The 144,179-nt window shown below is 44.3% G+C and overlaps 1 protein-coding gene across 2 annotated transcripts; it reads left to right on the top strand.

Annotated features, from left to right (window-relative positions):
- Positions 1 to 36,940: 36,940 nt before the first annotated feature.
- LOC138357121 (zinc finger protein 271-like) lies at positions 36,941 to 114,693 on the top strand. Of its 2 annotated transcripts, XM_069313755.1 has the most exons (4): positions 36,941 to 37,015; positions 48,907 to 49,016; positions 49,482 to 49,559; positions 110,398 to 114,693. In XM_069313755.1, exon 4 carries the CDS (start codon positions 112,549 to 112,551, stop codon positions 114,265 to 114,267), a length of 1,719 nt encoding a protein of 572 aa, XP_069169856.1. In that variant the 5' UTR covers positions 36,941 to 37,015; positions 48,907 to 49,016; positions 49,482 to 49,559; positions 110,398 to 112,548; the 3' UTR covers positions 114,268 to 114,693. The 2 variants fall into 2 exon arrangements, with proteins under 2 accessions (XP_069169856.1, XP_069169857.1); XM_069313756.1 differs by lacking the exon at positions 49,482 to 49,559.
- The last annotated feature ends 29,486 nt before the right edge of the window (positions 114,694 to 144,179 follow it).

The following is a 144,179-nucleotide window of genomic DNA, read 5'->3' as shown; positions in this document are numbered from 1 at the left end:
GGCTATTCCAAAGGAAACAGAGAGTTAGTATAAATGTGGTTAAGTCAGAGTGGGATAATGTTGTTAGTGGAGTACCTCAGGGCTCTGTCCTGGGAACTCTGTTGTTTATAATATATATAAGAACATAAGAACAAAGGTAACTGCAGAAGGCCTATTGGCCCATACGAGGCAGCTCCTATTTATAACCACCCAATCCCACTCATATACTTGTCTAACCCACGCTTGAAACAATCGAGGGACCCCACCTCTAGCACGTTACGCGGCAATTGGTTCCACAAATCAACAACCCTGTTACTGAACCAGTATTTACCCAAGTCTTGGTTTGAGTTTTACTATTTGTTTAAGAACATCCTCCCTGGTAACTGCTAAACTCGTCAACCTGTCCTCGTCCCCACCCACATAGACTTGTTCGGCTGAAGGCATATTGTTAAGTTCCTCTTTAGTAAATACAGATACAAAATATTTATTAAAAATACTACTCATCTCTTCATCACTATCTGTTATTTGACCTGTCTCAGTTTTTAATGGACCTATCCTTTCCCTAGTCTTAGTACGATATAACTGAAAAAACCCTTTAGGATTTGTCTTTGCTTGCCCTGCTATGCGAACTTCATAGTTTCTTTTTGCTTTCCTTATCTCTTTTTTAACATTTCTAACCAGTTGTACGAATTCCTGTTCTAAAGTGACCTCCCCATTTTTAATCCTTTTGTACCAAGCTCTCTTTTTACCTATAAGGTTCTTCAAATTCTTTGTTATCCACTTTGGGTCATTAGTATACGATCTATTCAATTTGTATGGTATACTACGTTCCTGTGCTTTGTTTAGAATATTCTTAAATAAGTAATATATTGAATCCACATCGAAATCCCTATTTAAGTCACCTATCGCTGGGTTCATGTCTCGCTCCAAGACCGGCCCACAAATCCCCAGGGCCGGATGAAGTGTTTGCTAGGGTGCTTAAAGAATGCAAAGAGGAGCTTTGTGACCCACTGTCAACCATATTTAATAAATCAATAGAGTCAGGCAGAGTGCCAGAGTTTTGGAAAGTTGCTAATGTGATACCAGTTTTTAAGAAAGGAGATAGATCTCTTGCGTCTAACTATCGACCAATTAGCCTAACGTCTATTGTGGGAAAGTTACTCGAATCTATAATAGCAAATAAAATTCGTCTTCATCTTGAAAAACATAAATTAATAATTGAGTCGCAACATGGTTTTATAAATGGCCGTTCATGTTTAACAAATTTGTTATCTTTTTATTCTAGCATTGTTGAGGCAGTTGATAGTGGTAAGGATTGCGATGTTGTATACCTTGACTTTAGCAAAGCTTTTGATACAGTGCCACATGAAAGACTGATTAAAAAAATAGAGTCTCATGGTATTGGGGGTGCTATATTAAGCTGGATTAGGGCATGGCTATACCAAAGGAAACAGAGAGTTAGTATAAATGGAATCAAGTCAGAGTGGGAAAGTGTTGTAAGTGGAGTGCCTCAAGGCTCTGTCCTGGGACCTCTGTTGTTTATAATATATATAAATGATTTAGATTCAGGTTTGAGTAGCAACATTTGCAAATTTGCCGATGATACGAAAATCGGTAGGGAAATTAATTCGGAGGAGGACTCACTATCACTTCAAGTTGATCTAGATAGGGTTTTGAAATGGTCAAAGGATTGGCAGATGCAGTTTAATGCTGATAAATGTAAAGTTCTGAGGTTAGGTAATGATGATAGAGTTACAAGATACGAGCTAGATGGTGTTGTGATTGCGAAGTCGGATTGCGAAAGGGATCTGGGAGTTATGATTAGTAAGAATTTAAAACAAAAGGATCAATGCATAAATGTTCGTAATAAGGCAAATCGGACACTTGGATTTATTAATCGCAGCGTTAGTAACAAGACACCTGGTGTGGTTCTCAAGCTATATCTTGCTCTAGTTAGGCCCCATTTAGATTATGCAGTTCAGTTTTGGTCGCCATATTATAGAATGGATATAAATTCACTTGAACGTGTCCAGCGTAGGATGACTAAGTTAATTCCCCAAATTAGAAATCTTTCATATGAAGAAAGATTAACAAAGCTTAAGTTGCATTCACTGGAAAGGCGAAGAGTTAGGGGTGACATGATAGAGGTTTACAAGTGGATGAATGGACATAACCGGGGGGATATTAATAGGGTATTAAAAGTATCAACACAGGACAGAACACGAAACAATGGATATAAATTGGATAAGTTTAGATTTAGGAAAGACTTGGGTAAATACTGGTTCAGTAACAGGGTTGTTGATTTGTGGAACCAATTGCCGCGTAACATTGTGGAGGTGTGGTCCCTCGATTGTTTCAAGCACGGGTTGGACAAGTATATGAGTGGGATTGGGTGGTTATAGAATAGGAGCTGCCTCGTATGGGCCAATAGGCCTTCTGCAGTTACCTTTGTTCTTATGTTCTTATGTTCTTATGTTCTTTCCTAAATCTAAACTTATCCAATTTATATCCATTGTTTCGTGTTCTGTCCTGTGTTGATACTTTTAATACCCTATTAATATCCCCCCGGTTATGTCCATTCATCCACTTGTAAACCTCTATCATGTCACCCCTAACTCTTCGCCTTTCCAGTGAATGCAACTTAAGCTTTGTTAATCTTTCTTCATATGAAAGATTTCTAATTTGGGGAATTAACTTAGTCATCCTACGCTGGACACGTTCAAGTGAATTTATATCCATTCTATAATATGGCGACCAAAACTGAACTGCATAATCTAAATGGGGCCTAACTAGAGCAAGATATAGCTTGAGAACCACACCAGGTGTCTTGTTACTAACGCTGCGATTAATAAATCCAAGTGTCCGATTTGCCTTATTACGAACATTTATGCATTGATCCTTTTGTTTTAAATTCTTACTAATCATAACTCCCAGATCCCTTTCGCAATCCGACTTCGCAATCACAACACCATCTAGCTCGTATCTTGTAACTCTATCATCATTACCTAACCTCAGAACTTTACATTTATCAGCATTAAACTGCATCTGCCAATCCTTTGACCATTTCAAAACCCTATCTAGATCAACTTGAAGTGATAGTGAGTCCTCCTCCGAATTAATTTCCCTACCGATTTTCGTATCATCGGCAAATTTGCAAATGTTGCTACTCAAACCTGAATCTAAATCATTTATATATATTATAAACAACAGAGGTCCCAGGACAGAGCCTTGAGGCACTCCACTTACAACATTTTCCCACTCTGACTTGATTCCATTTATACTAACTCTCTGTTTCCTTTGGTATAGCCATGCCCTAATCCAGCTTAATATAGCACCCCCAATACCATGAGACTCTATCTTTTTAATCAGTCTTTCATGTGGCACTGTATCAAAAGCTTTGCTAAAGTCAAGGTATACAACATCGCAATCCTTACCACTATCAACTGCCTCAACAATGCTAGAATAAAAAGATAACAAATTTGTTAAACATGAACGGCCATTTATAAAACCATGTTGCGACTCAATTATTAATTTATGTTTTTCAAGATGAAGACGAATTTTATTTGCTATTATAGATTCGAGTAACTTTCCCACAATAGACGTTAGGCTAATTGGTCGATAGTTAGACGCAAGTGATCTATCTCCTTTCTTAAAAACTGGTATCACATTAGCAACTTTCCAAAACTCTGGCACTCTGCCTGACTCTATTGATTTATTAAATATGGTTGACAGTGGGTCACAAAGCTCCTCTTTGCATTCTTTAAGCACCCTGGCAAACACTTCATCCGGCCCTGGGGATTTGTTTGGTTTGAGTTTTACTATTTGTTTAAGAACATCCTCCCTGGTAACTGCTAAACTCGTCAACCTGTCCTCGTCCCCACCCACATAGACTTGTTCGGCTGAATCTAAATCATATAAATGATTTAGATTCAGGTTTGAGTAGCAACATTTGCAAATTTGCCGATGATACGAAAATCGGTAGGGAAATTAATTCGGAGGAGGACTCACTATCACTTCAATTTGATATAGATAGGGTTTTGAAATGGTCAAAGGATTGGCAAATGCAGTTTAATGCTGATAAATGTAAAGTTCTGAGGCTAGGTAATGATGATAGAGTTACAAGATACGAGCTAGATGGTGTTGAGATTGCGAAGTCGGATTGCGAAAGGGATCTGGGAGTTATGATTAGTAAGAATTTAAAACAGTAGCAGTAAAGGGACCAGCAGTAAAGGGACCTCGTCTTGGAGAGTTGCGAAAGACAGGGGCCTTAAGAAGACTTTGATAAAGCCGCCTTCAAACGCCATAGCAACTTCAAATTCATTTGACGTTTTGGAGGACGAGTGCTGTGGAGAGACTGTGGATCGCGCAAAAGGGAAAGCAACGAAGAGAAAGGAAGCGCAGGCCCCTCAGAAAGTAAAGGAAGTACCTAAGCAAACATTAGTTGTGGGAGATTCCCAGATAAGGTATTTGGATAGAACGTTTTGTGCTAGAGATAGGGGGAACAGGTTAAGGGTTTGCTATCCCGGAGCTGGCATTGGTGATATTATAAACAACATGAATGATATTATGGCTGGTAATGGGAACAATCCCATTATTTGCATTAGCGTGGGAGGAAATGATGTTGGTCGAGTCAGGAGTGAGGAACTGATTCAGAGGTATAAAACAGTCATAGAGTTAGTTAGGAGCAAGGGAGGAATCCTGATCATATGTGGCATTCTTCCAAGAAAGGGAGTGGGAAATGAATGGATATCGAGGGCACTTGGTGTCAATTGCCGGCTGGAAAGATATTGCAAATCAAATGCAATATCTTTCATAGACAACTGGGAACACTTCTATGGAAGAAATGAAATGTATGCTCGTGATGGGGTGCATCTATCGAGAGCTGGGGTTGTTGCTGTTGCGAACTCGCTAGAAGAAGTGGTTAGAGGTGTTTGTTTGGGTTTAAACTGTTAGTAGATAGAGGTATGGGAATTGATTTGGAGGAAGGAGGTAATAAAAGTATGTGTTTGTGGGAGAAAGGAATTGGCAAAACGATCAGGGAAAGAGAAGGTCCGCAAAATAACAATTCACTTAGGGTATATTACACTAACAGTAGAAGTCTAAGAAATAAAATTAACGAATTAAATGCTCTTGTCTGCACAGAAAAAATAGATATTATTGCACTTACCGAAACGTGGATGAATGTAGAAAATAGAGAACTATTAGCTGAATATCAAATATATGGATTTAAACTATTTCACACAGATAGATATATTAGACGAGGAGGTGGAGTAGCCATATATGTTAGGGACAATTTGAAATATAGTCTCAAAGAGGGAATCAAAACTGAGCCACACACAGAAACTATTTGGATTGAATTAAACGAAAAAGCTAATAATATTATAATAGGAGTAATATATAGGCCACCAAATTTAGACAGAATGGAAGCAAAGCATCTATGGGATGAAATATCTAGAGCATCTAGATCTAACAGTATTTATGTCATGGGTGACTTTAATTTTAGCGGAATAAACTGGTTGAACAAAACAGGGAATAGTGAAGCAGAAGATTTTCTAGAATTAATTGACGATTGCTTTCTTACGCAACACATTAAGGAACCAACACGGGAAAATAACATTTTAGATTTAGTGTTAACTAACAGGGAAACGCAAATTAATGACATCGAAATAGGGAGTGAGCTAGGGAGCAGTGATCACAAAGAAATCAGATTTAGCATAGAATGGAATAGACCAGTAGGAGAAAATTCTGTTAAAGTGCCAGATTTTCGAAAAGCTGATTTTAATAGCCTAAGAAATTTTTTGGGTCAAATTGATTGGAAAGGCTTGGGTATGGGGTGTGGGCCGGTCTTGGAGCGAGACATGAACCCAGCGATAGGTGACTTAAATGGGGATTTCGATGTGGATTCAATATATAACTTATTTAAGAATATTCTAAACAAAGCACAGGAACGTAGTATACCATACAAATTGAATAGATCGTATACTAATGACCCAAAGTGGATAACAAAGAATTTGAAGAACCTTATAGGTAAAAAGAGAGCTTGGTACAAAAGGATTAAAAATGGGGAGGTCACTTTAGAACAGGAATTCGTACAACTGGTTAGAAATGTTAAAAAAGAGATAAGGAAAGCAAAAAGAAACTATGAAGTTCGCATAGCAGGGCAAGCAAAGACAAATCCTAAAGGGTTTTTTCAGTTATATCGTACTAAGACTAGGGAAAGGATAGGTCCATTAAAAACTGAGACAGGTCAAATAACAGATAGTGATGAAGAGATGAGTAGTATTTTTAATAAATATTTTGTATCTGTATTTACTAAAGAGGAACTTAACAATATGCCTTCAGCCGAACAAGTCTATGTGGGTGGGGACGAGGACAGGTTGACGAGTTTAGCAGTTACCAGGGAGGATGTTCTTAAACAAATAGTAAAACTCAAACCAAACAAATCCCCAGGGCCGGATGAAGTGTTTGCTAGGGTGCTTAAAGAATGCAAAGAGGAGCTTTGTGACCCACTGTCAACCATATTTAATAAATCAATAGAGTCAGGCAGAGTGCCAGAGTTTTGGAAAGTTGCTAATGTGATACCAGTTTTTAAGAAAGGAGATAGATCACTTGCGCCTAACTATCGACCAATTAGCCTAACGTCTATTGTGGGAAAGTTACTCGAATCTATAATAGCAAATAAAATTCGTCTTCATCTTGAAAAACATAAATTAATAATTGAGTCGCAACATGGTTTTATAAATGGCCGTTCATGTTTAACAAATTTGTTATCTTTTTATTCTAGCATTGTTGAGGCAGTTGATAGTGGTAAGGATTGCGATGTTGTATACCTTGACTTTAGCAAAGCTTTTGATACAGTGCCACATGAAAGACTGATTAAAAAAATAGAGTCTCATGGTATTGGGGGTGCTATATTAAGCTGGATTAGGGCATGGCTATACCAAAGGAAACAGAGAGTTAGTATAAATGGAATCAAGTCAGAGTGGGAAAATGTTGTAAGTGGAGTGCCTCAAGGCTCTGTCCTGGGACCTCTGTTGTTTATAATATATATAAATGATTTAGATTCAGGTTTGAGTAGCAACATTTGCAAATTTGCCGATGATACGAAAATCGGTAGGGAAATTAATTCGGAGGAGGACACACTATCACTTCAAGTTGATCTAGATAGGGTTTTGAAATGGTCAAAGGATTGGCAGATGCAGTTTAATGCTGATAAATGTAAAGTTCTGAGGTTAGGTAATGATGATAGAGTTACAAGATACGAGCTAGATGGTGTTGTGATTGCGAAGTCGGATTGCGAAAGGGATCTGGGAGTTATGATTAGTAAGAATTTAAAACAAAAGGATCAATGCATAAATGTTCGTAATAAGGCAAATCGGACACTTGGATTTATTAATCGCAGTGTTAGTAACAAGACACCTGGTGTGGTTCTCAAGCTATATCTTGCTCTAGTTAGGCCCCATTTAGATTATGCAGTTCAGTTTTGGTCGCCATATTATAGAATGGATATAAATTCACTTGAACGTGTCCAGCGTAGGATGACTAAGTTAATTCCCCAAATTAGAAATCTTTCATATGAAGAAAGATTAACAAAGCTTAAGTTGCATTCACTGGAAAGGCGAAGAGTTAGGGGTGACATGATAGAGGTTTACAAGTGGATGAATGGACATAACCGGGGGGATATTAATAGGGTATTAAAAGTATCAACACAGGACAGAACACGAAACAATGGATATAAATTGGATAAGTTTAGATTTAGGAAAGACTTGGGTAAATACTGGTTCAGTAACAGGGTTGTTGATTTGTGGAACCAATTGCCGCGTAACATTGTGGAGGTGGGGTCCCTCGATTGTTTCAAGCACGGGTTGGACAAGTATATGAGTGGGATTGGGTGGTTATAGAATAGGAGCTGCCTCGTATGGGCCAATAGGCTTTCAGCAGTTACCTTTGTTCTTATGTTCTTATGTTCTTAAAACAAAAGGATCAATGCATGAATGTTCGTATTAAGGCGAATAGGACACTGGGATTTATTAATCGCAGCGTTAGTAACAAGACACCTGGTGTGGTTCTTAAGCTATATCTTTCTCTGGTTAGGCCCCATTTAGATTATGCAGTTCAGTTTTGGTCGCCGTATTATAAGAACATAAGAACAAAGGTAACTGCAGAAGGCCTATTGGCCCATACGAGGCAGCTCCTATTCTATAACCACCCAATCCCACTCATATACTTGTCCAACCCGTGCTTGAAACAATCGAGGGACCACACCTCCACAATGTTACGCGGCAATTGGTTCCACAAATCAACAACCCTGTTACTGAACCAGTATTTACCCAAGTCTTTCCTAAATCTAAACTTATCCAATTTATATCCATTGTTTCGTGTTCTGTCCTGTGTTGATACTTTTAATACCCTATTAATATCCCCCCGGTTATGTCCATTCATCCACTTGTAAACCTCTATCATGTCACCCCTAACTCTTCGCCTTTCCAGTGAATGCAACTTAAGCTTTGTTAATCTTTCTTCATATGAAAGATTTCTAATTTGGGGAATTAACTTAGTCATCCTACGCTGGACACGTTCAAGTGAATTTATATCCATTCTATAATATGGCGACCAAAACTGAACTGCATAATCTAAATGGGGCCTAACTAGAGCAAGATATAGCTTGAGAACCACACCAGGTGTCTTGTTACTAACGCTGCGATTAATAAATCCAAGTGTCCGATTTGCCTTATTACGAACATTTATGCATTGATCCTTTTGTTTTAAATTCTTACTAATCATAACTCCCAGATCCCTTTCGCAATCCGACTTCGCAATCACAACACCATCTAGCTCGTATCTTGTAACTCTATCATCATTACCTAACCTCAGAACTTTACATTTATCAGCATTAAACTGCATCTGCCAATCCTTTGACCATTTCAAAACCCTATCTAGATCAAATTGAAGTGATAGTGAGTCCTCCTCCGAATTAATTTCCCTACCGATTTTCGTATCATCGGCAAATTTGCAAATGTTGCTACTCAAACCTGAATCTAAATCATTTATATATATTATAAACAACAGAGGTCCCAGGACAGAGCCTTGAGGCACTCCACTTACAACATTTTCCCACTCTGACTTGATTCCATTTATACTAACTCTCTGTTTCCTTTGGTATAGCCATGCCCTAATCCAGCTTAATATAGCACCCCCAATACCATGAGACTCTATTTTTTTAATCAGTCTTTCATGTGGCACTGTATCAAAAGCTTTGCTAAAGTCAAGGTATACAACATCGCAATCCTTACCACTATCAACTGCCTCCACAATGCTAGAATAAAAAGATAACAAATTTGTTAAACATGAACGGCCATTTATAAAACCATGTTGCGACTCAATTATTAATTTATGTTTTTCAAGATGAAGACGAATTTTATTTGCTATTATAGATTCGAGTAACTTTCCCACAATAGACGTTAGGCTAATTGGTCGATAGTTAGACGCAAGTGATCTATCTCCTTTCTTAAAAACTGGTATCACATTAGCAACTTTCCAAAACTCTGGCACTCTGCCTGACTCTATTGATTTATTAAATATGGTTGACAGTGGGTCACAAAGCTCCTCTTTGCATTCTTTAAGCACCCTAGCAAACACTTCATCCGGCCCTGGGGATTTGTTTGGTTTGAGTTTTACTATTACCGGGGGGATATTAATAGGGTATTAAAAGTATCAACACAGGACAGAACACGAAACAATGGATATAAATTGGATAAGTTTAGATTTAGGAAAGACTTGGGTAAATACTGGTTCAGTAACAGGGTTGTTGATTTGTGGAACCAATTGCCGCGTAACATTGTGGAGGTGGGGTCCCTCGATTGTTTCAAGCACGGGTTGGACAAGTATATGAGTGGGATTGGGTGGTTATAGAATAGGAGCTGCCTCGTATGGGCCAATAGGCCTTCTGCAGTTACCTTTGTTCTTATGTTCTTATGTTCTATCGACCAATTAGCCTAACGTCTATTGTGGGAAAGTTACTCGAATCTATAATAGCAAATAAAATTCGTCTTCATCTTGAAAAACATAAATTAATAATTGAGTCGCAACATGGTTTTATAAATGGCCGTTCATGTTTAACAAATTTGTTATCTTTTTATTCTAGCATTGTTGAGGCAGTTGATAGTGGTAAGGATTGCGATGTTGTATACCTTGACTTTAGCAAAGCTTTTGATACAGTGCCACATGAAAGACTGATTAAAAAGATAGAGTCTCATGGTATTGGGGGTGCTATATTAAGCTGGATTAGGGCATGGCTATACCAAAGGAAACAGCGAGTTAGTATAAATGGAATCAAGTCAGAGTGGGAAAATGTTGTAAGTGGAGTGCCTCAAGGCTCTGTCCTGGGACCTCTGTTGTTTATAATATATATAAATGATTTAGATTCAGGTTTGAGTAGCAACATTTGCAAATTTGCCGATGATACGAAAATCGGTAGGGAAATTAATTCGGAGGAGGACTCACTATCACTTCAAGTTGATCTAGATAGGGTTTTGAAATGGTCAAAGGATTGGCAGATGCAGTTTAATGCTGATAAATGTAAAGTTCTGAGGTTAGGTAATGATGATAGAGTTACAAGATACGAGCTAGATGGTGTTGTGATTGCGAAGTCGGATTGCGAAAGGGATCTGGGAGTTATGATTAGTAAGAATTTAAAACAAAAGGATCAATGCATAAATGTTCGTAATAAGGCAAATCGGACACTTGGATTTATAAATCGCAGCGTTAGTAACAAGACACCTGGTGTGGTTCTCAAGCTATATCTTGCTCTAGTTAGGCCCCATTTAGATTATGCAGTTCAGTTTTGGTCGCCATATTATAGAATGGATATAAATTCACTTGAACGTGTCCAGCGTAGGATGACTAAGTTAATTCCCCAAATTAGAAATCTTTCATATGAAGAAAGATTAACAAAGCTTAAGTTGCATTCACTGGAAAGGCGAAGAGTTAGGGGTGACATGATAGAGGTTTACAAGTGGATGAATGGACATAACCGGGGGGATATTAATAGGGTATTAAAAGTATCAACACAGGACAGAACACGAAACAATGGGTATAAATTGGATAAGTTTAGATTTAGGAAAGACTTGGGTAAATACTGGTTCAGTAACAGGGTTGTTGATTTGTGGAACCAATTGCCGCGTAACATTGTGGAGGTGGGGTCCCTCGATTGTTTCAAGCATGGGTTGGACAAGTATATGAGTGGGATTGGGTGGTTATAGAATAGGAGCTGCCTCGTATGGGCCAATAGGCCTTCTGTAGTTACCTTTGTTCTTATGTTCTTATTTGTTTAAGAACATCCTCCCTGGTAACTGCTAAACTCGTCAACCTGTCCTCGTCCCCACCCACATAGACTTGTTCGGCTGAAGGCATATTGTTAAGTTCCTCTTTAGTAAATACAGATACAAAATATTTATTAAAAATACTACTCATCTCTTCATCACTATCTGTTATTTGACCTGTCTCAGTTTTTAATGGACCTATCCTTTCCCTAGTCTTAGTACGATATAACTGAAAAAACCCTTTAGGATTTGTCTTTGCTTGCCCTGCTATGCGAACTTCATAGTTTCTTTTTGCTTTCCTTATCTCTTTTTTAACATTTCTAACCAGTTGTATGAATTCCTGTTCTAAAGTGACCTCCCCATTTTTAATCCTTTTGTACCAAGCTCTCTTTTTACCTATAAGGTTCTTCAAATTCTTTGTTATCCACTTTGGGTCATTAGTATACGATCTATTCAATTTGTATGGTATACTACGTTCCTGTGCTTTGTTTAGAATATTCTTAAATAAGTTATATATTGAATCCACATCGAAATCCCCATTTAAGTCACCTATCGCTGGGTTCATGTCTCGCTCCAAGACCGGCCCACACCCCATACCCAAGCCTTTCCAATCAATTTGACCCAAAAAATTTCTTAGGCTATTAAAATCAGCTTTTCGAAAATCTGGCACTTTAACAGAATTTTCTCCTACTGGTCTATTCCATTCTATGCTAAATCTGATTTCTTTGTGATCACTGCTCCCTAGCTCACTCCCTATTTCGATGTCATTAATTTGCGTTTCCCTGTTAGTTAACACTAAATCTAAAATATTATTTTCCCGTGTTGGTTCCTTAATGTGTTGTGTAAGAAAGCAATCGTCAATTAATTCTAGAAAATCTTCTGCTTCACTATTCCCTGTTTTGTTCAACCAGTTTATTCCGCTAAAATTAAAGTCACCCATGACATAAATACTGTTAGATCTAGATGCTCTAGATATTTCATCCCATAGATGCTTTGCTTCCATTCTGTCTAAATTTGGTGGCCTATATATTACTCCTATTATAATATTATTAGCTTTTTCGTTTAATTCAATCCAAATAGTTTCTGTGTGTGGCTCTGTTTTGATTCCCTCTTTGAGACTACATTTCAAATTGTCCCTAACATATATGGCAACTCCACCTCCTCGTCTAATATATCTATCTGTGTGAAATAGTTTAAATCCATATATTTGATATTCAGCTAATAGTTCTCTATTTTCTACATTCATCCACGTTTCGGTAAGTGCAATAATATCTATTTTTTCTGTGCAGACAAGAGCATTTAATTCGTTAATTTTATTTCTTAGACTTCTACTGTTAGTGTAATATACCCTAAGTGAATTGTTATTTTGCGGACCTTCTCTTTCCCTGATCGTTTTGCCAATTCCTTTCTCCCACAAACACATACTTTTATTACCTCCTTCCTCCAAATCAATTCCCATACCTCTATCTACTAACAGTTTAAACCCAAACAAACACCTCTAACCACTTCTTCTAGCGAGTTCGCAACAGCAACAACCCCAGCTCTCGATAGATGCACCCCATCACGAGCATACATTTCATTTCTTCCATAGAAGTGTTCCCAGTTGTCTATGAAAGATATTGCATTTGATTTGCAATATCTTTCCAGCCGGCAATTGACACCAAGTGCCCTCGATATCCATTCATTTCCCACTCCCTTTCTTGGAAGAATGCCACATATGATCGGGATTCCTCCCTTGCTCCTAACTAACTCTATGGCTGTTTTATACCTCTGAATCAGTTCCTCACTCCTGACTCGACCAACATCATTTCCTCCCACGCTAATGCAAATAATGGGATTGTTCCCATTACCAGCCATAATATCATTCATGTTGTTTATAATATCACCAATGCCAGCTCCGGGATAGCAAACCCTTAACCTGTTCCCCCTATCTCTAGCACAAAACGTTCTATCCAAATACCTTATCTGGGAATCTCCCACAACTAATGTTTGCTTAGGTACTTCCTTTACTTTCTGAGGGGCCTGCGCTTCCTTTCTCTTCGTTGCTTTCCCTTTTGCGCGATCCACAGTCTCTCCACAGCACTCGTCCTCCAAAACGTCAAATGAATTTGAAGTTGCTATGGCGTTTGAAGGCGGCTTTATCAAAGTCTTCTTAAGGCCCCTGTCTTTCGCAACTCTCCAAGACGAGGTCCCTTTACTGCTGGTCTCCTCCTTCGTTACTTCTCGTTGTTTTTTAAGCTGATGCACCTCCTCCCGCAGAGAGTCCAACTCTGTCCTCAGGGCTCCCACTAGAGTCACCAGGTCCTTCACTACAACTTCCATATTGCTATGATGACTTATAGAATGGATATAAATTCACTTGAACGTGTCCAACGTAGGATGACTAAGTTAATTCCCCAAATTAGAAATCTTTCATATGAAGAAAGATTAACAAAGCTTAAGTTGCATTCACTGGAAAGGCAAAGAGTTAGGGGTGACATGATAGTGGTTTACAAGTGGATGAATGGACATAACATGGGGGATATTAATAGGGTATTAAAAATATCAACACAAGACAGAACACGAAACAATGGGTATAAATTGGATAAGTTTAGATTTAGGACAGACTTGGGTAAATACTGGTTCAGTAACAGGGTTGTTGATTTGTGGAACCAATTGCCGCGTAACGTGGTGGATGTGGGGTCCCTCGATTGTTTCAAGCGCGGGTTGGACAAGTATATGAGTGGGATTGGGTGGTTATAGATAGGAGCTGCCTCGTATGGGCCAATAGGCCTTCTGCAGTTACCTTTGTTCTTAAGTTCACGTCTAACTCTAAAACCGGCCCACACCCCATACCCAAGACTTTCCAATAGAAAATAGAGAACTATTAGCTGAATATAAAATAAATGGATTTAAACTATTTCACACAGATAGGTAGATTAGACGAGGTGGGGGAGTAGCCATATACGTTAGGGACAATTTGAAATGTAGTCTCAAAGAGGGAATCAAGTCTGAGCCACACACAGAAACTATTTGGATAGAATTAAACGAAAAAGCAAATAATATTATAATAGGAGTTATATATAGGCCACCAAATTTAGACAGAATGGAAGCAAAGCATCTATGGGATGAAATATCTAGAACATCTAGATCTAACAGTATTTATGTCATGGGTGACTTTAATTTTAGTGGAATAAACTGGTTGAACAAAACAGGGAATAATGAAGCAGAAGATTTTCTAGAATTAATTGACGATTGCTTTCTTACGCAACACATTAAGGAACCAACGCGGGAAAATAATATTTAGAGTTAGTGTTATCTAACAGGGAAACACAAATTAATGACATCGAAATAGGGAAGAAGCTAGGGAACAGTGATCATAAAGAAATCAGATTTAGCAAAGAATGGAATAGATCTGTAGGAGAAAATTCTGTTAAAGTACCTGATTTTCGAAAAGTTAATTTCAATATTTAAGACATTCAAGAAATTAACTTTTCGAAAATCAGGTACTTTAACAGAATTTTCTCCTACAGATCTATTCCATTCTTTGCTAAATCTGATTTCTTTATGATCACTGTTCCCTAGCTTCTTCCCTATTTCGATGTCATTAATTTGTGTTTCCCTGTTAGATAACACTAACTCTAAATATTATTTTCCCGCGTTGGTTCCTTAATGTGTTGCGTAAGAAAGCAATCGTCAATTAATTCTAGAAAATCTTCTGCTTCATTATTCCCTGTTTTGTTCAACCAGTTTATTCCACTAAAATTAAAGTCACCCATGACATAAATACTGTTAGATCTAGATGTTCTAGATATTTCATCCCATAGATGCTTTGCTTCCATTCTGTCTAAATTTGGTGGCCTATATATAACTCCTATTATAATATTATTTGCTTTTTCGTTTAATTCTATCCAAATAGTTTCTGTGTGTGGCTCAGACTTGATTCCCTCTTTGAGACTACATTTCAAATTGTCCCTAACGTATATGGCTACTCCCCCACCTCGTCTAATCTACCTATCTGTGTGAAATAGTTTAAATCCATTTATTTTATATTCAGCTAATAGTTCTCTATTTTCTACATTCTTCCACGTTTCGGTAAGCGCGATAATATCTATTTTTTCTGTGCAGACAAGAGTATTTAAATCGTTTATTTTATTTCTTAGACTTCTACTGTTAGTGTAGTGTACCCTAAGTGAATTGTTATTTTGAGGCCCTTTTCTTTCCCTGATCATTTTGCCAATTTCTTTCTCACCCAAACACATACTTTTATTGATGACCAGACCACACACTAGAAATTGAAGAGACGACGACGTTTCGGTCCGTCCTGGACCATTCTCACAATCGACTTGAGAATGGTCCAGGACGGACCGAAACGTCGTCGTCTCTTCAATTTCTAGTGTGTGGTCTGGTCATCATACTTCAGCCACGTTATTGTGACTCATCGCCTGCACATACTTTTATTATCTCCTTCCTCCAAATCAATTCCCATACCACTATCTACTAACAGTTTAAACCCAAACAAACACCTCTAACCACTGGTTCCAACGAGTTCACAACAGCAACAACCCCAGCCCTCGATTGATGCACCCCATCCCGAGCATACATTTCATTTCCTCCATAGAAGTGTTCCCAGTTGTCTATGAAAGATATTGCATTAGATTTGCAATATCTTTCCTGCCGGCATTTGACACCAAGTGCCCTCGACATCCATTCATTTCCCACTCCCTTTCTTGGAAGAATGGCACATATGATCGGGATTCCTCCCCTGCTCCTAACTAATTCTTTTGCTGTCTTGAATCTCTGTATTAGTTCCTCACTTCTAACTCGCCCAACATCATTACCCCCTGCACTAATACAAATAATGTGTTTGTTCCCATTTCCCGTCATAATATATTTCATGTTTCCAACAATATCACCAATACCAGCTCCCGGATAGCAAACCCTTAACCTGTTTCCTTTATCTCTGGCACAAAACGTTCTGTCTAAATACCTCACCTGGGAATCTCCCACAATCAATATTCGCTTCGTTCCTCCCTTTTCCTTTAGGGCACTTTGTGGGGCCTGCGCTTCAATGTTCCTCGTTGCTTTGCCTTTGCCTCCTCGTTGAACTACAGGTTCACCACAGCACTCGTCCTCTAACACATCAAATGCGTTAGAAGTCCTTAGGCTATTAGGTGTCGGTTTTGCCAAGGTCTTCTTAAGACCCCTGTCCTTTACAACTTGCCAAGACGAGGTCTTTTTAATACTGGTCGCCTCCTTTGTTTCTTCCTGATGTTGTTTCAGCTGTCGTACCTCCTCCCGTAGCGAATCCAGCTCTGTCCTCAGATCTCCATTTTTAAGGGAAAATAAAGTGTTTCGTACAGTTTTCGAAATTGCTTCGTTCATTAGCTTTAGTGTAAGTATGGTTTTGCAATTGTAGATCTTCTTTGCAACAAGCTTGGGAATGCCAAATGTTTCCAGTTCATTCGTGCAGTTCGTATGTGTACATTTCATATACTGCAATTAAGGATTAGCAAGAGATACAGCAAGCATTAAGTGTATGCAGGAGACACGTTTAAGAAAAAAGCTTCAAATTGATTCAGACAGTTTCAGTGAAACAATTATGGAATATAGTATCCCATGCAAAAGAACAATTAAGCCAAGGAATACCGACAGTAACCATGATGAGTCAATTTCAAATAATAACAAGGTACAAAATACACCAATATCCTCAACACCGATTCCAGCTTCCATTGAAAGATTGTCTAAAGCTATCTTCAAAGATGTCACAGTAGTATTGACATGGTCCATCAACCAAAAGGACTAACAATCATTCAGTGGAATGCCCAAGGGGCGCATAAAAAATTGCAGCACTTTCAGGGCTAAGTAGCAACAAAAAAGGAACAGATATCCTGCTATTACAGGAGAACTTTCTGGGAGATGGACTAGAACGTAAAATCCCAGGTTATCATGGCTTCTTCCTTCCACATGTCTCTAAAGTTCCTAAACGTTTACTATTTACTGATTTACCTTATTTTTTTCAAGCTCCAATCTACACACACTAAATAATATTTTAAATAATGAGGTGAAAAAGTACACTCGTGAATGTCAACCAACTAGATTCCACTTAACTTAATGAAACATTGTATGGTAGCTCTATCCATCATAAGTCTTAAGGGGCTGGGAGTTCAACAAATATTCGAATTATACGAAAATTACTTGAAAATGTTAAATAAAACTCCAATTATTTAGCGTAAGAGTCATCAAAGTTTCATCACAATATGTTAAGAAATTGATTTTATATGAATATTTAAAAAATAAGGTTGATAGGGAGAAGAGCTCCTGTTCAAAGAAACTGAGGGACCATGCATGCGTCGGATAGATGCAAGCACCTATCCGACGCACAAAGAAGAAGAATAGTACTAAGGAAGGGTCCACAAAGTGAATATGAAGCTGATGTCTTTTGAGTATTTCAAGAATTGTAATTTAGAGAATGGATGAGTATTACATATTATCACAAATAATAAGGAATAGGTATGTTATTGTGCTGTATTTTGTTACATATCATTTACATACATTGTCCTATGCCAATATCTGCTACTTCCATAAATGACCACAAAACTGGTAAGACCACAAAAAAGTGGAAAATATAAAGCCATATTGGAGACATTTAACAAACTGATGTCCTCATCGCGGCCACTAGAATGTTAGAGGCTCTATATATAATTTTTTTTTTTTGAGATATATACAAGAGTTGTTACATTCTTGTACAGCCACTAGTACGCGTAGCGTTTCGGGCAAGTCCTTAATCCTACGGTCCCTGGAATACGATCCCCTGCCGCGAAGAATCGTTTTTTCATCCAAGTACACATTTTACTGTTGCGTTAAACAGAGGCTACAGTTAAGGAATTGCGCCCAGTAAATCCTCCCCGGCCAGGATACGAACCCATGACATAGCGCTCGCGGAACGCCAGGCGAGTGTCTTACCACTACACCACAATAACATGGATTATGTCACGTAACAGTTATATATCAAATTAATTTGATGAATAATTTAAAGACAACTATGTTATTGGAATTTTATGTATTTTTGGAGTAAGTTTATACATGTGAACTTGGCTTCAGCTCTCATATGTGACAATCAGAAGTTTGCGTACTTTGAAACGCACTGCCAGACGAGTTGGGCTTGCATATAGGGAAACACGTACGCCAGCAATGCTCAAGCTCTTTCAGAAAGCCCTAGCCAAGTCGAGGGAGCGCATGACAGAGCTCAGGCAAGATAACTGGGAAACTTTTGTTAACAGTCTCAACTCTCACACCCCCCTCAGCCAGGCATGGAAGGATATTAAAAGAATTAAAGGCGATAAGATCGGCCAAGTAGCACACCCTCACCCTCTACACAGAGCAAACGAGTTAGTCGATGCTTGGGCAACCACCTCTAGCTTCAATAATCTTCCCCCAGACATACAGTTCAGATTAAATGCTGGTTACGGAGATCGAGAAAGGCTCGTTGACTTCATGCTCCACAAGGAAGATGAATGCAACGTGCCATTTACTGAGTTTGAATTACTCGCGGCCCTAAACAAAGGCAAAGCCACATCCCCCGGTGAAGATGGTATCACTTATGACATATTGCGTCTGCTCCCTTTAGTACCAGGGAATCCCCTGCTTGAGCTGTATAATATGAGCTATGTTACTGGGGAGCTTCCTAACTCTTGGACCAACAGTATAATCATTCCAATTCCCAAGCCAAATCAAGAGAATGCTTTCCGCCCAATTTCCCTTACTAGCTGCATTTGCAAAACATTCGAGAGAATGGTCCTAAACCGTCTCCTCCATAGAATAAGAGCCATGCTATCCCCCCAGATATATGGCTTCATGCATGGAAGGAGTGTGCATCATTGCATCACCACCTTTCTTACCCTGAACACTGAAAAGTCATATACCACCTTCCTAGATCTTAAGTCTGTCTTTGATATTGCAAATAGACATGTTATCTTGAGTGAGCTTGCAAGAATGAATATTGGTGGTCGGCTTCTTTGTTGGATCAGGGGTTACTTATCCAACAGGAAGTCATCTGTATTTTTCCAGGGGCATAGAAGTGTAACAAGAGACTTTGAACTAGGCACCCCGCAGGGTGGTGTCCTCAGTCCTACCTTATTTAATATCTTAATAAACACGCTGTTAAACTCTATACCGAGCAAACCCAACGTCCACATCATTAGCTATGCTGATGATATAATGATACACACCACTGGGTATGCTGATGATATAATGATACACACCGCTGGGTATGCTAACACGCAGAACACTCTTAACTCTGTATTAGACTCATGTCAGGACCTAGGTTTAATTATCTCAGCAGAGAAAACAAAGATACTAAATCGGCGCCCACCCAGGCAGGGAGGAGCTGTTCGCAAGATGCAACTGTCTGATGGCTCCCAGCTTGACTATGTAAACAGATTCAAATACCTTGGCCTTGAGGTGCCACTGTATGGTCCTGTTGTATTCAGACTCTGTCGTCAGTATAAAGAGAGGCTCCGAGCTCTCAAGGCTGTTGCAGGTTATCACTCAGGCTATGGTGCCAATGTCAGAATTGTCAAAATGATGTACTTTGCATACATCAGATCTTTAGTGGATTATGCTGCACCTCTGCTTGTTTTGATGCCTGAAAGAAAGCTTGGAGGGCTTGAAAAAAATTGCAGAACGAAGCCTTGAGGATAATCCTTGGGTGCCCTCGTACCACAAAGATACTTAATATGAGAAAGGAACTTAATATTCCGAGCGTTGTTTATCATGTTACTGAAATTAACTGTCAAATTGGTATAAAAATGCTTAGGCTAACTCATCCTAATCCTTGCACAGAAGCCCTCCAGAATTTCTTTATTGAAGATCAGCATTGTTCCAAATGGATAACAAAAACTGGAACTCAACTCAGAATGTATGGGGTTCATGATTTGTACCAAGAGAAACAACAACGGCACTTTCCTGCACCGTGGGAGGTTACACCCTTTCCAGTTTTAATCCCTCCCTTTCCACCCAAGAAGCAAATTAGAGATCAGCCCAAGCTTCGTCTTGAGGCAAAGCTCAACGCCTTAAGCCATATTGATGCTCTGTCCACAGAGCATTCTCTCTCTCAAATTATATACACTGATGGTTCCCTACACCGCACCACGGGTGCAGCTGGAAGTGCAGTTGTCCTGACAATGGGCGATGGCCTATACTTTGAGTGGGGAGTCCGTATAAACAACTGGGCCTCTACCCTTCAGACTGAACTATTTGCCTTGATCCTTGCACTGAAATGTGTACAAGTCTCAAAACTTGATGCATTAATTGTAAGTGACTCCTTATCATCCTTAAATGCTCTCAACTCTTTAAGACATAACTGTAACATGCTCGTGTCCGAAGTTAGACACAAATACAACAAAATTATTAAGGATGGTAACAGAGTCCATTTCATGTGGTCTCCATCTCATGTTGGCCTCCGAATGCATGATAGAGCTGGAAGTTAGCCAAAGAATCTGCCTTTAAAGGAGCCGTTGAGTGTAACCTTGGATTGTCAATGAGCAATCTGAGAGCAGCAGTACACCGAGAACTTCAACAAGATCTTGTAGATCTGAGGCAAAGTGAAATTGACACCAGTAATTCCATCTATCATCATACTATCATGCAAGAGGAGCCACACATCTATGGATCATCCCATAAAATCAGCAGACTTCTAGATGTTACTACTGCTCGGCTTAGACTCGGTTACAAGTATCTCTGGGAATTCTCATTATCTGCTGATGTAGACCTGACCAAATGTAAACTGTGTCAACAAAATTATTCGCACACCCTCCGTCACTATGTGATGGAGTGCGAAAAGATACGTGAATTTAGAGACAATTCTATAACCAATGTTCCAGCGATGTGTCAATATTTCATTCAAAATGATCTGCTACCAGAAATTTTAGCCAAATATCCCCAGTTTGCTAACTGTAGGTAGTAATTAAGCGATTGTAACCTATCCACCGCTGCCCACTGGATGGGGGGCGGTGTGCAGGACAAACATATAAATTTTGACACTAGCTCTCCACATATGTCAGTTGCTTAATTTAGAACCTGTACTTGAGGTCGATCTCGAACCCATTGTTGATGTGATGACTTATATTGAATTTTGTAACTAGCTCATCAAGATTGTAACTTGCTTAGCTAAATGAATTGTGGGGTTCAGTCCCTGAGCCCATTATGTGCCTCTGTAACCCTTTCCACTACCGCCCACAAGATGGGTATGGGGTGCATAATAAATGAACTAAACTAACTAAGCTCTCATATGTGACAATCAGGAGTGAAAGTGTTGGAAAGTATGGTTACATTAGAGTGATGGTGACACTGAATTGATGGTGACACTGAAGTGATGGTGACATTGGGGTGATGGTGACACTGGAATGATGGTTATATTGGAGTGATGGTGACACTTTAGTGAAGTATGGCTCCCTGTCTAAACTTCAAACCTCTCAGAAGTAACCCATGGCTCCAGAAACTGCACAACCTTGTGCAAATGCAATCTGAAGCTATTTCGGCCCTCCAAGCCACAGTCACCCGACAACAACAAACCATAGACCGCCTCCTTGAATCGTCGACGAACAACAACCAAGAAATTCTCAACTTACAAACTGTTGCAAATGGTGCAATGGATCAAATACATAAGATTCAGGCCGAGGAAACCCTCTCAGCTCAAAGTGACCTCCTTCAAAAGCTGGAAAAACAGATCAATCTCCTTCAGATTCACCAGGCGGCTTCCGAAGATGACCAAGAGCAACAACAACTTAATGACTCCCTGATAATTAGCTCTACTGATCTACCTGATGAACAACAAGGTGAGAATTGTTGTAACATAGCCCACACCCTAATTAATTCAAAGATCAGAGTCAATGTTGAAATCAAATCAGCTATCAGGATAGATAAAAACAGTCCCCGTAGCAGTAGGAGAATGCTCATCAAACTTGCAAATCTCTCTGCGAAGTTTGACCTCATACAATCAGCTGCTAAGTATAAAACCAACCTCTATATAAATGAGTGTCTTACAAAGCAACGTGGATCCCTCCTCTACAGGCTGCGTCAAATTCGCAAACAAACCCCTGGTCTTATCAAGCAGTGCTACACTAGGAATGGAACGATTTTTGCGAAGAAGGAAAGTACAGGAAAAAGATATGAAATAAAATGTGACCAACAACTACTGGCCTTCTTTAGTGATTGTGGTATATCTGAAAACTTGAACCCGACCAATGCCAGTACTTAAAATAACTCTTTCAGTGCCTGAGCCTAACCTAACTTAATCTAACTTTGTCTAAGGTGCTGTCTCTGCCTTACCATTTACCTAATGTTCTCTCATTCATATAATTTCCTAAATAATCCATCAAGTCTCCATGCACTTATGCAAGCATCTACCTCAGTTTCATTGTAAAATTTTACTCTTAAATCTAATCTTACCCTATTCCATTTAAATTTTAAATTTAATTGTATTGATTTATGTCATTTATTGAAATCAATTATTGATCTCATTTTGTTCTTTTAATTAAGTTCATACTAATTATAGGTTAAAAACTAAGCTAAATAAAATTTATTATCTTTAAGATTATTTTACTTTACAATTATCATTTGTCAAATTTTTTATATATTCATCTTGACAGTCTCTACTAATTTTTTGTTCTCTCCACCAAACTTGTGTATCCTCCATGGCTATTTATTTATTTATTTATTTATTTATGCATATACAAGAATGTACATAAGGAATGTGAGGATACAAATATGGTAATTACAGTCTTGTAAAGCCACTAGCACGCGCAGCGTTTCGGGCAGGTCCTTAATCTAAGAAAATTTTAAGGAGGTAAATACTTGCAAAATTTATAGACAAAAAAATGATAACAGATTACATGAAATGAAACAAAAAAAAAGAAGATGAGAGAAAATTGTAGGTACAGTATATTAAAGCACATAAGTAGCTAAGATTGATTGCAATGACAGCTTAAAATAGTAGTTGACAACAAATTGGTAGGCACAATACAGCAGAAACAATATAAGATTGATTGCAATGACAGCTTGAATGGTAGTTGACAAAAATTGGTAGTCACAATACAGCATATGGCTAGCACATAAAAGAAGACAGCAATGAACACAATGATAAGGTTGTTGTAACACCCAGGACCTCCCCCCCCCCCTTAGAGTTCACACCCAGGGAAGCCTTCTCCAAGAGGTCAGCCCAGATGACCTCCAGTTTATCTTGTTTATTGATTAAAAATTCCTGGGTTAGTCTTAGTCAGCATAGTTTCAAGTATGTAATATTTCATGCAAGGGAATTAGACTCCAGATTCTTATGTGTAAACATCCTTGGATCTCCCCCTTTTTGGCCAGGTCAGAGGTCAGTCACATGTAATTAATAACTCCTCTCTTGAAGAGTGTATGGTGAATGTCAAACAAGCTTTTTGAAATATTTCTTGAGTGTTTGTACACTCTTGGTGGGTAGCAACAGCAGATCTCCCCCTCCCCCTGTGGGGGTTGTATATATAGGTCCTGTAGGGACTTAAAAGGCAGAGTGCGGTACACCGGGATCGAGAGCGGGGCTGTGAAGAACATCTCAGCCAGGGAGAGACAGATAGCTTAAGGTAATGTGTGTGATCTCTGAGTTTTTGTTCCATGTCCAAATTTCTTAACTTTTTGCCAGTGTTAGAATAGGATTTATAAGTGGTGATTGACATAATTTTGGTCTCAATAAACTCGTTAAATTTCCCGTCTGTGTCAATTGTTGAATCCTCTTAGCCTTTTGGATATAGTGGCTGACAACCGTTTTCATAATTAATAACAGTCATAGAAAGTACTCTCCTAGTCAAGCAATGTTTCTTGCCTCGTTGCTTGATATAGTTTCAATGGTCAAAGGCAGATGGTGGCAGCGTATTTAATCCTTGTGTTAGCATTTCCTTATTGGCAGTGTACCTTTGGTTCCGGTGTAACCATCATATGTCAGCTCATAACAGTGTTATCAAGTGCAACCGATGAGGAAGTGTTACTCAGGATAAGTAGTGTTCCATTATAGTGGTGTTCCAGTATAGTGGTACACTTTAGGGTGGTGTTAATAAGGAATACTATGAAACAATGACATATCCTGCCTGCACACTAGGCAGGCTAGCAAGTCTTCCTCAGAAGGTCTGAAGAACAAAACATACAAAAAAAATGATCAGCAACATTAAAAAAAATATATATATATGTAATATTCCTACTCTAACATTTAAATCTAACTAATTAAAAATAACAGGAAACATTATACCTAAGTGGGCATGCCCTAAACATCTGCTGGGTACCTCATGACCCACAGCCAAACGTATGAGTTATACAAGTTATAAAACATGGTAAAAATACAACAACAAGCCCCGCTCTCGATCCCGGTGTACTGCACTCTGCGTTTCCTAAGTCCCTACAGGACCGTTATATACAACCCCCCACAGGGAAAGGGGGAGATCTGCTGTTGCTACCCACCAAGAATGTACAAACACTCAAGAAATATTTCAAAAAGCTTGTTTAATGTTAGTTTGTTCGTTGACATCCATAAGTGGACTTTTTTTAATTCATTATTCACAACATTATTTAGTGTATGTGGGTTGAGGTTTGAGTAGATAAGGGTAGTATCGTCAGCAAACAATATAGGTTTGAGAATATTAGAGACATTAGGCAGATCGTTTATATATATAAGAAATAGAAGAGGTCCTAAGATGCTGCCCTGTGGCACTCCAACGGTAATTGGTAGAGTGGAAGAAGTTGTATCATTGATGGTTACATATTGGTGTCTGCCACTAAGATAGGATCGGATGTAGTCAAGGGCAAGGCCTCGGATTCCATAATACTGGAGTTTAAGTAAGAGGTAGTTGTGATTAACAGTATCAAAGGCTTTTCTTAGGTCAATGAAGAGTCCAATCGGAAACTCATTTTTGTCAAGGGCTGAGTAGATAATGTCAAGGAGACTAATGATTGCATCATTGGTGCTCTTTTGGGACCGGAAGCCAAACTGGCAGGGGCTGAGTATGTCGAATTTTACGAGGTAGGAATAGAGCTGTTTGTAAATAATTTTTTCAAATATTTTTGATAGAATGGGTAGATTTGATATTGGTCTATAATTGTTTATGTCCGCCGGATTGCCTCCTTTATGGACTGGCGTTACTCTTGCTTTTTTGAGGATATCAGGGAAGGTGTGATACTCTATAGATTTGTTGAACAGTTGCTATCTAGTGACCTTTATTCTACCTCTAATTGTTTCAATTCTTTTGTTTACTTGCATTTATTGTTGTGTTTTGCCATAATTATTCTCTAATTTTAGCAGACTTAATACTTTGTAAGCTCTTATTGTATTGTTATATTGTTGTGTTTTGCTATAATTACTTTCTATTTTACAGCAGATTTAGTATTTATCTGTTCCTGTAATTGCTTATCTTATTGTATCGTGACATTATCTTATCTATATGCTTACTGATATTGATCCTGATCGAAATCTTCTGTCCCATATCCACACAAATCAGCACATTGATCATCATTATTGCAGGTATTACACAGCAAATCTTGCAAAAAACAAACTCCTAAATAGCACCTGCTTATCAGTTTACAACCAAAATGTTAGGTCACTTGGTAAACATTTTGATGATATAAATGCACTACTTACAGCACTAGGTACTAAATTATCATTCATCATTTTAACAGAAACTTGGCTAAGTAATGACTATACCCAACTCTACAATTTAGCTGGTTATAAAGCCATTCATAACTGCAGGCCTAATAAAAAAGGTGGTGGTACAGCAATATATTACAAAGATACCTTCATTTGCAATAGTGTTATTAGTGATAGAGATGACTATTGTGAATATACCTTTGCCAAGTTCTCCAGTAAATCCCTTAAATCCTCCCTGACTATCGGTGCCATCTATAGATTTCCTAATACCAACATAACTTTATTCTCTGACAATGTAAGGAATCTTATCATAAATAACAATCTCAACAAATATCACATCATTCTGGGAGGTGATTTCAATATTGACCTGGGTCTTCAAAACAACCCTCAAGTTGACTATTTCCGTAACAGCATGCACTCCTGTATGCTAATCCCCACAATCACCAAGCCCACCCGAGTCACTCAAACATCTGCCACTACCCTGGATCACCTATGGACTAATATAACAGCTCCCCTTACATCTGGGGTAATTTATGACAGAACAACTGACCACTATCCTACTTTCCTCATAGCAAACATTGACACATCACCACCAGAAACCAAGAAACTTTCATTCAGGCTACATAGTGAATCAGCTTTAGGCAATCTCTCTAATGCACTTCACAATATTAACTGGGAATCTGAATTTAATAATTCACAGGATATAAACTCATCAACTAACCTCTTTCTCTCCAAAACTCTAAGCCTCTACAACACTCACTGTCCCCTCCATACCAAAACAAGTTACTGATAAAAGAAAAAATAACCCGTGGCTCACAAGTGGCATAATTAAATCAATCAACAAAAAACATGAATACGAAAAGAAATTTAGGAGTGGCCTAGTTTCAAAGGAAGTAGTTAAAAGGTACTCATCAGTGCTTACCAGTATCATAAGAAAAGCAAAACTTTCATATTATGAGACTAGATTCAAAGAAGCAAAAGGCAACATGAAAAGCACATGGAATACCATCTCTAATATCCTGGGAACTAAACAACACTCCCACAACCAGATAACACTCTCTAAGGATGGCCTTACACCGTCATCTGACTTAGAAATGGCGAATGAATTTAATAGCTTCTTTTCATCGATTGGTGCAAGTAAAATCCCACAGACTCAGACACATATCAACACATATCTCTCAGGCAGCTATCCAAACTATCTTCTCCTCTCACCAGTCAGCCCGACAGATGTTGTGTCCATCATACACTCACTAAAAACCAAAGCTGGGAACATCAGTGAAATCCCATCCATTGTATACAAGAGCGCCTCCCATGCCCTTGCGCCACCTATAGCTCTGCTGTTCAACAAATCCCTTGAGTGTCATACCTTCCCTGATATCCTTAAAAAAGCAAGAGTAACGCCAGTTCATAATGGAGGTAATCCGGCAGACATAAACAACTATAGACCAATATCGAACCTACCCATACTATCAAAAATATTTGAAAAAATTATCTACAAACAGCTCTACTCCTATCTCGTAAAATTTGACATTCTTAGCCCCTGTCAGTTTGGCTTTCGCTCTCAAAAGAGTACCAACGATGCAATTATTAGTCTCCTTGGTATAATTTACTCAGCCCTTGACAAAAATGAGTTTCCAATTGGACTCTTCATTGACCTGAGAAAGGCCTTTGATACTGTTAATCACGATTACCTCTTATGTAAACTCCATCATTATGGAATCCGAGGCCATGCACTGGACTATATCCAATCCTATCTTAGTGATAGACACCAATGTGTAGCCATCAATAATATAATCTCTCCCATTCTACCAATAACCGTTGGAGTGCCACAGGGCAGCATCTTGGGACCTCTTCTATTTCTTATATACATCAATGATCTGCCTAATGTCTCTAACATTCTGAAACCTATTTTGTTTGCTGATGATACTACCCTCACCTACTCCAACTCCAACCCACATACACTAAATGATGTTGTTAATAATGAACTAAAAAAAGTCCACTTATGGATGTCAACCAACAAACTAACACTTAACATAGAAAAGACCTACTACATCCTATTTGGAAGCAAATCTACAAATGCAATTCAGCTTCAGATAGACAATGTAAACATTAGCAATAAAAATGATGGAAAGTTTCTTGGCATATTCCTAGACAAGAGACTCAACTTCAGTACCCACAAACAACACATAACTAAGAAAGTCTCTAAAACAGTTGGTATACTCTCCAAAATCAGATATTATGTACCTAACTCTGCTCTCATCTCTCTATATTATGCACTAATCTATCCCTATCTCAACTATGGTGTCTGTGCATGGGGTTCAACCACTGCAAACCACCTCAAGTCCATCATCACCCAGCAAAAATCTGCTATCAGAATAATATCAAATTCTGCTTTCAGACAACACACAGCCCCCTTGTTTAACTCCCTAAACATGCTAAACATAATCTCACTCCACAAATTCTCTTGTGTCAACTACATTTACAAAACCCTGTTCTTAAATGCAAATCCTTGTCTGAAACTCTTGGACAGATGTAATAGGACCCATTATCACCACACCAGAAATAAATATCTCTTTGATATCCCCAGAGTTAAACTTAATCTGTGAAAACACTCTATGCAAATAAAGGGACCCAGTTTATGGAACTCACTCCCTACTGAATTGAAAAGCTGTCCAACTTTTACATCATTCAAAATCAATACTAAAAAGTACCAAATTTCATCTTCATAGTTTTTCACTTTTTGCCTTAAAATTGCACTGTATCTATTGCTACCCAATCTCCCAACCTTTATGTTCCCAATTTGAACATCTTTACCATTGTGATCATTGCTGTCTTCTAATATGTGCTGCCAATCTGCTGTATGGTGTTTATAAATCTTGTTTATCTGTATCTTTTGCTACCCAGTCTCCCAATCTTTATGTACCCAATCTGAACATCTTTACCATTGTGATCATTGCTGTCTTATATGTGCTGTCAATCTGCTGTATGGTGTCTATTAATCTTGTTTAAATTACTAATCAAGCTGTCAATGTAATCAATCAGAGCTTTAATATAACAATGTGCTTTAATATACTTACTAAGCTCTCTCATCTCATTTTTCTCTTGCAATGTATCTTCATCATTTATTAATTCTGATAGGAATTACCTACTTAAAATTATCTGCTAGATTAAGGACCTGCCCGAAACGCTGCGCGTACTAGTGGCTTTATAAGAATGTAAATACTGTACTATCCAATGTATTCTCACAAACCCAATGTACCTTCTTGTATATATATAAATAAATAAATAAATAAATAAATAAATAAATAAATAAATAAATAAATAAATAAATAAATAAATAAATAAATAAATTATGGTTGCCCTGCTTACTCTTCTGCTCTTCACCGTCTTGATGCTTTGCACCATACTGGGCTGCGCCTCAGTTCTGGTGCCTTTTGTTCGACTCCCGTCCTTAGCTTGTATGTTGACACTGGCTTCCTGTCTCTCCAGGACCGCCGTGATCGCTACTGTCTTCGCTATCTTGTTCGGTCCTTGCAACATCCTTCCTCTCGCCTCTGTCGTGCTTTAACTTTTACCCCTCCTGCAGTTCCTGTTCCTCTTCACCACCTCCCTCTGTCTGTCCGGTTATCTCGCTTACAGGATTCTCTTTCCGTTCGTGTTTCTAATGTTTCTCCTCGTGTTGTTCCTTCTTTGCCCCCGTGGAGAGTCCCCCTTCCGCAGTTTTGTACGTCCTAGACCCGCGTCACTAAAGCTATTACCCCTCCTACGGTTCTAAAATGCCTTTTCCTTGAGCACTTTTCTTCTCACTCCCGCTCCGTTTCTGTCTTCACCGATGGGTCCAAGTCTGCGGACGGTGTTGGCTATACTCTGTTGTTTTTCCTGATCGCACTTATATGTGTCGCTTATCTCTGGAGACTAGCATATTTACAGAGGAGCTTTAGTAGTGCCCTCATGGCTCTCGGGTCCTTTAATCCGGTTCATCCCGTAGTTGTCGAGATCCAGCATTGGCTGTTTCTTGTTCACAGTAAGTTTAAGTCGGTTAAGTTTTGTTGGGTTCCCAGTCATATTGGTGTGTCTTTAAATGAGCGTGCGGATGCTGCCGCCAAGGAAGCTGTCCGCTCTTGCCCCGTCTCTCGTAAAGGTATTCCATATTCCGACTTTTACCCGGTTATCCATTCCTCCATCCTTACCCGTTGGCTGGCTTCTTGGTCGTCTGTTACTGGTAACAAACTCCGTACTCTTAAATGTTGTGTTTCCTCGTGGCCATCCTCCTACCACCGTAACCGGCGGTGGGAAACTGCTCTGGCGAGGTTGCGTATTGGCCATACTCGCTTAAAGCAATCGACAAGAAACATGAATATGAAAAAAAACTTAGGATTGGCCTAGTTGGAAAGGAAGTAGTAAAGAGGTACTCATTAGTGCTTACCAGGATAATAAGAAAAGCAAGGCGTTCCTATTACGAGAATAGATTCAAAGAAGCAAAAGGAAACATGAAAAGCACATGGAGAGAGATCTCTAACATCCTAGAAGCTAAACAACATTCACATAATAAAATAAAAAATCTCCAAGGATAGTTATACACCAGCAAAAGAAGAATCCGTGGTTTAATAGGGAATGTATGAAAGCAAAGGAGCTGAACAAAAGGGCATGGAGGAACTTCTGTAATAACAGAACACCAGAAAGTAGAGAGAGATACCAGAGAACCAGGAACGAGTATGTTAGTGAGAAGAGAAGCTGAGAAAAGGTATGAAAATGATATAGCTAATAAAGGCAAGACCGAACCAAAGCTACTACACAGTCACATCAGGAGGAAGACAACAGTGAAGGAACAGGTGATGAAACTTAGGGTGGGCGAGGACAGGTACACAGAGATTGACAAAGAGGTGTGTGAAGAACTCAACAAAAGGTTCCAGGAGGTCTTTACAATAGAACAGGGAGAAGTCACGGCGCTAGGAGAGGTGGCAGCAAACCAGGTGACCTTGGAAAGGTTCGAAATTACAAGAGATGAGGTCAAGAAGCACCTATTGGAGCTGGATGTGAGAAAAGCTGTTAGGCCGGACGGAATCTCGCCATGGGTATTGAAAGAGTGTGCAGGAGCACTTTGCTTGCCACTCTCCATAGTGTATAGTAGGTCACTGGAAACGGGAGACCTACCAGAAATATGGAGGACTGCTAATGTAGTACCAATATACAAAAAGGGAGACAGACAAGAGGCACTGAACTACAGACCAGTGTCCTTAACTTGTATACCATGCAAGGTGATGGAGAAGATTGTGAGAAAAAACCTAGTAACACATCTGGAGAGAAGAGACTTCGTGACAACCCATCAACATGGGTTCAGGGAGGGTAAATCTTGCCTTACAGGCTTGATAGAATTCTACAATCAGGTAACAAAGATTAAGCAAGAAAGAGAAAGATGGGCGGACTGCATTTTTTGGACTGTCGGAAAGCCTTCGACACAGTACCCCATAAAAGGTTGATGCATAAGCTGGAAAAACAGGCAGGAGTAACTGGTAGAACGCTCCAGTGGATAAGGGAGTACCTAAGCAATAGGAAGCAGAGAGTTACAGTGAGAGGTGAGACCTCAGAATGGCGTGAAATCACCAGTTGAGTCCCACAGGGCTCTGTACTCGGACCTATCCTGTTTGATATACGTAAATGATCTCCCAGAGGGTATAGACTCATTCCTCTCAATGTTTGCTGACGACGCCAAAATTATGAGAAGGATTAAGACAGAGGAGGACAGCTTGAGGCTTCAAGAAGACCTGGACATGCTGCAGGAATGATCGAAGAAATGGCTGTTAGAGTTTAACCCAAGCAAATGTAATGTAATGAAGATAGGGGTAGGAAGCAGGAGACCAGATACAAGGTATCATTTGGGAGATGAAATACTTCAAGAGTCAGAGAGAGAGAGAAAGACCTGGGGTTATCACACCAGACCTGTCCCCTGAAGCTCATATCAAGAGGATAACATCAGCACCATATGCCAGGTTGGCTAACATAAGAACGGCCTTTAGAAACTTGTGTAAGGAATCTTTCAAAACATTATATACCACATATGTCAGACCAATCCTGGAGTATGCAGCTCCAGCATGGAGTCCATATCTAGTCAAGCATAAGACTAAACTGGAAAAGGTTCAAAGGTTTGCCACCAGACTAGTACCCGAGCTGAGAGCTATGAGCTACGAGGAGAGACTACGGGAATTAAACCTCACTTCGTTGGAAGACAGAAGAGTTAGTAAGGGACATGATCACCACATTCAAGATTCTCAAGGGAATCGACAGGGTTGATAAAGACAGGCTATTTAACACAAGGGGCACACGCACTAGGGGACACAGGTGGAAATTGAGTGCCCAAATGAGCCACAGAGATATTAGAAAGAACTTTTTTAGTGTTAGAGTGGTTGACAAATGGAATGCATTTGGAAGTAATGTGGTGGAGGCTGACTCCATACACAGTTTCAAGTGTAGATATGATAGAGCCCAATAGGCTCAGGAACCTGTACACCTGTTGATTGACGGTTGAGAGGCGGGACCAAAGAGCCAGAGCTCAACCCCCACAAGCACAACTAGGTGAGTACAACTAAGTGAGTACCTGCAACAGATCTTGAAACAACAACTGAATTTAATAGCTTCTTTTCATCGATTGGTGCTAACCTTGCCCGAAAAATCCCAGAGACTCAGACATATGTTACCACATATCTTTCAGGCAGCTATCCAAACTCTCTTCTCTCTCCGGTCAGCCCTCCAGATGTTGTGTCCATCATTCACTCGCTAAAAACCAAAGCGGGGAACATTAGTGAAATACCATCGATGGTATACAAGAGTGCCCCCCATGCCCTTGCACCACCCATAGCATTGCTGTTCAATAAATCCCTAGAGTATCATACCTTCCCTGATATCCTTAAAAAAGCAAGAGTAACGCCAATTCATAAAGGAGGTAACACGGCAGACATAAATAATTACAGACCCATATCAAATCTACCTATATTATCAAAAATATTTTAATTTTTTTTTTTACAAACAGCTCTACTCCCTTATAAAATTCAATATACTAAGTCCTTGTCAGTTTGGCTTCCGCTCGTAAAAGAGTACCAATGATGGTATTGTTAGTCTGCTTGACTTAATCTTCTCAGCCCTCGACAAAAGTGAGTTTCCAATTGGACTCTTCATTGACCTGAGAAAGGCTTTTGATACTGTTAACCATAACTACCTCTTACTTAAACTCCACCAATATGGAATCCGTGGCCTTGCCCTGAACTATATCCGATCCTATCTTAGTAACAGACACTAATATGTAGCCATCAATGATATAACCTCTCCCACTCTACCAATAACTGTATGGGTGCCACAGGGCAGCATCCTAGGACCCTCCTGTTTCTTATATACATCAATGATCTCCCTAATGTCTCTAACATACTTAAACCTATATTGTTTGCTGATGATACTACTCATCTACTTTGACCCCAACCCACTCATGTTAAATAAGGTTGTAAACAATTAATTAAAAAAAAGTCTACTTGTGGATGTCAACCAACAAACTCACACTAAACATAGAAAAGACCTACTACATCTTATTTGGAAGCAAATCAACAAATGCAATTCAGCTTCAGATAGATAATGTAAACATTAGCAATAAAAATGATGGAAAGTTTCTTGGCCTGTACTTAGACAAGAGACTCAACTTCAGCACCCATATACAACACATAACTAAAAAGGTTTCTAAAACAATTGGTATACTCTTTAAGATACTCTCTAAGATCAGATATTATGTACCCTACTCTGCTCTCCTCTCACTCTATTATGCACTTATCTATCTCTATCTTACTTATGGTAGCTGTGCTTGGGGTTCAACCTCTGCAAACTACCTCAAGCCCATCATCATCCAGCAAAAATCTGCTATCAGGACAATAACTAACTCTACTTTCAGACAACACACAGCTCCTCTGTTTAAATCCCTCAACATGCTAAACATAAATTCAGTTCACACACTTTCCTGTGTAAATTACGTTTATAAAACCCTTTTTCTAAGTGCAAACCCTGTTCTGAAACTCTTCCTGGACAGATGTAACAGAACACATGCCCACCACACCAGACATAAATATCTCTTTGATATCCCCAGAGTCAAACTTAATCTATGTAAACACTCTATGTAAATAAAGGGACCTAATCTATGGAACTTATTCCCTAATGCCTTGAAAAGCTGTCCAACTTTTGCCATATTCAAAAATAAAACCAAAAAGTACCTAATTTCATCTTCATAGTTTTCTACCATGGGCTTTATCTTCACACTGTATCTAGTGCTACTCAATCCCCCAATATTTGTACCTAAGCCATATTACTTTAACATTAATACATTGTAATATTAGTGATACATTGATACATTGTAATCTTAGATATCATTTGATATCGTGGTTGTTGTATTGAGTGCATTTTCTACTGCATTATTCCTTGAAACTTTTCCTCGAAATGATCCTCATATTGTGCTTCAGTGAACCAATGTATGACCCTGAAATGCTATTCTCATGTATCTAGTAATCCTTGTTTCTTTATTGTGAATTATTCTGATCTGCTTTTGTGTCAATATTTCTTCAAATTACCTGTAAACATTTTTGTTGATTTTACTGTAATTATTTTACTTAAAATTATCTGTACCTGTAAAGAAAAGCTATAAAATACCTGGTAACATTTTTTATCAATTTTACTGTTAATTTATCAAAAAAAAAAACTGTTAGTTTAAAGACTTACCCGAAACGCTATGCGTGCTAGTGGCTTTACAAGAATGTTAATTCAACTTATTTTCTATATTCTCTGTTAACCTCCAGTGTAACTTCTTGTATAAAAATAAATAAAAATAAAATAATATAAATAACAAAACTATTTATGATGGGTTCAAGCGACGATTGAGTAGTGCGCAAAGCGTCCCTCACCTGTGACGTCACAGCGTCATCCGCCGCCAGGAACATCAACAAAGCGGTCGAATCGCCGGTTGCCTGCCTGGCTGCGTTGACGTGGCAGTTCTGACATGGGGGGCCATCTTCCTCCTGTTCAGCGTGTGAACTCCGTGGGCCTGGAGTTTACTTGTAAGGCTGGTTATCCGACCGTCGAGATGGTGATGTGTGACATGCTTCGTGTTCCGGTGGAAGCTGTTTACGGTGTGGAGCTAGTTTCGGCCCATCGGGTTGTTATTAAGTTCGTGGGGGAGGACGAGTACCGGGACTTCCTCCGTCGGTACGAGGGGCGTACGTTGCCGTTGCCAGACGATGCCGGCTCTGTGGCGATTTCGGACCGCAGTGGTGCCCTGACTTATGTCAGTATCCATGGTGCGCCCCTGGAATTCCCTGATGACCTCCTCCGGCGTTACTTCGGGGGTTTTGGTACTGTTGTCAGCGTGCGGGTGAACACGCTCTCCTCGGGGCGGTATGCTGGGAGGCGTACAAACATTCGCACGTTGGGGATGCGCCTGCGGTCGGATATACCTTCTTCTGTCCGGCTTATGGGGTACTACGTCCGGGTGTATTATGCCCGGCAGCCTCGTACCTGTTTCCGGTGTGGCCTGTTGGGGCATCAGGCTGCCGGATGCTCTGAGGCCCCTGCTGCTCCTGTCAACTTGTTCCGCGACGAGGATTTCCCGCCGCTCCCTCTGGAGGCAGTCTCCGGTGATGTTGATGAGGTGGTGCGCGTCCCGTCTGCTGCTGCAGCTTCCCCGGCGGCGCCTGCCGTTCCTCCGGTTCTTGTCGTCCCTCCTCCGGTTCTTGAGGTACCGTCGGTTGGTCTGCCTGATCCTGTTGCTGTTCCAACTGCTCCCATGGGCCTTCCTGGAGCTCCCTGTGTGACGTCGCTGTCTTCTCCCTCGTCTTCTGATGCTGCGCCTGGCCCTGTGTCCGTGACTCGGGTCCCGGATGTGCTTGGTGCTGGGGTGACTGCGGAGCCTCCTGCTGTGTGTGGCCCGGTTCCTCCTGTGGTAGAGGCTGCTGCCGTCCTGGCGTCGGTTCCTTCGGCTCGTGGTACCCGTGTTTCTGGGTCACTTACCGGCTCGGACGATATCCGGCCGGTGCCCAAACGTTCCCGGCGTTCGTCTTCTTCCTGGGCCGACATTGGTGACTTCAGTGACTGTAGGGCTTCGGATGTTGACAGTGTGGATACGGATGCGTCGATGTCTCCGCGGTTCGTGGTGGCGGAGGTCCATGTGCCTGCCGGTGCTGGTGCCTGTGTCTCGGACGTGCCTTCGGTTCTTTCTCCGCCGGGGGACTCTCCGCAGTGGGGGGTGGTGGCTTCCGCTGCCAGGGATGGTGTGGACTCTGGTGCTGGGCGTGGCCTGGTGGTGACGTTACGGAAGGATGCGCGCCGTCCGGGTTCCCTGCTGTCGTCTGGTGGTGTGCCCGGGGCCGCGGGTACCCTTGTGGTGCGGGTGCGCGTTGGGGCCCTGGGGGACGTGTTGCCGGCGTCTGTGATGCCACCGGGTCACTGGTCGAAGATTGCCGAGTTACTGCTGTTTGACGGACCGGAGTGCTTTCGTGGGGGGCAAGTTCCCTTCCTGTGGGGGCGAGTGGCGACTTCTCGCCTCATGAGTTCTACCATCTGGGTCCCCAGTTTGCAGGTGTTTGTTGCCCCGGTTCCGGATGTTATGGCGTCCCCGGTGGATGGACGAGACCCTTGGCAATGGGTGCTCTGGGAGGCGTTCAATGTAAGATTCCCGCGGGCCAAGTTCCCGGGCAAGTATGTGCTCTGATTTCTTGCGTATTTGCTCTATGACATGCTGTGTGCCCTTCTGGCTGTTTGTTTGCCCTGTTCTGTTATGTGCTTCTGCCTCTCCCTTTGTGCGTAGCTTTGCCGTGTGGCATATTAGTTTCTAGTGCTTGGCGTCACTCGTTTCGCGTTTTGGCTTAGCATTTCGCCTTTCCTGGCTTTGCGATTCACCCTTCACGGGTACGCCGGGGCGCATCCGATCCCACGATCGTCGTCGCCCCTAACTCAACAACAACAACAACAACAAAGCGGTCAGTTTGTGGTCCATGCAGTCAGCAAGAAGACAAACGCTTCATGCAATCACGCAAATATTATCGTAAGTAAACACTTATATTTTATAATATTATTAGATTCTGGTGCTGGCTATAGTGCTGGTGTATTGAGAGGTGAGGAGCAGTGGTGGTGTATTGAGAAGTGAGGGGCAGTGGTGGTGTATTGAGAGGTGAGGGGCAGTGGTGGTGTATTGAGAGGCGAGGGGCAGTGGTGGTGTATTGAGAGGTGAGGGGCAGTGCTGGTGTATTAAGAGGTGAGGAGCAGTGGTGGTGTATTGAAAAGTGAGGGGCAGTGGTGGTGTATTGAGAGGCGAGGGGCAGTGGTGGTGTATTGAGAGGTGAGGGGCAGTGGTGGTGTATTGAGAGGTGAGGGGCAGTGGTGGTGTATTGAGAGGTGAGGGGCAGTGGTGGTGTATTGAGAAGTGAGGGGCAGTGGTGGTGTATTGAGAGGTGAGGGGCAGTGGTGGTGTATTGAGAGGCGAGGGGCAGTGGTGGTGTATTGAGAGGTGAGGGGCAGTGGTGGTGTATTGAGAGGCGAGGGGCAGTGGTGGTGTATTGAGAGGTGAGGGGCAGTGGTGGTGTATTGAGAGGTGAGGGGCAGTGGTGGTGTATTGAGAAGTGAGGGGCAGTGGTGGTGTATTGAGAGGTGAGGGGCAGTGGTGGTGTATTGAGAGGCGAGGGGCAGTGGTGGTGTATTGAGAGGTGAGGGGCAGTGGTGGTGTATTGAGAGGCGAGGGGCAGTGGTGGTGTATTGAGAGGTGAGGGGCAGTGGTGGTGTATTGAGAGGCGAGGGGCAGTGGTGGTGTATTGAGAGGCGAGGGGCAGTGCTGGTGTATTGAGAGGTGAGGGGCAGTGCTGGTGTATTGAGAGGTGAGGGGCAGTGCTGGTGTATTGAGAGGTGAGGGGCAGTGGTGGTGTATTGAGAGGCGAGGGGCAGTGCTGGTGTATTGAGAGGTGAGGGGCAGTGGTGGTGTATTGAGAGGAGAGGGGCAGTGGTGATGTATTGAGAGGTGAGGGGCAGTGGTGGTGTATTGAGAGACGAGGGGCAGTGGTGGTGTATTGAGAGGTGAGGGGCAGTGGTGGTGTATTGAGAAGTGAGGGGCAGTGGTGGTGTATTGAGAAGTGAGGGGCAGTGGTGGTGTATTGAGAAGTGAGGGGCAGTAGTGGTGGATACAAGACACTCCGTACATTGAGAACATCGCACACTAATATTTTTACCACTTCGGACACCAGCTTTCGACGTTTCGCATATGTGTACGTGTTCCATATTAAAACGACAATATAATGCTATTAACAATTAAAATCTTATACTTAACAGGCATATAGTTATTAAATGAAATTTAGTGATGTAATAGACATAATCCGGAGTTGGTAAGGACGCCGCCCGCCAGCGTAAACACAACACACCCGAATGCCCACAAACACGATACAACGCACAAAACACAACACTTCTGTCAGTTTTTGGATAAACTCCTTTTATATTTATTATGTGAGAGTTATACTTGTATAAAATGATAACTATTATAGGTAAGCGCCTAATATTTAATATTAATCAATAAAAAAGAAGTCAGAAGCCACACGCCTGTCTGTACATGTCTTTTGTGTAAAAGTATTTTGGGCGCTCATGTACTTGTGCGCTAGCTGGCGTTCACAACTGTTCTCGCCTACAAGCATTAGAATTAAACAAACGAATTTATTTTTTCATTTATATACAAGAAGAGAAGGCTACCCTGGAGTCTGTAATATTCATCTGATCACTGGTCTCCCATTTGGTCCTCATTGCTTTATCTTACTATTATTGAATGTCAATAACCGTATTATGCAATTTCAATTTCTTCTATTTCTTTCTTTATTATGCACCCCATACCCATCCCGTGGGCGGTGGTGTAAAAGGATTACAGAGGCACATAATCGGTTCAGGAACTGAACCCTCTAGTTCGTTTAGCTAAGCAAATAACAATGTTTGACGCTAGTTACAAAATTATTAATGTTGTATACACATGTACACACACTCATACTGCAACCCGTTCTCGCAAATTCGTAAAGTCAATATTGACTTATTAACTACGTGCATAGGTGATATACTAAACATAATAGATACCCCTAAAAAGATTCATAGAAAACACCGACCTTACCTAACCTTGTTAGTATATTAAGATAAGCATCTTATTGCTTCGTAATTACAATTATTACTTAACCTATACCTATTATAGGTTAGGTAATAATTGTAATTACGAAGCAATAAGATGCTTATCTTAAGAGACTAACAAGGTTAGGTAAGGTCGGTGTTTTCTATGAATCTTTTTAAGGGTATCTATTATGTTAAGTATGTCACCTATGCACATATTTAATAAGTCAATATTGACTTATTAAATTTGCGAGAACGGGAATTTGCGAGAATGCAACATACATGTACATATACGTATATACGTATATATATATATATATATATATATATATATATATATATATATATATATATATATATATATATATATATATATATATATATTATATATATATATATATATATATATATATATATATATATATATATATATATATATATATATTATTAAATATGACCGAAAAAGTAAGATTAATAATTCTAACACAAATTTTCTCAATCTTTCGTACATTACGCTTCACTGTTGGAGGTAAATCAAAAATCACTTCTCCAAAATTCATTTTTATTTCTAGTCTGACGCGACACGGGCGCGTTTCGTAAAACTTATTACATTTTCAAAGACTTCACAAATACACAACTGATTAGAACTTACGTATCTCTGATTTTATATCTACATTTGAGTGAGGTGGGAGGGGAGATGTGGCATTAACACAAGACAGAACAAGAGGGGATATTAATAGGGTATTAAAAGTATCAACACAAGACAGAACAGAAACAATGGGTATTGAATAGAAGTGTTTGTAGAAAGCCTATTGGTCCATATTTCTTGATGCTTCTATATTGGAGCGGAGTCTTGAGGTGGGTAGAATATAGTTGTGCAATAATTGGCTGTTGATTGCTGGTGTTGACTTCTTGATGTGTAGTGCCTCGCAAACGTCAAGCCGCCTGCTATCGCTGTATCTATCGATGATTTCTGTGTTGTTTACTAGGATTTCTCTGGCGATGGTTTGGATATGGGAAGAGATTATATGTTCCTTAATGGAGCCCTGTTGCTTATGCATCGTTAAACGCCTAGAAAGAGATGTTGTTGTCTTGCCTATATACTGGGTTTTTTGGAGCTTACAGTCCCCAAGTGGGCATTTGAAGGCATAGACGACGTTAGTCTCTTTTAAAGCGTTCTGTTTTGTGTCTGGAGAGTTTCTCATGAGTAGGCTGGCCGTTTTTCTGGTTTTATAGTAAATCAGAAAAAGAAATGCAATGATTGAAATAATGAGAATGGAATTAAATTTACAGAGTGTGTGTGATAGAGTCCGTGACATTAACACTAGAGTATCTATTCGTTTCATGCGGAGAAAAGGAGGGGATAAGCTGTTTGAGAGCGTTCAGACCTGCTTGAGTGACTACACACTTCCAGGAAACTGAGGGAGACACGCTATACGAGAGGATTAGCTCATGACCTCAGGGAATACGACGTACTTGACTGCTGTAAACCCTCTCGAAAGTGTAATATGTCTGCTCCCTGGAAAGTACAGAAAATAGACGTCGAAATTGTACCCCTCAAGGTGAAAAAGATTCATCATGAACCGGGACAATTACGGTGTTTGTATGGAAGCATGATATCTCGGTTACCAAGAGGCAACAGTTTACATGTATATTGCGACGGGTCGGTGGCGGAGGATGGCAGGGCAGGGTGTGGTGTCCTAATAAGGGATTATACGGAGTTTGGGACTGTGGACAGGATAATTGAACTCCGGCTTAGTAATTATATATCATCCACACAAGCTGAACTGCAGGCCATTCTGGCGTGTTTGGAGGAAGTACGTCATGACGACAAAAATGTTTTTGTATTTGTCGATAGCCGAGGAGCACTGGAGTCCTTAAACAGTCGAAACCCAGTCTTCATGTCTATAGTGGAGGACTGTAAGAGAAGAATAACTGAGATACAGCTGAAAGGTTATAGTGTGAAATTCATGTGGATTCCATCTCATGTTGGAATAGTGCTCAACGAGGTGGCGGATGACTTGGCCAAACGTGCCACATCAAAACCACAAGTTGACATTGAATGTGAATTCACAATGAGACAAATAAGAAGCAAAATCAGAAATATTCAGGCACAGGCGGGAGTGGAGAGGAGAGAGATAATGTATGAGAGTAGTCAAACCATGCAACACTACATGTATGTGAGTCAAAACACCCATTTCACTTATGGTAAAAGGAGAAATGCTTGGAGTGACTCTATGTACATGCGGCTCAGGCTTGGGTACAAATATTACTGGGAATATGGGATAGATGTTCATGGTAATGACACGAAGTGTAAACTATGTGGTATGTTAAGGTCTCACACCCTTGCCCATTATATTCTTGATTGTCCGTTGATTAGTGTATATAGAAACACTGAGATAAGGACTGTTCCTGAACAAATAGCCTGGATGTGTCACAACGGAAAGGTTGATGATATTCTTGAGAGACACAAGAATTTTGCACCAAGATTGTAATATTTTGTTGAATTATCTGCAGGTGTCTTGCAAATTGTCTATACAGTATACCTAGGTCATAAAAGTATTTGTGTGTACGTCTGATACCATACTACTTGTGAAGGAGGAAATGTATATTTTTACCTCTCAAAATGTTTGGTAATGTGTTTATTTGTGATGTGTGTCTATGTATATATTAACACGTTGTACTGAATGGGGTGAGAATAGCTTGAGCTACCTCATCCCTTTGTGTGTATTTTACCTCAATAAACTTATTTCAATTTCAATTTCAATTTCAATCCTCATAATTTTTGCATCGTCGGCAAACATTGAGAGGAACGAATCTATACCCTCTGGGAGATCATTTACATATACCAGAAACAGTATAGGTCCAAGGACTGACCCCTGCGGGACTCCACTTGTGACGTCTCGCCAATCTGAGACCTCACCCCTCACACAGACTCGTTGTCTCCTGTTGCTTAGGTACTCCTCTATCCACCGGAGTACCTTCCCTCTCACTCCAGCCTGCATCTCCAACTTTCGCACTAGCCTCTTGTGTGGCACTGTATCAAAGGCTTTCTGACAATCCAAAAATATGCAGTCTGCCCACCCTTCTCTTTCTTGCCTTATTTTTGTTGCCTGGTCGTAGAATTCAAGTAACCCTGTGAGGCAGGACCTGCCATCCCTGAACCCATGTTGATGCTGTGTTACAAAGTTCCTTCGCTCCAGATGCTCCACTAGTTTTTTTTCGCACAATCTTCTCCATCAGCTTGCATGGTATGCAGGTTAGGGACACTGGCCTGTAGTTCAGTGCCTCCTGTCTATCCCCTTTCTTGTATATCGGGACTACGTTAGCTGCTTTCCAAATATCTGGCAGTTCCCCTGTTGCCAGTGATTTGTTATACACTATGGAGAGTGGTAGGCTCAGTTCTCTTGCTCCTTCCTTTAGAACCCAAGGGGAGATTCCATCTGGGCCTATAGCCTTCGTCACGTCCAACTCTAGTAAACACTTCCTTACTTCCCCACTGGTAATCTCAAACTCTTCCAGTGGTTCCTGGTTAGCTATTCCCTCACTTACCTCTGGAATTTCTCCTTGCTATAAGGTGAAGACCTCCTGGAATTTCTTATTCAATTCCTCACACACTTCCTTGTCATTTGTAGTGAATCCTTCCGCCCCTATCCTTAATCTCATAACCTGTTCCTTTACTGTTGTTTTTCTCCTAATGTGGCTATGCAACAATTTAGGCTGAGTCTTTGCCTTGCTTGCGATGTCATTTTCGTATTGTCTTTCTGCCTCTCTTCTCATCCTGACATATTCATTCCTGGCATTCTGGTATCTTTCTCTGCTCTCCAGTGTCCTGTTATTCCTATAGTTTCTCCATGCCCTTTTACTTTGCTGCTTAGCTAGCCTACATCTTTGATTAAACCATGGGTTTCTCATCTTCATTTCTCTGTTTTCCTTTTGGACTGGGACAAACTTGTTTGCTGCGTCCTTGCACTTCTGCGTGATGTAATCCATCATATCTTGGGCCGTCTTTCCCCTGAGCTCTGTTTCCCATGCTATATCTGTTAGGAATTTTCTTATCCCCTCATAGTTTCCCTTTTGGTATGCTAACCTTTTGGTTTCGGTATCCCTCCTCGAGTTCAATAACCCTTCTTCAATCAAGTACTCAAACACCAGTACACTGTGGTCGCTCATTCCTACTGGGTCCTCAAAACCGATTTCTCTTATGTCGGAGTCGTTCAGAGTGAAGACTAGGTCGAGTCTCGCTGGTTCGTCATTGCCTCGCATCCTTGTGGGTTCTCCGACATGCTGGGTTAAAAAGTTGCTTGTCACCACCTCCAATAGTTTGGCTCTCCACGTATCCTCGCCTCCATGCGGTTCCTTGTTTTCCCAGTCAATCTTTCCGTGACTGAAGTCGCCCATGATGAGCAGGTGGGATCTATTTCTACAGGCAGCAGAGGCTGCCCTCTCAATTATAGTGTTAACTGCCTTGTTGTTGTTTTCATACTCTTGACTGGATCTTCTGTCATTTGGTGGAGGGTTGTATATTACTGCTACTACTATTCTTGGTCCTCGCATTGTTATGGTGCCTGCTATGTAGTCTCTGAACTCCTCACAGCCCGGGATGGCCATCTCCTTAAAACTCCATTCCCTTCTCATGAGTAGGGCCACTCCGCCTCCTCCCCTACCTTCCTTCTCTTTCCTTATTACTGTATACTCCTGGGGAAACACGGCATTCGTTATGATTCCAGAGAGTTTTGTTTCAGTGAGTCCGATTACATCTGGGTTAACTTCCTGTGCTCTTTCCCTTAGTTCACTTGTCTTGCTTGTGATCCCATCTATGTTCGAGTACATCACCCTGAAGCTGACTCTCTTCTGCTTTTCTAGGGGGGACCTTTGCGATCTGGGGTGAGTGGGAGCTGGGGGGACCTGGCACGGGGGGATTGGTGGAGGAAGGAGGGCTTGGGGTGGTGGGGGAGAGGGGGAGGGTACAGGGGGTGGATAAGAGGGGGAGGGTACAGGGGGTGGATAAGAGGGGGAGGGTACAGGGGGTGGATAAGAGGGGGAGGGTACAGGAGGTGGGTAAGAGAGGGAGGGTTGGGGAAGCATAGGGGGAGGAGAGGCTGTGGGGGATAGGGGAGATGGGGGGGCTTGGGGGGAGAGAAAAGGGGGGAGGGCTTGGGGGGCGTGGGGGAAAAGGGAGGGCTGAGGTGGGTGAAGAAGAGGGGAGGGTTTAGGGGATTGGGGGAGAGGGGAAGACTTAGGTGGGGTGGGGGAGAGTGGGGGGCTTAGGGGGGAGGGGGGGAAGGGAGGGCATGGGGGTGGGAGAGACGGGAAGGCATGTGGGAGAAGGGAGGGGATGGGGGAGAAGGGAGGTCCTGGGGAGAGGGGTGAGGGGGAGAAGGGGGGTGAGTGGGGGGAGGGGGGTGGGTGGGGGGAGGGTGCCCTAGGTGGGTACTTAGTGGGGGGCTGACAGGGGATGGGGCGGGTTGGGTGTCTGTTGGGTAGAATGTGGGGGTGGTGCCCCAATCCCTGTGGCTGTTGCACTGTTTGAGGAGTGTGAGTGTGAGTGTGAGAGTGTGTGTGTGTGTGTGTGTGTGTGTGTGTGTGTGTGTGTGTGTGTGTGTGTACGTGTGTAACACACACGTACTTATGTGGTACGTATGTACAACATAATTGTAAGGCGTTTGCTGAATTAGAAAAGTCGGCTAGTAGTCCACCCTTAACGACACAATTAACTCATTACATAAAAAATACGTGGTTGTGCAACAGTGTGTGGGAATTGGGGAACTGGTGATCATTCAGACGACTGGTGAGGACCAACAATGACGTAGAAGGATGGCACCAGCGTCTGAATCAAAGGGCAGTGAGGGACAACTTGGCTTTATATATTTCAATCCCCTTACTGTACCGTGAGGCGTCCCTGATAACCTTGCAATACCAACTGGTTTCTGATCAAAAGCTAAAGTCCAGTCGCCGCAAGGGCAATAAAGAGAAACAGGAACATTTGTGGATCTTTGGGACCGTTACGAGGAAAAACAGATAAGCACCTCACAGTTCCTTAAGGAATGTTCGCGTTTTATCCCAGGAAGTGCCTGAACTAGAATTAGAAAACAGCAGTCTGTTTACTGGTTGTTATTTAACTTAAGTTAGTTGTAAATGATAATGTAAAAATAGCCACTGAGAACTGATGAGTTGCCCAAGACTTTTGCTCGTAAAGAGGGAATTGATTACAAACTTGGACTGCCTTTGAGCAGCCTGAGGGCAGCAATATCCCAGGAACATCAACTAAATTTCGGAGACTTGAGGCAAAGTAAAATTCACACCAGTTACTCCATCTATCATCATTCTATTATGCAGGAAGAACCGCACGTCTATGGGTCATCCAATAATGTTAGCAGACTTCTAGATGTTACCACTGCTAGGCTTAGGCTCGGCTACAAGTACCTCTGGGAGTTTGTAACATCTGCTGATGTAGATTTGACTAAATGTAAACTCTGTCAGCAGAACTATTCGCATACTTTGCGTCATTATATAATGGAATGTGAAAAAATCGCGGAATTTAGAGATAACACCATCAATAGTGTCCAAGAAATGTGTAAGTACTTCATTCATAATGATGTGCTGCTCGAAATCTTAGCGAAGTATCCAAAATTTGCTTACTGTAGGTAATGCATGCACATGACTGTAAAGCTGCCGCCCAGTTGGGTGGGTGTGCAGCAAGACTAGTAACTGTGTGACTCACCATAGATGTAAAGTGCCTTGTATAGTGACTGCTGTGAGCCTCTTGTTGATCACTTGTGACACAAAGATTATTGATGTGTGTATTTGTGTAGGTGATTAGATATGTATGTGTATGTATATATGTATACGTATATATATATGTACATGAATGTATGAGAGTGTGTACATGTATATATAATATTAATAATTTTGTAACTAGCGTCACAAATTGTTATTTGCTTAGCTAAACGAACTAGAGGGTTCAGTTCCTGAACCGATTATGTGCCTCTGTAATCCTTTACACCACCGCCCACGGGATGGGTATGGGGTGCATAACAAAGAAAGAAATTGAATTGAATTGGTCTGATTAAGACTTTATGACAATGTAATCTATGTTTTGCTCCACTACTAACTGGTTGAGTATGGGGTGCATAACAAATAATAGCCTCCTTCGGGGGCGCCTTGTTTCTAAACGTGTTAGTCTTAAATCCTTTAATCTCAAATCTTGCTACAATGTACCTTCTTAATATATGTTATGTACTCTCGCAACCCAATGTACCTTCTTGTATATAAATAAAAGATTTCAACTGTAAGGGGGGTATGGTTTGCACCTTGTTATTCTAATAATGGATAAATAATTCTAATAATGGAAGCGCTAATTATATGAACAAGTGCCATGTATTTATTCGACGAGAACAGCAGCGAACACAAACCAGCGCATATACGAACGGAATGGTTTGTATGTACAAACTTCTCAGTGAACGAAGTTGTTTCTAGCCCGGTATCCGAAATTGCAGTATACGACTTGACCAGTCCCCGTGGTGGTGTATTGAGAGGCGAGGGGCAGTGGTGGTGTATTGAGAGGTGAGGGGCAGTGCTGGTGTATTGAGAGGTGAGGGGCAGTGGTGGTGTATTGAGAGGCGAGGGGCAGTGGTGGTGTATTGAGAGGTGAGGGGCAGTGCTGGTGTATTGAGAGGTGAGGGGCAGTGGTGGTGTATTGAGAGGTGAGGGGCAGTGGTGGTGTATTGAGAGGTGAGGGGCAGTGGTGGTGTATTGAGAGGTGAGGGGCAGTGGTGATGTATTGAGAGGTGAGGGGCAGTGGTGGTGTATTGAGAGGTGAGGGGCAGTGGTGGTGTATTGAGAGGTGAGGGGCAGTGGTGGTGTATTGAGAGGTGAGGGGCAGTGGTGGTGTATTGAGAGGTGAGGGGCAGTGGTGGTGTATTGAGAGGTGAGGGGCAGTGGTGGTGTATTGAGAGGCGAGGGGCAGTGCTGGTGTATTGAGAGGTGAGGGGCAGTGATGGTGTATTGAGAGGTGAGGGGCAGTGGTGGTGTATTAAGAGGTGAGGAGCAGTGGTGGTGTATTGAGAGGTGAGGGGCAGTGGTGGTGTATTGAGAGGTGAGGGGCAGTGGTGGTGTATTAAGAGGCGAGGGGCAGTGGTGGTGTATTGAGAGGTGAGGGGCAGTGGTGGTGTATTGAGAGGTGAGGGGCAGTGGTGGTGTATTAAGAGGTGAGGAGAAGTGGTGGTGTATTGAGAGGTGAGGGGCAGTGGTGGTGTATTAAGAAGTGAGGAGCAGTGGTGGTGTATTGAGAGGTGAGGGGCTGTGCTGGTGTATTAAGAGGTGAGGGGCAGTGGTGGTGTATTGAGAGGTGAGGGGCAGTGGTGGTGTATTGAGAGGTGAGGGGCAGTGGTGGTGTATTGAGAGGTGAGGGGCAGTGGTGGTGTATTGAGAGGTGAGGGGCAGTGGTGGTGTATTGAGAGGTGAGGGGCAGTGGTGGTGTATTGAGAGGTGAGGGGCAGTGGTGGTGTATTGAGAGGTGAGGGGCAGTGGTGGTGAATTGAGTTGTGAGGGGCAGTGGTGGTGTATTGAGAGGTGAGGGGCAGTGGTGGTGTATTGAGAGGTGAGGGGCAGTGGTGGTGTATTGAGAGGTGAGGGGCAGTGGTGGTGTATTGAGAGGTGAGGGGCAGTGGTAGTGTATTGAGAGGTGAGGGGCAGTGGTGGTGTATTGAGAGGTGAGGGGCAGTGCTGGTGTATTGAGAGGTGAGGGGCAGTGGTGGTGTATTGAGAGGTGAGGGGCAGTTGTGGTGTATTAGGAGGTGAGGAGCAGTGGTGGTGTATTGAGAGGTGAGGGACAGTGGTGGTGTATTAAGAGGTGAGGAGCAGTGGTGGTGTATTGAGAGGTGAGGGGCAGTGGTGGTGTATTGAGAGGTGAGGAGCAGTGGTGGTGTATTGAGAGGTGAGGGGCAGTGGTGGTGTATTGAGAGGTGAGGAGCAGTGGTGGTGTATTGAGAGGTGAGGGGCAGTGGTGGTGTATTAAGAGGTGAGGAGCAGTGGTGGTGTATTGAGAGGTGAGGAGCAGTGGTGGTGTATTGAGAGGTGAGGAGCAGTGGTGGTGTATTGAGAGGTGAGGAGCAGTGGTGGTGTATTGAGAGGTGAGGGGCAGTGCTGGTGTATTAAGAGGTGAGGAGTAGTGGTGGTGTGTTGAGAGGTGAGGGGGCAGTGGTGGTGTATTGAGAGGTGAGGGGCAGTGCTGGTGTATTGAGAGGTGAGGGGCAGTGGTGGTGTATTGAGAGGTGAGGAGCAGTGGTGGTGTATTGAGAGGTGAGGGGCAGTGGTGGTTATTGAGAGGTGAGGGGCAATGGTGGTGTATTGAGAGGTGAGGGGCAGTGCTGGTGTATTGAGAGGCGAGGGGCAGTGGTGGTGTATTGAGAGGTGAGGGGCAGTGGTGGTGTATTGAGAGGTGAGGGGCAGTGGTGGTGTATTGTGAGGTGAGGGGCAGTGGTGGTGTATTGAGAGGTGAGGGGCAGTGGTGGTGTATTGAGAGGTGAGGGCCAGTGCTGGTGTATGGAAAGGCGAGGTACTGTGCTGCACATACAGTATATAAAAACATCATAATATTTTAATCACAAGCAGGGTTTCCTAATGGCTCCTTGAGACTTATGTGCAAAGTACTTAACCCAGTTATAAGTTCCAAATCATGTGTGTCATATTATTAAACATCTCTTTAGAAAGCTGATTTATGTTATTTCTTAGTGTTCACTACTACTAGGTAATGATAAATATATATCTCACTGATATATTATTAATTATATTCAGCTATTGCAGATGATTTTGATGCTGCAAACCGGAGATGCATAGCTGCGGAAGGCACGTCTGAAGTGGAAACTTAAAACGAAGCTTCAGATATGAAGCAAAGAATGCCAAGAATAACAAATGTAAGCATTGAAAACCTAGTTCAGTAATGAAAAAATTTCACAAAATTGACATACTGTGCATTATTTCATCTCATTGTCAATCATATTTAATGATTTTTTTTTTATGGAGTAATCTTTGCTATGTTGATAGTGCTCGTTGTGTGTCTACAGGTGCATTCATTGTGTGTATGATGCCTGGTGTTAAAGTATTATTTCTTACTCGTTCATGCTCTCATTTAGATGTTTGGCCTCGATGAGGTTCAGTCTTGTGACTGGTGTGTGGCACGTTTCTGTTGAAATGTAGTCTTTTCGAGACTACATTTCAAATATTGCTTAACATACATGGCTACTCCCTCTCCTTGTCTAATATATCTATTTGTGTGAAATAGATTAAATCCATTTATTTGATATTCATCTAATAGTTCTCTATTTTCTACATTCGTCCATGTTTTGGTAAGTGCAATAATATGTATTGTTTCATTGCAGATAAGAGATTCCAGATCGTTCCAGATTTCCGAAGTACTGAAACGCACACCATACAGGCTTGGTGGATCTCGGTGCAAGGTAAAATAATTTATTTACTTGTACAGTATATATTTTTAGCTAATTATCAGTATATAAAACCACAGTACTTAATTTTATCAGTGTCAAAGACACAATTACATCTTACTCATAAATACTATTATATACCTCACTTGTGGTAACATATACACACATTAAGTGTATTATGCAGCATTATCTGTAATCAACTGATTTTCAGAGCTGCTCATTACAAAATACTCTTTTAAAAAAGTGTTTCTTAGCAATAGGAGCATTTCATTACAATATATCCATAATCAACTATATCAAACCCTATTACAGGTAAAACCAGTAGGCATTCTACTGTATTTTATCAAACCCCTATTAGAATAATAGATCTTGTAATGATTTTGCAAAAATAGTGCCATTTACTATTTTTAAATTATTATTAAAAAATTTACCGATATGGTGCATTCGGATGACAAACCAAATTTTTCACTTTTGACAATTGAGCACCTGCTACATCCTGATTCCCGGGAGGAAAGGAAGGACGATCTTTGGAATCATTACCTAAGTAGACAGGAAAGTTCATTTATCAATATTAACATTATACATATTTTGATCAAAATAGAAAATATCACGGAAACTCCGAAACTCGGAAAAATCCAGATGACATCTATAAACAAATCTCCTTTTCCTAGTTCTGCATCTCTCCTTTGGAATAAATTTTGTTGTGCCTTTATCATATATTTCACAAAACTTGACATACATCTCATTTACTTCATGTCCTAACAGCAAGTGTTTGTCAAATTCCTTAAGGAAATATCTGAGTTCCCCATAATGACTTTTCCACAAATCAGGTTTTTCAACTGCTTCAAGCTTATTTTCTAACAGATTATAATGCATTGCATACTTTATTCCCAAAAAGACATGGTCACTTTTACCCAAGGGAGAGAGGTACTAAATGATAAATATCTCTTCCTCTTGTAAATATAACATCCAGAATGGAGGGAACATCCCCTTCCCTCATCCTCGTAGCTTCTTTAACATGTAGAAACATGAATGTTTACAGGATGAGGTTTACAAATCTACAAGTCCAAAAATCCTCTGTTCTAGCTTAGCAAAGCTTAGCTTAGCCTACTATATTGAACTTTAACTTTATAACAAAACCAATCAAAAGGGTTTGCAATAATATTAATTGAAAAATTCTACCAGTTTTTGTTTTTAAGTGTTAATAGTAAAAATGCTTATGTTTTTATTGTTAAATTTCAAAGTAATATCAGTTTGAAGACGTTTAAGAATAAATATGGCTAGGTCCCTTTAGTGTATAAATGTATATTATCCACCAAAAAAATCACACACACAAAAATTGTTATTTGTAACTTATAAACTTTTTCTAGTATGTGTCCTGAAGTAAATTTCTATCAAACCTCACTGGAAAATTCATTGGGGTTGTATGTTTATCGTTAGTATGATATACAGTCTACTGATCAATTGAACTAGGTACTATTTATCATCCGAATGCACCAATATGTCTTCATTCTTCCCAGATGAAGGAACTGGGTAATGTTCATCATCTGAATGCACCATCTGCAATGCATCATCTGAATCCTTTCCCACACTCATGACACACGGGAGGTTTATCAGCTGTATGCACAATCCTGTGAGCTTTTATAAGTCGCAGACGATTGAATCCCTTGCCACACTCAGGATATTCACGAGGTTTATCATCCGTATGCACAGTCATGTGACTTATTGTACTGGAACGTTTCCCAAATCAACAGATAATTTTAAGTTGGCCTGGTTGGTCTGTGAGCTCGGTTTGTCCGGCACTTATAATATTAATATTTAAGAACATAAGAACAAAGGCAACTGCAGAAGGCCTATTGGCCCATACGAGGCAGCTCCTATTTATAATCACCCAATCCCACTCATATACTTGTCCAACCCGCACTTGAAACAATCGAGGGACCCCACCTCCAGCACGTTAAGCGGTACAGTAATTGGTTCCACAAATCAACAACCCTGTTACTGAACCAGTATTTACCCAAGTCTTTCCTAAATCTAAACTTATCCAATATTTATTACACGTATAATATTTGACTGGCAGTCTGTCCATGCAAGGATCTTGGTTTCTTAGATTTGCCAACAATTGCACACGTGATTCTGTCTGTGCCGTCGGCATTTGCACACATCATGGCCAAGAGCCTGTCCTTGTTGACCTTACGTCCTGGCACACAACCCTCACTTCTCATTGCTAGAGATTTTTCTGGTAAACTCCTCCAATACAACCCAGTTTCATCTGCATTGTAAATTTGATACGAATATAAATTATTTGCCACAATGTATGCTCTTAATTTGTTTAAATGGTTCTACACTGCTTTCATCTGCACTCAATTTTTCACCGAAAATTTTCCTCTTCACAATATTGTGCCTACCCTTGAACCTTGCAACCCACCCTTCACTCGCTTCGAAATCCTTTATTCCAAGGCTTGCAGCAAACCTGCTTGCAGCATTTTGTATTTCTGGCTGCAAATTGTCAGGCCAGCTGTGCAGTGCTGAGCAAATCACTTGTACATAGCCTCATCCAACTGTACATGTGTCAAAGTTTTCATAGTCTTTCTACCACACACTCTGCTAGTGCTTGCACCTTCACTTTTACAGGTTGAAATGAATTTTATAAGTTTCTCTTTTTGTTTCCTTATATCAGAAACAGTACTAGTGCCTATATTAAATTCCTTGGCAACACTTGAGGTCGACCGGCCGTTTTCACAAAGTTGTATAACACATAGCTTGTCCTTAATTGTTAGGACATCCTTCTTCCTCTTAACATCTCCAGAACGATTCATGCTGCTACCAGACAGTCTTGGTCAAAAATGTTCAAAGTTACTATGAAAATAAAAAAGGTATTAAAAAAATATTTCACTAATGGCGCAGCACTGTGGTGTAACACGAGGGTAGAGAGCACATGGCTTGACCAGGCCTGGATGGGTCCAGTCGGGGCAGGGAGGAGGCACGTTACGTAGGCCGCCAGCAGGAAAAAAAAAAACATTTTTGAAGGAAACTTCAGCCTGTGCAAATTGTTTTTAGGAAACTTGTATGGTATTTTTTATTACATAATTACTAGTATTTCTTTTGACTTTGGCTATGATGAATTGTTCTAAAATCAATGGTAACTCCTGTACTGTAGTGTATAGGCCGCTCCCCCATCCAACCCTTATCCCCCCCTGGTGGTCCCTCCCAATGCTCCCCTCTCTCTCGACACCACCCACCCACCCCACCCCCTCCTACACCATGCGCTTCGAGCCACAGGCAGACGGGATTAATACGGTACGGCCTGCCTCATGGTTTTCATATACGGACAATTCCATGATTATCCGGCTGACTGTCTAGATAGTGTAACATCGGCAGCAAATTATCCGGCTCTGATATTTTATCCGGCTAAACCAAATACAAATACAAATATTTATTCAGGTAAAGTACATACATACAGGGTAAGATACAAAAGTTGATGGATTTATAGATAGAGCTAGTACATACAATGCCTAAAGCCACTATTATGCAAAGCGTTTCGAGCAGGAAAAACAAAGACTTAAACTTAACTCTAATTGAGATTAAAGTATAAATTGTGTTGAGAAAAAATAAGAAAAAAATGAAAAAGGGCAGGGGGGGGGGAACATGGCAGAAAAAAAGCAAAAATACAATTTGGTCAACAAACAGCAATGTATAAAATCGTAGATCAGAAATACTACAGGAACAACTGTGGACATCCTCAAGAGGAAACTAGATTGTTTCCTTCAAGGAGTGCCGGACCAACCGGGCTGTGCTGGGTATGTGGGCCTGCAGGCCGCTCCAAGCAACAGCCTGGTGGACCAAACTCTCACAAGTCAAGTCTGACCTCGGGCCGGGCTTGGGGAGTAGAAGAACTCCCAGAACTCCATCAACCAGGTATCATGGGTTGACATTTAGGGGTGAGATAGGTTACATTGAGTTAATTAGGTAGCACTTAGTTTTAATCTTAAACTGGTTGGGAGAGGTACATGCAGTCTTTAACATAATTGGGAAGGTCATTCCACATTCTGGGTCTCTTGATTTGTAAAGCATTTCTAGTTTGACTAAGTCGTACTCTTGGAATATCAAATAGGTATCTGTTTCTGGTGTGGTGCTCATGGGATCTGTTACAACCTTCTAGGAAGCTTTTAAGGTCCGGATTGACATTACAGTTCAGGGTTTTATATATATATTAAATACACATGAGAGGATGTGCAGTGACTTAATATCAAACATATTCAGAGATTTGAGTAAGGGTACCAAGTGATGTCTGGGGCCAGAGTTAGATATTGTCTTAATAGGAGCTTTGTGTTGAGTAATTAGAGGACGTAAATGATTTAGGGTAGTAGAACCCCAAGCTCAAATACCATAGTTGAGATAAGGATAGATGAGAGAGTAATAGTGTGTCACCATGGCAGGGCGAGGTACATAATATCTGATCTTAGAAAGAATGCCAACAATTTTTGAAACTTTTCTGGGGGGAGCCCCGTCGGCTCCCCGGAGCTTTACCGGCTGATATGCTAATGTCAGACTTTGGCATCAGTCATGTGTATGGAGTTCTAGGGCCTACCGGGGACCACGAGCCAGAACCTGGCCCCCTCAGAGAGGCAAGGGGAGCAATGGCCTATAGAAACCCCCGTGTCGTTGGAAGCATTCTATGTCTGCCATCGAACGGGTCAAGCATCCAGAAAGGTAAGCATTCCAAAACAAACCCCTATTCTGGTGAAAATTGCTACCTAAGCCGAACTAGTGGATAGAACTCTTCAACAGTGGATAGAACTCTTCAACAGAAAACAAGGAAACTAGTATGACGTCATACGTCACCGCGCCGCTGTCTGCGCAGCTCCCCCCTCCCTGGGAGGGGGAAGGGGGAGCCCCAGACCTCCCACGCCGGCTATCCACCCATCAGTTCTTCGGCTGATGCTATAGGCAATGGTTATGTGCTCCGGCTCCAGTGGTTGTTTCAGCACTGTACCTAGAGTGTGGTGTCTGTTTTCTAGGTGGTGCGTGAGCCGGGAGTGATTCTTCAGTACTCGGGCTGCATGCGCCTAGGGTTCCCTTCCCTAGGTGCCCTGTAAGTACTGCCCTTGGGGCTTGGGGCCACCTTCCACAAGTTCCTTGGGTCCTGCCCCTGCTTGTCCGTTTACTGCTTGGTTTTCGGCCGCTCTTTGTGTGCTCGGGTGTTCTGTCTTCCTTGTTCGCCTTAGAGTAAGGGGCAGTGTTTGCACTGGTGGGGCGCAGGGTACTGTGCAGCTTGTCTTTACCAATCTTAGCGGCCGGCTCTGTTCCGCTTGGGTACGCTGGCCTCTTGTGGGGTTTTCTTTTTCTTTTTGTTTATCTACCTGGTGGGGGGGGGTCTGCCTTCGTTCTTGCCCCTTGTGTCCCTTGTGTTCTGAGTATTTTCTGGTGGTACCCCTGCTAGGTCCCTGTGAGTGTACACGTCCCGGGGGTTCAGCTCTTAGAAAGTTGTTTGGTAGCTTTGGGTGCCAGTTAGCAGTACCCTGCCTGGGATTACCTGAGCGCGAGTCCTCTTAAAGTAAACGCTCGGGAAACCCCTGGGGGCGCGCGGGTCCGATGGATGTGACCCCAGAGTCCTCCCCCTCGCTTCCAGCGTGTTTGAGGGTTGCTCTCACCTTTGTCTCTGGGCGACTCTCTGTTTTGCCTCCGCCTGCTGCCTGTGGGGTCGGTGACACCTTCAACCCGGAGTCCTGCGAGTTTGGTTGCTCGTTGTGGCTCGGTTACCCAGTTGTGCTAACAAAGCGGGTGCGGGCAGCAGGGGCGTTGCACTTGAGCCTTGGTGGTGGCAACGTTCTCGTGGTTTCCTCCCCGGAAGCCCCGGGGCTGCCCCGTTGTAGTTCGTTTTGGGACTTGGGGGTGTTGGTTGCTTCGGTTCCATCCACGCTCCCTTGTCTTTCCCTTGGTTCACCCTGCCTGCATCCGGTTCCTTACCGTCTGTAGGTTCGGGGCGGGGTTTTTGGTGTTGAGACTCGGGCAGTCTCGGGGAATTCCCCTTCCGGGGTAGTGACGGGGGCATTTGAGCCTGTTCCTCCAGCCGTGTTGTATGAGTCTGCCAGTGGGCTCCCTTCCTTAGTGTTCTCACGGCTGCCCCGGTTTTCTGGTACGGCCGGGGCTTTGGGGGAACGGCTCGGCCCCGGGGCCTGTCGTGTAGGTTCCCGGGGCTGGGGAGGGGCTGACTTGGGGGGGCCTTGGCCCCGTTAGACCCCATGGGGGTTTTTATCCCCCTCTAGGCGGGGCTTGTGGTTACGCGGAGTGGGGTCTTTCCTCCCCACTCGCCGTACGTGCGTCGGCCCCTCCCCGGGCTCGGTTCCTTGGCCTTTGAGTCGGTTGGTTCCGTCCTGTGGGTGGATGTTTCCTCCCACCCCTTTTTTGGACGGTGTTTTTGTCATGTTTCCCCGTTCGATGGGGTTCTGCGTGACTTCTGATCTCGGGTGCGCCTGCGCCTTCGTGTGCCTTCGGGACTAGTGTTGGCTTCTGTTCTCGAGGGTACGGGAAGGTTTTTCGCTACTTCCCGCGTTATTGGAACGTCTGTCGGCTCCTTGTACTTGTCGCCCTGTTGGGCTACTTGTCGCCCTGTTGGGCTACTTGTCGCCCTGTTGGGCTACTTGTCGCCCTGTTGGGCTACTTGTCGCCCTGTTGGGCTACTTGTCGCCCTGTTGGGCTACTTGTCGCCCTGTTGGGCTACTTGTCGCCCTGTTGGGCTACTTGTCGCCCTGTTGGGCTACTTGTCGCCCTGTTGGGCTACTTGTCGCCCTGTTGGGCTACTTGTCGCCCTGTTGGGCTACTTGTCGCCCTGTTGGGCTACTTGTCGCCCTGTTGGGCTACTTGTCGCCCTGTTGGGCTACTTGTCGCCCGGTTGGGCTACTTGTCGCCCGGTTGGGCTACTTGTCGCCCGGTTGGGTTCCTTTTTTGGGCTCTTTGCTTCTTTGGCCGGTTTTATTGTTCCTGCTTCCTCTTTTGGCTACTTTTCTCGTGCAGTAGTCCTGGCTGGCGCCTTCCCGCAGGGAGGGTGTGCGGTTCGGCCAGCGTGTTATGTGCATGCGCCGTGGAGTTTGTTTTGGTCTGGGCGGTGTTTCAGTGCTGGTGTTTTGCGCCCTTTTTTGCTACAGTGCTTCGCCTCTCGTTCTTCTCCCTGGCTGCGGTATGTGCCCCTTCACGCCTGGGGTGTCCTGGTTCCCAGTTGTGGGGAGGACACCGCGGTTTTCCCTGTGTCATGGGTGTGGACCGCCTCCTTCGCCTCTCTCTGCTCTCCTGCGGGTCCGGCAGGGTCCGGCTCTGGCGTCTTCACCTGGCGGTGCTCCCAAGTTCTTCTGGGCACGGTTGAGTCGTGTCAAGTTCGTGCCACCATTCGCCAGGTGAGTTTCTGCGGTCTGGCGTCTTTTGGCCGGGCGCTGGATGCGGCGGTGTTTATATACCTGTCTTTATTTAGGTATATCTTTGTACGACTGAGACCGTTCACACACCAGTGACTGTCCCTTTATCACCCCTTCCTGTCCCCCTCATGTGCATGTCCAACCCATGCTGGAGTCATTCAGGGGACCCTCCTTTTTTAATGTTGTGAGGTGTGGGGGTTGTAGGGTTGGTTCTGTACTCACCTGGTAAGGCTCCTGGCTGTGCTTGCAGGATTTGAGCTCTGGCTCTTGGGTCCCGCCTATCTGGTAGAACTTGTGGGATAGTACCAGTGGAGTGCAGTGGTGCTATTGGCACCTTTGGGGAACACTGTATTACCATCAGAGGTCTGTGCTTGTTACACGACCTACTTGCGAGCATAAGCCTTCTTGCTGGTTCGTCCGTGGACTTCCAGGGCGCACTGGCCTGTTTTCGTATGGCAGTTCCGGCCCGTCCTGGTTGTGGGGGTATGTGGGCCGGTGGACTGCTCCTAGTAGCTGCCTGGTGGGCCATCCTCTGGCCGGTCTAGCCTGACCTTGGGCCGGGCTTCAGGTGTAAAAGAGCTCCCAGTACCTCATCCAGCAGGTATCGAGCGGGGTTTCTCCGCCGTCGGTCGCCTGGTGCAGGTTTCTGGGCCTGCAGGGTTTTGTCGTGTCTCCGATGGCCCTGTCTGGGGTCTGCCTGCTCCGTTCTCTGCCTTTGCAGAGGGGAGTTGCTATTTACGTGTTGCAGTGGTGCCTGTTGCTGCTGCTGCACGTGTGCATTGGTACCGTGTTTCACGGTGGCGTGTCCTTGTTCCTGTGTCCGGTTGTGGAGTGGCACTTTGCTGCCGTTTTGTGCCTGGGGATTGCGTGGGGTTTTTGTCCCTGCCTGCTTGTCCACCCCTGGTTGTTCTCCTGGTTTTTTTTTGTGCTTCTGCTCTTTCTTCCTGCCTCCTCTGCAGCAGGGATGTTCTGCGTGTGTTCCTAGGCGTTGGTCAGCCTGTGTCCTGTGATGTGCTTCTTTGTCTCGGTCTATTGCAGTTGTTCGTGCCCCTTGGTTCGGGTCCTGTTCTGGCGGCGACCCTTCCGCCTTCTTTGGTTTCCTAGCTTGCCCTGCCGTTTTTTTTTTTTGGGGGGGGGGGAGGTCTTGCGATGTCTCGCGTCGGACCCGTCGTTTCTGAACTCCTGGCGGGCTTGCATGCTTTGGGGAGTTTTTCTGTTCGGCAGACGTTCCATCTCCTTGTGCCGCCTGGGTTTCGGTGGTCGCGCCCGAGATCTTCTCGCGGCTCCGCCTTTTTCCTGGGCTCGGAGGGGCCTTGTCGGGGCTGCTTATGTTCTGCCTCGTGGTCTCGCCTCCAGTTGGTGGTCAGGTGGCTTCGTGGTAGGTGTCCCACCTGCGTGCTTCTCTTGGCGGCAGTATGGGGTATTTTGGCGGTCCTTCCTTTTCCTGTCCCTTCTTAGGTGGTTACTCTTGTTAGCTTGGTTTACTCTCGGCTTGGTTTTCTAGTGGGGGTTGGGGGCTGTTGTCTTGGCACATACTGTCGCCTCTTTTCGTGCGGCGCAGGCGGAGCCGCTTCAGCTTGCTTTCGGTCTTGGTGTTGCTTCTGCACCGTTAGTCAGCTGTCTTGTGCGTCGTTTCACCTCCAGCCTGTTCGTGCGCCGCTTGCACCATCCTGGTCTCTGGTCAGCGTGCTCTGTCTTCTCCTCGGTTGGTAGTGCCCCTTCTGTTCCGGTGTGTTTTTTCGTCGGCTCTTTCCTTTGGGCCTTTGCCTCTGGGGGTCGAGTCGCTGAGTTTTCTTGCTCCTTCGGTTTTAGCATTTTGGTTGTTTGGTGGCAGCAGTCTCCATCTTTTCTGGCGCGGGGTGGGGCTGCTGCATTCTGGAGGGGTCCAGGGTTTGTTGGTGCTTCGTTGGTCGGGCCGGGGGTGTGTCGTTTTTGTGTTCAGTGGCGGCCCTCCGCTGTTGTTTGCGTGCCACGGCGTTTGGGTCCGGAGCGCGTTTTGCGTTGATCCGGTTCTGTTCTTCCCGGTTCGCGGGTGATAGTGTCCCGGGTGGTCAGCCGTGTTCTTGCGGCTAAGCTGCCTGTGTTCTTCCCTCATGCCTGTGGCATTCGTGGCTTCGCTGCTCTCGCTGCCGTCTGGGCGACGTGGCCTTGCGGTCTTTCGGGCATGGATTTTTGGTGTTCGTGCAGGGGCCTTGCTGCTCGTGGTTCTCGTGTTGTTCCCGGGATTTTCGGGGCTGTGGCGCCTTGGGTTGGCGTTTGCTGCCGGTTGTCTCGCCTCCTTGGGAGGTGCGTGGTGTCCGCCTCCCGGTTCTGTCCCTTTGACCTTCCTCTGTGGGTAGTTAGCTTCGGGGAGCCGACGGGGCTCGCCCCAGAAAATCAGCGTTGAATGTAATGAAACGCCATTTTCTGGGTGAGACCCGGAGGCTCCCCGGCAACCCTCCCTCCCTCCGGTCGGCGTTTTTCGCGTGTTTTGACATCCAGCCTCAGAACTGATGGGTGGATAGCCGGCGTGGGAGGTCTGGGGCTCCCCCTTCCCCCTCCCGGGGAGGGTGGAGCTGCGCAGACAGCGGCGCGGTGATGTATGACGTCATACTAGTTTCCTTGTTTTCTGTTGAAGAGTTCTATCCACTAGTTCGGCTTAGGTAGCAATTTTCACCAGAATAGGGGTTTGTTTTGGAATGCTTACCTTTCTGGATGCTTGACCCGGTCGATGGCAGACATAGAATGCTTCCAACCACACGGGGGTTTCTATAGGCCATTGCTCCCCTTGCCTCTCTGAGGGGGCCAGGTTCTGGCTCGTGGTCCCCGGTAGGCCCTAGAACTCCATACACATGACTGATGCCAAAGTCTGACATTAGCATATCAGCCGGTAAAGCTCCGGGGAGCCTCCGGGTCTCACCCAGAAAATGGCGTTTCATTACATTCAACGCTGGTTTTTTGTAAATAAAAGTTGGTATCTCCTCAAGGGCACTAGACTTGGTTTTAATGGAAAGGATTATGTCAGTAACATCAGTGGAATTAGTAGGCATTAGATACAGAGACTGTGGATATTACATGTAAGATAGTCCTAAATATTAATACTGGAAGATGGAATATCATTTGCAAGGGATGACCCAATGGAAGAGAAGAACCTATTGAATTCAAGAGCAGTGTCAGAGGCTGAAAGCAGACCATCATTATTTGACAGGAGTATTGGTTTGTTATTTAAAATCTTCTTTGATCCTATTATTTGAGAAATTGTGCTCCATGTTTTCTTAACACTTTAATGCGCGCGGTACCCGCCAAAAAACTCTGCGCATTGTGCGCGCGTCGTTTTTTTCTCATGAGTGTAAACGCCAAACAGTGTGTAATCTTTTCACTCTCCTGACACCAATTCTTGAGCTACGTATTTCCTTTTGGTATCAATGTGTTGGCAATAAAATTCTCTACAAGATCATATGTATAAAATGTAACCAAAGCATTAGCTATTCCATCACGAAATAAATAAAAACGTAGATCACTTGCCGTCTCGCTGTACGCCCAAACAGCTACAAAATGTTCATACTCTTTTGTTTGTTGTCAGCTCCACATTAGTCCTACAGCGTTAAATTTTATATCACTGAACTCGCAATAAAATTCTCTACACAGACATATGCATATAAATGTAGAATCATGATCGCGGCCAACACAAGAGTGTGTGGAGTGGGCGATTACCCTCGTTGTGTCACCAACTCAATAGTCTCTCCTCTAAGTTACAATACATTGCCGTTTCTCAAATAGGCACTGTGCCTATTAGAGAAAACGGAAATTTAATGGCAAACATATTCATACAAACCCCAAGTCGATCGAGTAGTATATACCCACTATAACACGGACCGTAAATGTACGTCGTGATCCGACAAGCGCTTAAATAAACCACTCGTACATCCAAGTGAAGATCTCAGAAAAGTGTTAATATTGCCCTTTGTGTGGGTAAATTTATCTTCGTAGTATTTCATTTTGGCTCTCCTAATTATTTTAGATAGCAATGATGAGTAATTCTTTGAAAATTCTTTGGAGACGATTCCTAACCTATACTTCTTCTCAAAGTCATGTTTTCTGGGGGGAGCCCCTACAGCTCCCCGGAGCTATCCATGGCTGATATGGATACCCTAACTATTTTGCATCAGTCGATGTGGGTGGAGTTCTAGGCCTACCGGGGACCACGAGCCAGAACCTGGCCCCCTCAGAGAGGCACGGGGAGCAATGGCCCATAGAAATGCACATGTGATTTGGAGCATTCTATATCTGCCATCGACCGGGACAGGCACCCAGAAAGGTAAGCGCCACAAAACAAACCCCTATTCTGGTTAAACAACAAAATTGACAAACGAGTGGACAGAACTCCCCCAGGAAAACGAACTAACAAGCATGACGTCACGTGAGCCGCGCCGCATGTCTGCGCAGCTCCCCCCTCCCCGGGAGGGGGAAGGGGGAGCCCCAGACCCCCGCGCCGGCGATCTCCACCTCAGTTCCTCGGCTGATGGGATCATGCACGGTCGTGTGGCTCCAGCTCCAGTCTTGTCCCAGTGCTGTGACTTGTTTGCAGTGCTGCTCTTACGGTGGTCATGTGAGCTGGGAGTAGTATTCTCAGGTACTCAGGCTGCATGTGCTTAGGGTCACCTTCCCTGAGTGCCCTGTAAGTACCGCCCTTGGGGCTTGGGGTTGCCTTCCACAAGTCACCTTGGGTCTACCTCTGTTGGCTTTTCACTGCTTGGCATTTGGCCGCCCCGAGGGTTTGGGGGTTTCACTCCCTTGTTTACCTTGGGGTAAGTGGTAGTTATCGCACTGGTGGGGCGCAGGGTACTGCGTAGCTAGTTTTCACCTATGACAGCGGCCGGCTCTGTTCCCTCTGGGTACGTTGTCCACTTGTGTGGTTTTTTCTTTTTGTTTTTGCCTGGTAGGGGGTCTTCCTTGTTTCCCCCCCCCCCTTATATTAGGTTCGTTTGTGTGGTGGTACCCCCCTGCTTTGCCCTCGCGAGTGGACACGTCCCGTGGGTTCAGCTTTAGCAGTTTGCTTGGTAGTTTGGGGCGCCAATTAGCAGTCCCCTGCCTGGGATAACCCTTAGCAGACCCAGTCTAGGGGTCCTGGGAAACCCCCCCGGGGGCTCTCGGGTCCGATAGTGGAGACCCTTGCGTCCCCTCTCGCTTTGTGCGATTTGAGGGTTGCTCTGTCCCTTTGTCTCAGGGTGACTCTCCTTGTTTTTGCCTCCATCATGCTGCCTGTTGGGTCGGTGACACATTCGACCCTTGAGTCCTGCGAGCTTTGTTGCTTGTTCGTGACTCCATTCACCCAGTCTGCTGATGAATTCCCGTGGGTGCAGGCAGCTCGCGCATTGCAGGGTAGGATGTTGCAACGCGCTCTGGTTTGTTGCTTCCCCGGACGCCCCGATGCTGCCACGCTTGTGTAGGGACCCAGACTTGGGTGCTTTTGGTCGCTTCGGCCTTGGTTCCTTCCACCCTTGTTTTGGGTGTTTTGGGTGGCCCCCCTTGTTTTTCCCCCTCCTGCTTCTGGCCCCTACGCATCTGCAGGCTTCGGGGTCGGGGCGGGGTTAGAGGTTCTGAGACTTGGGCAGTTTCGGGGGTTGCCCCGTCCGGGGTAGCTGCGGAGGCATTCGAGTCTGTTCCTCCGGCCGATGCTCCGGGGTTTTGACCAGTGGGCCCCCTTTTCTTTCAGCTCTCTCGGCTGCCCCGGCTTTTTCTTGTGAGGCCGGGGCTTTGGAGGTCGACTCTGCCCCGGGGCCTGGTGCAGAGGCTCCTGGGGTTGGGAAGGAGTGGCCTTGGGAGCCTTGGGCTCCATTGCGCCCCGCCTGGATTTCAGTCCTTCTGAGCGGGGCTTACTGTTACGAGGAGTGGGGTTTTCTTTCCCCCCTCTGCGTACGATTTGGGCTTGGGTTCTGCTCCTCCCCGGGTTCGGTTCCGTGTCCCTGTGGTTTCTTCGGTTCCGTCTTCAGGAGGTTTTCAGTTACCCGCATCTCTTCGCCTGCGGTGCGGTTGGCCTTTGCGGCTTCCTCCTGCGTGTCCCGGAGTTTGCCTCCATACTGGTTCCTTCTGTTCTGGACAGATTGGGCTCCTTGAAGCCGTTTGGGCTCCTTGTAGCCGTTTGGGCTCCTTGTAGTAGTTTGGGCTCCTTGTCGCCGTTTGGGCTCCTTTGTAGCCGTTTGGGCTCGTTTGTGGCCGTTTGGGCACCTTTGTGGCCGGTTGGGCTCCTTGTAGCCAGTTGGGCTACTTCTCGCCTTGTTGGGCTACTTCTCGCTTTATTGGGCTACTTCTCGCTTTATTGGGCTACTTCTCGCCTGGTTGGGCTACTTCGCGCCTGGTTGGGCTACTTCGCGCCTGGTTGGGCTACTTCGCGCCTGGTTGGGCTTCTTCGCGCCTGGTTGGGCTACTTCGCGCCTGGTTGGGCTACTTCGCGCCTGGTTGGGCTACTTCGCGCCTGGTTGGGCTACTTCGCGCCTGGTTGGGCTACTTCGCGCCTGGTTGGGCTTCTTCTCGCCTGGTTGGGCTACTTTCTTTCGGGTCCTGCGCATGCGCCGTGGGAGTTTGTTTTGGTTCTGGGCGGTGTGCACACGTGTTCTGCTCCAATTCTCTCGGGGGGGCTTCGCCTCTCGTTCTTTTCTTATTCCCATCCGTGTCCCGTTGCTTTGGGGGTGTTCTGGGGTGCCGCTGTGTGGAATTCATGAGGTTTTTCCCTGCGTTCTAGGGTGGGGAGCCTCCTTCGCTGCTCCCATCCTCTCCAGCGTGGGCGCACTGGCCGCCTCCGGCGGATACGGACTCGAACGCTTGCGTCATGGCCCTTCAGGGCCTATGTTCTGCAGGTGAGTTGGTGCAGTTTTGGCGTCTTCTTCGTCCTGACGCTGTTTTTGTTTTTGGGAGTAGGAATGGGTGTACATACGTACTTGAGAACGTGGACCGTATCACCCGAGGTGCCTACTGCAGGGCTATTAGCCCATACTGGGCAGCTCTTGTTCTCCACCTGATTCCTTCCTCGGTTCACGGGTGTCTGCAGGTGGCCTCTTGTCCCTTCAGAGGCGGTTCCTGCCTGTACTCCTCCTGCCCCTCTCCTATGCTTGTCTACCTTGCTTGAGTTCGGGGCCCCGCCTCCACCTTGTTCCACAGTGCAACGGTGGGGGTGCCTGTTTGGTAGTACGTTTTTCCTGTGTCGGAGGTTTTGTGTTCGCCTCCTTGTGTTTGCAGGTTGGGTTCTGCCTGTCGGGCAGATTCTGTGCTTCTTGGGCACTCTCATCTCTGCTCTTGGGGCTGTGTATAGGGTCAGCCCATGTTGGGCTGCCTAATGTGTTCCTTTGATTAACTGTTACACTGCACACGTTTCTTCTACCATCCCTGTGGCTCAGTTGGGTGCTCGGTTTCCGCCTATGTCCCCTTGTGTGCCACTCGTGTACATTTTATCTATCTTCTCTGTTGCTTCCTCGGGGAGTGTGGTGACGTTTTGCTGCGGTTTTGGTACTGCAGCTGCGTGTCGGGGTTGGTTGTGGCGTTATGTTCGGCCCTTCCGTGCTCCCTCTGGGGCTATCCTTCCTTGCCGGTCTTGCCGTGCAGGGCCTGGTTTTTCCAGGTTCCTTGGTTTCACTGTCTTGTCCTCGCCTCATTGTGCTGGCTGGGGATGAGCTTGGGGTCTTCATCTCACCCCTCGCCTATCCTCCGGTTTCGGTTCAAGTTCCAGAGCCTAGTGGGCTCCCTTCCTTCGTGTTTTTCATTGCTGCCCCGGGGTTTTCTTGACGCTGGGGCTTTGAGGGGACAGCTTGGCCCCGGGGCCTGCAGGGTGGGTTCCCGGGGCTGGGGTGGGGCTCACGTGAGAGGCCTCAGGCCCCGTTGGTCCCCGCCGGGGTGTTTCTAACCCTCTGGGGGGGACTTGCAGTTTTGTGGTGTGGGGTTGTCCGTTCCCCCTCTCCGCACGTGCTTTGTGGGCGTCGGCCCCTCCCTGGGCTTGGTTTCCTTGTCTGTTGTATCCGTTGTTTCCGTCCTGTCGGTGGGTGCTTTTCTACGATCTTCGCCCCTTTTTCCGGGACGGGCCTTCTTCCGTCATGTCTCCCTCTTCTTGGGGTTTCTGCATGACTTTTGGTCTCGGGTGCGACGGGGTTTTGGGGCCTTCGTCCTTTGTGTTTGCTTCTTTTTGTTCTCGAAGGTCCTCCGGTCCTTTCTAGGGCTTGTGGGTCCTTTTCCCAGCAGCGTCTGGGTGTTGGCCTTTTTGTTCTTTTGTGAATATCTCTTCTCTTCACACTGTCTCGGCGCTCCTAGTTTTCCTGGGAGCGATTTTGCTCCTCCTAATGAGTCTTTTCGCTCCTGCCCTTCTGCGGGATGTTGGTGCGGGGCGGCTCCTTATGTGAGTTCCTTCCCTGTCAGCTGCACTTGTGGAGGTGGTCTTGCACACTTGTGGCATTTTCGTTTTGGTCCTGCGTTTTCTTTTCCCTCCTGGGGCTGCCATAGGATTGGCTTGCGGAGGATGTAGAGGCGCTTGGGGCCGTTCCTGAGTCTGGCACCTTGGTTTCTGCTGCTAGCTTTTGGTATCGATATTCCTTCAGCGCCGTTTCGCAGGTTGGATCAGGCGTTGTTACACCTCCGGCCTGCTTATGCACTGTCTGTGTCGTCCTGGTCTTTGGACAGGGTGCTCTCCTGTTTTTCTTCTCCTTGGTGGTTGTGGCTCCTTGGGGTCAAGTTTGCTTTCCCTCGGTTTTCTTTTTGTGTTGGCATTCGCCTCTGGGGGCCGTGTGGCAGAGCTTCTTGCTCTTCTCAGGCGCAGTGGTTTTTGGCTCCTATTGTCGTGATCATAGGTTTTCTTCTGCGTCCGTTCTCCCCTTTTTCTGGCGAATGCTATACCTTGGGTTGTTGTCTCGACTTTGTGTTGTGGAGTGATTCTCCTACCACCTCCCGGGTATGTCCCCTTGTTTTTTAGGTAGTCTTTGGTGAGGTAGCTCTGGGGAGCTGTAGGGGCTCCCCCCAGAAAACCAGCATTGAATGTAATGAAACGCCATTTTCTGGGTGAGTCCCGGAGGCTCCCCGGCACCCTCCCGCCCTCCGGTCGGCGGGTTTTTCACGGTTTTGATATCCAGCCTCAGAACTGGGGTGGGGATCGCCGGCGCGGGGGTCTGAGGCTCCCCCTTCCCCCTCCCGGGGAGGGGGGAGCTGCGCAGACATGCGGCGCGGCTCGCGTAACGTCATGCTTGTTAGTTCGTTTTCCTGGGGGAGTTCTGTCCACTCGTTTGTCAATTTTGTTGTTTAACCAGAATAGGGGTTTGTTTTGTGGCGCTTACCTTTCTGGGTGCCTGTCCCGGTCGATGGCAGATATAGAATGCTCTAAATCACATGTGCATTTCTATGGGCCATTGCTCCCCGTGCCTCTCTGAATGGGCCAGGTTCTGGCTCATGGTCCCCGGTAGGCCTAGAACTCCACCCACATCGACTGATGCAAAATAGTTAGGGTATCCATATCAGCCATGGATAGCTCCGGGGAGCCTCCGGGACTCACCCAGAAAATGGCGTTTCATTACATTCAACGCTGGTTTTTTATTAATGGATTTAAGTATCCCCTTTGTAAGCCAAGGATTGTTTAGCCTTTTAGTTGACTTGTTTCGTTAGCATAGGACAGTAGGTGTTAAAAAGGCTGAGAGTTTTTTGAAGAAATGTTTGCACTTCTAGGTTGATGTTATGCTCCTGCTATGCTCCTTAATTCGGATTCCAAGTTGATATTAGCAGCAGCAGCTATAAAATTGCCTATAGCAGTTTCACTGTGCAGCCTAAAGCTTATCTCCTCTGTCTCTAGAGGTGGTTTGTTAATGTTGGTTAGGAGAAATGTGGGGTAATGGTCTGTAGTGCTATCGATGATTATCCCTGAAGTAAGTGGAGAGGTTATGTTGGTCCAGATGTGATCAAGAGCCGTGGCAGTACTGTCAGTGATTCTAGTAGGTCTAGTGATTAAGGGTATGAGGAAGCAGGAATTCATACAGTTGAGGAAACTAGCAGCAGGAGGGTTATCAGGCTCGCAGAGGTCAACGTTAAAGTCACCAGAAATAATTAAGTGGTTTTTGTTCAGTTGGTTCTCTAGTATAAGATTTCTAAGGTTAGAGTTAAATTCAGTCACATCAGTGTTAGGAACCCTGTAGACTGCTCCCACAGTCAAGACAGCATCGTTATCCTTGACTCTGAAACAGGCATATATATACTCTCCATAAGGGTCTCTAGATTTACTTACTTTTAAGCAAGTCAGTGCATGGTGGTAGTAAAGAGAAGTACCACCACCTCTTTGTATAGGACGACAGTTGTGAATGGCTGAGTAGTTAGGCATGTTGTAGAGTTGAGAAGTGTCCTCTTTTAACCACGTTTCAGTAAACTCAATAAAAGAGAATTTGTTGTCAACTGTTTGAACCAGGGCATTAACATCATCAAAGTGTTTGCTAAGAGATCTTACATTCAAGTTAATTACAGAAACATTGTGATTACACACTAAAATATTATTTACGTCATGTGCTGTGTAATATCTGCAATTTTGATCATTAAAGTGCTGATTGTCATTGATACTAGATAAGAGGTTAAGGTCTGGATCTATAATAGTTTGCATAAGAGGGCTGTTTTACAGAAAAGCCAAAAAGACAATGATAAAAGAACTAGCTATGAAAAAAAATATATATATAAAACTATACACAAAAATGAGGTAAGTTGCTTAAAAGTACTTTTAGGTACACCGTAGGTAATTATTTGCACTAATGATCAAAATTGCACAGGCAATACAAAGAGCACAATGGAGCAATGGTGGTGTGGCTAGGCAACCTGGGTTACAAAGAAAAAGTAGAATAAACATTCTAAAGTAATATAAGCTTATTGGTAATTTAAGTAATAAAAACTTAATGGGAACTTAGGAATGTAAAAAATGAACTAGAATAATTAATAACAATAGATGACCAAAAAAGTAAAAAAGCAATTATGAAGTCTATAAAATGAAAAGCTTACTTACTATAATATTATAAGTACACTCTAGTTGAATACTAAAGTTACGCTAAAACAAAATGAGGTAGTTTAAATAGAGATACACTCAGGTACACTGGATAATGAAGTTTATACTAGAGGACACAGGCAAAGCCAGTGTACTATGGAACATGGGAGTAAAAAGAAAGAGAGACAATAATAAAGATGACAATTTTTTTTTTAATAAAGTTAAAACCTTTTGAAAGGAAAGGCAGAGCTAAAGTACAAAATGGTAGTTAAATGAGATTATAATTTGAATTCTGGCTATACAGCAGCTATCCCACAGTCACTCAGGAATTAAGGTGAGCTTCAGTGGTCATTGAATAGGTTTTTCCCAGTGTCGGTCCTAGCTATAATTTTACCATCTCGCACAAAACAATGTTTAATTATAGGGGAATTTTTGCAGAAACCACGCAGTTTAAAAGAGATTTTGCATGAACCTGGTCAGACATTCATTCACATTAACAGTGGATTTACTAGCGACTGCAGATGTGATAAGATCAGACTTGTGGGAGCAGCTATCTAGTTTAACTCAAATTCTCCTGTTATTTGTACCAGATGATTTGGTACCCACACTATAAGCTGATATGATGTCACTTTTTTGGATTAAATACCTTATCTCATCCTGCAATACCTTGATCATGATGGCAGCACAGTCTTCTCCTTCAGTTTCATGGGGAAAATCACGTGAAGAGATAACACTTAATATGATAAAGGAACTAAATATTCCGAGCATTGTTGATCGTGTTACTGAAATTAACTATCAAATTGGTATAAAAATGCTTAGGCTAACTCATCCTAACCCTTGCACAGAAGCCCTCCAGAATTTCTTTATTGAAGCTCAGCATTGTTCCAAATGGATAACTAAAACTGGAACTCAACTCAGAATGTATCAGGTTCACAGTTTGTACTGTGAACAGCAGCGAACACAAACCAGCGCATATACGAACGAAATGGTTTGTGTGTACGAACTTCTCAGTGAACGAAGTTGTTTCTAGTGCGGTATGCGAAACCGCAGTAGACGCTTTGACCAGTCCCCGCCGTGGATACCACCAACCATCAACTGACGCCGTAAACACAACATCCCGCCCTCCTTTCCGTCCAGTCTCCTGCAAACATACATCTTTATTTAGTCACCGCTCCTTTATCCTCAGCAAAAGACAACAAACCCAAATCTTGGTGCTGTCATTGTCAAGAGTGAGGAGCCAGGATGACCCAACATTTGTACTCGTGCAGTCATCAGGAGGGTAAACCCTTCATGCAAACTGCATCGTCCATCAACAAGAAGTAAAAGCTGGTTACTTCTCATGGGTGTCTGGCTCAGTATCCTCATTATATGAAGATTTATTGTGCTAACATTGAAACTTAAGGTAAGTTTCAATGTTAGCTTTCTAAGTTTCAATGTCAAGTTTCTCACTGACCATGTAATAATTGTTTAATAATAATAATCACACACAAATCACATGATATATATCAATGAGAAAATCCACTAGGGCAATGAAGTGGACGCAAACCTACGACATTGGCAATACCAAGCAGCAAACTTTTACCACTAGACAACTGATCACTTGTAAGTCATACAACCGGATTTCTACTGAAATCACAGTCTGGAGGCCCCTACTGAAGCTAGTCCAGGTTATACTTATGACCCACAAGCACTCAGGTGGAAGGGCAGAGTGGTCCCACACCTTACACCCAACTTCAGGAACACAGTAATCACATTAACGTGATATATATAAATGAGAAATATATCAATGTTTCTGAAGTTGGTGTGTAAGGTGTAGGACCACTCTGCCCTTCCACCCGAGTGCATGTGGGTCATAAGTAAAACCTGGACTGGCTTCAGTAGGGGCCTCCAGACTAATTGTGATTTTAGAAGAAATCCGGTTGTATGACTTTTAGATATGACCAGATTGTTTATTAAAGTAAAAGTGCATACAGTGGGGCCTCGATTTACGATGGTAATCCGTTCTCAGAGACGTATCGTAAGTCGAAGCGATTTTTCCCATAAGAAATAAAGGGAATTTAATTAATCCGTTCCTCACCCTCCAAAATATTAACTTACAAATACATTTTATACTGGCTACAATTTTTTTCTATAACTAGAATACAGTACATATGTTTATCTTACCTTTATGGAGGACTCTTGATGGCATATGGAAGATGGTGATGAGGGGGGGGAGAAGAGGTGTTAGGGGTTGGAAGGGGGGTCCCCTTCCATTATAACATCAGGCAGTGAAGACTTTTCTGGGATACACTCTCTGGCATTTTTGGCCTGCATACCACTAGGACCTGCTTGCGGCTCACTGCTTGCTTGTCTTACTAAGAATCTGTCTAAAGACACTTGTTTTTCCCTACATTTTAACACTTGTCTGTAGTAAGACATCACATTGTCATTTAAAGGTCAATGTAATGGCCTGCTACAGCTTTATCTGGGTGAGTTTTTCAACAAAACTTTGCAGTTCTTCCCATACTTCACACACTTTCTTAATGAGGAAGGAACATCCTCTACTGCCTCTTTTTACAACTATTTTCTTAGGTTGAACCTTACCACTGACTTTCTTGGGACCCATGGCATGATATATAATAAAGTTCTATATTCTGTGACGAAAAAATGAAGGAGTGTAGATGTTCGGCAGTCGTCCTAATGGCTGGTGTCAATGCCTCTCACATTAAGAAAAAAAGATAGACTGCTTGGCTGTTGTCTGTGGTAAAGTAAGGGAATACACGCAAAACACATAGTATGAACAATGAAACTTTAATTAAACTGAGAGCAAATTAAAAACAAAGACAATTCCTTGGCTATGTACAGTGCAAACAAACAAGTCAAAAAATATAACAAAAATTAAGAACAGGGATGATGTTACACTACCTTGAGGTTACCTTGAGGTGCTTCCGGGGCTTAGTGTCCCCGCGGCCCGGTCGTCGACCAGGCCTCCTGGTTGCTGGACTGATCAACCAGGCTGTTAGACGCGGCTGCTCGCAGCCTGACGTATGAGTCACAGCCTGGTTGATCAGGTATATCAGGTCTATAATATAAAGACAAAATAAAATAAGCAGGTGCTGAGAATAAAGCACTAGCTGAGAAACATCCACCTGATAGACCGAGCGTTTATCAGTTAGTTGTTCACAGCTTGAGAGCACAAGAATTATAACTTCAGTGGCTGGTACAAGCCCAGACATCGACTTGGTAGAGGGCGCTGAGGTGCAGAGGTGCAGAGGTGCAGGTGTGCAGTCGGCAGGTCACCAATCAGAAGCAGGCAGGCTGGGAAAGGTAGTTTGCTGGTTGATGACGGTGGGGAGCCGGCATGGAGGGAGTGTGGAGTAGGGGGGAGTTTAGGGTACGTTTGCCTCCTGGTCAAAACTTTTTGTGCTACTGGTAGATGTATCTTGAAGGTAGCATCCTATTGTTGTATGTATATAAGTAACTTTATGTAGGGAAGAGCAGGCTCAATCTCTCTTGAAAAAGATTATCGTCACAACTCTCCCCCGAAGCCTGCTCTAATGGGTGAAGTTACGTCTTCAGATGGTAGAGTGGTAGGTGTAGCTGCCTGTATCTCATAGACTCTGGGGAGGGTATCTGCTATGATGCTAGGCTGCTAGGGAGCCGGTCGGCCGAGCGGACAGCACCCGGGACTTGTGATCCTGTGGTTCTGGGTTCGATCCCAGGCGCCGGTGAGAAACAATGGGCAGAGTTTCTTTCACCCTATGCCCCTGTTACCTAGCAGTAAAATAGGTACCTGGGTGTTAGTCAGCTGTCACGGGCTGCTTCCTGGGGGTGGAGGCCTGGTAGAGGACCGGGCCGCAGGGGACACTAAAAGCCCCGAAATCATCTCAAGATTACCTCAAAATCTCAAGATAACCTCAAGATGTTGTCAGAACCCTTGATGTAGAAGATATCCAGGTTGAAATTCTGCAGATACAAAGCCCATCGTAGAAGTCATTGATTGTTGAATTGGGCCTGCTGCAAGAAGCGTAGGGGATTGTGGTCCGAGTAGATGGTGGTAGACTGAGCACCTTGTAGGTAAGATGCAAAGTGCTGTAAGTTCAGGACGATGGAGAGGAGTTCCTTTTCGATAGTGCTGTAATTCTTCTGGTGTGGTTTTAACTTGTAGCTGTAGTAGCTAACAGGTAGAACCTCCTCGCCTCGTTGTTGCATCAGGACACCCCCGATGCCAGTACCACTGATGTCGAAATGGAGGATGAAAGGCTTCGTGATATCTGGCGAGGCGAGAATGGGATTAGAACAGAGCAGAGATTTAAGTTGTTCAAAAGCAATGGTTTGCTGAATGGTCCAATGGTACCGTTGCTTGGGGCTGGTTAACCCCTTAACTGCGTTGCCTTCAAATATGACACCCCCGCAGTGTGCAGGAAATAAATTCTCTGTAAAAGATTCTTTTTTTCTTTTTAAAGTGTCAGAAACCCTTCCCTCAGTATGGGTATGTAGAAAAAAATCGAAATTGTACTTACTTTGGCTGCTATGGGGTCTGTAAGTTGGGGCGTGACGTCATCATTCCCTGTTCGTCCGTGACGTACGCTCCCGGAGCCAGTAGGGCGCTCTGGGCGGAGTGCGCGAGTTGCCGCGAATATATTTTCGTTCATTTTTTTCACACAGTTTCAAATACATTTTATTTGTTTTTACGTGCTAATCCTATGTATAGTGAACACGTACACTATATTATGGCAGTAAAACATCCGTACTGTCCGAAGACACTGTTACGTGCATGACACTTGTGTACACATATGCAGCACATATTTACTATGTATCATGCTAATTTATGTATATATACACTCTACTTACACACTATACACTGTCACACACTATATACATTCACCATCAACACATTCAGAACACCGCGAGTGAGAGCTGCCACACCCAGCCAGCCCTCCCTCACTTCTCCAACATTGTATTTGCCAACTTTGCCCCTCCCATCATACAGTTATTCACACCAATGTTTCATGTTCATTTATGTATATTTACAACATATGTACACACTATACACTGTCACACACTATATACATTTACCATCAACATAAGAACATAAGAACAAAGGCAACTGCAGAAGGCCTATTGGCCCATATGAGGCAGCTCCTATTTATAACCACCCAATCCCACTCATATACTTGTCCAACCCGCGCTTGAAACAATCGAGGGACCCCACCTCCAGCACGCTACGCGGTAATTGGTTCCACAAATCAACAACCCTGTTACTGAACCAGTATTTACCCAAGTCTTTCCTAAATCTAAACTTATCCAATTTATACCCATTGTTTCGTGTTCTGTCTTGTGTTGATACTTTTAATACCCTATTAATATCCCCTTTGTTATGTCCATTCACCCACTTGTAAACCTCTATCATGTCACCCCTAACTCTTCGCCTTTCCAGTGAATGCAACTTAAGCTTTGTTAATCTTTCTTCATATGAAAGATTTCTAATTTGGGGAATTAACACTTTAGTGCGCGTGGCACTCCCTGAAAAAAAAAGCGGGTTGTGCGCGCGGCGTTCTGGGCGCTCAAGCGTAAACACAAAAAAGTTTATAATCTTTTCACGCTCCTAACATCAATTCTCGAGCTACGTTTTTCATTTTGGTATCAATGCGTTGGCAATAAAATTCTCTACAAGATCATATGCATAAAATGTCACCCAAGCATTTGGTATCCCACCACGAAGTAAATAAACACGAAGATGACTCGCCGTGACACCCAAACAGGAAGTAAATGTTCATACTCTTTCGTTTGTTGCCAGCCTCACAGTTCTCCTACAGCGCTTATTTTGATATCACTGAACTCGCAATAAAATTCCCCACCCAGACATATGCCTATCAATGTCTAATTATGTTCCGCACGAGTGTGGGAACTGGGCGAAGCGTTAGCCGTGATTTCAGCAGCAACGACACTGTTGTGATGCAGCGCTCTGTAAGTTTATACTTATTTCACTGTCATGACATTATTTCTCGAGCTACGTATTTCATTTTTATAGCAATGTGTTCGCAATAGAAAGTTCTATAAGAACATGGGTAGAATTGGCCAACAGAGCGTCAAATAAATTTGCGGCGAATAAAATCTTACGCGAATCTTACGCGTGTTTGTACCCGTGAGCGTAAAAAGTTTTTACTTTGCTCATGTTTTTTCAAGTTTATACTTGATTCACTCCGTTTTTTTTTTGTTTGTAAAGTGTTCGGAATAAAATTCTCTACACAGACATATGCATATGCATATTCAGAGAGGTTGTGTTAACCGGAGCTCCTGAGTGTTGTTATATTATCATAGCAATATGGAAGTTGTAGTGAAGGACCTGGTGACTCTAGTGGGAGCCCTGAGGACAGAGTTGGACTCTCTGCGGGAGGAGGTGCGTCAGCTTAAAAAACAACGAGAAGTAACGAAGGAGGAGACCAGCAGTAAAGGGACCTCGTCTTGGAGAGTTGCGAAAGACAGGGGCCTTAAGAAGACTTTGATAAAGCCGCCTTCAAACGCCATAGCAACTTCAAATTCATTTGACGTTTTGGAGGACGAGTGCTGTGGAGAGACTGTGGATCGCGCAAAAGGGAAAGCAACGAAGAGAAAGGAAGCGCAGGCCCCTCAGAAAGTAAAGGAAGTACCTAAGCAAACATTAGTTGTGGGAGATTCCCAGATAAGGTATTTGGATAGAACGTTTTGTGCTAGAGATAGGGGGAACAGGTTAAGGGTTTGCTATCCCGGAGCTGGCATTGGTGATATTATAAACAACATGAATGATATTATGGCTGGTAATGGGAACAATCCCATTATTTGCATTAGCGTGGGAGGAAATGATGTTGGTCGAGTCAGGAGTGAGGAACTGATTCAGAGGTATAAAACAGCCATAGAGTTAGTTAGGAGCAAGGGAGGAATCCCGATCATATGTGGCATTCTTCCAAGAAAGGGAGTGGGAAATGAATGGATATCGAGGGCACTTGGTGTCAATTGCCGGCTGGAAAGATATTGCAAATCAAATGCAATATCTTTCATAGACAACAGGGAACACTTCTATGGAAGAAATGAAATGTATGCTCGTGATGGGGTGCATCTATCGAGAGCTGGGGTTGTTGCTGTTGCGAACTCGCTAGAAGAAGTGGTTAGAGGTGTTTGTTTGGGTTTAAACTGTTAGTAGATAGAGGTATGGGAATTGATTTGGAGGAAGGAGGTAATAAAAGTATGTGTTTGTGGGAGAAAGGAATTGGCAAAACGATCAGGGAAAGAGAAGGTCCGCAAAATAACAATTCACTTAGGGTATATTACACTAACAGTAGAAGTCTAAGAAATAAAATTAACAAATTAAATGCTCTTGTCTGCACAGAAAAAATAGATATTATTGCACTTACCGAAACGTGGATGAATGTAGAAAATAGAGAACTATTAGCTGAATATCAAATATATGGATTTAAACTATTTCACACAGATAGATATATTAGACGAGGAGGTGGAGTAGCCATATATGTTAGGGACAATTTGAAATGTAGTCTCAAAGAGGGAATCAAAACAGAGCCACACACAGAAACTATTTGGATTGAATTAAACGAAAAAGCTAATAATATTATAATAGGAGTAATATATAGGCCACCAAATTTAGACAGAATGGAAGCAAAGCATCTATGGGATGAAATATCTAGAGCATCTAGATCTAACAGTATTTATGTCATGGGTGACTTTAATTTTAGTGGAATAAACTGGTTGAACAAAACAGGGAATAGTGAAGCAGAAGATTTTCTACAATTAATTGACGATTGCTTTCTTACGCAACACATTAAGGAACCAACACGGGAAAATAATATTTTAGATTTAGTGTTAACTAACAGGGAAACACAAATTAATGACATCGAAATAGGGAGTGAGCTAGGGAACAGTGATCACAAAGAAATCAGATTTAGCATAGAATGGAATAGACCTGTAGGAGAAAAGTCTGTTAAAGTGCCAGATTTTCGAAAAGCTGATTTTAATAGCCTAAGAAATTTTTTGGGCCAAATTGATTGGAAAGTCTTGGGTGTGGGATGTGGGCCGGTCTTGGAGCGAGATATGAACCCAACGATAGGTGACTTAAATGGGGATTTCGATGTGGATTCAATATATAACTTATTTAAGAATATTCTAAACAAAGCACAGGAACGTAGTATACCATACAAATTGAATAGATCGAATACTAATGACCCAAAGTGGATAACAAAGAATTTGAAGAACCTTATAGGTAAAAAGAGAGCTTGGTACAAAAGGATTAAAAATGGGGAGGTCACTTTAGAACAGGAATTCGTACAACTGGTTAGAAATGTTAAAAAAAGAGATAAGGAAAGCAAAAAGAAACTATGAAGTTCGCATAGCAGGGCAAGCAAAGACAAATCCTAAAGGGTTTTTTCAGTTATATCGTACTAAGACTAGGGAAAGGATAGGTCCATTAAAAACTGAGACAGGTCAAATAACAGATAGTGATGGAGATGAGTAGTATTTTTAATAAATATTTTGTATCTGTATTTACTAAAGAGGAACTTAACAATATGCCTTCAGCCGAACAAGTCTATGTGGGTGGGGACGAGGACAGGTTGACGAGTTTAGCAGTTACCCGGGAGGATGTTCTTAAACATATAGTAAAACTCAAACCAAACAAATCCCCAGGGCCGGATGAAGTGTTTGCCAGGGTGCTTAAAGAATGCAAAGAGGAGCTTTGTGACCCACTGTCAACCATATTTAATAAATCAATAGAGTCAGGCAGAGTGCCAGAGTTTTGGAAAGTTGCTAATGTGATACCAGTTTTTAAGAAAGGAGATAGATCACTTGCGTCTAACTATCGACCAATTAGCCTAACGTCTATTGTGGGAAAGTTACTCGAATCTATAATAGCAAATAAAATTCGTCTTCATCTTGAAAAACATAAATTAATAATTGAGTCGCAACATGGTTTTATAAATGGCTATTCATGTTTAACAAATTTGTAATCTTTTTATTCTAGCATAGTTGAGGCAGTTGATAGTGGTAAGAATTGTGATGTTGTGTACCTTGACTTTAGCAAAGCTTTTGATACAGTGCCACATGAAAGACTGATTAAAAAGATAGAGTCTCATGGTATTGGGGGTGCTATATTAAGCTGGATTAGGGCATGGCTATACCAAAGGAAACAGAGAGTTAGTATAAATGGAATCAAGTCAGAGTGGGAAAATGTTGTAAGTGGAGTGCCTCAAGGCTCTGTCCTGAGACCTCTGTTGTTTATAATATATATAAATGATTTAGATTCAGGTTTGAGTAGCAACATTTGCAAATTTGCCGATGATACGAAAATCGGTAGGGAAATTAATTCGGAGGAGGACTCACTATCACTTCAAGTTGATCTAGATAGGGTTTTGAAATGGTCAAAGGATTGGCAGATGCAGTTTAATGCTGATAAATGTAAAGATCTGAGGTTAGGTAATGATGATAGAGTTACAAGATACGAGCTAGATGGTGTTGAGATTGCGAAGTCGGATTGCGAAAGGGATTTGGGAGTTATGATTAGTAAGAATTTAAAACAAAAGGATCAATGCATAAATGTTCGTAATAAGGCAAATCGGACACTTGGATTTATTAATCGCAGCGTTAGTAACAAGACACCTGGTGTGGTTCTCAAGCTATATCTTGCTCTAGTTAGGCCCCATTTAGATTATGCAGTTCAGTTTTGGTCGCCATATTATAGAATGGATATAAATTCACTTGAACGTGTCCAGCGTAGGATGACTAAGTTAATTCCCCAAATTAGAAATCTTTCATATGAAGAAAGATTAACAAAGCTTAAGTTGCATTCACTGGAAAGGCGAAGAGTTAGGGGCGACATGATAGAGGTTTACAAGTGGGTGAATGGACATAACAAGGGGGATATTAATAGGGTATTAAAAGTATCAACACAGGACAGAACACGAAACAATGGGTATAAATTGGATAAGTTTAGATTTAGGAAAGACTTGGGTAAATACTGGTTCAGTAACAGGGTTGTAGATTTGTGGAACCAATTGCCGCGTAACGTGGTGGAGGTGTGGTCCCTCGATTGTTTCAAGCGCGGGTTGGACAAGTATATGAGTGGGATTGGGTGGTTATAGAATAGGAGCTGCCTCGTATGGGCCAATAGGCCTTCTGCAGTTACCTTTGTTCTTATGTTCTTATGTTCTTATATAAATGTAGAATCATGATCGTGGCCAACACAAGAGTGTGTGGAGTGCGCGATTACACTCATTGTCATCAATTCAATAGTCTCTCCTCTAAGTTACAATACATTGCCGTTTTCTCAAATAGGCACAGTGCCTATTAAAGAAAACAAAAATTTAATGGCAAACATATTCATACAAACCCCAAGTCGATCGAGTAGTAAATACCCAATATAACACGTTCCGTAAATTTACGTCATGATCCGACAAGCGGATAAGCAAACCGCCCGTAAGTCCAAGTCGAAAATTCAGGAAAGTGTTAACTTAGTCATCCTACGCTGGACACGTTCAAGTGAATTTATATCCATTCTATAATATGGCGACCAAAACTGAACTGCATAATCTAAATGGGGCCTAACTAGAGCAAGATATAGCTTGAGAACCACACCAGGTGTCTTGTTACTAACGCTGCGATTAATAAATCCAAGTGTCCGATTTGCCTTATTACGAACATTTATGCATTGATCCTTTTGTTTTAAATTCTTACTAATCATAACTCCCAAATCCCTTTCGCAATCCGACTTCGCAATCTCAACACCATCTAGCTCGTATCTTGTAACTCTATCATCATTACCTAACCTCAGATCTTTACATTTATCAGCATTAAACTGCATCTGCCAATCCTTTGACCATTTCAAAACCCTATCTAGATCAACTTGAAGTGATAGTGAGTCCTCCTCCGAATTAATTTCCCTACCGATTTTCGTATCATCGGCAAATTTGCAAATGTTGCTACTCAAACCTGAATCTAAATCATTTATATATATTATAAACAACAGAGGTCCCAGGACAGAGCCTTGAGGCACTCCACTTACAACATTTTCCCACTCTGACTTGATTCCATTTATACTAACTCTCTGTTTCCTTTGGTATAGCCATGCCCTAATCCAGCTTAATATAGCACCCCCAATACCATGAGAGACTATCTTTTTAATCAGTCTTTCATGTGGCACTGTATCAAAAGCTTTGCTAAAGTCAAGGTACACAACATCACAATTCTTACCACTATCAACTGCCTCAACTATGCTAGAATAAAAAGATTACAAATTTGTTAAACATGAATAGCCATTTATAAAACCATGTTGCGACTCAATTATTAATTTATGTTTTTCAAGATGAAGACGAATTTTATTTGCTATTATAGATTCGAGTAACTTTCCCACAATAGATGTTAGGCTAATTGGTCGATAGTTAGACGCAAGTGATCTATCTCCTTTCTTAAAAACTGGTATCACATTAGCAACTTTCCAAAACTCTGGCACTCTGCCTGACTCTATTGATTTATTAAATATGGTTGACAGTGGGTCACAAAGCTCCTCTTTGCATTCTTTAAGCACCCTGGCAAACACTTCATCCGGCCCTGGGGATTTGTTTGGTTTGAGTTTTACTATATGTTTAAGAACATCCTCCCGGGTAACTGCTAAACTCGTCAACCTGTCCTCGTCCCCACCCACATAGACTTGTTCGGCTGAAGGCATATTGTTAAGTTCCTCTTTAGTAAATACAGATACAAAATATTTATTAAAAATACTACTCATCTCCATCACTATCTGTTATTTGACCTGTCTCAGTTTTTAATGGACCTATCCTTTCCCTAGTCTTAGTACGATATAACTGAAAAAACCCTTTAGGATTTGTCTTTGCTTGCCCTGCTATGCGAACTTCATAGTTTCTTTTTGCTTTCCTTATCTCTTTTTTTAACATTTCTAACCAGTTGTACGAATTCCTGTTCTAAAGTGACCTCCCCATTTTTAATCCTTTTGTACCAAGCTCTCTTTTTACCTATAAGGTTCTTCAAATTCTTTGTTATCCACTTTGGGTCATTAGTATTCGATCTATTCAATTTGTATGGTATACTACGTTCCTGTGCTTTGTTTAGAATATTCTTAAATAAGTTATATATTGAATCCACATCGAAATCCCCATTTAAGTCACCTATCGTTGGGTTCATATCTCGCTCCAAGACCGGCCCACATCCCACACCCAAGACTTTCCAATCAATTTGGCCCAAAAAATTTCTTAGGCTATTAAAATCAGCTTTTCGAAAATCTGGCACTTTAACAGACTTTTCTCCTACAGGTCTATTCCATTCTATGCTAAATCTGATTTCTTTGTGATCACTGTTCCCTAGCTCACTCCCTATTTCGATGTCATTAATTTGTGTTTCCCTGTTAGTTAACACTAAATCTAAAATATTATTTTCCCGTGGTGGTTCCTTAATGTGTTGTGTAAGAAAGCAATCGTCAATTAATTGTAGAAAATCTTCTGCTTCACTATTCCCTGTTTTGTTCAACCAGTTTATTCCACTAAAATTAAAGTCACCCATGACATCAATACTGTTAGATCTAGATGCTCTAGATATTTCATCCCATAGATGCTTTGCTTCCATTCTGTCTAAATTTGGTCTCCTATATATAACTCCTATTATAATATTATTAGCTTTTTCGTTTAATTCTATCCAAATAGTTTCTGTGTGTGGCTCAGTTTTGATTCCCTCTTTGAGACTACATTTCAAATTGTCCCTAACATATATGGCTACTCCACCTCCTCGTCTAATATATCTATCTGTGTGAAATAGTTTAAATCCATTTATTTGATATTCAGCTAATAGTTCTCTATTTTCTACATTCATCCACGTTTCGGTAAGTGCAATAATATCTATTTTTTCTGTGCAGACAAGAGCATTTAATTCGTTAATTTTATTTCTTAGACTTCTACTGTTAGTGTAATATACCCTAAGTGAATTGTTATTTTGAGGCCTTTCTCTTTCCCTGATCATTTTGCCAATTCCTTTCTCCCATAAACACATACTTTTATTACCTCCTTCCTCCAAATCAATTCCCATACCTCTATCTACTAACAGTTTAAACCCAAACAAACACCTCTAACCACTTCTTCCAACGAGTTCGCAACAGCAACAACCCCAGCTCTCGATAGATGCACCCCATCACGAGCATACATTTCATTTCTTCCATAGAAGTGTTTCCAGTTGTCTATGAAAGATATTGCATTTGATTTGCAATATCTTTCCAGCCGGCAATTGACACCAATTGCCCTCGACATCCATTCATTTCCCACTCCCTTTCTTGGAAGAATGCCACATATGATCGGGATTCCTCCCTTGCTCCTAACTAATTCAATGGCTGTCCTGAATCTCTGTATTAGTTCCTCACTCCTAACTCGCCCAACATCATTACCCCCTGCACTAATACAAATAATGGGTTTGTTTCCATTTCCCGTCATAATATCATTTATGTTTCCAACAATATCACCAATTCCAGCTCCCGGTTAGCAAACCCTTAATCTGTTCCCCCTATCTCTGGCACAAAACGTTCTGTCTAAATACCTCACCTGGGAATCTCCCACAACCAAAATTCGCTTCGATTCTCCCTTTTCCTTTCGAGCAGTTTGAGGGACCTGCGCTTCAATGCTCCTCGTTGCTTTGCCTCCTCTTTGAACAACAGGTTCACCACAGCACTCGTCCTCTAATACGTCAAATGCATTAAAAGTCCTTAGGTGTAGGCTATTAGTTGTCGGTTTTGCCAAGGTCTTCTTAATACCCCTGTCTTTCACAACTTACCAAGACGAGGTCTTCTTAATACTGGTCCCGTCAGTCCTTCTTAATGAGGTCCCGTCAACACTGGCCTCCTCCTTCGTTTCCTCCCGAAGTCTCAGCCGTCGTACCTCCTCCTGCAGGAATCCATCTCTGCTCTCAGAGCTCCAACCAGACTCACCAAATCCTTCACTAATCCTTCCATTATTGCAATAATAACGTTACTAGAATCGGAGCTCCAGCTAACACAACCTCTCACTGACTGCACCTGCCTGACTGATGACTGCACCTGACTGACAACACATTCAGAACATCGCGTAGCAGCTGCTTCATATGGGCCAATAGCAGCTGCCTCGTATGGGCCAATAGCAGCTGCCTCGTATGGGCCAATAGCAGCTGCCTCGTATGGGCCAATAACAGCTGCCTCGTATGGGGCAATAGCAGCTGCCTCGTATATGCCAATAGCAGCTGCCTCGTATGGGCCAATAGCAGCTGCCTCGTATGGGCCAATAGCAGCTGCCTCGTATGGGCCAATAGCAGCTGCCTCGTATGGGCCAATAGCAGCTGCCTCGTATATGCCAATAGCAGCTGCCTCGTATGGGCCAATAGCAGCTGCCTCGTATGGGCCAATAGGAGCATTTGGCCATGAACACATTCAGAACACCTCTAGTGAGAGCAGCCACACCCAGCCAGTCTCCCTCACTCCAACATCTTACTCGCCAACATTGCTCCTCCCACTATACTGTTATAGTTCTTATTACACATGTTCTATATGCCTATCTACATGTTTTATTTACCAGAACTATGCAAGTAAGCCGGTATTGTGTCCAAACAGTACAGTGGCCACCATACACTGCATGAAAAATCACACAGCAGACGACGCTACGATTACGTCACCTCCCTCACCAAAATAGCTCCTCTCAACATTCTCCTGTTGCTGTTCTTACACTATATACACACACTATATATACCCATGTACATATGTTTTGCCCATAGCGAACCACTAAGCTAGTATGGTGAGCAAAACAAGAGTGCCTGCCACACACACACACAATGAGGCTACCTCAATTCTCGCCCTCCCTCCCTCACCAAAATTCCTCCTTCCACAATACTACGCACAATGCTAATTATAACCACATTCCTGCTATTATCACAATCCTGGTCACTAATTCCTGTAAATGAATAATTGACCACACATTTATTTTGAAAAGGAACCTAAGAAATCATTTGAAGATTCCTAGATGGACGTAATAATGCTGTGGTGCTGTGGCTAGCGCTGTGAACATCGTGAACAGCACTGAATCACTGATATTTGAACATTGTACCCAGTCATTATCACACTCAGGCTCTTCTATAACACTATCATAGCTAAATAATACAAGTTATATATATATTTTGACATAATTAGGCGATGCTGTGGTCACACGCTGAACAGCAGTGCTGTGCGCTCATGCTGCGAGCGCCAGCCTTGGTTGGTCACACACTACTGAGGCTCCCACACCCGGGAATGTGGACCACGATTTTTTTTAAAGATGGCGTCTGTTTACAAGAGCCCTGAGGAAGCTGATGTGAACCCCATATAGCCGCAGGAGTTTTGAATGGAACGTGAAAAATACAAATACCCGGAGGCGCGTTGCGCAAACCAGACGTGAGCCTGCAGGCACGTTGCGCAGTTTAAGGGTTAAAGTGATCAATGGTGTCGCTACCGTACTAAAATTCTTCACAAACCTACAGTAGTAGGAGGCAAGACCAAGGAAGCGCAGGAGCTGCTTCCTGGTGGTAGGCTGTGGGTAATGCTGGATGGCTTGAGTGTGTATGTTTAACGGAGCTAGGCTGCCACTCCCTATCACATGACCAAGATAACGCACTTTACCTTTAGCAAAGGTGGACTTGCCCAAGTTAATGGTGAGGCCGGCGGTCAGGAGCTTGGCGAACAATTGTTGCAGCTGGAGCAGATGTTCGTTGCAGGTGTTTGTTGCCACAAAGATATCCAAGTAGGCATAGGTGTTATCTAAGCCATGGATGACGCGGTTGACAGCTCGCTGGAAGGTGGCCGGGGCATTACATAGTCCAAATGGAAGGCGTTCATATCTGTAAAGGCCAAAAGGAGTGGGGAAGGCAGATATTTCCTTAGCTCGCTCTGTCAAACATACTTGGTAGTATCCCTTGAGTAAGTCTAGTTTGGATAAATACCGAGCATTACCAATGGCGTGAAGGATGTCATCTATTCTAGGTAATGGGTAAGCATCCTTGACAGTCACTAGATTCAATTTCCGGTAATCGGTACACAACCTCACTTTACCGTGCGGTTTCGGCACCAAGATGCAGGGTGAGGCCCAAGGGGACTCACAAGGGGTGGCCAGCCCATGATCCAGGAGGTACTGTACTTCAGCATGCATAACTTCCTTTTTGCTAGGGCTGATTCGGTAGAAAGGTTGACGAATTGGTCGGGTGTCAGGGAGTAGCTGGATGTAGCTGAACCACATTACACTCCTGTGGATCATCGCTGAACAACTTCTGATGTTCCTTGAAGATTCTGATGAGAGGAGCACTATTACTGTCCTGCAAATAGGTATGAAGATCAGTTAGGATTTCCGAGTTGGAAAGCACTGCCTCAGTGTTAGTGCTTTCGGGAGGAGAAGCAGGGAAGGTCTCACTGTGGAGGTATGGACCTTCAAATGTGGATAATGATACCAATACAGTGGGGGAGTACCTTGATACTGCTTCATGAGGTTGATGTGGCACAACTGGGTCTTCTGCTGCCTATCTGGAGTCTCAAGAACATAGTTGTGGTTGTTTCTGCACTCCTTGATGCGGTAGGGTCCTGAAAACTTGTTTTGCAATGGAGAACCTGGGATAGGAAAGTATGCCAACACGAAGTCTCCTGGTTTAAATTTCCTTAATTTGCTGCTTTGGTCAAAATGAGTCTTCATCCTCTCCTGAGCTTTCAATAGATTGTCATTAGTAAATTTACGTACTCTCTCTAGAATGTGTTTTAAGTTTTGAAGAAACTGGGGCACATTCTGAGGGTCACTGAAGGTGGCATTATGTAGAGAGTCTTTAAAAGCTTTGAGAGGAGTACGGCACTTACGTCCGTAGAGCATCTCATAAGGAGATACTACTAGAGACTCATTAGGGAGACTTCTGAAAATGCACATATTGAGGTCAAGTTGTTTATCCCAGTCCTTCAAGGTTTCATTGCAAAATTTCTTTAGGAGTGCTGTAATAGTCTGATGACTACGTTCAAGAGAACCCTGTGAAGCAGGATGATAGGGGCTGGACAATACCTGTGTGATGTTGAACTCTTCCAGTGTCTTCTTGAAGAGATCACTGGTGAAGTTGGTGCCACAGTCACTTTGAACCTCTTTTGGAAATCCATACTGAGTGAAGATCTTCAATAGTTGTTTCACCACAGTAGCAGCCGTAATGTTCTTTACTGGAACTGCTATGGGGAATCTGGTGGTAGGACACAGGATAGTTAGTATATAGGCGTTGCCAGAACTGGTCCGGGGTAAAGGACCAACACAGTCTATGATGAGTCTGTGGAAAGGTTCTGCAGGCACCTGGATAGGAGTCAATGGAGCCTGGGGAATAGAGATGTTAGGTTTATCTGCCATCTGACATGTATGACACTGTTGCACGTAACTTTTGATGTCTTTAACCATACCTGGCCAGTAGTAGTCTTGTCTGATTCCGTGGTAGGTTTTGTTAAAACCATAGTGAGAAAGTGCTCCGTGGGCCAGAAATCGAATATCGGGCCGTAGGCTGGTGGGAACCACTAGTTGTTCGACATTTGCCCAATCGTCATCCTCCTTCAGCTTACTGGGTCTGCACCTGCGGTAGAGCAACTGATTCTCTAGGAAGTACCCAGGGATACTGTCAGGTTGAGTCTCAGCCTGGAAGAATAATGGTGTTAATGAAGGATCCTCCCTCTGTAACTTACGGAACTCCAAACTAGTAGGATTCGGTGGTAGATTCTGAGGGTCTTGAGGGACAGCGGTTGCAGTAGAGTCAGCTGGTTGCGGGCGTGCAGCTTGTGCACGGGTGGTCACCAAAACCGGAGAGAAACTTCATCACTTTCTTGAACCTCTGCTGAAACATACTCAAAGATGGGATTGTCCACTACAGAGTTACACACCTGGGGTTTGTCCATGATGATCAGGTTGGACGGTTGCAGATATTCTGCCAAGTCGAAGGCCCAGGAGAAGTTGCACTCCAGACATGGGAAAAGGCTTTTACCTGATGGCGACTTGGACTTCACCGTTCACAAAGGACAATCCAGGTGGACTCTGGCGAGTGGATACGGAGTGGTAGCAGTGAGGACAGTGATAAGGACGGTTTTCCCAGTGTAGGTGATATTAGGCACAGCTGATTTCAATATTATTAACTGAAGAGCCGCTGTGTCCCTCAAGATCTTCAATTTGGAACGTCCCTCCGAATCTATACCGTTGGTAGAGACAGTTCCAAGATACAGGTGTTTGCTGAAGAGAGAAAGATCATTACCAGGAACACCAACATTCATCACAGGCTTACCGGACTTAGGAGGAGTCGGTTTGGGTTTAGTAGTTTCATTATTGCCTTTGTATTGAGCCTTCCCACATTTATCTATGGTATGTCCATAGAGGTTGCAATACTTAAAATACAATTGAGAGCACGCTTGATCTGTACTCACTTTATCATAACTATACCAAGACTTCTTACTGGAAGGTGGTTCTGGTGTTAGCCAGTGGATGAGGCTGTAAGTGGCAGCCGACTTCGCACACCTGATGTAGTCGGTTTCTTCTTTTTCTGCTAAATATAAACGGACGGAAGGGGGGAACACGTCTCAAGAATTCCTCAACTAGCATGAGGTTGACGAGTTCTGAAAATGTAGAGACATGTGCTGCTTCCAGCCATTTCATGAAATATCTTTTCTTTGTATTGGCAAATTCTAGAAAGGTGGTGGTACTTGCCTTTACATAATCACGGAATTTTCATCTGTAGCTTTCGGTGGAGAGAAGGTAGGCGTCCAGAATTGCTTGCTTCAGGGTCTGGTAGTCATCCTCAGACACTAAGGTACTGAGAGTAACTGCAGCTCTACCTGTGAGGTGCACTCTGAGAAGGGTAGACCATTGATCTGTAGGCCAGCTAAGTATTTTAGCTAGGGTCTCAAAAGTGGTGAAAAAGACATCGATCTCTGTCTCAACGAATGGTGGCATTAACTTGCATGGGAGACATTGAAACTTAAGGGAAGACTAGCTGTAGCTTGTTGACGCTGAGTGTAGTGTGTAGTTTCCAACGTGAGTTGGAAACTACATATCAGCTTGCTTCTTATCATGTTTGCGTTGCATCTCCAGGTGACGTTGTTTTGCTTCAAGCTGTACTCGCTCACGCTCTTGGAGTAGGGCCGCCGCCTCTTTCTTTAGGGCCATCTCGCGTTCCTTGAGGGTGGCTTCACGTTCCTGTTCTTCTTTCCTGATTGCAACCTCTCTTTCCCTTATCTGGAGAGCTTCTTTCGCCAGGGCCGCCTCACGTTCTTCTTGTTCTTTCTTTATGGCAGCCTCTCTTTCCCTCATTTGTAGAGCTTCTTTTTTGTAGTTCCTGTTCAATTTTTGCAAGTTCGAGCTTCAACTTCATAGTTGCCAGGGCATGTCTATCTGCAATAGAATAATTTTCGCGAGTTTCCGAGTCAATCTTCCCTTCATCTAAGAGGTGATCCAATATTAAATTGTGCAAGTCATTTTTGTTGGCTCCATGGGGAACATCTAGTTGATACTCCTGTGCAAGAGTTTGTAATTCGGTCTTCTTGGCATGAATTAAGTTCCCTATTTCACCTGCTGGATCGTTACGGAAAGCTGGGAGACGAAACATGGTGAAAATAGCAAATAAATGTACACTGAATATACTTGTGATATGGTAAGTGTCAGTAACAGGATGACGTGGCAACTGGTAACTATCCTGTGGAATTTTAATCGTTAACAATTAACGTTAATTTTAGTAGGGTAAATGATTAGTCAATCAAAAGCACAGGAAATCTTGTACCTGGTACTCAATGTAAGAGAATAAGGGCAAGAAAATCCTACTAAATAAATGAAACCGATAGTTTCTAAAACAAATGAAACATTTAATTGTTTCAAAAGTGAATACGGTAGTCCAAGAATGTAGGCATACCTTGCCGAGTCTCTATAGGACAGAAGCAAGGGTTTTCCCACTAAATGAAATATGATACTTACAGAATTAGCGAACTTTGTGCTCTGAAAAAAGAAAGCTAATTCCCTACCTAAGTAAATATCATTATCTCTGACCGATGTGTAGGGGTGTGAGTGTCAACTGGTGACGAGAACTGCTGTTGAGGTTCCAACTCAGCAACTTAGTCCGTGCTAGAGGAACTATGGCCCTCTGTATCCTCCTTCGGTTGAATTGCAGAAGATAGGGTGCTTTGACCCGAAGACAAATCAAAGTACCAGGGTACCAAAATGATGATTGGTCGAGATTGAGAAATATCCTAGGGACAAAAGGTGGAAAACACGAGTAATAACACGGAGGGAGGAATGACCAATTAAGAGAATGACTGAGGCCTTCAGTCACCACGTAATCCAAAGTTATCCAACACTCACAATATGCTACTCTCGGAATGCACAATACACACACAGCACCATATAAATATTAAAAGTAATGAAAATATTGAAAAGCAACTGTATCAAAGCCAAGTACACTTACCACAAATTGATGTTCTAGTACTAGTACCTGAGTGAGGCTCCCGGACAGGCCCCTATTTAATGTGACAGAAAAATGAAGGAGTGTAGATGTTCGGCAGTCCTCCTAATGGCTGGTGTCAATGCCTATCACATTAAGAAAAAAAAGATCGACTGCTTGGCTGTTGTCTGTGGTAAAGTAAGGGACTACACACAAAACACATAGTATGAACAATGAAACTTTAATTAAACTGAAAGCAAATAAAAAACAGACAATTCCTTGGCTATGTACAGTGCAAGCAAACAAGTCAAAAAATATAACATAAAAATTAAGAACAGGGATGACGTCACTCTATAATATAAAGAGAAAATGAAATAAGCAGGTGCTGAGAATAAAGCGCTAGCTGAGAAACATCCACCTGATAGACAGAGCGTATATCAGTTAGTTGTTCACAGCTTGAGAGCACAAGATATTCTAACTTCAATGGCTGGTACAAGCCCAGACATCGACTTGGTAAAGGGCGCTGAGGTGCAGTCGGCAGGTCACCAATCAGAAGCAGGCAGGCTGGGAATGGTAGTTTGCTGGTTGATGACGGTGGCGAGCCGGCATGGAGGGAGTGTGGAGTAGGGGGGAGTTTAGGGTACGTTTCCCTCCTGGTCAAAATTTTTTGTGCTACTGGTAGATGTATCTTGAAGGTAGCATCTTATTGTTGTATGTATATAAGTAACTTTATGTAGGGAAGAGGAGGCTCAATCTCTCTTGAAAGAGATTATCGCCACAGTTCAAAAAGTAAAAAATCACCACAAAAACGGAATTTCTTATTGGCGTGATCGTCACTAAGCGGGCAGCTCTAGTAAATTGAGGCAGGTCGGCCAGTGTGATCGGGAACCATGCGCTCAATCGACCCAAACGTGTACCAACAAATATCGTTAGTCGACGACACTATCGTAAGTTGAGTCGCATTTTTATATCAAATTTACATCGTAACTCGAAATTATCGTAAGTCCGGTCAATAGTAAGTCGAGGTGCCACTGTACATTCAAAATTAGTTACAAACATATTGTTGTCATTCTAGATAGAGCTAGTTTATACTATGCCTAAAGCTACTAATATGCATTTTGGTACAGTCTACAGGCTGAATTAGAGGAGTGGTGTTAGGAGGAAGGAACTTTATTGTGAGAACATTTTGGGCAAGATGTGGGAAAAACTTAAAACTTATTGAGATCAAAAGCATGAATTCAACTGAAATGGATTGGGGGGTGCAGAATGATGACAATTACATATTGGATGGAACAGCAGAAATTGCAACAGAACATCAGGAGTAATTTAGCTAATAAACAGATAGACTATAATTTTCTTTAAGTTTATACATGGCAGATATCAGCAATTATATGAGTTGGTGAATAACCAATATTGTTTGAAAATAGCAAGACAGGATGACATTTTGGAGGTAAGGTAGTTTACGTCGACTTGATTCATTTGATTTTTTATTACCAGTCCCTTTGGTGTAGTGGTTAAGACGGTCGCCTGGCATTTCGTGATCTCTTTGTCCTGGGTTTGTATCCTGGCCGGGGAGGATTTGCTGGGCGCACATCCTTAACCCTTAGACCGCGCAATACATACGTATATGATTTGACAAAATAATTTAACGCAAGTTTTTAAAACTTGCACAAGCATTTTCCAATTTTTTTGGCATAATCAACTAGGCAAATGCTCTAACTTTGTCTAAATGATCACTTGAAAAATAAGAGAATCAAAATTAATTTTAAAATTGAATATTGAAAACTTCAGATTTTCAATTCAGAATATAAAATATGAACTATCACCAATTGTTCATTTAATGTTATTCCTCTCTCAGAATAGCATATGATCTTTATTTTCATCAAATTAGAATACAGTGGTTACTCGGTTTAAGAGTTTAATCTGTTCCTGGAGACAGCTCGTATTCCGAAAACTCATAATCCGAAGCTAATTTTCCCATAAGAAATAATGGGAAATGAATTAATCCGTTCCTGACTACCCCAAAAATCTCACTTCAAACAAAATTTTATACCTAATTCATCTAAATAAACCTACAAAACTATGTTCAAGTTGTTACTTACCCTTGCTGATGAATGCTGTAGGTGTATGGAAGATGGTTCCCGATAGAGCAATTCAGAACAGAAGGACAGACTTATGCAAATTTTATGCAAAGGGCATATGCAGACATAGATATGCTGGTAATAAGAAAGGATTAGAATGCAGTTACCAACATCCCAAAAAATGTTTAAATATGCTTTGGAAAGGTGAGTGTCGATTTGGATCAATATGTATGTTTTTCCATCCTGACATGTGCCAAACCTCACTGAAGGACAGAAAATGCTATGACCTCAGCTGCCCACACTTTCACGTGAAAGGCACGGAACGCTACATAAAGAGTGGCAAGCAGGATAATGAATTTGGAGGAAACCCTATAAATTTTTTATACCAGACGGGCAGAGAATTCAAAAGGAGCAGCATGGAGAATGTATGGAACTGGATGCCAGATCCACTTGCATTCCAGAATTACAGATACAATTACCCACCGAAAGGGAACTACAACTACGACAGACAACTGCCCTACAACAATCAGTACTGGTCAGAACAAACTCATTATGTCCATGAATAATGGGCTTGCCGAAAAAGTCTCCCATTCAAACTATCACTAATAGAGTAACCTCATTCATCTTTGCCAACATACAAGGACTGAAAACAAGAACAAACAACAAAGTACAGTTCATAAATGGCCTCCTCACGGAGTCAAATGCAGTATTTGGAGCTTTCACAGAAACCCATGCAGGGGAATTGTTGGACAGTGAGATCTGGATTCCAGGATATAACCTATACAGGTGTGATAGGAAAATTCAGCCCGTCCTCCAAAAATGGGGTGGTAAATGTAAGGAGACAAATAAGTGCAATTATGTACTATTCATAGCAGTTATAAATTGTACTTATTTTCACTTAGTATTAAATCGTACTGTCAAATATATTGTGAATATTTGAGTTTACCTGAAAAACTGAATAGAAAACCACACCCTCACCTAACCGTCTTAGTTTTTGAAGATAATAATTTTATAGCTTCTTACAATTAGTACTTAACCTATAGCTATGTTGATATTACAGTTTTATAAAACTAATAAAACAAAACTAAAATATATCAATAAATTGTAAAGTAACTAAGGATATTTTAAAATTTTGTATAAAATCTATATTGTTTAATAAACCTGAAAAAAAATTCCTGATATTTAAAACTTGTGTATTGCTAATTGAAATTGAAAACTGCATCCTAAAATTCTGAGTGTGTTAACAGAAAACGAGGAGAATTAAATCGGGGGAGGGAGTTGGGTAAATAAGTACAATTATGCACTGGTTATGACAGTACGAAAGTGTACTTATTACACTTAGTATTAAATCGTACTGTCAATTCGGAGGATGGGTTGGAAAATTAGGTCACATGGAGGAGTGGGTCTGTATATTAGGGAAGATCTTGTATGTTCGGAGTTCCTAAATGTTACAAATGAGGTGGTAGAGGTACTGGGATTGAAAATAGAGAAAATAAATTTAGTGATTATTCTAATATACAAACCACCAGATGCAACGGCTGAGGAATTCACAGAACAGATAAGCAAAATAGAGAGTAGCCTTGATAATTTGGAGAACCCGATACCTGATATTATCTTCCTAGGTGACTTCAACTTGCCTAGTCTCAGGTGGAGAACAGCAAACAATAATATTATACCAGGAAATCTATCAGGACCTAACCAACCACAGATTAGAGAACTACTTAGATTCTGTGACAAATTTTCACTCAATCAGCAGATATCGGAGCCAACGAGAAATGAAAAGATTCTAGATCTGGTCTTTACGAACAATGAAGACATTATCAGAGACATTACGATATCAGATATCACATACTCAGATCACAAGCTCATTGAAGTGCAAACGACCATCAATACTCAGAATAGACCTAAAACGTTGATAAAGCGAGAGGGGCTATTCAGTAAATTCAATTTTAATAATAAAAGGATAGACTGGGAGATAATAAACAGGGAACTTACAAACATTCCATGGGGAACTGTTCTAAGTAATACAAGTCCTACAGAAGGAATAGAAAAAACTGACTTCAGAAGCGTATCAAGTCTGTCTGAAACATGATCCTTTGAGGAAAGCCAGAAAGAGATCTAACGTAGAAAGAGAACGCAGACGACACTATAAACGCAGGAAAAAAATAACGGAACTGCTTATGCAGACACGAATTTCCCGTCAAAGAAGGAATAATTTAAATAGGGAGATTGAAGAAATCGAGCGGAAATTGAAACACTCATATGAAACTGAAGAAAGGCAGTTAGAACAGAAAGCAATTCAGGAAATAAAGAAAATCCAAAATATTTCTTCTCATATGGGAAATCAAAAGCAAAAACCACTGCCAGTATTGGACCTATTCGTACCAGTGAAGGTTCATACACGGAGGATGACAAAGAAATTAGTGAAATCCTAAAAAAGCAGTATGAGGACATGTTTAGCACTCCAATAAACAACATGAAGGTGGAAGATCCAGACAATTTCTTTATGCGGGATATTCAAACCCCTGTAAATATAACTGATATAAGCATGAGCGCACTAAATTTTGAAAGAGAAATTGAAAACATGCCCATGCACTCGGCCCCAGGTCCAGGCTCATGGAATTCAATATTTATAAAGAAATGCAAAGTGCCAGTAGCACAGGCACTCAGTATAGTGTGGAGGAAGAGCTTGGACACGGGGGAGATACCAGATGCACTTAAAGTAGCAGACATAGCCCCTCTACACAAGGGAGGGAGCAAAGCATTGGCAAAGAATTATAGACCAGTTGCACTAACATCGCACATCATAAAAGTATTTGAGAAAGTGATTAGGAGTCAGGTCACCAAATTTCATGGAGACCAATGACCTTCACAACCCAGGCCAACATGGATTTCGAGCGGGAAGATCGTGCCTCTCACAGCTACTTGAGCACTACGACAAAGTCACTGAGGCATTAGAAGAAAATCAGAATGCTGATGTGATATACACGGACTTCGCAAAGGCTTTCGATAAATGTGACCATGGCGTGATAGCACACAAAATGAAGTCAATGGGAATAGCTGGTAAAGTAGGACGCAGGATACTCAGTTTTCTGTCAAACAGGACTCAGCGAGTAACGGTCAACCATATAAAATCTAGTCCAAGTGCAGTTAAAAGCTCTGTACCTCAGGGTACAGTCCTTGCACCGCTGCTTTTCCTTATTCTCATATCAGATATAGACAAAAATACAAGTCACAGCTTCGTATCATCCTTTGCAGATGACACAAAAATCAGTATGAAAATTACCTCGGCTGAAGACATTGAAAAACTTCAAGCTGATATTAATAAAGTTTTCGACTGGGCATCAGAAAATAACATGATGTTTAACAGTGATAAATTCCAGGTACTCAGGTACGGTAAAAATGAGGACCTTAAACATAATACAGAGTACAAAACACAATCAAATGTACCCATAGTAGGAAAACAGCATGTAAAGGATTTGGGAATAATAATGACTGACGACCTAACGTTTAAGGAGCATAACCAAGCAAATATTGCGACAGCCAGAAAAATGATAGGATGGATTACGAGAACTTTCAAATCCAGGGATCCCATCACAGTGGTTGTACTCTTCAAGGCACTTGTGTTGTCCTGTCTTGAGTACTGCTCAGTACTCACTTCCCCCTTCAGAGCAGGAGAGATTGCTGAAATAGAGAGAATACAGAGAACATATACGGCACGCATAGACGCAATAAAGCACCTAAATTATTGGGATCGTCTCAAAGCCCTCCAAATGTACTCACTAGAAAGAAGACGAGAGAGATATGAAATAATATACACCTTGAAGATACTGGAGGGCCAAGTACCAAATCTACACAGAAAAATAACAACGTACTGGAGTGAACGATATGGAAGAAAATGTAGAATAGAACCAGTGAAGAGCAGAGGTGCCATAGGCACAATCAGAGAACACTGTATAAACATCAGAGGTCCGCGGTTGTTCAACGTCCTCCCAGCAAGCATAATAAATATTGCCGGAACAACCGTGGACATTTTCAAGAGGAAACTAGATTTATTCCTCCAAGGAGTGCCAGACCAACCGGGCTGTGGTGGGTATGTGGGCCTGCGGGCCGCTCCAAGCAACAGCCTAGTGGACCAAACTCTCACAAGTCAAGCCTGGCCTCGGGCCGGGCTTGGGGAGTAGATGAACTCCCAGAACCCCATCAACCAGGTATGGTGAGGAGGTGGGAAGAGGAGAGGTGTTACTGTTTGGAAGGGAAGTCCCCTTCCATTATAACATCAGGCAGTGAGGACCTTTCTGGTGTGCACTCCCTGGCACGTTTTGCCTGCATACCACTAGGTCCTGGTTGTGGCTCACTGCTCGATTTTCTCAAATCTGTCCATGGAAGCTTGTTTTTCCCTTCTTCGCAAGCTGTCTCTGTAATAAGGCATCACATTGTCATTGAAAAGATTAAGGCCTATTACAGCTTTCTCTGGGTGAGTCTTTTCAATAAAAGTTTGCATCTCTTCCCACATCTGACACACCTTCTTAATTTCTGCAGAAAGGACATTCGCTACTGCCTCATCCTCCTCCACTGGAGAAACATCCTCGGCTGAGTCTTCTTGTTGTTCCATTTGAAGGGCTTGGAGTTCTTCATTGTGTTCTTCCACTAACTCCTCCACATCATCATCGTTCAATTCCAAGCCCATTTGCTGGCCCAGAGTAACAATTTCCTGAACAATAGGCGCATCATTTACAGGCTCAAACCCCTCAAAGTCTAGTTCTGTCACACATTCAGGCCACAATTTTCTCCAGCTAGAGATCAGGGTTCTTTGAGTCACTTCTTGCCAGGCTTTGTCAACGAGTTTTAAAGAACTACAAATGTTAAAATGGTCTTTCCAGAACTCTTTTAGAGTGAGGTTTGTGGCTTCAGTCACTTCAAAACATTTCCGGAAAAGTGCCCTTTTATACAGTTTCTTAAAATTCGCTATGATTTTCTGGTCCACAGGCTGAATTAGAGTGGTGGTGTTAGGAGGAAGGAACTTTATTGTGAGAAATTTACTGTATCTGTGCATCAATTCATCTTCCAATCCTGGAGGATGAGCAGGAGCATTGTCGAGGAGAAGCAGGGCCTTGAGTGGCAAACCTTTCTCCTGCAGATATTTTCCTATGGTAGGGCACACCACTTCATTCACCCACTCCGAAAAAAAATCTTAGTCACCCTGTGCCCTTTTGTTAGCCTTCCACATCTCACACATTTGGTGTTTCTGCACTTTATACTGTTTGAAACCCTTGGATTTTCAGAATGATACACTAGCAAGGGTTTAATTTTCAAATCGCCACTTGCATTTGAACACAGCACAAGCGTAACCCTATCTTTTATAGGCTTGTGTCTGGGCAAGGATTTTTCCTCCTTGGTAATGTATGTCCTCTTAGGCAATCTTTTCCAGAACAGTCCTGTTTCATCACAATTAAAATCTTGTTGCAGTAGGTATCCCTCAGCCTCTGCAAACTCTTTAACCCTTTAACTGCGCAATGCGCCTGCAGGCCCAGGCTTCAGGTGCGCAACGTGCCTCCGGGTATTTGTATTTTTCACGTTCCATTCAAAACTCCCGCGGCTACATGGGGTTCACATCAGCTTCCTCAGGGCTCTTGTAAACAGACGCCATCTTTAAAAAAAATCGTGGTCCACATTCTCAGGTGTGGGAGCCTCAGTAGTGAGTGAGCAACCAAGGCTGGTGCTCGTAGCATGAGCGCACAGCACTGCTGTTCAGCGTGTGACCACAGCATCGCCTAATAATGTCATAATATATATATAACTTGTATTATTTAGCCATGATAGTATTATAGAAGAGCCTGAGTGTGATAATGACTGGGTACAATGTTCAAATATCAGTGATTCAATGCTGTTCACGATGTTCACAGCACTAGCCACAGCACCACAGCATTATTTCGTCCATCTAGGAATCTTCAAACGACTTTTTAGGTTCCTTTTCAAAATAAACTTGTGGTCAATTATTCATTTACAGGAATTTGTGATCAGGATTGTGATTATAATTAGCGTTGAGCATAGTATTGTGGAAGGAAGAATTGTGGTGAGGGAGGGAGAGAATTCAGGTACCCTCTCTGTGTGGCAGCCACTCTTGTTTTGCTCGCCATACTAACTTCGTGGTTCGCTATGGGGAACACACATGTACATGGGTATATACAGTGTGTGTATGTATATACTGTAACCCCGTGATTATCCGGGATTCGAACATCCGGAAAACGCCCTTATACGGCCAAAATTGTGACCGGATAAAGTTTTCTCAATATCCGGCCAAAATGGCCACAGGAACTGGATAAAAGCTGGTTTGGCCGGATAAAAATTCGTACTGTATTAATCCCGTCTGCCTGTGGCTCTATAGATGCATAGTGAAGGAGGTGGTGGGGTGGATGGGTGGTGTCGGGAGGGTGGGAGGGGAGCGTCGGGAGGGACCACCTGGTTACAGGAATTACCATTAAATTTAGAACAATTAATCATTGCCAAAAACAAATGAAATAAGTACTAGTAATTATGTAATAACAAATAAATAAGTTTCCTAAAAGCAATGTGCACAGACTGAAGTTTCCATAACCCTTCAATTGCGCATCGCATCATATGATGCTTTGACCGACTTGCAGTAAATTGTGCATCGCATCATGTGATGCTTTGGAGTACTACGCAAGATTTAAACGGCCCGCGGATACACAGGGTTCACCACACCTTCATCAGGGCTCTTGTAAACAGACGCCATTTTAAAAAAAAATCGTGGGCCAAACTCCCGGGTGTTAGGGGCCTCAGTATTGAGTCAGCTACCAAGCCTGACGCACGCAGCATGAGCTCACAGCACTGCTGTTCAGCTTGTGACTACAGCATCGCCTAAAAATGCCATAATATACTTGTTCATGCTATTATGTAGCGATGATATTATTACAGAAGACCCCTGACTGTGATAAAACTGACCAGGGTTCTGATAATAACAGGATTGTGGTGATATTTGGCGCTGTACGCCATGGAGGGAGGAGTAATGCTGTGGGAGGGAGGATGGTGGCGTTGTCTTTTGAGTGTGTGTGGCCACCTTTTATTGACTGCACTCACCATACCAGCTTAGTGGTTCGCTATGGTGAACACAAATGTAGATACTTATATATAACGTGTGTATAGTGTGAGATAACAGCGAGAGTAGGAGGTTGGGAGCCGCCATTTTGGTGAGGGTGGAGCGTCGTCTGCAGGACTTATCATGTTGTTTACTGATGACCACGATGGTCTTTGGGCACCATACCAGTTTACTTGTACAAGTATGGTGAATAAAACAGGTAGATATTTATATATAATGTGTGTATATAGCGTAATAACACCACAAACAGTATTGTTGTAGGAGAAATATTAGTGCGTCTGGCCGTGAGGGCGGCCGCCACCAGCTGACTGTGTGAGTAGCTACATCTCTGTGCCTTTACTCACCATACAAGCTTAGATGTACCAACACTCTCCCTCCCTCACTGCTTCTATCCCTCCCTACCTCTCCCCCTCAATGCCTCCTTCCATCAATCACTACCTCCCATCCCTCCCTCAATACCTTCAAGGTTGGTGGCCCGTTGCCATGTGAGGGCCCGCCGATACCGAAACAAACCCAATATCGACCGCCAGACCGGTATATGAGGTTCCAGATACCGGATCTCCCAAACCGGTCAATGGAACCGGCAGATTGGTAAATAAGAGACTGTTAAATAGTCGATACTGTATCTACATGTGTGTTTTACCATAACAAACCACTAAGTTGGTATGCTGAGTCAAAAAGCAGCAAGGAGTGGCCGGCACACCAGCCAGCCACTGGCTGCCACTCACTCCTTCACTAAAATTCTCCTCCCACTATACTGTTTTTGCTTTTATTCACTATATACAGACATTATATATAAGTATCTGCATGTTTTGTTCACCATAGCAAACCACTATGCTGGTATAGTAAGTGCAGACAGCAACAGGTGGCCACACAGATTCGGCAGTCGATGCTTCAGCCCTCCCACCCGCAACATTACTCATCTCACAGCACAGCACAAATTATCACACCAATCCTGCTATTGTCAGAATCCTAGTAATTTTTATCACAGTCAGGGGTCTTCTGTAATACTATCATTGCTAAATAGTACCAGTTACATATATTTTTGACATTTTTAGGTGAAGCTGTGGTCACAAGCTGAACAGCAGTGTTGTGAGCTCATGCTGCTTGTGCCAGCCCTGGTGGCTCACTCAGTACTGAGGCCCCCACACCCGGGAATGTTGCCGACAATTTTTTTTTAAATGGCGTCTGTTTACAAGAGCCCTGCAGAAGGTGATGTGAACCCCTTGTATCTGTGGGCCGTTTAAATAGTACTCCATATTTTTTATGGAGTTATATTATTTTTATTTAAACTTCAGTTTAAATAGCGGGTAGTACTCCAAAAGTCATATTGCGCAGTCGTGCGTCAATTACTCAACATGTCATATAAAGTGTTGTGCAATTTAAGGGTTAACCACCGCACTGTGCAGAGTGCCTTGAGGCATTAGATTGGGGGTACGCAGAGCACCAGATTGGGGGTTAGATTGGGGGTGCGCAGAGTGGCGCTCTTAGGTATAGAGAGCGATTCTAAACTTCTGCGGGTATACGAGGCTCACATCCTGTGTCTCAGGACTCCTTTAAACAGACCCCATTTTTAAAGAAAATCGTTCTTAAGTGTGAGAGCCTCAGTACTGAGTTAGCAACCAAGGTTGGCACACAGTTTGCCACCAGACTAGTACCCGAGCTGAGAGGTATGAGCTACGAGGAGAGGTACGGAATTAAACCTCACTTCGCTGGAAGACACAAGAGTTAGGGAGGACATGATCACCACATTCAAGATTCTCAAGGGAATTGATAGGGTAGATAAAGACAGGCTATTTAACACAAGGGGCACACACACTAGGGGACACAGGTGGAAACTGAGTGCCCAAATAAGCCACAGAGATATTAGAAAACATTTTTAGTGTCAGAGTGGTTGACAAATGGAATGCATTAGGAAGTGAGGTGGTGGAAGCTGACTCCATACACAGTTTCAAGTGTAGATATGATAGAGCCCAATAGGCTCAGGAACCTGTACACCTGTTGATTGACGGTTGAGAGGCGGGACCATAGAGCCAGAGCTCGACCCCCGCAAGCACAATTAGGTGAGTACAATTAGGTGAGTACAGCATGAGCTAACAGCATCGCTGTTCAGCTTGTGACCACAGCATCGCCTAAAATTGTAAAAATATATATGTAACTGGTATTATTTAGCCATGATAGTATTAGAGAGGAGCCTGACTGTGATAAAGACTGTGTACAATTTCCAGATATCAGTGAACACAATGCTGTTGTGGGATAGGTTGGACATGTATATGAGTGGGAGGTTATAAATAGGAGCTGCCTCATATGGGCCAATAGGCCTTCTGCAGTTACCGTTATTCTTATGTTCTCATGTTCTGTTCAAGATGTTCAAAGCACTATGCAGGTAGCCACAGCACCCTACCATTGTTTGGTCCATCTTAGAATGTTGAAATGAATTCTCATGTTCCTTTACAGAATAAACTTGTGGAAAATGATTAATTTACAGGATTTAGTGACCAGGATTCTGATAATAGCAGGATTGTGGTGATAATTAGCCCTGTTCGCAGTATGGTGGGAGGAGTAATCTTGGTGAGGGAGGTAGCGTCGTCTACTGATTCTGTGTGGCAGCCTGTTATTGTCTGGACTCAGCATACCAGCTTAGTGATTCGCTATGTTGAAAACAAATGTAGATTCTTATACTGTATATGATGTGTGTGTATATAGTGTAATAACAGCAAAAGGAGTATGTTGGGAGAAGGAATGTTGCCGAGAGAGGTGTTGGTGAAAGAGGGAGTGAGGTGGCGTCTGCTAGTGACCCTGAGAGCTTTATCGCTCAGTGCCCATTATTTGCTCAACTTCTCAGCTCCATCATGGCTATAGTATGTCACGTACAATATTTAATTTTATTTTGCCGTGATCAGAGGCTACAATTTAACAAGATAAAATAATTTTTTGTGCAGAATTTATTTTCGGCTCACCACAGAATTGTCCTTTATTATGGCTGTACAGCATGGTGGTTAAGTCTAGCCAGCCTGCTATCTGTCCGCACGGCCATGACGTTAGGAAGTTTGCTGCTTTGGCTGCCGTGTTTGCCATTTCTTGGGTCAATATTCAGGCGCAGTGCTTTTGGAGGTCGAAAAGTTCTCAGTGATCCCTGGAGGCTCCCAGTCACCCTCCCTCCCTCCCTCCTGCTGATGTTTTTTTTTTCTCATTGTTTGGATGCTTAGCTTCCGAACTGGATTGCTAGGTAGCCAGCACAAGGGGTCCGGGGCTCCCCCATCACCCTCTCGGGGAGGGGATGGCTGTGCTTACGAGTGGTGCGACGGCAAAGTGTGATGTTTGCTTGTTTCCCTTGTTAACTTGGGACTGGTGGGTGTTTTGCCTCTCCGGTTTTTGGTTGCAGTTTTCTTACCATGTGGGGTCTGTTTTGTTATGCCTACTTTTCTGGGTGCCTAACCCCATTGGATGGCAGATAAGGAAAAACCCCAACCATGGGGTGTTTTCCAGGGCCATTCCTCCCTGTACCTCTCTGAGGGGGCCAGGTTCTGGTTCATGGTCCCCGGTAGGCTGAACTCCATTGACTAATGCCCTGATCGAGCTCAAGTCATTTCCAGTGCTGTGCCTTGTGGTGTGGTCCTGTTCTCTGGTGGTGTGTGAACCAGGAGTAATTTCACAAGTACTCGGGGCTGCATATGCCTAGGGTTCCTTTCCCTAGGTGCCCAGTAGGTATTGCCCTTGTGGCTTGGGGTTATCTTCCACAAGTCGCTTGGGGTCTGCCTCTGTAGAATCTTTTGCTTCTCGGTAATTGCTTAATTGCCTTGGTGTCAGCTGGGGTGTTTCTTGCACCACTTGTTTTGTCACTGGTAGGGGCGCAAGGTACTGTGCAGCTAGTTTTCACCGGATCGTTGTCCCTCATGCAGGGGTTTTCTTTTATTTTTGTTTCCTGCCTGGTGGGGGTCTGCCCCTTGGTGTTGGTACCCCTTTTATATAAATTGGTGGTCCTACTAGGTCCCTGTGAGTGTACACCTCCCAAGGGTTCAACTGTTAGTAGTTCGCTGGATAGTTTGGGGTGCCAGTTATCAGTATCTTGCCTGGGCTTCCCTTAGCAGAGCATGTAAGGGCCCTGGAAACCCCCTTTAGGGCTCCGTGGTCCGATGGATGCATCCTCTGGGTCCCATCTCACTTCGTGTGAGTTTGAGGGTTGCTCTGTCCCCTTGTCTCAGGATGACAATCACCAATTTGTGCCTCCCTCATGCTGCCTGTTGGGTCCGTGACACCTTTGACCCGGAGTCCTGCGAGTGGTGTTCCTTGCTTGTACTCCAGTTCATCCAATCCACTGATCTTAATACTCGGGTGCAGGCAGCTTCGGCGTTGCATGCATGTTTTAGGTTGCTGCAGTGCGCTGGGTTGGTTACTAACCCGGATGCCCCGAGCCTGCCCAGTTTTGCATATAGGGATTCGAACTTGGGGTTGTTATCGCCTCAACTTTGTTTCGTCCATGCCTCCCTTGTCCTTCCCCTGCTGTTCATCGACCCTCTGCACCCAGTTCTGAAGTGTTTAAGGGTTTCAGAGTCAGGGCAGGGTTTAGTTGGTGGTGAGATTCGGGCAGTTTCAGGGGATGCTCCTTCTGGTGTGATGACGGAGGCATTCGAGCCTTTTTCTCCAGCCGGTGCTTCTTGGTGTGACCAGTGGGCCCTGTTTGTTCCAACTTTTCCGGTGGACTCTGCCTTATCTCTTGAGGCACAGGGTTTGCAGGACGACTCGGCCCCGGGTCCTAATGTGGAAGTTCCCGAGGCAAGGGAGGGGGTTGACTTGGGGGGCTTGGGCTCCATTTGACCCCGCTTGGGTGTTGGTACCCTATGAGCGAGGCTTGTTGTTGCAGGGGGGGTGGGGTTTTCTTATCCCCTCCCTCCCTATACGATTTTGATATAGCATCAACCCCTCCCCGGGATCCCTCTGGTACTTCTGTTCCTCGCTTCTGGAGGTTTTCGGCTTCCCGCATCGTGCCCCATTAGGTGCGGGAGGCCATTGTGGCTCGAGGCCATCTCTTGCACGACCTGGATTGTGCCTCGATAATGGATCCTGCCTCATTTGTGATCGGTTTTTCCTTTCCTTACTGGGTGCGTTATGAGGTTCCGGAGTCGTCCTCTTTGGCAAAATAGCCTGTATTTTCAATGGCAGTATGGCATACGTTCTGTCGGTCCCACATGCTTCAGTGGCGAGAGGCCCTGACAGTTGTTCAGATTTACCCGGGGGGCGAGATTGAACGCTTCACTGCTTGTTTGTAGCAGTGTCACGGACATCCCTGTCCTTCTTTGGGATGTCAGCCTGTGTAGCTTCGCGTGCAGGTTCCCTTCCTTTCGGCTACCCTGGTTGCTGAGGACTTACTCATCTGTGACCATTAGGCTTCGGTCTTGCGTTTCTTTTCCCTTCTCAAGCTGTCTTCGGACTGGCTTAAGGAGGACATGGAGGCGTTGGTTGCTGATCCTAGTTCTGGTGCGTTGGTCGCAGTGGTGCGGGCATTGGCTGCCTTGTTGAAGCTGTTTGTGCCGATCCTGAGGGAGGCAGTGTCTCTGTTTTTTGCTTCTCGTTTTGGGTGCCATCAGGCGGTGCTCGCTCAAACCTTAGAATCCGCTTGAGCTCTGGCTCTTAGGTTTTCTATGCCCATTTTGTCCTTTCTTTTTGCAGAGTATGCGATGGTGCAGTTTCTGCAAACGGAGGTTTCTAGTTGTCGTCCCATCTTGAACTTTTTGGTTCTTAGGGGGGCCCGTGGGGTTTCTTCCCAAAAGGGTCATGCCCCAGGGCTCGAGGTTCCTCTTGTCGTGGTATGCCAGTGGTGCCATTTTCAGAGTCGGAACAGCCTTCCGGGCCGACGACGTCTGGTTGGAGCGGTAATTGCTCTGCTCATCTATCGGCTTTTCATAAGGGGCTTCGGCCCTTTCATTGGTCATCCTATTGACGAGGTAATTGGTGGGGAGAGGTTCATACAGTTTGCTCACGCCTGGTCCCACGATTTGTCGGCTTTTCGGGTCTCTTCATGCGGCTTGCAGTGGCATTGGGTGGCCCCTCCTCCTTCGGGGGGCTTGGAGCTGGCAGGGAAGGCTCTCTCTCTCTCTCTGTTGGGTCATCTTGGAGTGGGTTTGCTTGGGTGTGGACAAAAGTCCTCATCCCTCAGGTCGGTTTCCCGCCTGTTTCCGGTTCTGAAACGAGACTGTGCGGACTTGCGGTACATTCTGGACTTGTTCCATCTGAACCCCTGGGTCTATTGCTCCTGCTTTCGGATGACTTCTTTGTCCCAGGTCCGGCTTCTCTTGGAAGCGAGCGCTTGCATGGTGCCCCTGGAGCGAGTGGCGACCTCCTCCCGGGAAAGTCCCTCTTGTTTTTATCTTTGGTTAAGTAGCTCCGGGAAGCCAAAGGGGCTCCCCCAGAAAACTAGCGTTGAATGTAATGAAACACCATTTTTTTGGGTTAGACCCGGAGTCTTCCCGGCAACCCTCCCTTCCTCCGGTCGGAGGTTTTTCACAGTTTTTGACATCCAACCTCTGAACTTGGGGGTGATAGCCGGTGTGGGAGGTCTGGAGCTCCCCCTTCCCCCTTCTGCAGAAGTGGGGAGCTGCACTGACAGTGGCACGGAGATGGTTGTGACATCATGCTCGTTTGTTCGTTTTTAGTTTGGAGAGTTCTTCTCAACAGTTTGGCTTTCAGTAGCAATTTCTGGAGGGAGCCCCTACGGCTCCCCGGAGCTATCCATGGCTGATATTGATACCCTAACTATTTCGCATCAGTCGATGTGGGTGGAGTTCTAGACCTACTGGGGACCACGAGCCAGAACCTAGCCCCCTCAGAGAGGCACGGGGAGCAATGGCCCATAGAATTGCACATGTGATTTGGAGCATTCTGTATCTGCCATCGACCGGGACAGGCACCCAGAAAGGTAAGCCCCACAAAACAAACCCCTATTCTGGTTAACAACAAAAATCGACAAACGAGTGGACAGAACTCCCCCAGGAAAACAAACTAACAAGCATGACGTCACACGAGCCGCATGTCTGCGCAACTCCCCCCTCCCCGGGAGGGGGAAGGGGGAGCCCCAGACCCCTGAGCTGGAGATCCCCGCCCCAGTTCCTCGGCTGATGGGATAATGCGCGGTTGTGTGGCTCCAGCTGCGGTCTTGTCTCAGTGCTGTGACTTGTTTGCAGTGCTTCTCGTACGGTGGTCGTGTGAGCTGGGAGTAGTATTCTCAGGTACTCGGCCTGCATGTGCTTAGGGTCACCTTCCCTGAGTGCCCTGTAAGTACCACCCTTGGGGCTTGGGGTTGCCTTCCACAAATCACCTTGAGTCTACCTCTGTTGGCTTTTTGCTGCTTGGCATTTAGCTGCCCCAAGTGTTTGGGGGTTTTCCTCCCTTGTTTACCTTGGGGTACGTGGTAGTTATTGCACTGGTGGGGCGCAGGGTACTGCGTAGCTAGTTTTCACCTATGACAGCGGCCGGCTCTGTTCCCTCCGGGTATGTTGTCCACTTGTGTGGTTTTTCTTTTATATTTGTTTTTGCCTGGTAGGGGGGTCTGCCTTGTGTTCCCCCCCCTCCTTATATTAGGTTTGTTTGTGTGGTGGCACCCCCCTGCTTCGCCCTCACGGGTGAACACGTCCCGTGGGTTCAGCTTTAGCAGTTTGCTTGGTAGTTTGGGGCGCCAGTTGGCAGTGCCCTGCCTGGGATACCCCTTAGCAGACCCAGTCTAGGAGCCCTGGGAAACCCCCCGGGGGCTCTCGGGTCCGATAGTGGAGACCCTTGCATCCCCTCTCGCTTTGTGCGAGTTGAGGGTTGCTCTGTCCCTTTGTCTTAGGGTGACTCTCCTTGTTTTTTGCCTCCGTCATGCTGCCTGTTGGGTCGGTGACACATTCGACCCTGAGTCCTGCGAGCTTTGTTGCTTGTTTGTGACTCCATTCACCCAGTCTGCTGATGAATTCCCGTGGGTGCAGGCAGCTCGCGCGTTGCAGGGTAGGATGTTGCAACGCGCTCTGGTTTGTCGCTTCCCCGGACGCCCGAATGCTGCCCCGCTGGTGTAGGGACCCAGACTTCGGTGGTTTTGGTCGCTTCGGCCTTGGTTCCTTCCACTCCCCCTTGTTTTTCTCCCTCCTGCTTCCGGCCCCTACGCATCTGCAGGCTTCGGGGTTAGAGGTTCTGAGACTTTGGCAGTTTCGGGGGTTGCCCCGACCGGGGTAGCTGCGGAGGCATTTGAGTCTGTTCCTCCGGCCGATGCTCCGGGGTCTAACCGGTGGGCCCCTTCTCTTCCAGCTCTCTCGGCTGCCCCGGCTTTTTCTTGTGGGGCCGGGGCCTTGGAGGGCGACTTGGCCCTGGGGCCTGTTGTAGAGGCTCCTGGGGTTGGGGAGGGGGGCCTTGGGCTCCATTGCGCCCCGCCTGGATTTCCGTCCTTCTGAGCAGGGCTTACTGTTGCAAGGAGTGGGGTTTTCTTTCCCCCTTCTGCGTACGATTTGGGGTTGGGTTCTGCTCCTCCCCGGGTCGGTTCCGTGTCCCTGTGGTTTTTCGGTTCCGTCTTCCAGAGGTTTTCGGCTACCCGCATCTCTTCGCCTGTGGTGCGGTTGGCCTTTGCGGCTTACCTCCTGCGTGTCCCGGAATTTGCCTCCATACTGGTTCCTTGTAGCTGTTTGGGCTCCTTGTAGCTGTTTGCGCTCCTTTGTAGCGGTTTGGGCTCCTTGTAGCAGTTTGGGCTCCTTGTAGCGGTTTGGGCTCCTTGCCGCCGGTTGGGCTCCTTGCCGCCGGTTGGGCTCCTTGCCGCCGGTTGGGCTCCTTGCCGCCGGTTGGGCTCCTTGCCGCCGGTTGGGCTACTTCTCGCCTTGTTGGGCTACTTTTCTTTCGCGTCCTGCGCATGTGCCGTGGGAGTTTGTTTTGGCTCCGGGCGGTGTGCACACGTGTTGTTCTGCATCCATTTCTCTCAGGGGGCTTCGCCTCTCGCTCTTTTCTTAATCCAATCCGTGCCCCGTTGCTTTGGGGGTGTTCTGGAGTGCCACTGTGGGGAAGTCACAAGGTTTTTTCCCTGCATTCTAGGGTGGGGAGCCTCCTTCGCTGCTCCCCTCCTCCTCTCCAGCATGGGCGCCCTGGCCGCCTCCGGCGGCTACGGAATCATAGGCTTGCGTCATGGCCCTTCAGAGCCTATGTTCTGCAGGTGGGTTGGTGCGGTATGACGTCTCCTTCGTCCTGACGCTGTTTTTGTTTTTGGAAGTAGGAATGGGTGTACGTACATACTTGAGAACGTGGACTGTACCACCTGAGGTGCCTACTGCGGGGCTAATAGCCCATACAGGGCAACTCTTGTTCTCTCCACCTGATTCCTTCCTCGGTTCACGGGTGTCTGCGGATGGCCTCTTGGCCCTTCTGAGACGGCTCCTGCCTGTACTCCTCCTGCCCCTCTCCTATGCTTGTCTAACCTTGCTGGAGTTCGGGGCCCCGCCTTCACCTTGTTCCACGGTGCAACATTGGGGTTGCCTGTTCGGTGGTACGTTTTCCTCTGTCGAGGGTGTTTTGTGCTCGCCTCCTTGTGCTTGCAGGATTGGGTTCTGGCTCTTTGGTTCCGCCTCTCTCCTGTCGTTCGCCTGTCGAGCGGATTCTGTGCTTCATGGGCGCTCTCGTTTCTGCTCTTGGGGCTGTGTATGAGGACAGCCCTAGTTGGGCTGCCTAATGTGTTCCTTCGATTGCCTGTTCCACTGCACACGTTTCTTCTACCGTCCCTGTGGCTCAGTTGGGTGCTTGATTTCCGCCTGTGTCCCCTTATGTGCCACTCATGTTCCGATTTATCTTTATCTTCTCTGTCGCTACCTCAGGGAGTGTGGTGACGTTTTGCTGTGGTTTTGGTACTGCGGCTGCGTGTCGGGGTGGGTTGTGGCATTTTGTTCGGCCCTTCCGTGCTCCTTCTGGGGCCCTCCTTCCTTGCTGGTCTTGCTGTGCCGGGCCTGGTTTTTCCATGCTCCTTGGATTCTCTGTCCTGTCCTTGTTGTCCTCGCCTCGTTGAGCTGGCTGGGGATGAGCTTGGGGTCTTCGTCTCGCCCCTCGCCTATCCGATTTTGGTTCAAGTTCCAGAGCCTAGTGGGCTCCCTTCCTTAGTGTTTTTCACAGCTGCCCCGGGGTTTTTCTTGATGCTGGGGCTTTGGGGGGACAGCTCGGCCCCAGGGCCTGCAGGGTGGGTTCCCGGGGCTGGGGGGGGCTAACGTGAGGGGCCTCAGGCCCCGTTGGTCCCCGCCGGGGTATTTCTACCCCTCTGGGCGGGGCTTGCGGTTTTGTGGTGTGGGGTTTTTCTGTTCCCCCCTTTCCGCACGTGCTTTGTGGGCGTCGGCCCCTCCCTGGGCTCAGTTTCCTTGTCCATTGTGCCCTTTGCTTCTGTCCTGTCAGTGGGTGCTTTTCTACGGTCTTCGCCCCTTTTTTCCGGGACGGGCCTTCTCCGTCATGTCCCCCTTTTCTTGGGGTTTCTGCATGACTTTTGGTCTCGGGTGTGATGGGGTTTTTGTGCCTTCGTCCTTTGTGTTTGCTTCTTTTTGTTCTCGAAGGTTCGGGACTGTTTTGCTCCTTCCCGTTTTCTGGTACGTCTGTCGTCATTCGGTTGAGCTTCCCTCTGGTCTTTTCTAGGGCTTGTGGGTCCTATTCCAGGCAGTTTCTGGGTGTTTGGCCTTGTTATTCTGTTCATATATCTTCTCTTAGCGCTGTCTCGGCGCTACTCATTTTCCTAGGGGCGATTTTGCTCCTCTTAATGAGTCTTTTCGCTCCTGCCCTTCTGCGGGATGTTGGTGCGGGGCGGCTCCTTATGCGGGATCCTTCCCTGTTGGCTGCACTTGTGGCGGTGGACTTGCATGCTTGTGGCATTTTGGTTTTGGTCCTGCATTTTCTTTTCCCTCCTGGGGCTGTCATAGGATTGGCTTGCGGAGGATGTAGAGACACTTGGGGCCGTTCCTGGGTCTGGCACCTTGGTTTCTGCTGCTAGCTTTTGGTATCGATGTTCCTTCTGTGCCGTTTCGCAGGCTGTCTCGAGCATTGTTTCACCTCCGGCCTGCTCATGCACTGCCTGTACCGTTCTGGTCTTTGGACCGGGTGCTCTCCTGTTTTTCTTCTTGGTTGTTGTGGCTCCTTCGGTTCAGGTTGGCTTTGCCTCGGCTCTCTTTTTATGTTGGCATTGGCCTCTGGGGGTCGTGTGGCAGAGCTTCATGCTCTTCTCAGGCGCAGTGGTTTTTGGCTCCTGTGGTCGTGGTCATAGGTCTCTTCGTCTGCAGCCGTTCTCCCTTTTTCTGGCGAATGATGTGCCTGCTGCTTTCCAGAGGGGTCCTTGGGTTGTCTTAACTTCGTGTTGAGGTGTGGTTCACCGACCGCCTCCCGGGTATGTCCCCTTGTTTTCTTAGGTAGTCTTTGGTGAATAAGCTCCGGGAAGCCGTAGGAGCTCCCCCCAGAAAACCAGCGTTGAATGTAATGAAACGCCATTTTCTGGGTGAGTCCCGGAGGCTCCCCGGCACCCTCCCGCCCTCCGGTCGGCGTTTTTTTTGCGGTTTTGATATCCAGCCTCAGAACTGGGGCGGGGATCGCCGGCGCGGGGGTCTGGGGCTTCCCCTTCCCCCTCCCGGGGAGGGGGGAGTTGCGCAGACATACGGCGGCGAGGCTCGTGTGACGTCATGCTTGTTAGTTCATTTTCCTGGGGGAGTGCTGTCCACTCGTTTGTCGATTTTTGTTGTTAACCAGAATAGGGGTTTGTTTTGTGGCGCTTACCTTTCTGGGTGCCTGTCCCGGTCGATGGCAGATATAGAATGCTCCAAATCACATGTGCAATTCTATGGGCCATTGCTCCCCATGCCTCTCTGAGGGGGACCAGGTTCTGGCTCATGGTCCCCGGTAGGCCTAGAACGCCACCCACATCGACTGATGCAAAATAGTTAGGGTATCCATATCAGCCATGGATAGCTCCGGGGAGCCTCCGGGACTCACCCAGAAAATGGCGTTTCATTACATTCAACGCTGGTTTTTTTAATCAGATAGGGTTTGCTTTGGGGTACCCACCTTTCTTTGGTGCCTGTCTTGGTCGATGGCAGACATAGAATGCTTCCAACCTCACGAGGCTTTCTATAGGCCATTGCTCCTCGTGCCTCTCTGAGGGGGGCCTAGGTTCTGGTTTGTGGTCCCTGTTAGGCCTAAGAACTCCATTCACTTGGCTGATGCCACGGTCTAATTCACTCATATCAGTCCGGATAGCTCCAGGGAGCCTCTGGTCTCACCCAGAAGATTGCATTTCATTACATCAATGCTGGTCTTTTAGGTCCAGATAGACAGTTGGCCAACCATCTCTTTCCTGTAGAATCTCTGTGATTCATAAAAACTAAGTAGATTTGTTACACAGGATCTTCCTGTTCGAAAACCATACCGTCTGTCCATTATGATGTCATTATTGTATTCTCCAGGTGTTCTACCCATTGTTGTGTTAACAACAATGGATCAACCCATTTGGTGTTAGCTATTTTTTTTCTAATGTTTTAACTACCATACTTGTTAATGATACGGGTTTATAATTTAGAGGGTCTTCTCGGATACCATTTTTGTAGATTGGAATTATGTTTGCCTTTTTCTATGTACTGTATCTGCTAAGATTCCTGTGCACAGGGATTTGTACCTGTTAGCAGTCTGCTGGCTTATATATTTTACCTATACTGTATATCTTCGTTTTATTTGGAGAAAGAACCATTATAGTATTGGAATTATTTAAAAAAATCCTATTTGGGAAATCTTTACTAGATTTCAAAGATTCTGTATTTGGTATTTGTTGACTTTAAACGATTTGGTAATCTCTCAATCCTTTCTTTCACAGCTCCTACAGTCACCAGAAGAATAATACCTGCAGTGCCATGACCCAGTGGTATTGAATAATACCTGCAGTGTCAGGACCCAGTGGTATTGAATAATACCTGCAGTGTCAGGACCCAGTGGTATTGAATAATACCTGCAGTGTCAGGACCCAGTGGTATTGAATAATACCTGCAGTGTCAGGACCCAGTGGTATTGAATAATACCTGCAGTGCCAGGACCCAGTGGTATTGAATAATACCTGCAGTGTCAGGACCCAGTGGTATTGAATAATACCTGCAGTGTCAGCATCCACACACACTGTCAGATATACTGCATACGTGTTGTCAGCAGCATTATGAAACACTTTATGGTGTAAGAAATACTACATGTAGATGGGTAAGACTGTCTTCAGCACACTCATGTGAATGACTATATGTATTATCAATATGTCATGCATTATTTACATCTCATGCACTATGGTAACAAAGAAAATGTGTATTTAAATTAAATTTGGTGTATCATTAATTTTAAAATCTCAGTATTTATTTGTTCATTGTGTATTTGGTACAGTATTGTTTTTAATACTATTGTTTGGCAAGAAAACATTTTAAGATTTTCAAATTAATTATTTTTATAATCAGGTTCTAATATAAAAAAGTTTAATGTATATTTTCAGTTTTAAAACATTACATACTTTTTCTCCTATGTGAGCCATTGTAAATGTTGAGAAAGCATTTAAAATAAATAATCTTTATACTGTATAGTAATTATGAATTTTTTCTTAGGTAATTTGCTCTTAAGCGCAAAAGGCTCTCCAAATAAGATAATATATCAGTGTTCCTAATGCTCAGAATTTATTTATTTATTTACATATGTACATGAATGGTATAGGGGATTTAAAAATATCAATGTGCATGGTACATTGGATCAGTAAGTTCTTGTAAAAATCACATACATATATTTTTGCAAATGACAGACCACATGAGGGTCCACTGTACCTGACTCTTGTGCTGTGGTTATATTTATAATAAGACATCCATCAGTTCTGTGGTTATATTTATAATACGACATCCCTCAGTTCTGTGGTCATATATATAATAAGACATCCCATAGTTCTGTGGTGATGTTTATAATAAGGTTCTGTAGTGAAACATCTTAATACTGTGGCTGTATTTATAATAAACCATCCCTCTCTGCTGTTGCTATATGTACAGTATGATAAAACAGTATAATTATAAATACATTTATAATATATTTAATTTTCCTATACAAAGACATTTTGCTAAATCTTAAATTGCCACAAGATTTGTTTGTAATGTTTACAAAGTTATACACGGACACTAACTTTCCTGCTGGTGAACGCATGTGGAGACGTAGATTTGTATGTTTGCTTTTACACTTGCTGATTCACAGGAAATATTGTAGAGTATATTTTATGTCTAGCACATTTTATAATATAATAAGCACAATATTATCTTACTATTTATGAATAATACCTGTGGTTTACATATTGTAACTTTTTTCCATTCTCTTGTGTCTTTGACAAGTAATTAAATTGCTTTATATTCCTACAAAAGTTAGATTATTCCAATTGCTTATCTGATATTGAGTGCCATCTGTTGACAACAGAGTTAACACTATAACCTGTGTGCTCTATTCTGGTTACTCTATACTGATTACTATGTAGTTACTTGAATTATTTATGTATCCGACAGTCCAAGTGTTTTTGGCATCTCTTAACAATATTTGCTTTAGTAATAAATAAAAGCTCATGCATTTAAAATTATATAAAAAATATATTACTAAGATTTATAAAGAACACAACAATTTATAAAGGAGACAAATACTAGTAATAATTGTCTACAAGACTTAACTAATGAAATGTAGAATATTTCATTAGATAATACTTGCTTTTTGGATCAAATAGCTGTAAAGGTTTATACAATCAAGAAAACTGTACAAATATTTATTCAAAAGAAAAATGTCATCAGTGTTGAATGTTTAAAATTATATTATGAAAACATCTCGCATAATAGCATACAAAACATTTTGAGAAAAAAAATAAATACATTGTCTAAACTACTTTAAAAAATATCAAAATATAAATAAGCGACCGTTCAGGAGAAAAGTCATATCACTGTAGAATGTGCCTGAAAGACTTTAAAAATAAATTATGGCTAATAACACACACACAAGGATTCATAAAGGAGAGAAACCATATCACTGTTCAGCGTGTCAAAAAAACTTTACACGGAAATCATTTCTAAGAAAACACATGAGGATTCATACAGGAGAGAAGCCATATCACTGTTCAGAATGTCAAAAAGACTTTAAACAAAAATCATTTCTAAGAAAACACATGAGGATTCATACAGGAGAGAAACCATATCACTGTTCAGAATGTCAAAAAGACTTTTCACAAAAATCATCTCTAATAACACACATGAGGATTCATACAGGAGAGAAACCATATCACTGTTCAGAATGTCAAAAAGACTTTTCACTTAAATCATCTCTAATAACACACATGAGGATTCATACAGGAGAGAAAAGATATCACTGTTCAGAATGTCAAAAAGACTTTTCACAAAAATCATCTCTAATAACACACATGAGGATTCATACAGGAGAGAAACCATATCACTGTTCAGAATGTCAAAAAGACTTTTCACAAAAATCATCTCTAATAACACACATGAGGATTCATACAGGAGAGAAACCATATCACTGTTCAGAATGTCAAAAAGACTTTTCACTTAAACCATCTCTAATAACACACATGAGGATTCATACAGGAGAGAATGCATATCACTGTTCAGTATGTCAAAAAGACTTTTCACAAAAATCAAATCTAATAAAACACATGAGGATTCATACAGGAGAGAAACCATATCACTGTTCAGAATGTCAAAAAGACTTTTCACAAAAATCATATCTAATAACACACATGAGGATTCATACAGGAGATAAACCATATCACTGTTCAGAATGTCAAAAAGACTTTTCACAAAAATCATTTCTAATAACACACATGAGGATTCATACAGGAGAGAAACCATATCACTGTTCAGAGTGTCAAAAAGACTTTTCACAAAAATCAAATCTAATAAAACACATGAGGATTCATACAGGAGAGAAACCACATCACTGTTCAGTATGTCAAAAAGACTTTTCACACAAATTATCTCTAATAACACACATGAGGATTCATACAGGAAGGAACCCATATCACTGTTCAGTATGTCAAAAAAACTTTACACGAAAATCATCTCTAATAACACACATGAGGATTCATACAGGAGAGAAGCCATATCACTGTTCAGAATGTCAAAAAGACTTTTCACTTAAATCAACTCTAATAACACACATGAGGATTCATACAGGAGAGAAACCATATCACTGTTCAGTATGTCAAAAAGACTTTTCACACAAATTATCTCTAATAACACACATGAGGATTCATACAGGAAAGAATGCATATCACTGTTCAGTGTGTCAAAAAGACTTTTCACAAAAATCATATCTAATAACACACATGAGGATTCATACAGGAGAGAAACTATATCACTGTTCAGAATGTCAAAAAGACTTTTCACAAAAATCATCTCTAATAAAACACATGAGAATTCATACAGGAGAGAAACCATATCACTGTTCAGAATGTCAAAAAGACTTTAAACAAAAATCGTCTCTAATAAGACACATGAGGATTCATACAGGAGAGAAACCATATCACTGTTCAGAATGTCAAAAAGACTTTAAACAAAAATCGTCTCTAATAAGACACATGAGGATTCATACAGGAGAGAAACCATATCACTGTTCAGAATGTCAAAAAGACTTTAAACAAAAATCAAATCTAATAAAGCACATTAGGATTCATACAGCATAAGTCATTTGAATATTGTCAAAAACACACAGAAATCACAATAGTGTGATGCATCAATGAAAAAATCCACAAGGACCGTGACGAGGATTTGAACCTACGTCTTAGATCATCGCAGACGCTGCCTTATCGACTGAGCTACGACATGGTAAAAAGAGTTGAAACCAGAAGTTTTACTGAACTTACTTGAATCCTGCAGCCTCTCCGAGACACAAACCAGGGTTTTACACAACTCCCCCATGCACTCTAGCTATGTCAATAGGCCGTTCTACCTCTTCTGACGGTTCGAATCCTCGTCACGGCCCTTGTGGATTTGTTCATTGAAGCATCACGCTATTGTGATTTGCGTGTGTAATGAAGTGAGGGGAAGAGGTAGAACAACCAAAGAACTCCCTCCCAAAAGAAAACAATAAAACTTACTTGGCATGGTTATTACTTTCTCTTTTCCCCTCCAGCTTTTACTGCGCATAACTCTACTGCTCTCTTGATCTGTCGTGATATTCCCTTCATCCCCCGACTTTTTCAGTCACCCATTCAGTGTTTTGTGGTCCGTATCTTTGTGAGTAAATGGTATATAGTCTGTTCCGTTTATCTCCCCTCAAATTTTACGCTTTCTCTTCATGATCCTAAACACCTGTTGGACTCTTTACCAGAGCCTGTGCTCCTTTTGGATGATTTTAACTGTCAGCATACCTTCTGGGGAGATATTCTGACAAACACCCGGGGATGCCTTCTTGAACCATTTGTGCTCACTTCTCTTCATTTATAACTAGTGAATTCTGGCAAACCCACTCATGTTGATTCCCCACCCTTTCCTGTATTGATCTTTCTGCTCATCTTCTCTTTATATGGACTTCACCTGGCGGGTTCTTGATGACCTACATAATAGTGACCTTTTCCCCATCCATCTTGAGTTTTGTTGGGTTCCCAGCCATATTGGCGTGTCTTTAAATGAGCGTGCGGATGCTGCCGCTAAGGAAGCTGTCCGCTCTTGTCCCATCTCTCGTAAAGGCATTCCGTATTCCGACTTTTACCCGGTTATCCATTCCTCAGTCCTTGCCCGTTGGCAGGCTTCTTGGTTGTCTGTTACTGGTAACAAGCTACGTACTCTTAAATGTTGTGTTTCCTCGTGGCCGTCCTCCTTCCACCGTAACCGGCGGTGGGAAACAGCTCTAGCGAGGTTGCGTATTGGCCATACTCGCTTAACCCATGGTCACTTGATGGAGCGCCGCCCTGCTCCTTATTGTCCTAGTTGCATTGTCCCTCTTACGGTCGTACATGTCCTTCTTGAATGTCCTGACTTCCAGGACGTGCGTGTGTCTTGCCTTCCGACCGCCCCTCGCGGTCACCTGTCCCTCGATAGAATTCTTGGTGACTCGGATACTTTTGATATCGTTCGCCTTATGCGTTTTTGTTCTCGTATTGGCATCCTTGGTGATATTTAGCGCCCTCTGATTATTTTGCGTATTTGATGGTGCTACATAGCCTTCCCGGTTTGGTGCCTTCTTTTGATAATTACTTACTTACTTCCCCATCCATCTCACTTTTCTTTTCTTCTCACCCTCCCCTCTCCTTCCCTAGGTGGAAGTTTGACAAGGCTGTTTGGAACCTCTTTACCTTTGTGTTACTCTTTCCAACCTCTCTGATTTTCCTCTTTTCCGAGCCCCCCTCCTCCTTTCATGACAGTTTTTGATGCTGCCCTCCTCGCTCTACCTCCCGGGGTGCACAGAAGTGCGTTCCCTGGTAATTACCTAAGTGTAGTTACAGGATGAGAGCTACGCTCGTGGTGTCCCGTCTTCCCAGCACTCTTTGTCATATAACGCTTTGAAACTACTGACGGTCTTGGCCTCCACCACCTTCTCAATTAACTTGTTCCAACCGTCTACCACTCTATTTGCGAAGGTGAATTTTCTTATATTTCTTCGGCATCTGTGTTTAGCTAGTTTAAATCTATGACCTCTTGTTCTTGAAGTGCCAGGTCTCAGGAAATCTTCCCTGTCGATTTTATCAATTCCTGTTACTATTTTGTATGTAGTGATCATATCACCTCTTTTTCTTCTGTCTTCTAGTTTTGGCATGTTTAATGCTTCCAACCTCTCCTCGTAGCTCTTACCCTTCAGTTCTGGGAGCCACTTAGTAGCATGTCTTTGCAGTTTTTCCAGTTTGTTGATGTGCTTCTTAAGATATGGGCACCACACAACAGCTGCATATTCTAGCTTTGGCCTAACAAAAGTCATGAACAATTTCTTTAGTATATCGCCATCCATGTATTTAAATGCAATTCTGAAGTTAGAAAGCATAGCATAGGCTCCTTGCACAATATTCTTTATGTGGTCCTCAGGTGATAGTTTTCTATCTAGAACCACCCTTAGATCTCTTTCTTTATCAGAATTCTTTAAAGATTTCTCACATAATATATAGGTTGTGTGGGGTCTATGTTCTCCTATTCCACATTCCATAACATGACATTTATTAACATTAAATTCCATTTGCCAAGTGGTGCTCCATCTACTTATTTTGTCCAGGTCTTCTTGAAGGGCATGACAATCATCTAAATTTCTTATCCTTCCTATTATCTTAGCATCATCAGCAAACATGTTCATATAATTCTGTATACCAACTGGTAGATCATTTATGTACACAATAAACATCACTGGTGCAAGAACTGAACCCTGTGGTACTCCACTTGTGACATTTCTCCATTCCGATACATTGCCTCTGATTACTGCCCTCATTTTTCTATCAGTCAGAAAATTTTTCATCCATGATAGAAGCTTACCTGTCACCCCTCCAATATTTTCCAGTTTCCAGAACAACCTCTTATGTGGAACTCTGTCGAAAGCCTTTTTTAGGTCCAGATAGATGCAGTAAACCCAACCATCTCTCCTGTAATATCTCTGTGGCTCGATCATAGAAACTGAGTAAATTCGATACACAGGATCTTCCAGATCGAAAACCATACTGTCTGTCTGATATTATATCATTTCTCTCTAGGTGTTCTACCCATTTAGTTTTGATTAGTTTTTCCAATACTTTCACTATTACACTTGTCAATGATACAGGTCTATAATTGAGGGGGTCTTCCCTGCTGCCACTTTTGTAGATTGGAACTATGTTAGCCTGTTTCCACACGTCTGCTACGATTCCTGTACACAGGGATGCCTGAAAGATCAGGTGAAGTGGAATGCTGAGCTCAGATGCACATTCTCTCAGAACCCATGGTGAAACGCCATCTGGGCCAGCTGCTTTGTTCTTACCGAGCTCCTTGAGCATTTTTTCCACTTCGTCTCTAGACACCTCTATGTGCTCTATGTTGTTCTCAGTAATTCTTATTGTATCTGGTTCCCTAAAGATTTCATTTTGTACAAACACACCTTGGAACTTTTCGTTTAGTGTTTCACACATTTCCTTTTCATTTTCTGTGAATCTATTTCCCATTTTCAACCTCTGAATATTATCCTTTACCTGCAATTTGTTGTTTATGAATTTATAGAATAGACCTGGTTCTGTTTTACATTTGTCTGCAATCCCTTTTTCAAAATTTCTTTCTGCCTCTCTCCTCACTGCCGTGTACTTGTTTCTCGCATCTTTGTATCGCTGGTATGTTTGGGGGTTCGGCCTCTTCCTGTATTGATTCCATTTTTGTGTCTTTTGGTCTCTAGCCCTCTCGCAATTTCTATTGAACCAATCCTGTTTCCTAGTTCTGCATCTCTGTTTTGGTATAAATTTTTTTGTGCCTTTATCATATATTTCACAAAACTTGACATACATCTCATTCACTTCCTTGCCTAGCATCAAGTCTGTCCAATTATACTCACTAAAAAAATTTCTAAGGTCACCATAATGTCCTCTCCTAAAGTCTGGTTTTTCAACTGCTTCAACCTCCTTATTTTCTTCCAGCTTATAACGCATTGCATACTTTATTCCCAAAAAGACATGGTCACTTTTACCCAAGGGAGGAAGGTACTGAATGTCAAATATCTCTTCCTCCTTCCTGGTAAATATCAAATCTAGCATAGAGGGAACGTCCCCTTCCCTCATCCTTGTAGCTTGTTTAACATGTTGATACAAGAATGTTTCTTCTTCATTCCTGCTCTCATTTAAATGTTTTGCCTCGGCGAGGTTCAGTTTCAGCTTCTCTCTATCTTCTTTTGAAAGATCTCGTCTTAACGACCACCCTTTCCCATCCTCATCACTTTGCAATTTTCTAGCATTCCTTAGTACTTCTTCCATCTGTTTGGCACCGTTTAGGGTGATCCTCAAAGGTCGATCTTTCCCTTTTACGTACCTGCCTATTCTCCTGTAGTCGCACACATTCTCTATGGTTGTAAGACCTTCCACGAAGCCAACAATTTTATCTACTACTTTAGCTTCTTCTACAGCTCTTTCTGACCTAGATGTTATCGCCTTTCCTTTGCAGCCAAAAATGATCAGGGACTTACTCCGATCAACTGTGTTTTGCACCAACTTCGGGTTAGATGCCAATTCTTTTCTCACTTCCAGCCTAATGTTTGTTTTATCTTGGTTGCTGCAGTGTTTGACTTCCTTTACTGCTTCTTCTATTTTTTCCTTCTCCTTGGCCACTTGTGCATAAGTGAGTTGCATATCTTTCTTGCACTGTTCTATTCCCTGTGTAACTTCCTCCATCTGTGCTGACAAAAGCTGTTTCTCCTGTTGAATTTCCTTACCTAACCTATTGTAGTCATTTATGTTTAAATTTGCTTTAACTTCTTCCAAAGCTATTTTTAAGAGTTTATTTTCTTCTTCCATGGCTTGGCAATTTGTTTCCAATTGATTCTTATCCTTGCACAAGTCTTTCACTAAACCCTCAAGACATAAAACTTTGCTATTCAAATGGTCATTACTTTCTTTCAATTTACTAATTATTTCTACATGAGAGTTCACTATAGTACCTAAATTTACCAACTTGTTATGTAGACTGCTAATATCAATGCTTTCTTCATTGAATCCCTCAAAATCAAGCTCTGTTTTGTTTTTCCCCTTGCCAGTGGCCATCTTGAATGTTCTTCTCTGCACTGTAAACACTAGGGCAACTTTTTCTCATCCGATTTTTCACTTCCCTTAGCACTTTCCTGTTATCTCACCTATTTTTCAAGAGCACTATACCTTTATGTTCTCTGGGACACCACTCACTACCATCAACCTGTACTACAATACTTAGGATTGTTGAAATATGCTGGAGCTCCTCTGCTGCAAGTGTTGACCCTAGGGGTGTCACCTTTGACATGGAATGTCACCTTTGGTGGTGGACTGCAGCCTGTGCTCAGGCTGTCCACTGTAAGCGTGCAGCCTGGAAGAAACGCCGTTGTTGATGGACGCCTGATTCTTTGCTTTTGCGCCAGAAGTCAAGTGTAGTGGCCCGTAGGGCCATCTGTATGACTAAGAGTGAGAGTTGGAGATCTTTCATTTCCACTATTATGTCTAACACCCCTCTGCCCCTGATCTGGGAGGAAATCTGCAAGTTAGTGGGTAAGTTTTTTCCAGATGTCTTGCCAGTTCTTCACCTCTGTGGTTCTGTTGTGGCAGATCCGGTCTCGGTCAAAACCGAACTGGGTTCACACTTTTCAACTGTTAGCTCCGATTCTCATCTTCCTCCTTTCCTTACTCTTAAGCCTCTTCTTGAATCTTGTCACTTAGATTTTCAAACGCCTCTTCATCTTCTCTATAACGCTCCTCTCTCTCTCAGAACTCCATTCTGCCCTGGCCTTCTGCGGTTCTACAGCGGCGGGTTCATTTGATATTCATTATGTAATACTTTGACATCTCCCTCCATACATATTTCAGTATTTCCTGAATGTTTATAACAGTGTCTGGGAGTTGTCATCAGTTCCCAAGGACTGACTTGAGGCGGTTATTCTTCCTATTTGAAAACCTAGTTCTCTGTGGTCATTCCCTAAAGACTTTCGCTCCATTGCTTTAATGAGTTGTGTCTGCAACCTCTTTAAATGTATGGTCAGTGTCTGTCTGATATGGTTCTTGGAACGCTATCGCCCTCCCTCTCTCCTTCTCAATTTGGCTTTCGCAAGTGTTGCTGCATGACTGATGTCCTCCTGAACTTAGAGGTCTATGTTTGTACTACCTTTGCTGTGAAGACCTTCGTGGTTGCAGTCCTTTTGGACCTGGAAAAGGCGTATGACACCACCTGGAGATACCACATTCTGTTCCAACAATGTTCTTTTGGCCTTCGTGGCAATCTCCCTCTCTAACTCAAGATCTTCCTCTCTTGTCGTTCCCTTAGAATGAGATTCTAAGGGAACCTCTCTGCCTCTTTTCGGCAATACGAAGGTGTACCTCAAGGTTGTGTTCTGAGCACTACTATTTTCCTGGTAACCCTCAATGGTCTTCTTTCCTCCCATCCCTCTGGCATTTTCTCAGCTCTCTATGTTGATGATCTTACCCTCTGCTGTCAAGGTGATGACTCGCCTTTTCTCCAATGGCGGCTTCAACTTGCGATTGATGCCATGTCGTCCTGGGCCACCAATCATGGCTTCAAGTTCTCTCCAACTAAGACTTGTGCTATGACCTTTACTTGGAAGCAGGTCGTTCTTCGACCCCACTCTGTCCTCTTTATAGTAATCCTCTTTTATAAAGGATTCTGTTAAACTTTTTGAGTTAATCTTTGACACTTGCTTGTCTTAATCACCCCTTATCTCTTACCTTCGAGTTGAATGCTTCAAAGCCCTTAACTTACTTACGATCTTGTCCCATACTTCCTGGGGAGCTGAAGGGCGCATGCTGCTTGCTCTCTTTACATTCCTTTCTCATGCTGTCTAAACTCAATTACGGCTGTCCTGCTTACTCTTCTGCCTCCCTCCTCCCTGTTCAGCTCGTTGATGCCATGAAGGGGGCTTAGTGGGCGGCATAGTGCCCTCCGCTGCTCTGGGACTGTCTCTGTCCTTTGTGTGGTGGCGAACGTTACTTTACGTCGGAGTGCACTTCTCCCCAGGCTCGTTGCCTCAACTGCGGTGAGGCCCATCCTACCTTCTCCCGTGCATGTGTCCATTACAAGCTTGAGGCAGCCGTCCTCAGCTTGAAGCACCGGGAGCGTTTATTTTTTCCTGAGGCGAGGCGCCAGGTTCGCTGGCTCCCGCCTTATGCTAATATCTCTTATGCTCGTGTGTTGCGCTCTTCCTCTCCTCGTCCTTCCCACCTTCCTCAGACTCACAACCGTTTCCGGGCCTTTGGACCCTGATACGCCCACTGCCCCCTCCTCTGTTCCTTTCAGTTCTGTCCCGAAGGGTCCACCTCCTGGTCCTCTGTCTGGGGTTCCCCTTCTTTCTACCCGGTCTGTCATGTCTCCTGTGTCTTCCTCGTCTCCCTCCGATCCTCCTTCCCATCCTTCCCCTCCGTCTCTTGACTCTCTCCGCTGCCTGTCGGTGCGGGCTGGTGTCCATCGCTCTCCAAACGGCCGTTGTGTGCGCTCTCGTTCAGCTTCTCCTGTTGAGACGCTAGAATCCGTTGCCCGGTACGTAGTTGCAGGGACACCTGTCTCTTTAAGTCAGAAGCGTAAGCCTGGCTCCTCTCCTTCCTCCTCCCTGGCGGGTAAGAAGGTTTCGCTTTCTTCCTCGGCCCCTACTTTTGCCTCTATCGCTCCTTCCCCTCCCATTTCGGTGGTTGCGCCCCCTGTTCCTGCTATGGAGGTTTCTTTGGCCCCCGCTTCCCTCTCGGTTGCTGCCCTTTCTGAGGTGCGCTCCCCTCTTTCTCCTCCCCCTCTTCCTGCTGCTGTCCTTGACTGCTCCTCTCGGTTGCCTCCTCCGGACCCCACCCGTCCACCACTGATCTGTTCTCCCGCTTCCTTCCCTCCGTCTTTGCTCAGTTTACCCATGCCCCCTAACCCTGACTTTGCTGACCCTGATCCCGACCCTGACATTCTTTAATGTGCTGTGTTGCTCTTTCGCCTTTGTTTCTTCCTTGTTCTCTGTTGTTGTCCTTTCTCTTCTCGTCGATGTCTATTCTTCAATGGAACGTTCGAGGTTATTATGCCAATTTCCTTGAACGCCAACTTCTGATTTCGCGGTTTTCGCTCCTTTGTGTCTGTTTCCAGGAGCCGATGCTGGGTGCTCATCCTGGTGGCTTTCGTGGCTATTCCTTTCTCTTCCCCCCCCCCCCTCCAGAACAGCTGGGGCTCCTAACTCTTCTGCTCTCTTGATTCGCTCTGATGTTCCCTTTGTCCCCTTACTTTTTCCTTAGTCTCTCCATTCTTCTGCTGCTCGTATCTTTGTGGGGAAATGGTACACTGTTCCATTTATCTCCCCCTGAGTGTTCCGCTTTCTCTTCCTGATTTGAAACACTTACTGGACTCCTTGCCAGAGCCTGTGCTCCTGCTGGGTGATTTCAATTGTCATCATTCCCTTTGGGGTGATGTTCTGATGAACACCCGGGGTCGCCTTCTTGAGATGTTTATCCTCTCTTCTTCCCTGTCTCTTCTGAATTCTGGTGAGCCCATGCATTTGGACTCTCGGACTCGCACCCTTTCCGGTCTTGATCTTTCTCTTTGCTCTTCTTCTCTTTACTTAGATTTCAAGTGGCAGGTTCTTGATGACCTCCATGGCAGTGACCATTTCCCCATCCTTGTTTCCTTTTTCTCTTTTCGCCCTCCCCTCTCCTTCCCTAGGTGGCAGCTTGCGAAAGCAGACTGGAACCTCTTTACCCTCAGTGCTACTGTCTCTGTCATGAAAAAGTAGGAGAGGCAGAAGGGAGAGGTCACTGTCTTCGACGCTGCCCTCTGCTGTATTCCTCGCTCTTCCTCTCAGGGTACACAGAAGTGCGTTCTCTGGTGGAATGCAGACTGTGCTCGGGCTGTCCGCTGTAAGCGTGCAGCCTGGAAGAGACACCGCCGTCAGCATATGGCCGATTCTTTTCTTTTCGTTTGGAAGGTGAGTGTGGTGGCCCATAGGGCTATCTGTACAGCTAAAAGTGAATGTTGGGCATCTTATGTCTCCTCCATTACGTCTGTTATATATGGGGAGTGTTTGTACTATGGGGCCTAGTATTATCTGGATGTAGGGGCAGTAGTAAGCATTAAGAGTTATCAATGTGGGAGATCTAAAAGGCCCGGCCCCCAAATAAAACCATAAGCAGTGCTGAATACTTGGCTACACACAAGGTCAGTCTAGAGGTTGATTTAACCCTTTAACTGTGCAACGTGCCTGCAGGCTCACGTCTGGTTTGCGCAACGTGCCTCCGGGTATTTGTATTTTTCACTTTCCATTCAAAACTCCCGCAGCTACATGGGGTTCACATCATCTTCCTCAGGGCTCTTGTAAACAGACGCCATCTTTAAAAAAAATCGTGGTCCACATTCCCGGGTGTGGGAGTCTCAGTAGTGAGTGAGCAACCAAGGCTGGCACTCCCAGCATGAGCGCACAGCACTACTGTTTAACGTGTGACCACAGCATCGCATAATAATGTCAATATATATATATATATATATATATATATATATATATATATATATATATATATATATATATATATATATAATTTGTACAACTTTAGAACACTTTCCCACCAGGAGACTCGAACCCTAGCCAGCACAGAAGCCTTTCAGCAACTGGCATAACAGGTACGCCTTAACCCGCTCCACCACCCGCTCAGACCCTTAAAAGAGATGGTAATTTCGGAGTATTTAAATACCCCAAAGATCAACACCTCCCAAGAGCACCAGAGCAAGTGAGGGGTCATTTATACGTTAATTTCATCAAGTCCCTGTTAATATGGGAAGACACAGTGTCTCTGCTTAAGGCACAACTCTCCTAAACACGAGAGTTAAGTATACAACTTTAGAACACTTTCCCACCAGGAGACTCGAACCCTAGCCAGCACAGAAGCCTTCCAGCAACTGGCATAACAGGTACGCCTTAACCCGCTCCACCACCCGCTCAGACCCTTAAAAGAGATGGTAATTTCGGAGTATTTAAATACCCCAAAGATCAACACCTCCCAAGAGCACCAGAGCAAGTGAGGGGTCATTTATACGTTAATTTCATCAAGTCCCTGTTAATATGGGAAGACACAGTGTCTCTGCTTAAGGCACAACTCTCCTAAACACGAGAGTTAAGTATACAACTTTAGAACACTTTCCCACCAGGAGACTCGAACCCTAGCCAGCACAGAAGCCTTCCAGCAACTGGCATAACAGGTACGCCTTAACCCGCTCCACCACCCGCTCAGACCCTTAAAAGAGATGGTAATTTCGGAGTATTTAAATACCCCAAAGATCAACACCTCCCAAGAGCACCAGAGCAAGTGAGGGGTCATTTATACGTTAGTTTCATCAAGTCCCTGTTAATATGGGAAGACACAGTGTCTCTGCTTAAGGCACAACTCGAGTCTCCTGGTGGGAAAGTGTTCTAAAGTTGTATACTTAACTCTCGTGTTTAGGAGAGTTGTGCCTTAAGCAGAGACACTGTGTCTTCCCATATTAACAGGGACTTGATGAAATTAACGTATAAATGACCCCTCACTTGCTCTGGTGCTCTTGGGAGGTGTTGATCTTTGGGGTATTTAAATACTCCGAAATTACCATCTCTTTTAAGGGTCTGAGCGGGTGGTGGAGCGGGTTAAGGCGTACCTGTTATGCCAGTTGCTGGAAGGCTTCTGTGCTGGCTAGGGTTCGAGTCTCCTGGTGGGAAAGTGTTCTAAAGTTGTATACTTAACTCTCGTGTTTAGGAGAGTTGTGCCTTAAGCAGAGACACTGTGTCTTCCCATATTAACAGGGACTTGATGAAATTAACGTATAAATGACCCCTCACTTGCTCTGGTGCTCTTGGGAGGTGTTGATCTTTGGGGTATTTAAATACTCCGAAATTACCATCTCTTTTAAGGGTCTGAGCGGGTGGTGGAGCGGGTTAAGGCGTACCTGTTATGCCAGTTGCTGGAAGGCTTCTGTGCTGGCTAGGGTTCGAGTCTCCTGGTGGGAAAGTGTTCTAAAGTTGTATACTTAACTCTCGTGTTTAGGAGAGTTGTGCCTTAAGCAGAGACACTGTGTCTTCCCATATTAACAGGGACTTGATGAAATTAACGTATAAATGACCCCTCACTTGCTCTGGTGCTCTTGGGAGGTGTTGATCTTTGGGGTATTTAAATACTCCGAAATTACCATCTCTTTTAAGGGTCTGAGCGGGTGGTGGAGCGGGTTAAGGCGTACCTGTTATGCCAGTTGCTGGAAGGCTTCTGTGCTGGCTAGGGTTCGAGTCTCCTGGTGGGAAAGTGTTCTAAAGTTGTATACTTAACTCTCGTGTTTAGGAGAGTTGTGCCTTAAGCAGAGACACTGTGTCTTCCCATATTAACAGGGACTTGATGAAATTAACGTATAAATGACCCCTCACTTGATCTGGTGCTTTTGGGAGGTGTTGATCTTTGGGGTATTTAAATACTCCGAAATTACCATCTCTTTTAAGGGTCTGAGCGGGTGGTGGAGCGGGTTAAGGCGTACCTGTTATGCCAGTTGCTGGAAGGCTTCTGTGCTGGCTAGGGTTCGAGTCTCCTGGTGGGAAAGTGTTCTAAAGTTGTATACTTAACTCTCGTGTTTAGGAGAGTTGTGCCTTAAGCAGAGACACTGTGTCTTCCCATATTAACAGGGACTTGATGAAATTAACGTATAAATGACCCCTCACTTGCTCTGGTGCTCTTGGGAGGTGTTGATCTTTGGGGTATTTAAATACTCCGAAATTACCATCTCTTTTAAGGGTCTGAGCGGGTGGTGGAGCGGGTTAAGGCGTACCTGTTATGCCAGTTGCTGGAAGGCTTCTGTGCTGGCTAGGGTTCGAGTCTCCTGGTGGGAAAGTGTTCTAAAGTTGTATACTTAACTCTCGTGTTTAGGAGAGTTGTGCCATATAATTTGTATTATTTAGCCATAATAGTATTATAGAAGAGCTTGAGTGTGATAATGACTGGGTACAATGTTCAAATATCAGTGATTCAATGCTTTTCACGATGTTCACAGCGCTAGCTACAGCACCACAGCATTATTTCGTCCATCTAGGAATCTTCAAATGACTTCTTAGGTTCCTTTTCAAAATAAACGTGTGCATGGTCAATAATTCATTTACAGGAATTAGTGACCAGGATTGTGATAATAGCAGGATTGTTGTTATAATTAGCATTGTGCGTAATATTGTGGAAGGAGGAATTTTGGTGAGGGAGGGAGAGAATTGAGGTACCCTCACTGTGTGGCAGCCACTCTTGTTTTGCTCACTACACTAACTTTGTGGTTCGCTATGGGGAACACACATGTACATGGGTATGTACAGTGTGTGTGTATAGTGTAATAACAGCATCAGGAGTATGTTCAGAGGAGCTATTTTGGTGAGGGAGGTGACGTCGTAATCGTAGCGTCGTCTGCTGTCTGCTGTGTGATTTGTCATGCAGTGTATGGTGGCCACTGTACTGTTTGGACACAATACCGGCTTATTTGCATAGTTCTGGTAAATAAAACATGTAGATAGGTATATATAACATGTGTAAATAGTGTAATAAAAACAATAACAGTATGGTGGGAGGAGCAATGTTGGTGAGTAAGATGTTGGAGTGAGGGAGGGCTGGCTGGGTGTGGCTGCTCACACTCGCGATGTCAGATTCAGATTCAGATGTTTATTCAGGTAAGGTATATACATACAAGTGATGTTACATTAATGGATTGATATATAGATAGAGCTAGTACATACAATGCCTAAAGCCACTATTACGCAATGCGTTTCGGGCAAGAAAAACATTAATATCTAGAACTTAATACTAATTGAGCATAAAGAATAAAAAGTGTTGAGAACAAATACAAATAAAGATAAAAAAAGGGGGAACATGACTGAAAAAGCAGCACAAATACAATAGGTTGACAGTGTTGATTAAAAAAAAAAAAAAGAAAATAACAGACATGTTCTGAATGTGTTGATAGTAAGATAGTGTGTGACAGTGTATAGTGTGTACATATGTTGTAAATATACATAATTGAACATGAAACATTGGTGTGAATAACTGTATGATGAGAGGAGCAATGTTGGAGAAGTGAGGGAGGGCTGGCTGGGAACATGTGACAGCTCACACTTGCGGTGTTCTGAATGTGTTGATCGTGAATGTATATAGAGTGTGACAGTGTATAGTCTGTAAATAAATTGTATATATACATAAATTAGCATGATACATGGAAAATATGTGCAACATATGTGTACACAAGTGTCATGCACGTAACAGTGTCCTCGGACAGTACGGATGTTTTACTGCCATAATATAGTGTACGTGTTCACTATACATAGGATTAGCACGTAAAAACAAATAAAATGTGTTTGGAACTGTGCGCAAAAAATGAATAAAAATATAATTGCGGCAACTGGCGCGCCCCACCCTGGGCGCCCTTCTGGCCCCGGTAGCGTACGTCACGGGCGAACGGGGAATGATGATGTCACGAGCCAACTTATGGACCCTATAGCAGCCAAAGTTAGTACAAGTTTGAAATTTTTTTGACATACCCATACTGAGGGAAGGGTTTTTGACACTAAAAAAAACAAAAGAATTTTTTCAAGAGAATTTATTTCCTGCGCACTGGGGGGGGGGGGGGTGTCATATTTATAGGCCGCGCAGTTAAAGGGTTAAGATCTACACAGGAAGAACTGATACTCTCTTACTTCACTTACTTATTTATTAACCCCTTAACAACCCCCCATATACATTCACACCAATAACAAAAATAATAATTACTTTACCACACTATCTTACGTTAAAAGCCTTGGTCCACATAAGCAGGACACAAGGTTTTACACTGAAAACAAGCTAGGGTAAAGTTCTACTAAGGAAACACTTGAAGCTAGAGTCAGCTTAGGGAAAGGAGACCACGTGGTTCCACTGGGATCCCCTTTAGAATAACTAGTAATATAAACTCTAAAAACACCTACTACATACAAAGTATACTACTCGATCTACACATAGAACACGTGTATGCCAGAAATTGAATAATGTACACAGTATATACTTAGCTTGAACAAGACACAGAAATAAGGAAACGAGGAGGAAGGGTAGGAGGATCCTGTCCACACCACGCCAGCTCAGAGAAAGAAAGACTCAGTCTCCTTTCCCCCAGCTGGCTCGCAGACCAGACTGCTCAACTAATCGTACCGCAGCCCTATACCCAGTTTACTCAGGTTTAACTTTACAAATGATTAGAAAGTATTAGTAAACATAGTTGGTGCCTATGTTATTATTTAATAATCAACCCCAAGCTCAGTCTTAAATGCTCTTTGGAAAACAAGAATAGTCTTACGTCTGGCAGGGAAGATACAAACAAGTGCACCTCGTGATGCGTTTTCAATACTAAAAGGCAGTTTATTAGCTCAGTTTTGACCTCTGGTTTCCACTGAGGAACCCAGGGTCGTAACAACGTCCGAAACTCTTCTGCCCCAGATCTGGAAGCATATCCGCAAGATAGCAGGTAAGTTCGTTCCTGATGTTTCACCTGTCCTTCACCTCCATGGTACTCTTGTGGCGGACCCGTTGCAGGTCACTACCGAACTGGGTTCCCACTTTTCTTCTGTTAGCTCTGGTCTTCATCTTCCCAATCTTTCCTTCTTCGTAAACCTGTCCTTGAGTCTCGTCCTTTGGATTTCTGCACTCATCTTCGGCTTCCCTATAACAATCCCTTCTCTCTCTCTGAACTTCGTTCTGCTTCGTTCTGCCCTGGCCCTCTGCGGTTCTACGGCGGCAGGCTCCGATGCTATTCATTATGAGATGCTTCGCCATCTCCCTCCGTGCACGTCTCGGTATTTACTGAGTCTGTATAATCGGATCTGGGAGTCGTCGTCAGTCCCTGAGGACTGGCTCGATGACCACTTGGGGATATCATATTCTATTCCAGTTTCATTCTTTTGGCCTTTGTGGTCATCTCCCTCTCTTTCTCCACAGCTTCCTCTCTCATCGTTCCTTTCGGGTGCGGCTTGGTACTGCTCTCTCTGCCTCTTTTCAGCAATACGAACGTTTGCCCCAGGGTAGTTGTTACGGTCCTATTGGGTCGCAACTGGGTTCTTTCTCTGATGTTAGTAGAGTTTGGGTATCCGGCCCCAAGTTAGTAGTGGCTTTCAAGGGGTGTGTTCCGTAACGCAAGTAAATTAAAGGGGAAGGGATAAAACAGCACTAAATTAAATATATAATTATTCCACCACCATAAATAAATATATAAACCATCATACGCGGTTACTATTACTACACTTATTATTTACAATAATCCGTCTTCCTCCGAAGACACGGAATGCTCCACGGTGCTCACGATGCTGTAGCCCTGGTCCTCTTCTCGTGGCCTCACGATGAATTCTTAGATTCTCTAGACGAGCCTACCCCGGCCACAGGCCAGCCAAATCACAGTCCCACTGGGTGCACCGTCGTGGAGGCCTTCAACCACAAATCCAGCTTGTAGCTGGCAGGTTCCAATCAGCTACGCTGCGTAGGCCACTCCACGACCGATACAAGGGTTGCTTCCTGTCTCTCCGGGACCGCCGTGATCGCTACTGTCTTCGCTATCTAGCACGGTCCTTGCAACATCCCTCCTCTTGCCTCTGTCCTGCTTTAACTTTTACCCCTCCTGCGGTTCCTGTTCCCCATTACCACCTCCCTCTTTCTATCTGGTTATCTCGCTTACAGGCTTCTCTTTCCCTTCATATTTCTAATGTTTCTCCTCATGTTGTTCCTTCTTTGCCCCATGGTGAGTCCCCCTTCCGCAGTTTTGTACATGCTTGACCCGCATCACTAAAGCTTTTATCCCTCCTACGGTTCTAAAATGCCTTTTCCTTGAGCACTTTTCTTCTCACTCCCACTCCGTTTGTCTTCACCGATGGGTCTAAGTCTGCGGACAGTGTTGGCTACTCTATTGTTTTTCCTGATCGCACTTATATGTGTCGTTTACCTCCGGAGACTAGCATCTTCATAGCGGAGCTTTATGCTATTCTTTATGCTCTTTGTCTCCTGCTTTCTCGTTGTCAGTCTTCCTTTGTAATTGTTGTTGTCTCTCGTAGTGCCCTCATGGCTCTCAGGTCCTTTAATCCAGTTCATCCAGTAGTTGCCGAGATCCAACATTGGCTGTTTCTTGTTCACAGTAAATTTAATTCAGTTGAGTTTTGTTGGGTTCCCAGCCATATTGGTGTCTCTTTAAATGAGCGTGTGGATGCTGCTGCCAAGGAAGCTGTCCGCTCTTGTCCCATCCCTCGTAAAGGTATTCCATATTCCGACTTTTAACCAGTTATCCATTCTTCCATCCTTACCCGTTGGCAGGCTTCTTGGTCGTCTGTTACTGGTGTGACGATAATCTCTTTCAAGAGAGATTGAGCCTGCTCTTCCCTACATCATTACGTCTTTTAAGTAAAAGATACTATATAGAAGATACGTCTACCAGTATCGCCAAACGTTTTGCCCAGGAAGCAAATCGTACCATGCACACCCCGACACCTGCTACAGCCGCCGTAACCAGCAAACTGCTCATCCTCTGCCTGCCTGTTGCTGATTGGCTGGTGTCTCGCCGCACCTGCACTCACCACCACCACCAGAGAGAGTCGACGTCTGGGCAGCAGAACGCCGTACTCGTCAGAATATCTTTGTGCTCCATGGAGTTGACCTCTCTCGCTGGTAGACTAAGCCTTGGCTTTCGTGTACTAAGGAAGGTGGCAGCTTGAAGCCAGTATTCCAGCACCGCACATATTTTATTTATATTGCTATCACTATAACTTACTTGTCTTAGAGTAACTTTTCATTGCCAGTGATTATTCATGTTGTTTTGTTTGTTGACTTGTCCTGCATTTTATGAGATTGCCTTTATTCATGTCTTGTTTTCTAGAGTAATTAAAATTTCATTGTTTATATACTTGTGTTTTGTGTGTCTTCCCATTACCTTACCACAGACGAAAGGACAAACTTCTCTTTTTTTGTGATGTGACGAGGCCCTGCCTCCAGCTTTTGAAACAGCCGAACACCAACGCTTTACCGTCACACAGGTAACAAACTACGTACTCTTAAATGTTGTGTTTCCTCGTGGCCATCCTCCTACCACCGTAACCGGCGATGGGAAACGGCTCTGGCGAGGTTGCATATTGGTAATACTCCTTTAACCCATGGTCACTTGATGGAGCGCCGCCCTGCTCCTTATTGTCCTAATTGCATTAATTGTCCCTCTTACGGTCGGGCATATCCTTCTTGAATGTCCTGACTTCCAGGACGAGCGTGTGTCTTGCTTTCCGACCGCCTCTCGCGGTCACCTGTCCCTCAGTAGAATTCTTGGTGACTCGGATACTTTTGATATCGTTCGCCTTATGTGATTTTGTTCTCGTATTGGCATCCTTGGTGATATTTAGCGCCCTCTGATTATTCCGCACATTTGTTGGTACTACATAGCCTTCCCGGTTTGGTGCCTTCTTTTGATAATTACTTACTTTACAAGCTTGGCTACATACAACCTACAAGTACTAAAGCCAAGGGTGTACGTGAGTACATTTCATAAGAAATGTACATAAGAAACAGAAAGCGAAAATTTATTTGTACCTGGTGCACTCAGAGCGAAGTCACGCTGTGTACCATGGACTACTTCGTTGATTATTACTCGATCACTTCCGAAGTACTGAGTGTGTAATACAGTATGTTACTGTGTAAATAGTGTGTGAAACTGTACATATTGTAATTTTAGTGTATTTTTAACAGGTAATATTGCGACAATAAACATTTACTGTGGGCACATTACTGACACATGTATCACAGTTCCATGGAACATTATGAACGTTTTACTGTATACATATTGTAAAGGACACAAATATGCATCATATACAATAAAAAAAAACAATTAAAACCGCATTGGTTAACATAAAACAAATAATTGAAAATATATTTGAGGCAATACCTGGTGATTGAATGGCCCGCGCGACTGTGTCTGGGCGATTCACGCACGGGCGACCAGGTCCTGATGATATGTCACAGCGCACCGTGTCCACGTCCCCACAGCCAAAGTAAGTGGAATTTGGTATTTGTTTTTACATAGATATGTTGAGGGAAGGGAATTTATCATTTTACGAAGAAAAAATAATTTTTTGGGAACACTTTATTTCATGCGCACCGGGGGAATTTCACAATACAGTACTGTAAACGCGGTGCAGCACGGTTAACGTGCAGGCACTTAATAGAGCACCACCCTGTTCCTTATTGTCCAAAATGCATTGTGGCTTTTACTGTCATGCATATCATTGTAGAATGTCCTGACTTCGAGTATGTGTGTGTGCGTCTTGCTTCCTGACAGTCTCTTGCCGTCACCTATCCCTTGATACAATCTTTGATGAATCGGATGCCTTTGACGTTGTTCACCTTATGTGCGTTTGTTTTTGTATTGGCATCCTTAGTGATATTTAGCACTTTTTGAATATCCCGCACTTTTGACGGTGCTACATAACCTCCCTGGCTATATTCCGTCTTTTGATATTTACTTAAGTACTAAACTGGGTGAGTGAGGTAGCATGAGACATTCAACTTCAACAATACTTTTACCAGAGTTTACCTGGTTAATATATTGTTTATAATCAATTATATCAGTTTGTAATAAAGTTATAATGATTAATTCTGTTACCTTTAAAGTTACCTCGAGCACCTGCCCAATATGCTATGCATGATAGTAGCTTTGCAAGAATTTTATACTTAAACTCCAATGTATGCACTTTCTCGACGCAATATACCTTCTTGTATATAAATAAACTAATAACAGAGCTTAAATAAATATATTTATTTTAATTGTTAATTGATTTAAGGTGTAATACTTGGCTCATACTTATGACTTAATAATTTTTATATACAACTTGTTTGACAATTGTCTGAACTTTCAAGGTCACTGTCCACTACTAACTGTAACTAAGAGTATTAAAGCATTTTAGTACTTAAGACGTGCAACTTCACCGGTGTTATCAATACCTTCAATTTATATTGTAGTTATTATGATGAACTCAAATTTTGCTACAATGTACCTATTGATAGTCTTGGCCATATCTGTTAGATTAAGTAACTGCTCAAGATGGAATGCGTGTTTGTGGCTTTCCAAAAATATAAGAATAACAACATTATTATTATTATGTGCTCTCAGACCCCACTGTACCTTCTTGTTTTTAAACAATCTGCATACTGCATAATCTAAATAATCTGTTTTTAAATAATTTTTTATCTTTATTTGTATTTGTTCTCAACACTTTTTATTCTTTATGCTCAATTAGTATTAAGTTCTAGATATTAATGTTATATTTCAATTTAATGTTTTCATTCTGCTTAATGCAATTAAACTACCATACTATTGCTAGAACTACTGACTCCATAATGTAATAGTCTATGCTTATCATCTTTAGGTATCACTCTTTTCTGGGGGGAGCTCCGTCGGCTCCCCGGAGCTATACCAGGCTGATATGCTGATGTCAGACTTTGGCATCAGTCATGTGTATGGATTTCTAGGGCCTACCGGGGACCACGGCCTGAACCTGGCCCCCTCAGAGAGGCAAGGGGAGCAATAGCCTATAGAAACCCCCGTGTGGTTGGAAGCATTCTATGTCTGCCATCGACCGGGTCAAGCATCCAGAAAGGTAAACATTCCAAAACAAACCCCTATTCTGGTTAAAATTGCTACCAAAAGCTGAAGTAGTGGATAGAACACCCCAACAGAAAACAAGCAAACTAGTATGACGTCACACGTCACCGCGCCGCTGTCTGGGGAGGGGGAGCCCCAGACCTCTCACGCCGGCTATCCACCCATCAGTTCTTCGACTGATGCTATAGGCACCGGTTGTGTGCTCCGGCTCCATTAGTTGTTTCAGCACTGTACCTAGTATGGTGTCTGTCTTCTAGGTGGTGCGTGAATCGGGAGTCTCCAGTACTCTGGCTGCATGCGCCTAGGGTTCCCTTCCCTAGGTGCCCTGTAAGTACTGCCCTTGGGGCCACCTTCCACAAGATCCTTGGTTTTTGCCCCTGCTAGGCAGTTTACTGCTTGGTTTTCGGCCGCCCTTTGTGTGCTCGGGTGTTCTGTCTCCCTTGTTCGCCTTCGGGTAAGGGGCAGTTTTGCACTGGTGGGGCGCAAGGTGCTGCACAGCTTGTTTTCACCTATTTGGCGGCCAGGTCTGTTGTGCCTGGGTATGCTGTCCTCTTGCGGGGTTTTCTTTTTCTTTTTTGTTTATCTACCTGGTGGGGGGTCTGCCTTCGTTCTTGCCTCCTGTGTCCCTTGTGTTCCGAGTATTATTCTGGTGGTTCCCCCTGCTAGGTCCCCGTGAGTGTACACGTCCCGGGGGTTCAGTGCTTAGAAAGTTGTTTGGTAGCTTTGGACGACGGTTAGCAGTACCCTGCCTGGGATTACCTGAGCACGAGTCCTATTATAGTAAACGCTCGGGACCCTGGGAATTCACTGGGGGCGTGCAGGTCCAATGAATGTGACCCCGGAGTCCCCCCCCCCCCTCGCTTCCAGTGAGTTTGAGGGTTTCTCTCACCCCTTGTCTCAGGGTGACTCTCTGTTTGCCTCCGTCTGCTGCCTGTGGGGTCGGTGACCCCTTCGACCCGGAGTCCTGCGAGTTTTGTTGCTCATTGTGGCTCAGTTACCCAGTTGTGCTGACTAAGCGGGTGTGGGCAGCAGGGGCGTTGCACTTTGAGCCATGGTGGTGGCAACGTTCTCGTTTGTTTACTCCCTGGGAGCCTCGGGGCTTCCCCGTTTTGGTTCGTGTCGTGTTGGAACTTGAGGGTGTTTGTTGCTTCGGTTCCTTCTATGCCCCCTTGTCTTTCCCCTGGATGTCCTCGTCCTGCCTACATCCGGTTCCTTACCGACTGTAACACTGTAAAAGTGTTTGGTTTAGGTTAATACATACATAGAGTACATGAGTCACAGACAAGATCTACAAGACCAAGCAGTGACGTCGCCCAGCCAGAGACAATGGACGTCTGTCTATATATTTCATTTTTTAGAGTAGGATGATGTATATTTGTTTAGCTAGGATGTATTTTTTTTTTTTCGTTAATAAAGTTGTCGCACACAGCTAGCTTGCTTTAGCAGTGTTGCAAAAACTTTATTTCGGGGAGAAGGGGAGATGTAACACTGTAAAAGTGTTTGGTTTAGGTTAATACATACATAGAGTACATGAGTCACAGACAAGGATCTGAGAGGCGCCAGTTGTCTGCCTGAGATCTCACACCTCAAAGCGTTAATGACCCCAAGTGACCTGAGGTCAGATCATGATAATTTCACCTTGCTTCCGCTAAGCGTATAATTGGAGCCGGGTAGCCTTCAAACATGCCGACGTTTAAGGAGTGGCTTGGTAGTGCCGGAGGCTATCTACTTGTGGGCGGAGTTAGCTACTAGGTTCCCCAATAAATACTCGGAGAACTATCGAGCATAAAGCATTAAGAGACAGAACAGCAGACGAGAGCAGAGACGACGTCCCTAGCAGGGAGGCTGTCGGCCGGCAGGGGCGAGACAGTCTCTGTCAAGCTACAGACCCCCCCCCCCCCCTCTCTATTCAACTTAGACTCAGTCCTCGGTGAGTGAACATTAAGGTGACTTGGTCGTGTTTTACAAGTGTTGTGTGATGATCAGGGGCAGTCAAGTTGTAGGGTTCTCGAATTCTTGGATGATGACTCACTTTGCATATTAAACTGGAACATTTTAATTGAATTGCTAAATTATGATACTTCATGTGAAATATAATTATGAATTTATTATTTAAATTGTGTTTAACTTTGTTCCCTAGAGCTTTGAGTTGAGGCTCGTTGTGGCTCGGTTACCCAGTTGTGCTGACTAAGCGGGTGCGGGCAGCAGGGGCGTTGCACTTTGAGCCTTGGTGGTGGCAACGTTCTCGTTTGTTTACTCCCCGGGAGCCTCGGGGCTTTCCCGTTTTGGTTCGTGTCGTGTTGGAACTTGAGGGTGTTTGTTGCTTCGGTTCCTTCTATGCCCCCTTGTCTTTCCCCTGGATGTCCTCGTCCTGCCTACATCCGGTTCCTTACCGACTGTGGGTTCGGGGCGGGGTTCGATGGTTTTGAGACTCGGGCAGTCTCGGGGAATTCCCCTTCTTGGGTAGTGATGGGGGCATTTGAGCCTGTTCCTCCAGCTGTGTTGTAAGAGCCTGCCAGTGGGCTGCCTTCCTTAGTATTTTTTGTAAAAATGCAGCTGCCCCGGTTTTCTGGTACGGCCGGGGCTTTGGGGGGACGGCTTGGCCCCCGGGGCCTGTCGTGTGGGTTCCTGGGGCTGACTTGGGGGGCTTTGGCCCTGTAGGACCCCGTGGGGGGTTTTTCTCCCCCTCTAGGCGGGGCTTCTGGTTACGCGGAGTGGGGTTTTTCCTCCCCACTCGGCGTACGTGTTGTTGTTGGGCATCAACCCCTCCCCGGGTTCGGTTCCTTGGCCTTTGAGTTGGTTAGTTCCGTCCTGTGGGTGGATGCTCCCCTCTTTTCGGGACGGTGTCTTCGTCATGTTTTCCCGTTCTTGGGGTTCTACATGACTTCTGGTCTCGGGTGTGACTGTGCCTTTGTGTGCCTTCGAGACTGGTGTTTGCTTCTGTGTTCTCGAGGGTTCGGGAAGGTTTTCGCTACTTCCCGTATTATTGGAACGTCTGTCGGCTTCTAGTCCGGGTCGCCGTATTGGGCTACTTGTAGCCCAGTTGGGCTACTCGTGGCCCAGTTGGGGTTCCTTTTTGGGATCTTTGTCTGTGCTTAGTTGGCTGGTTTTGTTGTTACTGCTTCCTCTTATGGCTACTTTTCTAGTGCAGTTGTCCTGGTTGGCACCTTTCCGCAGAGCAGGTTGTGCGGTTCGGCCAGCGTGTCATGTGTATGCGCCGTGGAGTTTGTTTTGGTCTGGGCGGTGTGTTTCAGTGCTGGTGTTTTGCGCCCTTTTTACTCGGGTGCTTTTGCCTCTCGCTCTTCTCCCTTTCTCCGGTATGTGCCCCTTCGCTCCGGGGTGTCATAGATTCCCGCTGTGGGGAGGACGCCGCGGTTTTCCCTGTGTCATGGGTGTGGGCCTCCTTCGCCTCTACCCTGCTCTCATGCGTGTCCGGCTCTGGCTTTTTCACCTAGCGGTGCTCAAAGGATCTTTTGGGCACTGTTGGGTCGTGACACATTCGTTCCTCCATTTGACAGGTGAGTTTCTGTGGTCTGGCGTCTTTTGGCTGGGCGCTGCATGGATGCGATGTTTATATACCTGTCTTTATTTAGGTATATTTATGTACGAATGAGACCGTTAGCACACCAGTGACTGTCCCTTTTCAACCCTTCCAGTCCCACTCATGTGCATGTCCAACGTACCCATGCTAGTGTCATTCAGGGGGACCCACATCTTTCGTGTTATGGGGTGTGTGGGTTGTGGTGCTGGTTATGTACTCACCTGGTAGGGCTCTCCTGGTTGTGCTTGCGCGGTTTGAGCTCTGGCTCTTGGGTCCCGTCTATATGGAAGAACTTGTGGGATAGTTCCAGTGGAGTGCAGTGGTGCCATAGGCACAATCGGGAAACACTGTATAACCATCAGAGGTCTGTGGTTGTTACACGTCCTACCTGCAAGCATCCGCTGTATTGCCGGTACATCCGTGGACTTCCAAGGAACACTAGCCTGTTTTCGGATAGAGGTTCCGGCCCATCCTGGCTGTGGTGGGTATGTGGGCCTGCGGGCTGCTCCAAGTAACAGCCTGGTGGGCCAACCTCTCCCTAGTCAAGCCTAGCCTCGGGCCGGGCTTGGGGAGTAAGTGAACACCCTGAACCCCATCCAGCAGGTATCGGGCTGGTATCTCCGCCGTCGGTCACCGGGTGTGCTTGTTCTTGGGCCTGCTGGGTACTGTCGTATCTCCGTTGGCCCTGTCTGGGGTCTGCCTACACCGTTCTCTGCCTTTGCAGAAGCAGGTTGCTACTTACATGTTGCGGTGGTGCACGTTGCTGCTGCACGTGTGCATTGGTAACGTGTTTTGTGGTGGGGTGTCCTTTTTCCTGTGTCCGGTTGTGGTGTGGCACTTTGCTGCTGTTTTGTGCCTTGGGTTTGCGTCTGGGGATTTGCTTGTTAATTTTCGTGGTCTTTGGGTCCCTGGCTTGGACCTTTCATGTGCGTGGGATCCTGTCCCTGCCTGATTATCCACCCCTGGTTGTTTCCTGGGCTTTGAGCTTTGGCTCTTTTCATCCTGCTTTTCCCCAGTCGCTTCCCTGGCATCTCCTATGGTCGGTTTTGCCTGCTCTTGCTGCTATGGGGGGGGGGGGGGCTGTCGGTTTTTACCGATTCTCTTCCTTGTGCATTTCCTTTGTTTTCTCCTATGCCGCAGGGGTGTTCTTCGTGCGTTCCTTGGCTTCTTGGGCGTTATTTCAGCCTGTGTACTATAGTGCACTTATGTGTCTTGGTCTGTTTTCATTGCTCGTACCCTTTGGTTCGGGTACTGTTCTGGTGGCAACCCTTATGCTTTCTTCGGCTTTCCTGGCTTGCCCTGCCGGTTGGTTTTTCAGGGTCTTGCCATGTCTTGCATTGGACCCGTTATTTCTGATCTCCTGGCGGGCTTGCTTGCATTGGGAGCTTTCTGTTCGACAGACGTTTCATCTCCTTTGTGCCACCTGGACTTTGGTGGTCGTACCCAAGATCTTCCTGCGACTCCGCCTTTTCCTGCACTCGGAGGTGCCTTGTCGGGGTTGCTTACATTCTGCTTCGCGTGTCTCACCTCCGGTTGGTGGTCGGGAGGCTTAGTGGTCGGTGTCCCACCTGCGTACTTCTTCTTGGCGGTAGAATGGGGTATTTTGGCGGTCCTTCCTTTTCCTCTTGCCCTTTCTTAGGTGGCTGCAGTTGTTAGCGTCGGCTTGGTTTTTTCTGGTGGGGGTTGGGGGCCGTCATTTTGCCACGTACTGTTGTAACACTGTAAAAGTGTTTGGTTTAGTTTAATACATACATAGAGTACATGAGTCACAGACAAAGATCTGAGAGGCGCCAGTTTGTCGGCCTGAAACTCACACCTCAAAGCGTTAATGACCCCAAGTGACCTGAGGTCAGATCATGCGAATTTCACCTTGCTTCTGATAATCTCTTAGTTGGAGCCTGGTAGCCTTCAAACTTGCCGACGTTTAAGGAGTGGCTTGGTAGTGCCGGAGGCTATCTACTTGTGGGCGGAGTTAGTACTAGGGTCCCCAATATATACTGAGGGAGCATAGAGCATTGAAGGATTAAGACAACAGAGCAGACGAGCCAGCAGAGCAGAGAAGACGTCCCTAGCAGGGAGGCTGTCGGCCGGCAGGGGCGAGACAGTCTCTGTCAAGCTACAGACCCCCCCCCCCTCTCTATTCAACTTAGACTCAGTCCTCGGTGAGTGAACATTAAGGTGACTTGGTCGTGTTTACATATGTTGTGTGATGATCAGGGGCAGTCAAGTTGTAGGGTTCTCGAATTCTTGGATGATGACTCTCTTTAACATTTTAATTGGATTGCTTATATTATGATACTTAGTATGTGAAATACATGAACTTATTATTTAAATCGTCTTTGTTCCCTAGAGCTTTGAGTTGAGGTGAGAAAGCCTCGGTGGTTACTAGATTCAAGATATTAATGAGTACTTGTTTGGAGTTGATACATGGTACAGAGGGAACATACTAATAATGAACTCATGATAACATCCTTTGAGAATTTTGTGATACAGGCAAGTTCCATTCCTTGTCTTGTATGTAATGATCATGAATGGATGGTGGCAGCATTTCGTCTTCTACTATCTACTCTTCTACTTCTACTATCTACTCTTCTCCTTCTACCTATCTACTCCTCTCCCTCCACCCCTCTCTAAACTCTCACTTTCAACTAATGACCCTCCTCGCTCCTCCCACCTCTCTCTGCCTCTCACCCCAAACCCTCACTAATTACTTCACTATTCATTTCTTTCCTTTCGCTTTCTCTTATACGTTTTGTGGCAATGATTCTGTATTCTAGAGTTCTCTCTAGAGTTTCGGGTAGCTGATCAAGTTACGGCGCCTTGTAGTCTTAGCATCTAGGTAGTCAAATACCTAGGTTACAAGGTGTTGAACGAGAGAGGTTGCCTTAGGAACTCTGGAGGGTGCTCTAGAATAGTTAGCTAACTGGGGACGGGATAACGGACTAGAGAGAGCTGTTTCCCCCGGCCTCGTTAGTTAACTGGGGGGTAGAATAATGGACAAGATAGAGCTATTTCCCCCGCCCCCCGTTACACTGTCGCCTAGTTCGTGCGGCGCTCACGGAGCCACTTCGGCTTTCTTTCGTTCTTGGTGTTGCTTCTGTACCGTTAGTACGCTGTCTCGTGCGTTATTTCACTTCCGGCCTGTTAGTGCACCGCTTGAACCGTCCTGGTCTCTGGTAAGCGTGCTCTGTCTTCTCCTCGGTTGGTGGTGCCCCTTCGGTTCCGGTTTGTTTTTTCGTCAGCTCCTTTTCCTGTTGGCGTTTACCTCTGGGGAGTCGGGTGGCTGGGCTTCTTGCTCCTCCGCAGGGGTTTTTCTGTTCCTTCGGTTTTGGCGTTTTGGTTGTTCGGTGGCAGCATTCTCCATCTTTTCTGGCATGGGAGGGGGGCTGCTGCGTTCCGGAGGGGTCCTTGTGTTATTGGTGCTTTAGTTGGTAGGGCCGGGGGGTGTCGTGTTTTGTTCAGTGGCAGCACTCCGCTGTTATTTGCGTGCCACGGCCTTTATGTCCGGGGCATGCTTTGAGTTGATCCGGTTCCATTCTTCCCTGTTCGCGGGTGACGGTGTCCCGGGTGGTCAGCCGTGTTCTTGCGACTAGCCTGCCTGTGTTCTTTCCCTATGCCTGTGGCGTTCGTGGCTTCGCTGCTCGAGCTCCCGTCTATGCGGCGTATCCTTGATGTCATTCGGGCAAGGATCTTTGGTGTTCGTGCAGGGGCCTTGCTGGTCGTTGTCTCGTGTTGTTTCTGGGCCCTTTTTCGGGCTGTCGCCTTGGGTTAGCGTTGGCTGTCGGTTGTCTTGCTTCCGTTCAGGGGTGCGTGGTGTCCGCCTCCCGGTTCCTTCCCTTTGACCTTTCTCTGTCGGTATTTAGCTCCGAGAAGCCGACGGGGATCCCCCCAAAAAACCAGCGTTGAATGTAAAGAAACGCCATTTTCTGGGCGAGACCCAGAGGCTCCCCCGGCAACCCTCCCTCCCTCCAGTCGGCGGTTTTTCGCGTGTTTTGACATCCAGCCTTAGAACTGATGGGTGGATAGCCGGCGAGAGAGGTCTGGGGCTCCCCCTTCCTCCTCCCGGGGAGGGGGAAGCTGCGCAGACAGCGGCGCGGTGACGTGTGACGTCATACTAGTTTGCTTGTTTTCTGTTGGGGAGTTCTATCCACTAGTTCGGCTTTTGGTAGCAATTTTCACCAGAATAGGGGTTTGTTTTGGAATGCTTACCTTTCTGGATGCTTGACCCGGTTGATGGCAGATATAGAATGCTTCCAACCACACGGGGGTTTCTATAGGCCATTGCTCCCCTTGCCTCTCTGAGGGGGCCAGGTTTTGGCTGTGGTCCCTGGTAGGCCCTAGAACTCCATACACATGACTGATGCCAAAGTCTGACATTAGCATATCAGCCTGGTAAAGCTCCGTGGAGCCTCCGGGTCTCACCCAGAAAATGGCGTTTCATTACATTCAATGCTGGTTTTATTAGTTTTATACTGGAGCCAGATTTCCCCACAGAGGGCGAGGAGGGAGGAAGAGGGCGACAAGGAAGGAGGAGAGCGAGGAGGAAGGAAGAGGAGGGCGAGGAGGAAGGAGGAGGAGGAAGGAAGAGGAGGGCGAGGAAGGATAGAGGAGGGAGGAAGAAGGAGAAGGGCGAGGAGGAGGAAGGAGGGCGAGGAGGAAGGAAAAGGAGGGCAAGGGGGAAGGAGGAGGAGGGCAAGGGGGAAGGAAGAGGAGGGCGAGGAAGGAAGGAGGAGGGCGAGGAGAAAGGAGGAGGAGGGCGAGGAGGGAGAAGAGGAAGGAGGAGAAGGGCGGGGAGGAAGGAAGAGGAGAGTGAGGAGGAAGTAGGAGAGTGAAGAGGAAGGAATAGAAGGACGAAGAGGAAGGAGAAGGAGGCCGAAGAGGAAGGCAAGGAGGAAGGAGGAGGAAGGCGAGGAAGAAGGAGGAGGACGAGGAGGAAGGAGGAGGAGGGCGAGGAAGAAGGAGGAGGACGAGGAGGAAGGCAAGGAGGAAGGAGGAGGCCAAGGAGGCCGAAGAGGAAGGCAAGGAGGAAGGAGGAGGAAGGCGAGGAAGAAGGAGGAGGACGAGGAGGAAGGCAAGGAGGAAGGAGGAGGAGGGCGAGGAAGAAGGAGGAGGACGAGGAGGAAGGAGGAGGCCAAGGAGGAAGAAGGAGAAGGCCGAGGAGGAGGAAGGAGGAGGAGGGCGAGGAGGAAGGAGGAAGATGGCGAAGAAGGAGGAGAAAGGAATAGAAGGACGAAGAGGAAGGAGAAGGAGGGCGAAGAGGAAGGAGGAGGGCGAGGAGGAAGGAGGAAGAGGAGAGCGAGGAGGAAGGAGGATAAGGAGAGCGAGAAGGAAGGAGGAGGAGGAGAGCGAGGAGGAGGAGGAGAGCGAGGAGGAGGAGAGCGAGGAGGAAGGAGGAGGAGAGCGAGGAGGAGGAGAGCGAGGAGGAAGGAGGATGAGGAGAGCGAGGAGGAAGGAGGATGAGGAGAGCGAGGAGGAAGGAGGAGGAGGAGAGCGAGGAGGAAGGAGGATGAGGAGAGCGAGAAGGAAGGAGGAGGAGGAGAGCGAGGAGGAAGGAGGAGGAGGAGGAGGAGAGCGAGGAGGAAGGAGGAGAGCGAGGAGGAAGGAGGAGGAGGAGGAGAGGGAGGAGGAAGGAGGGGGAGGAGGAAGGAGGAGGAGGAGGAGGAGAGGGAGGAGGAAGGAGGAGGAGGAGAAGGAGAGCGAGGAGGAAGGAGAAGGAGGAGAGCGAGGAGGAGGAGGGGAGCGAGGAGGAGGGCGAGGAGGAAGGAGGAGGAGGGCGTGGAGAAAGGAAGAGGAGGGCGAGGAGGAAGGAAGAGGAGAGCGAGGAGGAAAGGAGGAGGGCGAGGAGGAAGGAGGAAGAGGAGAGCGAGGAGGAAGGAGGAGGAGGAGATCGAGGAGGAAGGAGGAGGAGGAGAGCGAGGAGGAGGAGGAGAGCGAGGAGGATGAAGGAGGAGGAGAGCGAGGAGGAAGGAGGAGGAGGAGAGCGAGGAGGAGGAGAGCGAGGAGGAAGAAGGAGGAGGAGAGCGAGGAAGGAAGGAGAAGGGCGAGGAAGGAAGGAGGAGAAGGGCGAGGAGGATGGAGGAGGAGAGTGAATAGAAAGAAGGAGGGTGAGGAGGAGAGGGAGGAGGGAGAGGAGGAAGGAGGAGGAGGGAGAGGAGGAAGGAAGAGGGTGACGAGGAAGGAGGAGGGCGAGGAGGAAGGAGGAGGGCGAGGAGGAAGGAGGAGGGCGAGGAGGAAAGAGGAGGGCGAGGAGGAAAGAGGAGGGCGAGGAGGAAGGAGGAAGAGGAGAGCGAGGAGGAAGGAGGAGGAGGAGATCGAGGAAGGAGGAGAGCGGGGAGGAAGGAGGTGGAGAGCGAGGAGGAAGGAGGAGAGCGAGGAGGAAGGAGGAGGAGGAGAGCGAGGAGGAAGGAGGAGGAGGAGATCGAGGAAGGAGGAGAGCGGGGAGGAAGGAGGTGGAGAGCGAGGAGGAAGGAGGAGGAGGAGAGCGAGGAGGATGAAGGAGGAGGAGAGCGAGGAGGAAGAAGGAGGAGCAGAGCGAGGAGGAAAGAGGAGGAGAGCGAGGAGGAAGGATGTAATGACCGCTTTACCCTGTCGTAATAACCGCGGCCTCTATTGTAATAACCCAATGTTCCCCAGTATTAATCCTGTTATCGTGTTATCTCTCGTGATCGTAATATACGCTCTCTGTTGTACATCTCTGTCTATCTTCACTCAATACCCCAGCTTAACACTGTTACAGTCCAGCATGACCCCTCACTGGACGGCCACGTATATAAGAGG

Source organism: Procambarus clarkii, chromosome 76 (genome assembly GCF_040958095.1).
Source record: "Procambarus clarkii isolate CNS0578487 chromosome 76, FALCON_Pclarkii_2.0, whole genome shotgun sequence".
Classification (NCBI taxonomy): Eukaryota; Metazoa; Arthropoda; class Malacostraca; order Decapoda; family Cambaridae; genus Procambarus; species Procambarus clarkii.
Note: the sequence above shows the minus strand (reverse complement) of the source record. Positions and strands in the feature narration are given on the sequence as shown.

What these genes read in the sequence shown, in the direction of transcription:
- LOC138357121 (XM_069313756.1), top strand. Translation starts at nt 112,549, where the DNA reads ATGGCTAATAACACACACACAAGGATTCATAAAGGAGAGAAACCATAT.